At 43.2% G+C, this 144179-nt stretch overlaps 1 protein-coding gene across 1 annotated transcript; it reads left to right on the top strand.

Annotated features, from left to right (window-relative positions):
* The first annotated feature begins 30500 nt into the window (after window positions 1–30500).
* LOC144600774 (uncharacterized) lies at window positions 30501–141950 on the top strand. The gene is made up of 9 exons (XM_078412672.1): window positions 30501–30528; window positions 31516–32151; window positions 46421–46550; window positions 65634–65727; window positions 85427–85509; window positions 91433–91590; window positions 121602–121653; window positions 134692–134785; window positions 140007–141950. Exons 1-9 carry the CDS (start codon window positions 30515–30517, stop codon window positions 140549–140551), a joined length of 1806 nt encoding a protein of 601 aa, XP_078268798.1. The 5' UTR covers window positions 30501–30514; the 3' UTR covers window positions 140552–141950.
* The last annotated feature ends 2229 nt before the right edge of the window (window positions 141951–144179 follow it).

Genomic DNA, 144179 nt, shown 5'->3' with positions numbered 1-144179 from the left:
CCCATGGTCGCGTTCACACGTGACCTCGCTGGCCAATCCGAGGGTTCGACGACCTGGACCATTCTCTATGGTCGCTACATGACCCCCCCCAGAACCCGAGGTGCGGAACCTAGCAGGGAGCCGGATTTCGCGACCATAACGAGTACGGAGAGGGACAGCCTGAACCACAGGAGCCGGGGGTTCCGGACTTGGCGGAACAGCCGGAACGGGAGGTCCTGGAGGAACTACCGGAACGGGGGGTCCTGGAGGAACTGTCAGAACGGGGGGTCCTGGAGGAACTGTCGGAACGGGGGGTCCTGGACTGAGCGGAACTAACGGAGGTCGGCCTCTCCTAGGGGTTTGACCGACCAGGACTGGTTGATCCGGATCCAAATGTGCAGGTTTGAGCCGGGACACCGAGACGAGCTCACTCTTGCCGCACATGTCTAAGGTGAAGGTAGCCGTTCCCTTACGCAAAACCCGGAACGGCCCTTGATAGACCCTCTGCAACGGGGCGCGATGGGCATCTTTACGCAGAAAAACAAACTCACAGTCCTTCAGGGAAGGCGGTTCATGTACCATGGGACACCCATGACGTGAAGTTGGAACTGGGGCCAGGGAGCCCACCCGTTCCCGGAGAGATGCTAACACTAATGGGACTGTAGGCAGCTGGTCTGAAAGGTCCGGAAACAAATCTCCGGGTACTCGAAGTGTCGAGCCATATACTAGCTCCGCGGACGACGCACCGAGATCTAGCTTAGGAGCAGTCCGGATGCCCAAAAGAACCCAAGGGAGCTGGTCTACCCAGTCCGGGCCTTCAAGCCTTGCACTGAGGGATGCCTTAAGTTGACGGTGGAACCTTTCTACGAGTCCATTTGCCTGTGGGTGATATGCAGTAGTGGGTTGTAACTTGGAACCGTACAGTTCTGCGAGCGCGGCCCAGAGGGACGAAGTGAACTGTGGCCCTCTGTCAGTGGTAATAACTGCCGGGACCCCGAAACGAGCTACCCAATGAAGGGCCAAAGTCCTAGCACAAGACGCTGACGAAATATCAGACAATGGGAAAGCCTCTGGCCACCGGGTGAACCGATCCACCACCGTGAGGAGGTGGGTGTAGCCCTGGGAGGAAGGCAAAGGCCCGACCAAATCCACGTGGATGTGGAAAAAACGAACTGCTGGGACCTCGAAATCCTGTACGGGGGGCTGGACGTGGCGCTGGACTTTAGCGGTCTGACAGGGAACGCAGGAATGTGCCCAACCCGCTACCTGTTTCCGTAGGCCATGCCAGACAAACCGAGCTGCTACCAAGGCAGAGGTGGAGCGGATGGACGGGTGCGCCAGCCCATGAATGGCATCGAAAACCCGGCGCTGAAGGGAGGGCGGTACTACCGGCCTGGGACGGGGAAGAGAAACATCGCACCAGACTTTTGTGCCTTCCGACCCACAAGCTACCTGGGCCAACTTCAATCCCGAAGTGGTGGACCGGTATGCCGAAACGGTATCCGCTAGAAGCTGTGCCTTCGCAAGCTCCTGGGGATCCACTTCGCAGTCCACCGCCGAAATAGGGGGAAAAGCGGGTCTAGACAGGGCGTCAGCAACGGCATTAAGCTTACCCGCGATATGACGGACATCGGTGGTAAATTCGGAGATAGCAGTCAGGTGCCGCTGCTGGCGGGCCGACCATGGGTCAGACAATTTCAAAAAAGCAAATGTTAATGGTTTGTGGTCCGTAAAGGCCACAAATGGGCGGCCCTCGAGGAAGTACCTGAAATGACGAACAGCTAAATAGAGAGCCAGAGGCTCTCGGTCAAATGCGCTATACTTCAGCTCGGCCGAATTTAGTTGCCGGCTGAAAAACGCTAAAGGCTGCCAACGGCCACCGACCTGCTGCTCCAGAACCCCGCCCACCGCCACGTCAGAGGCGTCAACCGTCAGGGCCGTGGGGGCGGAGGGGCTCGGATGGACCAACATGGTGGCGTCTGCCAAGGCTGCCTTAGCTGCTGTAAAAGCCGCCTCTGCGGTCGGGGACCATATCAACTCTACCGGATTCCCTGCAAGGCATTGGAAAAGTGGGCGCATGACTCGCGCAGCTGCCGGAACGAACCTATGGTAGAAATTAACCATGCCTACGAACTCCTGTAGCCCTTTTACTGTGGTGGGCCTGGGAAATGCCCGGATAGCCTCCACCTTCTCGGGCAAAGGGGAGGCGCCGGCAGGGGTAATTCTGTGCCCTAGAAAATCAAGAGCAGGAAGGCCGAATTGACATTTGGAGGGTTGGATAATGAGCCCGTGGTCTTGGAGCCGCTGGAACACGGTCCGCAAGTGGGCCTGGTGTTCCTGCACTGAGGGGCTGGCGACCAGGATGTCGTCTAAATAAATAAACAAAAAGGGTAAACCCCGGCCCATGCGGTCCATCAGTCGTTGGAAAGCCTGTGCCGCGTTCTTTAAACCGAAAGGCATACGCAACCATTCAAACAACCCGAACGGAGTAATCGTTGCAGTTTTCTGTATGTCCTCCGGTCGCACCGGGATCTGGTGGTATCCTCGCACCAAATCGATTTTGGAAAACACCACCGCTCCTTCCAGCCCAGATGAAAAGTCCTGTAGGTGCGGTATGGGGTAGCGATCAGCCGTGGTGACAGCATTGAGACGCCGATAATCGCCACATGGTCTCCACCCCCCAGATGCCTTGGAGACCATATGTAACGGCAAGGCCCACGGGCTGTCAGACTGACGGACAATTCCCATTTCCTCCATCTTCCTGAACTCCGCCCGTGCCACCACCAGTTTGTCTGGCGGTAGTCTCCTGGCCCGAGCGAAAACGGGAGGGCCTTCGGTGCGGATGTGATGGACCACGCCGTGCTTGGCCGAAGGCGTGTCAAAACGTTGAATGAGCAGCTCTGGAAACTCTGCCAGAATCTCAGCGTACGAGTCGGGGGCCGCGACGACGGCCTGGACAGTAGGGCTGGGCGAGGAGGCGATTGTCGGAGCGACGTGCTCATCTTCGGCGGAGGGTCGGAGGTCGTTACCGCGGACATCAGGGACCAGTGAAAAAGTCCAGAGAAAATCTGCGCCCAGGATCGCTTGTTTGACGTCGGCTATGATGAATGGCCATTCGTACGTGCGGAGGCCTAACACAAGGGACATCTTCCGTATACCGAAAGTGCGAATTGGGCTGCCATTAACCGCGATGAGGGTGGGACCTGTCTTACCCGATCTGGTTTCGAGGTCGGTCGGCGGCACTATGCTGACGATGGCTCCCGTGTCCACCAAAAATTCTGTGTCCGTGAATCGATCATGGACATAGAGGCGCCGGTTCTGGCCAATCATAACTGCCCCTATGTACGATCGGCCGAGGCATTTCCCGCGAAGGTACAAGGCAAACGGCAGTTGCGGGATTCGCTACCCCATCGTAGGTGATAATAGCACCAGCCGCGCTTGTGCGGATCTTTTTGGCGGGCTTTCGGAGAATTGGCGGGAGACGTGGCGCCATCTTGCCGTCGCTGTGGCGTGGTCACTGATGTCGAGACCTTGTTGATCGAACCGCTTGCCTTGTTTTTTGCCGCTATGAGCGCGTCCGCTCTCGCTGCATATGCTTCGGGGTCCTTAAAAGAACAATCCGTGAGCAGCAGTCGGACATCCTCAGGAAGTCTCTCGCGGAATGCCTGTTCGAACATAGGGCAATCCGTATGCTCACCGGCTAGCATCATCATTTCGGACATGAGGACGGAAGGCAGTTGGTCTCCAAGATCCGGTAGGTGCAGAAGTCTTGCCGCACCACCATGCTTATTAAACCCGAAGATTCGCAGGAATACTTTCTTCATGGCCTCGTACTTGCTTTCCGCAGGTGGATTCACGATGAACCGCATCACGCGCTTGGTCGTGTCCGGCGATAGAGCGCTGACGAGGTAGTAGTACATCGTGGATTCGTCCGATATCTTCTTTATGTGAAATTGAGCTTCGGTGTGGATAAACCAAGCTTGCGGTGCGTGCGTCCAAAACAACGGAAGGTGAACGCTTTCCGCGCTTAACTCCGGTGTGGTCATCGTCAACGAGGCGTCGGGTTCCTGCTTAGTCGGTGATCGTCCAGATCACGTCGGGGTCACCAATATGGCGAGTCCGAAAACTTGTTGGTTGTAAAGGAAGTTTATTGCAGCCGCAATATTCGAATACAGAGTTAAACAACAAGGTAAAGGACAACCATCAAAAACTTACTGTCTTCTTCGAAGACTTCGCCGAACTGGCTATTTCGGGCGCCAAACGCGCACATGACATCGCTGGCCAATCAGCGATGTCGCTCCCTGGACCAATCCCCATGGTCGCGTTCACACGTGACCTCGCTGGCCAATTCGAGGGTTCGACGACCTGGACCATTCTCTATGGTCGCTACAAATGGCTGTAATCTGCCCTGTTCATCGATACATACTCTGCAGACTTCAAGCAGATAACAGCATTGTGCATATTTCTCATTCATTGTGCTGCCAAGCTACAAATACACATTTGTAGTTACACATTGGACATATGTTGGAACAAATCACATCTCTTATACACACGCATGCTAATGTGTGATGGCATTTTGAGACCCACAAGCCTTGCATAATTGTGGCCTTTAAGATGATGCATGAATTAAATTCCAGGTGAGACATTGTACAAAATTAAATTTTACTTTTGTTAATTCATGAATACATCAGATTATACCTTCAATGACTTCTGAACTACTGTAAATAGAGCAAAATAAAATAATTGTAAGGAAATTAAGGTACAGTATGCTCGAAAAAACAGATGTTCTAAGAGTCGTTTCTAATAGCAGTGTAACAGAGAATATAACAGCCTAACATAAAGAACAGATGTCTTTGTCATTAAATTTGAAAGCTCAACTCAACAGCTATCTTTCCCTGGGCCCTCTTTCATTAATTCACACCAAGAAATAACAAACTTTTTTTTCAGACATATGATCTTTGTTTTTTTTTGCAAAAATGATAAAGTTCTAGTTAAAAAAAACATAATTCGATTTACTTTCTCTTGTGGACAGGGAATTGTACTGTTTCCATAACACCGATTAATATTCCCATATCTTACCTATATGAGTGAAATTCTAAAAGTAATCCTATAGAACTGGTCGTGATCATTTACTGTGTAGATTACAAGCCGTCCATAATAAATACTTAATACTAAAATATTGTACTTTCATAAACTATATTATTCTATTCTGAACTAAATAATGACACCAAATTAAAAGAAAAGGCATACAATATGGTAACATTAGTAGCTGGCCATAAATAATTAAGAAACATCAGCAAGGGATGACAAGAAGATTAAAAAAAAGAGACAAAAAGATTATAAGGTCATAAGTGATAGGAGCAGAATGAGGCCATTCAGCTCATCAAGTCAACTCCACCATTCAGTCATGGCTGATCTATCTCTCCCTCCTAACCCCATTTTCCTGCCTTCTCCCCATAACCCCTGACACCCATACTAATCAAGATTTAAGAGGGTAACTTATGAGGGTAAGATAGCAAGAAATATAAAAAATAATTCTTACAAGCCAATGTGCAGGAAAAGAGTAAATAAGGCAAACATTTCATTTCTTGGAGGATGGGAATGGGGAATTAATAATGGGAAGCAGAGAAAAATCAGAGTTTTTAAATAAATATATTCACAATAGAAGACACAGCAAAATTCCCAATCATAGTAGAAAAAATAATAGCAAAAGGAAGGGAGAAATTTCAGACTAATCACCGGTAAGACTGGTAAAATGTTACATGATGAAATACTGGGACTAAAGGCTGGACCTGATACTCTCTCTGTACACTGTGGCCTTAAAAGAAGTGGCTGTAAATATACTGTTTGTAGATTAAGATCTATCAAATTTCCTAAATTTTGGAACAGTAGCAGTGCATTATAAAACTATAAGTGAAACTAAAAAAAAGAGAGGCTGAAATAAGTTCATCACACAGGTAAATGTTTGTTGCCATGGGGTTAAGTTAGTAACATAGTTAGAGAACCGACCAACAGAAATCAGAATTGGAATAAATGAATCATTTTCAGTTTTCTTTGCGTAGTGTCATGGGAATTGATCTTTGCTTATGAATTCGATGAAGGGACCAGCTGTGGCCAATTTGATGAAGGTTCAAACCAGGTGGAAAGGCAAGTTGGGAGGAGAATGCAGAGTCTGCAATGGGACATAAAAGGTTTAAGCAAATGGGCAAAAAATAGTAGATGAAGTATAATGTGGGATAACTGTGGGGTAACTGTGAAGTTATCCACTTTGGTATAGGAGAATAGAAAGACCAATATTGCTTTAATGGAGAGAGACAACTGAATGCTGCTGCATGTGAAGATTTACTGTCGGTACCTTCGTATATGAAAATAATAGGTTATGCAAATGCATCAAATAATTAACAAGGCAAATGAAATATTGCCTTTTATGGCAAAGGGGACTGAGCATGAAAGCGAAACAGTTTTGCAACAACTGTACTGAGCATTCGTGAGACCACACCTGGCATTTTGTGCATGATTCGGGTCTCCTCACTTAAGCAGGGGATGGCAAGGTTGATTCCTGGAATGAAGGAGTTGATTAAAGAGGAAAATCTGAGTAAGTCACACGTACACCACATGGCGTTCAGAAGGAGGGTTTCTTGTTGAAACATGTTAGGTACGAGGTGGCTAGACAAGGTGGCTACCGAGAGGATGTTTCCAATGATGGAGAAACCTTGGACCAATTGCACCGTTTCAGATGAAGGCACTGCCTACTTAAAATAGGGATGAAGAAGTATTACTTTTTTCAGATGGCGGTGAATGTCTGGCAATCTTTAGCTTTGGTAGCTATGAAGGCAGCCGTTAAATATGTTGTAGCGCCAAGACAAATGTTATGCCTTCAGCAGAGTCAGGGACTATGGGACAGGAGCTGAGACCAATTTCAGATGAGTCGTGATATTATGGAATCTTATCTTATCTTATCGAGTCCACGCCGCAAGATAAGATATTGTTCAGCCTGAGTTGAACACACTTCTCGGCATCGTCATTGCAGGCAGCAAGATCGACAGCTGTGATTGGTTTTCCAGTTGAGGGCATTTCAGCAGGTGTTCCATTGTTTGTGGTTCAATGCCACATTCGCATCATTGGAGTTATACCCCCACTTGTTTAGTGACACCTTGACTCCGCCAACACCAGTTCTCAATGATTAAATTGAAATATTGAATGATGGAGCAGGTTTGAGGAGCCAAATTACCTGCTCGTACTTCTTGGCTCTCTTTTTGATCAACTGAAGAGTCACATTGAAATGAATAATCTGAATTTAAAATATCTTTCTTAAATAATCAACAGGCTTGAAAGGATTTTATTTTTTCTTATTCTTTTAACGATTTTATTTCAGAATTTAAAGAAATTGAACACTGTGGTACTTTTGCGCTTGAACAAGATATTCATCTACAAAGAAATATATATTTCTGTTCTATGTAAGCTGATGTATTTTGTGGAATGTAGACCATCACCAGCATCATATATTTTTGAACTCGTGAATTCAAGATTTGAAAATGTGCACTGCAAAACAAAAACTTCAAGATTGGTAGAAATCCAACTGTTCGGTAAAAGGATATATTTGTGCAATTTAATGTTTGTGTCAAAATATTTGTTATTAATGTGATGTTCATTATTTACAAGAAAGATGAAGTATTGACCTTCACATGTTATCATACAAAAATAAAATAAATGATGTTTTCTGTGTCTGGACATATACTGAGTTTTATATGTAGAAGGTTTTACAGAGATCAATTTTCCAATTGATGTCCATGCAAAAAATTGCCATTTCTATTGCAATTTATCAAAGGAAACAATTAGCATATAGTTGCACAAATACATATTAGGGGGAAAGAACTAATTTCCTTTGCAGACAAAATTCAGCGAGTTTCACAATGTGATTACCTTGAAGCAGGCAAAAGTCATTATCTCTGCTGAGTGCCAAAATTAATGGGGAAGCAAAACTGCACACATTGCTTTTGTACTTTGGTGATAATAATAGTCCACACCAACACTTCACCTGATGTCTTTGATAATATTTGATGAATATCAAAGCTTTGGTGAGAGCAGTAACATTAATACTTTGTCCCTTTCAGTAAATATGATGGATACAGTTTGGTGCTTTCAATCCAAAGGCTGATTATCTGATTTGGTTGCAACTCTAAAGAGGGAGCTGGAAGAGGGACAGTGATAAATATGGTGGTGCACTAATGGAAGAAGATATGACATGTGATCTGTTGTAAGGACAATTGATGCTTCAGATCTTGTGAATGTGACTTGAATAACCCCTTTAAAAACTGCTAGGAAAGATTAGTTTCAAGATAAAACAGACCCTTTTACCAAGCAAGTCCATGCCAGCCATCAATCACCCAATCACACTCATTCTATGTGATCCCACCTTCTCATCCATACCTGACATATTCGGGGCAATTCACTGAGGGCAATTAACCTATAAACCTGCGCATGTTTGGGATGTGGGAGAACACCAGAGCACCCAGAGTAAACCCACATGGTTAATTGGCGAACGTGCAAACTCCACACAGACAGCATCCAGTCAGGATCGAACATGGTCTGGCGTTGTGAGGCACCAGCTCTACCAGCCTTAAAGGATAAGATGTCACTTAACACGCACATAATGCATCAGTGTTCTAAAAATGCCCAGAACATTTCAGATTAGCTTGAAACTATTCAACAGCTGAATCAAAGATTACCTTTACAGTGGGGGAAGAAAGGATATCAAAGCCAAGGGAAAGAGAGACAAATAGAGGAGCACAAATTGACAGGCCCTTCGGCTCAACGGGTCCACACCGACCATCGATCACCCGTACAATAATTCTACGTTATCCCACTTTCGCATCCTACACACCAGGGGCAATTTAAAGAAGCCAATTAACCTACAAACCTGCATGTCTTTGGAAAGTGGGAGGAAACGGGAGCGCCTGGAGAAAACTTACATGGTCACAGGGAGAACGTGCAAACTCCGCACAGACGGCGCCCGTAGTCAGGATCGAACCCGGGTCACTGGCGCTGTGAAGCAGCAGATCTACCACTGTACCACCGTGCCATGCACATATATATATATAGCTCTACCATGGCACAGTGGCATGCAATAATTATGATATGATTATTCGATATGATATTAAATTATGATATGATTATTAGAGGCAGAAAAAGTCTGACACATACACATCCATCTGTATATTTTATTATTATAGGCAGAAAATGTCTGAGGAGCCCACTCAACCAATAAGTTACATGCAGGTCTCTGTACAGTATTCTCGTCAGTGCCATAAGCCCACTCTATTCTAATAGTGCTGTAAATTTATTTCCCGCAAATCCTTTTCCAATTTATATTTGAAATCATAACGTCTTCACATCACTTTCATAGGTAGTCAGTTACCATTCATTATATAAGGACACCTCCTCCTCACGTATTCCCTGCATGTTTCCCCTGATCTTCAAATCCATCTCCCCACTCATTGCATCATCCTCATCATCAGATTAAAAAAAAGCCTTTCTTCGTCTACCTTATCTCAACTAACGTAATCCCCCTCTACGCCTCTATCTTATCACGGCTCAATTTCCTTCCCTCTCGCATCTCAACCTAATCTTCCTCGTCCTTGAAATCATTCTGATAAGTCTTCTCTGCCCCCTCTCAAGGACTTCTGTATCTTTCCTAATGTGAGAAAACGAAAACTGGATGTGGTATTCTGATTGCAGCCAGCTCAAAACTTTCCAAAGGCTCAGCATTTCCTCAGTGTATGTCCTCAATATCTGTGCAGATAAAGCTCAGAATCGCATTTGATTTTCGAAGTACTCGCTCAAGATGTCCTGCCACCCTCAGAGATCCGTGCAGATGAACCCTCAGCATGCATTTCCCTAACTGCCAATGTTTATTAATTTAGCTTGCCTTTCTGTGCCTGGCATTTCACACGAGCCTAAGACATAGGAGCAGAATTAGGCCATTCGGCCCATCGAGTCTGCTCCGCCATTCTATCATGGCTGATCTATTTTCCCCACCCAACCCTATTCTCCTGCCTTCTCCCCATAACCTTTGTCACCCTGACTAATCAAGATATTAATACAAATACTTAATGACTTGGCACCCTCAGCCACCTGTGGCAATGAATTCCACAAGATACACCACACTCTGGCCAAAAGAATTTCCTCCTCATTTCCTTTCCATAGGTACAGCGCGGAAACAGGCCCTTCGGCCCACCGAGTCCGCGCCGTCCAGCGATCCCCGCACACTAACACTATCCTACACACACTAGGGACAATTTTTACATTTACCCAGTCACTTAACCTACATACCTGTACGTCTTTGGAGGAAACCGAAGATCTCGGAGAAAACCCACGCAGGTCACGGGGAGAACATACAAACTCCGTACAGACGGCGCCCGTAGTCACGATCGAACCTGAGTCTCCGGCGCTGCATTCGCTGTAAGGCAGCAACTCTACTGCTGCGCCATCGTGCCGCCCTAGGCCCTCTTCCTTATTTCCTTCATCCTCTTCCTTATTTTTCTCTTCATTTCTCCATTCATCGTTTTAGTTCACTTATTCCCACTTCAAAGGTTCACCTGATGTGCATCTATTTTGATTTATCATATCCTTTACCTCCCTTCTCATCCAAAAATGTTTGGCGTTCCCACCCTCTGCTACAAATGTACTTGACTTTCACCTGTAACATCTCTTCTTTAAAATATATCCATTGTTCAGATGTAGAAACATTTTCCTATCTAACTATATTTCCATTTTACCCAAGGTATCACAAAATGCTGGAGTAACTCAGCAGGTCAGGCAGCATCTCTGGAGAGAAGGAATGGGTGACGTTTTGGGTCGAGACCCTTCTTCAGACTAAAATCCAGCAGCTTCTGGGGTGGGAATGGACAGGCAACATTTTGGATCATAGTGCTTCTTCAAAACTTATGAGTAGGGGGAAGAAAGCTGGGGAAGAGAGGTGGGGGCGGGGCAAGGCCTGGCAAGTGATAGGTGGATACAGGTGAGGATGTTTGTTTGGCAGATGAGTGGAGTAAGTGATAAAGCTTAGAGATGCACAGGAGGCAAATTGGTATCAGGTAAGGAGAGGAGAGGAGGTGTGAAACGTAAAGCCGTTGGAATGGATGTGGGAGGAAGGGGACAGAGGGGAGGAGATAAAATCATGGGATATAAGTGTACAAAGGAGGTGAAAGGATCAAGGTGATGGTGGGGGTGGGATGGGGTGGGGGTGAGGGGTGGGGGTTGGGAGATGGTGGGAGGAATGGGAGTGTCTCAGGGTAGGGTGGGGTGGATGGGAAAAGCTAAAGGGGCTAGTGGAGGATTTACTTGAAATTAGAGAATTCAACATTCACATTGCTGGGCTGTAAGCTACCTAAGCAGAATTTGAGGTGGTGTTCCTCCAGTTTGGCCTCACACTGGCAATGGAGGAGGCCAAGGACAGAAAGGTCAGGATGGGAAGTTAAAATGGTTAGCAACCAAGAGATCCAGAAGGCCTTGGTGGATAGAACACAAGTGGTCAGTGAAATGGTTGCCTCGTCTAGGCTTGATCTCACTGGGGTAAAGGAGGCCACAGCAGGAACACCAAATGCAGTGGACCAGGTTTGAAGATCAGAAATTTCTCCCCTCCTTTATTTCCTTTATTCTAACAATATTCCAACAGATATTTGGGTAATTACATTATTATCCCCGCATCACCACTCTATAATTGTATTTTGTACATTTCATTTGCTTAGATTTGCTTCTCTGTCTGTCTTTCACTACTGGGGCCTACCCAAGCAATGTCATCATGTTATATTTACTTATCAACTTGAACCAAATAGACTCTGCCCCACCTCACTCAAGAGAATCCTCCTCCACTCCTCCTAACACTGCAATAACTTTTCCAATCAGTACAACTGCAACATTCTTGTTTCATCTTTCCTTATCTTATCTGCGTACTTTGTGTCTGTAAATTTTGAATCAACATGCCCATCAATTTATGCTACATTTCCTACCTTGCCATATAACAATTTGTGTTTATAGTCACTAATCTTATTCACCACACTGAGCATGCTTACTTCCAACTTATCATTTTAGTCCTCTTGACCCTAGTCTGTGCACGATGTAATGTTGGGCAAGATATTGTAAATGTTGCAACAAAAAAAACCAAAAAAACTGTTTTACATCAAGAAATTCATTATTGACGGAATTTGCATCTACTGAAATTGATTTTCAAGATAAAATCCCAGGTCAAAAGCAAAAATCATTGTGAGAAATATTATGTATTTCATTACATACATATTTTGAGAATTTATGAAGTTAATGTAAGAAATAATTGTTCCAGCTTGCAAACCATGTCCAGCATACAATTGCAGGTAGAATACGTTGATTGAAAATATTCACAACTCTAAAGGCAAAAATCTTTTCTTGCACTTACGGTGCAATTTCCTGAATGTAAATGTCACAACAAAAACAACGTGAAGAACTCCATGCAAGTGATCTGCTTCTAGCTTTACTGTCTGTAAATCATAATCTTTGAACTTAACAAAGTATTTGCTTTTCTTCCAGAATGCGTTAGTCTGCACCATTAACTGAGTTTCGTGGAATTTGTTCCCTTGGCTTCCAATGCATCTTGCGTTTGCTCAATAAAGTGCTCATTGCATCACTCAATGTTATTATGAAGGAGGCCATTCTGTTTATCGCATTTCTGACAGCTTTTGGGAAGAGAATTTAATTAATCCCACAGGCCCCGTTCTTTCCCCCATGGCTATGTCATTTTTCTCTTCAAATATTTATTCAATTCTCGGTAAGTTACAATTAAATCTGTTTCCACCACGTATTGAGACAGAATGTTTCTGATTATAACTGGCATTTTAAACAATGTTTTGCCTCAAGTTGTCTCTGTTCTTTTGTAATTTTAATTTTATTTGCATTCTTTGGATATTAACTTTCCTGCAATATCAACAATTTCTCCTGATTTACTCTAAGCACATTTTATTTTGGACACTAATAGATCACCCCTTAACATTTTCTGTTTTACGGAAGGCAACCCTAATTAATTACATATCTCTGCTTCTTAAGAAGTCCTTTACCCTCCTGTCCCATTGTAATAAATCTCGATAGAGTTTAGTTTAGAGATACAGCATGGAAACAGACCCTTCGGCCCATCGAGTCCATGCTGACCATCTATCTCCCATTCATGCAAGTTCTATGTTGTCACACTCCCTACACCATAAGAGGAATTTACAAAGGCCGATTAACCTACAAACCCACATGTCTCTGGGATGTGGGAGGAAAACCAGAGCAACTGGAGGAAACTGATGCAGTCGCAGGGAAAATGTACAAGCCATACAGACAGCACCCATGGTCAGGATTGAACCTAGATCTCGGGCACTGTGAGGCAGCAGCTCTGCCAGCTGTACCATTGTCACAGGGTCTCTTTGACCTTAATGTCATTTTAAAAATGTAACTCACAGCATTCACCCCAACGGGGGATTTACATCATTTATAAAACCAAAGACACATATTTATATATTTAAGAATATTCTCAAAATATCTTCTGACTTTGAAGATTTTATCATTATCTCTCCAGGACTCTTGAGTTCCTGCCTTCTTTTGAAATGATGACATTTAATGTATTTTGCTTCTCCTCAGATCTCACACCCTGATTGATGAATCAAATCATACTCCATTCAGTTAAGTTTCATTTTGCAAATATTTGGCATTTTATCAACGTGCCTACACCTTTCTAAAGTCTGCAGCCATTGTGGTAAATGTTTGAAGTCATGCCTTGTGTACTCAACTCCCATGTATTAATATTTATCAAAAGTAACAGTGGTCCCAACTTTAACCTATGAAAGTTTCCTGAAGAATTGTTCACCTCTGCACTGAGTATTCTGTCCCCAGGGTGCTTTCCTACCCAGCTAATCATAGCTCCCACAGGCTTCAACGTTGTTGGCAATGCTTTACTTTGGTACGTTATAAATGCCTTTTGAAAGTTCACGTATACTTCAACCATATTTCCCTCATCAACTCTGTCCTTTGCCCTCAGAACATAGCTGCTGGGTGAATGTTCACTGATTGATGAGTTTTTTTTCCCCTTTCCCTCATGCCCAAAGTGGTACTTACTGATATTTTTGTCAAAGTCCAATTGCTGTTGACATCTTGATTGGAGTTTATTTCAAAATAAAATAAAATTTAATTAAAATTAAGATCTGGTGGTGCTGATCACCCATCTTCTAAACAGGTGTTTCGGCTCACCGAGTCCACGCCGACCAATGATCCCCGTACACTAGCGTTATCCTACACACTAGTCAAGTCAAGTCAAGTCAAGTTTATTTGTCACATACATATACAAGATGTGCAGTGAAATGAAAGTGGCAACGCCTGCGGATTGTGCTAAACTACAAAACAGAATAGAAAAAAGATTAAAAAAATTTTAACACAAAAAATAAATTAATACAGTAAATTAAATTAGTCCCTGGTGATATGAGAGTTAACAGTCCTGATGGCCTGTGGGAAGAAACTCCGTCTCATCCTCTCTGTTTTCACAGCTTGACAGCGGAGGCATTTGCCTGACCGTAGCAGCTGGAACAGTCCGTTGCTGAGGTGGTAGGGGTCCCCCATAATGTTGCTGGCTCTGGATCTGCACCTCCTGATGTATAGGTCCTGCAGGGGGGGGGCGAGTGTAGTTCCCATAGTGCGTTCAGCCGAACACACTACTCTCTGCAGAGCCTTCCTGTCCAGGGCAGAGCTGTTCCCAAACCAGATTGTGATGTTCCTGGACAAGATGCTTTCTACAGCTCCAGAGTAGAAGCACTGAAGGATCCTCAGAGAGACTCTAAATTTCCTCAGCTGTCTGAGGTGGTAAAGGCGCTGCCTTGCCTTACTCACCAGTATGGCAATGTGTGTTGTCCATGTCAGATCCTCTGTGATGTGGACTCCCAGGTATTTACTAGGGACAATTTACAATTTTACCAAAGCCAAGTAACCTGCAAACCTGTACATCTTTGGGGTGTGGGAGGAAACCGAAGCACCTGGAGAAAATCCACAGGGAGAACGTACAAACTCCATACAGACAGCACTTGTAGTCAGGATCGAATCCGTGTCTCTGTCACTGCATGGCAGCAACTCTACCACTGCGCCACTGTGCTGCCCTGTGAATGACGGTGAATTTAATTAAATTCTTCATTGTCCATGACTGGTGTAGCTTCTGTGGTTCAATAGGCCTTGCGATTCTCAGATTAAGAACAATTATACTGGTGTTAAAAAAAAACAAATGAATGACAACAGAAACACCACAGAATGTAGCTATTTATTATTGAGTTTTATTATTGAGCACTAACAAAATGCAAGATACTTAACTACTGGAATCAGGAAGGGTGGCAGTCAATGGAGCTTGGTAGGACCATAAACATGGTTGCAGATGCCATCCTTTCAACTGGTTGAACAGGACTCCACAAATAAAAATCTCAGAGCTACGGCCATTAGTTTATATAAACATTTTAAATTGTGACAAACTCTTTCAATTTTTGATACAAGATTTTCCACTTGTATTATCTATATATTGACAATAGGGAAGTCATTTGCATTCAAATAGCACCTTAAATTTCCAAATCACTCTACATCAAATAAATTCCAATCAATGCATTGATCACTGAATTAATCAGAATATCCACTAGAGTTAAAGAAGTGAAAATTGTCATTCTTCTACATGTTGTCAGAATGATCAGCCATGATCACATTGAATGGCGGTGCTGGCTCGAAGGGCCGAATGGCCTCCTCCTGCACCTAATGTCTATTGTCTATTGTACCGTGGCTATATCTTTTTTCAGCCATTACGAACAGGTAGACAAAGCTCGGCTTGAGATTCTGTCTGAACACAGCTCCTCCAATACAGAAGCCGAGATGGTTGCTCAAGCTGAACAGCAAAAAACTGTAGGCACAGTGGCACAGCGGTAGAGTTTCTGGCTTACGGCACTTGCTGACTACACCGATCCCGACTACAGGTGCAATCTGTATCAAGTTTGTACGTTCTCCCCGTGACCACGTGAGTTTTCTCTGAGATCTTCGGTTTCCTCCCACATTCTAGAGATGTACAGGTTTGTAGGTTAATTGGCTTGGTGTATGTGTAAATTTGTCCCTAGTGTGTGTAGGATAGTGTTAATGTACGGAGATCGCTGGTCGGCGCGGACTCGGTGAGCCGAAGGGCCTGTTTCCGCGCTGTATCTCTAAACTAAACTAAACTAAGATGCTTAAAATCTAAAGTAAAACCAGAAAATGCTGTAAACATTCAGTAGGTCATGTTGCATCTGTGGCGAGAGAAGAGAGTTACCATTTCATAAGATCTGAGGACCTGCTGAGTATTTCCAGCTATTTCTATTTTTATTTTTGGTGTGCTCACGTCTCGGTGTGGCTTGCAGTCACAACCTTTTGACTACTGGGAAGAGTGTAACAGGAGAGTCAAGCTGATTCAGCTTCCTCTCCTGCTCGCTTTAACATATGGCCTACCCCTCCGTCTCAGCTATGTGACTCATGCTAGCCTGCTGGTAAATGTAAAATAGTTCAATAGTAAGAACTGCCATCATCATGTGCAAACAAACTGAACCATCTGCTCTGCAATGTACAAATGACAAAGTTTGAATACAGAAATCTAGTTCATATGCCTGTGGTTTTTCCATTGTCTGAAATCCAAGAATTCTAAGCCACATATTTTAAAACGACTTGCAGTATTCAATGGAGGGTTTTATTTCATTATTTCTCACTTGTATTAGTGAACAGGCCCTCCGGATTGATGCCACAGAGTAGTTGATGTAAAGGAGGAGAGAAATTAACATTTATTAACATCAGGGGAGAACTTAGATTTCAAAGAAGAGCAAAGCACCAAGGCAAATTCCTTGTAGGTATACGTACATGGCTAATAACATTTATTCAATTCAATTCAATTCAATTCAATTCAATTCAATTCAATTCAGTTCAATTCAGTTCAATTCAATTCAATTCAATTCAATTCAATTTCCCAAAGCAAATTGAAACGGTAAAAGTGTTTCGTTTAGTTCAGTTAATAACACAACCGTGCAATTTTTCACAAATAGCAACTTGAGTTGCACAAAGGTAAGTGGAGAAAGCTGAGCCGATATTACATATGGATAAATGACAGTTCTACCTACAAACAAATCTTCAGACTGAGGAAGGGTCTTGACCCGAATCGATCACCTATTCCTACTCTCCAGAGATGCTGTCTGACCTGCTGAGTTACTCCAGCTTTTTTTGACCATAAACATAATGACGTAACTCATCTCCTTCTGCCTTGGCAGAGAGCACACTAATTCCCCCCAAAAAACACTTTTGATTCCTGATGGTGCAGGTTTAAACGGACTCACATCCTGGGTAATATTGGTTGTTAACAACCAATGCTCTTTTTAGACTGTGCGTCTGTGTGTAAAAACTAATCTCTGTTGCAAAAGATGTTTAATGTGGAACATTGTAAATTCTGTATCATTGTATCTTTGTATGCAGAAAACCGCAGGAAGAAATGTTGCATCTTTGTTGTTAAATTGCAATTACTGACTGTTTTTCGCCACCTCAGAGATATTGAGATCACAGGAGTAAATGTATAATTGTCCCTCGTGTGTGTAGATATGTTAATGTGTGGGAATTGCTGGTCGGCGTAGACTTGGTGGGCCGAAGGGCCTGTTTCCACGCTGTATCTCTAAACTAAGCTAAACTAAAGAAACAACCTATTGTTCTGCCTCAAATGCAAACAGAAAATGCCAAAACCTTCAGCAGGTCAGGCAGCTACAGAATCAGTGACCATTTCAGGTCTGAACTAACTAGTCTATAGATTCCCCTCTTTTGCTTTGCTCCCTTCATGAACAGCGGAGTAACATTTGAACATTTCCAGTCCTCTGGGACCACTCCTGACCCTAGTGATTCTTGAAAGATCACCACTAATGCCTAGGGTTGCCAACTGTCCCGTATTAGCCGGGACATCCCGTATTTTGGGCTAAAGTGGTTTGTCCCGTACGGGGCAGGCCTTGTCTCGTATTAGGTGATGTCACCCTTTGTCCCTTATTTGGGAGTGAGGAAGTTGGCAACCCTACTAATGCCTCAACAATCTCTAAAGCAACTTCTTTGAGAACTCTGGAGTGTGGCCTACCTGGTCCAGGTGACTTATCCAGCTTCAGATCTTTCAGCTTCCCAAGCACCTTCTCCTTAGTAATAGCCACTCCACTAACGCCTGCCCTTGTCTCTCTTGAATTTCAGGCACATTGTTGGTGTCTTCCACTGTGAAGACTGATGCAATGAAACTTACTCAGTTCATCTGCCATTTCCATTTACTACTTCAATCCCACCGTGAATATCAAGGAGAGTGAAAGGTAAACATAAACATTTAAAATAACTAGCTGACCAAGAATATTTCCTGTACTTTTTGTTTTAATCCAGAATAACTGCTTGATCCTTATAAACTATTCTTCCAAAGAGTTGGGTCAATTGTCTGTCCTTCCCGATCTTATCCTGACTGGTTTTAGTTCTTGCAGGATCTTTGTCAAGTTGCATGCAGAGTCAGTGAGTCGTCTGTGGTACCTCTGTATTTGTTTCCATGAACCAACATCTTCAGTAGACTCCTGCGATGGTGCCTGTCCATCTGGGTTGGGACACGTTCTCCATCACGGCAAAATATGAATAGGGGTGTAATGTGTGTTGAGTCAGTAACATATATTACACGGCAATCATACTTGCTATAATTCTGATGTGGCTTTCATACTCATACGACACCATCGTTGTTGGATGAATTACAGATGGTAATGAGTCAGAGTATAGGGTGAGATCGATCGACTGACCAAATGGTGCCAGCACAACAACCTGGCTCTCAATGTCAGTAAGACCAAGGAACTGATTGCAGACTTTGGAAGAGGATGGATGACGACCCACAAACCAGTCTATATCAACAGGACGATGGTGGAGAGATCAAAAGCTTCAAATTCATCGGCATGCATATTTTTGAAGATCTTTCCTGGACCCAGCACACTAATGTAATTATAATGAAGGCACATCAAGACTGTGGAGATTCGGTATGTCAAAAAGGATGTACAGTAGAGAGCATATTGACTGGTTGAATCGTGGCCTGGTTCGGCAACTTGAAAGCCCAGGAGCGAAGAAGACTGCAAAAAGTTGTGAACACTGCCCCGTCCATCAACGGCTCTGACCTCCCCACCATCGAAGGGATTTCCTGGAGTCGCTGTCTCAAAAATAAAGCCAGCATCATCAGAGACCCACACCACCCTGGCCACACACTCATTTCACCCCTGCCATCGGGAAGAAGGTACAGACGTACCTGAAAACTGTAACGTCCAGGTTCAGGAACAGTTTCTTCCCTACAACCATTAGACTTTTAAACACGACAACCTCAAATAAGCTTTGAACTACATAGACTATTATTGTTATTATTGCACTATAATTGTTCGTTTTTTATGTGTGTGTGTGTGTGTGTGTGTATATATATATACACACACACACACACACCACACACACACACACACACACACACACACACACACACACACACACACGCACGCACACACACACACACATGTATATATATATATATATATATATATATGATCTGTATATATGTTTGTGTACACGAACACATACTGACATTTTTGCTTACTTAGTTTATGTTTACAGTCTGACTATGTTTACATATTCTGTTGTGCTGCTGCAAGTAAGAATTTCATTGTTCGATCTGGGACATATGACATTAAAACACTCTTGACTCTCTCTCTCTACTCACTCTGTTTCCAACTCTCATGATTTGCAAGTCTTTGGAACCTGCGTGGTAGCAGTATGCCCGTCTTCCTGAGGCTGCTTCCAATATTCCTCTGCGACTGTGTTGCAGCATTGGCCTGGCATGGGTATGAAGTTCACTCCAGCTGCTCTGTATTCTCTGCACAGGACTGATAATCACTCCTTGGCTGGAGTCTCACAGAAAGCGAGGATGCCCAAACAAAGGTCTGAGTAGGATGATTTTCCTGCTTCAACAGTTCCTGGCCATTTTCACAGTATTCGCCATCGTTCCTGTGTTCGGTGGAAATTAAGGTGACAATTCAGATAATATTGGCCAATGAGCAAGCTGCCAGTATTTTGAAGCCCTCGCAAAGGGGTCTGATTTGATTATCTGTGCCAATTATTTGTAGTTTACACCTCAGGGATGCCATTTCTCAGAAATTGGCTTTTGATGAAGGAGTTTTCTAAATCGCTCCCAAAATGTCGTAATCAAGTCACCTGCTATCTCTTTCCATCCACAGTGTGATGGCAACTTTCCAACTTCTCCAGTGACTTATTTTCCAATTGCCATTGCTACACAGGGAGTCGGAGTAATCTTACACAGACCCAACAGAACATGTCTTCCAGTTGTTTTTTCCAGTTTAACTAGTTGTTTATTGAAGTAGTTGTATAAACAAGGAGATGAACATACCGGGCTATACTTATTTCGCATACAAGTCATAGCTGGCTGCTCTGTCCCTGGTCTGGTCCCAGGTCTCAGGTCTTTCCCGTCGATGGTCTGTCCAGGTCTGTCCAGATCTGTTCCCTCAGTCTGGTAAGAACTGTATGCTCTCCCTCCCTGTATCTGGTCACTCCCAGTCCCTTATGCCCATATCTAAACACCACCCTGTGCATCTAATGACTGCCCCCAAGTGTCCAAAATAATACAGCAAGATATCTAGTCAAACTAATGTAATATGCCAATAGTAGCTAGCCTAAACTTAAATGGCTCCTACTCAGAGTTGCCATGTCTTTCACCTGCCTGGATGAAAGTGATGTCTGTCAAACATGTACGCAATCCTTGATCTCTCTGTTTATCCATTGGCCCATAGGCTGTTTCTCTCACGGTGCAGGGGTAACTATTTCTTTTCCAGAGGCGAGGAGTGAAGAAGTTTGATTCCGTTGTCTCTTTGTAGCTTGGGGAACAATTACCGTTATGCCTCTGAAGACCAAATGAAGTCAAGTTGAGTTTACAGTATTATCACATGGACCGGGCTGAGTCCACCACACCTTGCAGCTTCTTGCATTCCTGTATATTGACATTGCCGTACCAGGCGGCCATCATCTGTCTTGTGGATATTTATTCACAAGATGCTGGAGTAACTCAGCAGGTCAGGCAGCATCTCAGGAGAGAAGGAATGTGTGACGTTTCGGGTCGAGACCCTTCTTCAGACTGATCAAGTGGAACAACTTCAGACTGTCTTGTAGAAGTTTGATTTACAACGAGGTCCAGGCTCACGCTGTGTCTCTTTCCATCCAGGCTGAGTCACTTGATTCAGCAAATGCAGCAACTCATCTTGTCTGGTAAGCTCCTTAAATTCCTTCAATAGACGAAGACGGTGGAATTTTTTTCTGGGATGCTGATGGTATCAAGCTGCGTAAATCAGCTTTTTTTGGAGAGGCTTGGCTAATGCCATCAGTTACATGCATATCTTTGACCAGACGGTACTGAATCTTTAACGTTATTTACCTGAATCCTTACCAGCAACCCCTGCAGCTTCTATTGTGCTTACTGATGAATGGAAAGAATCAGCGTTGGATTATATCAAACTGACATCAGGTTATAAGTTAAGAGCAAAGGCAATGATGAATCTTCGTTATACTGCATTGTGTGACAATAATTTAGGCTCAGACTATTCACTGCAGCGTTTGGACAGGTACATGGTGGTAGAAGGAGAGAGGCAGAGGCAGGTAAGAGCAACATTGGGAACCCTTTTTGAAAAGTAGGAATCTTCAGGTGCTGGAAATCAAACAGATAATGCAGGAAATATTCAGCAGATCAAACGGCATCTGGGGAAAGCGATGTGGAGTTGATGTGTAAGAAAGAACTGCAGATGCTGTTTTCAACCGAAAATAGACACAAAAAGCTGGAGTAACTCAGCGGGACAGGCAGCATCTCTGGAGAGAAGGAATGGGTGACTTTTCGGATCGAGACCCTTCTTCAGATTTAATGTTTCAATTTAATAACCTTTTATGAAAAATGGCCAAAACTAATACAAATTGAAAATAGCTGGTGATCAGAAATTATTGAATTTCCAAGGGCTTTGAAACTTATGAAAAGTTTTGAGATTGTTCCTAATCTTGACTGCCAGTGATATTTCAAGCTCTCTCTTTGCCCTCTTAATTTCTTTTTAAGCGGAAGTGGCGGAGCCTAACGGCAGCGGCTCGCTAGCAGTCTGTTCGTCTTTTTTCCTTTTTTTTTGGTTGTGTGTCGGTGTTGGGATGGTTTTTGTGGTTTTTTTGGTTGTGTATGTGTGGGGGGTGGTGGTGTGGGTGGGGGGTGGCGTGGGGGGGGGGGGTGGCGTGGGGGGGGGGGGTGGGGGAAACTTTTCTCTTCCTCACGGTGCGGGGTGCGGCTCGGCTGCGGGGCCTAACATCGCCCGGTGCGGCTCGGCCGCTGGACTTTACATCGCTGGTGCGGCTTGGCCGCTGGACTTAACAGTGCCCGGTGCAGCTCGACCACGGGACTTTTCATCGCTGGTGCGGCTCGGCTGCGGGACTTAACATCGCCCAGTGCGGCTCGGCTGCGGGACTTTACATCGCTGGCGCGGCTCGACCACGGGACTTAGCTGCGCAAGGCTTGGTCGCGGGGCCTTTCATCGCCCGGCTCGGCCGCGAGACGTTTCAGCGCCCGGTGCGATTCGGCCTGGGGGACTTCCATCCCCTTGCCGGGACTGTGCGGGTCGGTCGGAGACGAGCTGTCTGTCCGTGGGCGTGGGGAAGAGAGTGGAAGTTTTGTTGCCTCCATCACAGTGAGGGGGTGTTTGGAGTCACTGTGATGGACGTTTGTGTTGGGGCTATGTGTCTTGTGTTCTTTTTTTCTATGACTGCTATGTAGTTTCGTTCGGTACTTTGGTACCGAACGACAAATAAAGCTCTGTTATACTGTTATACTGTTATACTGTTATCTCTCTCCATTTTCTAATCTCCAGTTAGGCCTGCTCATTTCTCTATATGTGCCATATTCATCCCTTTTTCAAAACCCTTTTTCCAACCCTGTGTATTACTGTTGGAATGGCTCCCTCTTGTTGGAGATTCACATACGTACAAGTGACGACTCGCAGTTTACTGCTGACAATAGTAAAATAAGCCCTGTCCCCCAATTTAGAACTTTAATTTCAGGTCTATCCCAGTCGCTTTTCATAACCACCATGAAACTTAAAGTATTACGGTCACAATCTTCCAAATGTTCTCCCACAGTTTCTTTAAGCATTTGTTCAGCTGCATCAACTCAGACTGGACTCAATACTGTTCCTTCTGTAGGAATATTTGCCTACCGGTTGAAAAAGGACACACTTTAAATATTCCATCCTTTCTAAGTCTTTCACACTAACACAATCCCAGTTAAAGTTGGGGAAGTTGACGTTCCTAGAACTGTAATCCTATTATTCTCAAACCTCTCTGTGGTGTATCTAAGTTTCTGTTCCCCAATGCCCCTTTCATTATTACCATATCATATCATATATATACAGCCGGAAACAGGCCTTTTCGGCCCACCAAGTCCGTGCCGCCCAACGATCCCCGTACATTAACACTATCCTACACCCACTAGGGACAATTTTTTTTAACATTTACCCAGCCAATTAACCTACATACCTGTACGTCTTTGGAGTGTGGGAGGAAACCGAAGATCTCGGAGAAAACCCACGCAGGTCACGGGGAGAACGTACAAACTCCTTACAGTGCAGCACCCGTAGTCAGGATCGAACCTGAGTCTCCGGCGCTGCATTCGCTGTAAAGCAGCAACTCTACCACTGCGCTACCATGCCTGTAGTACACCTCCAGTCAGCATTTTGTGTCTAAGTAAGCTCCACCCATGACCTTATTTGAAGAACCTTCTTATGATATCCTCCTTCAGGACATCAATATTGATCTGCCCAATTAATATTCCAATGCCTTCCACAGCCACCTTCTTCTTGCTCTTTACCACGCAACACCTGCCGTTCATTTTTTTGTTCAGGAACCCAAACACTCCCTTGGGGTGGGGTAGCGACTGGAGCATGATGGGAGGAGATGTAAGAAAGCTTTGGGAATCTTGTGCAATGGATACTAGTTGCTGAAATATATGCTGAGACACAGATTGAGAATTTGATCAAGTGAAGGGAAGAGTTAGAAATTGAACACTTCAATCTAAGCACAGGTTGGAAATTGGCAACAAAGGTGATGACTTTTTTTTAATGAAAACAAGAACGAGAACTCCCTTTTTATACGTGATAACAATTATGACCGATTTTCCACCGCAGTGGTATTTTTCCGCACTGACCCTGTGTCTCTGTATTCCCTTAATGTGTAGATTGGACGCAATAACTGAGTCTCCATGGCTTTCATGGTAGAGATTTCCACTCCCCTCCAAATGAAGGAAAAGGTCCAACCTTGAAACATGTTAGGGCAGCACAGAGGTGCAGCAGTAGAATTGCTGCCTTACAGTGTCAGAGACCCAGGTTGGATCGGGACTACCCCCGTGGTGTCTGCATGGGGTTTGTACATTCTCCCTGTGACTGCGTGGGTTTTATCCAGGTGTTCCGGTTGCTCCCACACTCCAAAGACGTGCAGGTTTGTAGGTTAATTGGCTTCTATAAATCATCCTATTGTGTAGCAGAGAACTAGTGTTTGTTGGCCGGTGTGGACTTGGTGGGCCGAAGGGTCCATTTCCATTTGGTGTCTCTAAACTAAAACTTAATTGAAAGTGCAGACCAGCCTGTTCCAGTGCTGGCTACTTGTGCGATTGGGTCATCTCGTGATATGTTAAGGCAATAAACAGCATAGTCAGTGTTGCCTGCCTGCTGAAAGCGTGATCAAGAACAGACAGTAACTTTTGAATGCAGCCCATCACCACATCAACAGGCACAGGTTAATTGCACATTGCAAACCCTATGTTTTCCATTATCCAATGTATTCCCTTACCTGTTTGATGTGCCTAATTTGTTGGGGAGATTTATGATTCAGTAAAATGGAGTATAAAAGTACCAGTTGACTCACCATAGAAACATAGAAAATAGGTGCAGGAGGAGGCCATTCGGCCCTTCGAGCCAGCATTGTGATCATGGCTGAGAACCCGTGCCTGCCTTCTCCCCATGCCCCTTGATTCCGTTAGCCCCAAGAGCTCTATCTAACTCTCTTTTAAATTGCTGAGGAGACTCAGGTCCTTTGGAGTGCAGATCTTCCACACTGTGGTGGCATCAGCCATTTTCTATGGAGTGGTCTGCTGGAGTAGCAGCATCTCAGCTGCTGATGGGAAGAGACTGGATAAACTGGTCAGGAAGGCTAGCTCTGTCCTGGGATGCCCCCTCGACTCAGTGCAGGCGGTGGGAGAGAGGAGGATGATGGCAAAGCTATCATCACTGTTGGATGACTCCTCCCACCCCATGCAGGACACTGTCACTGCACTGAGCGGCTCCTTCAGTGACAGACTTCTTCACCCCAAGTGTGTGAAGGAGAGATGTCGAAGGTAATCCCTTCCTGCTGCCGTCAGACTGCACAACCAGCACTGCTCCCAGCTGACCAGTAAATAAAGATAATTACTATTTTTTATTTTTTTAATGAATGCTTATTTATTTTTGCTATCCACTTTGCTGCTGTATCCCTGCAAATTTCCCCGTTGTGGAACAAATAAAGTACTTAGTATTATTATAATAAATCCATCCAGTGACTTGGCCTCCACTGTCTTCTGTGGCAGAGTAGTCCACAAATTCACAACTCTTTGGGTGAAAAAGTTTTTTCTCATCTCAGCTTTAAATGGCCTCCCCTTTATTCTTCGACTCTGGCCCCTGGTTCTGGACTCGCCCAACATTGGGAACATTTTTCCTGCATCTAGCTTGTCCAGCCCTTTTATAATTTTATATGTTTCTGTAAGATCCCCTCTCATCCTTCTAAATTCCAGTGAATACAAGCCTAGTCTTTCCAATCTTTCCTCATATGACTGTCCCGCCATTCCGGGGATTAACCTCGTGAACCTACGCTGCACTCCCTCAATCGCAAGGATGTCCTTCCTCAAATTAGGAGACCAAAACTGCACACAATACTCCAGATGTGGTCTCACCAGGACCCTGTACAACTGCAGAAGGACATCTTTACTCCTATACTCAAATCCTCTCGTTATGAAGGCCAAAATGCCATTAGCTTTCTTCACTGCCTGCTGTACCTGCGTTTACTTTCAGTGACTGGTGTACAAGGACACCCAGGTCTCGTTGCACTTCCCTTTTTCCTAATCTGACACCATTGAAATAATAATCTGCCTCCTTGTTCTTGCCGCCAAAGTGGATAACCTCACATTTATGTACATTATACTGCATCTGCCATGCATCTGTCCACTCACTCAACCTGTCCAAGTTACCCTGCAACCTCCTAGCATCCTCTTCACAGTTCACACTGCCACCCAGCTTTGTGTCATCTGCAAATTTGCTAGTGTTACTTTTAATTTCATCATCTAAATCATTAATATATATTGTAAATAGTTGCAGCCCCAGCACCAAGCCTTGCGGCACTCCACTTGCCACTGCCTGCCATTCTGACAGGGACACGTTTATTCCTACTCTGTGTTTCCTGTCTGCCAACCAATTCTCTATCCATGTCAATACCCTACCCCCAATACCATGTGCTCTAATTTTTGCCCACTATTCTCCTAGGACCTTACTAGAGGCTTTCTGAAAGTCCAGATACACTACATCCACTGGCTCTCCTTCATCCATTTTATTTGTCACGTCCTCAAAAAATGCGCTGTTATTACTTCTTTAATCATTGACTCCAGCATCTTCCCTGACCCCTCTCACCCTGGCCACAAAATCTTTGAAGCACCTCCCTCTGGAAGGCGACTCCGGACTGTCAAAGCAGCCACAGCCAGACATAAAAACACGAGTAGTAGTTCTACTCAATAACCAAAGTCTGTAGTCTCTTTTTTGCTCTAGTTTATTTTCACCCATATGTTTAGACCATAATGTTGTATCCTTATTGTTTTGATGTGGTTATACTTTATTCTTAATTGTTAACTGTATGTTTGTGTTGTCTTTTGTGAGCGGAGCACCAAGGCACATTCCTTGTATATGCACATACTTGGCCAATAAACTTAATCATTCATTCATTCATTTCCCACCATTGATGTCAGGCTAACTGGTCTATAATTCCCCATTTTCTCTCTCGCTCCTTTCTTGAAAAGTGGGATAACATTAGCTACCCTCCAATCCACAGGAACTTATCCTGAATCTACAGAACATTGGAAAATGATCACCAATGTATCCACGATTTCTAGCGCCACCACCTTGAGTATCCTGAGATGCAGACCATCAGGCCCTGGGGATTTATTGGTCTTTGGTCCCATCAGTCTACCCAATACTATTTCTCACCTAATGCAAATTTCTTTCAGTTCTTCTGTCTCCCTTGATCCTCTGTCCTCTAGTACATCTGGGAGATTGTTTGTGTCTTCCTTAGTGAGGACAGAACCAAAGTACCTGTTTAACTCTTCTGCCATTTCCTTGTTCCCCATAATAATTTCACCTGATTCTGCCTTCAAGGGACCCACATTTATCTTTACTAATCTTTTTCCCTTAACACACCTAAAGAAGCTTTTACTATCCTTCTTTATATTCTTGGCGAGCTTACCTTTGTACTTCATCTTTTCACTCCGTATTGCCCTTTTAGTTACCTTCTGATGTCCTTTGAAAGTTGCCCAATCCTCTGGCTTCCCACTACTCTTTGCTATAGTTTGGAGATACAGCACGGAAACAGGCCCTTTCGGTCCGCCGGATCCGCGCCGACCAGCGATCCCCGCACGTTAACACCATCCTACACCCACTAGGGACAATTTTTCCATTTACTAAGCCAATTAACCTACAAACTTGTACATCTTTGGAGTGTGGGAGGAAACCGAAGATCTCAGAGAAAACCGATGCTGGTCACGGGGAGAACGTACAAACTCCCTACAGACGGCTCCCGAAGTCGGGATGGAACCCGGATCTCCGGCGCTGCATTCGCTGTAAGGCAGCAACTCTACCGCTGCACCACCCTGACCGCCCTATGTTATACACCTTTTCTTTTAGTTTTATACCGTCCCTAACTTCCCTTGTCTGCCACGGTTGCCTCTTACTCCCCTTAGAATCTATCCTTCCCACGTCCAATGAAGTATTAAATGCAAGCTGTGTCATTTGGAATTTGCAATCTCTCTGCGTATTAGAGTAATTCCCTTGATGTTTATGCACACCATATGGTTTGCCACAAGATTTCAAAAAAGAACAAGAGAAACTAATTGACAACAATTAGTACTTCCCTGAGTAATTGTTCCATTATCACAGGATCCTGAAAAGTTGATAGGAGACGTCCTGAAACATTGAGTAAATTTGAATGGCAATGTTTGTGCACTGTAGCGTCATAGAAATATGGATGACATGAATACTACAATTCTATTCCGGAACTTACCGGAGGAACATTTTGAGCCATTTTAATTCCTTATTAGCAATGCAGATGGGATTCCTACTTCCAATTCATTCTTAATCTTGCTTTCATTAAATCCCACGAGAAATGACATACTTCAGCACCCAAATACAATATTTACAATGCCCAGAGCAGTGATTGTAATTATCAGTGCAGTGAGTCATGCCCAGTGCAGTGTTTGTAATGACATGCACGTGGATTGTAATGCCCTGTGCAGTGATTGTAATGCCCAGTGCGGGGATCATAATGACCAGTGCAGTGATTGTAAGCCTAGCATGGGGTTTGTAATGCCCAGCTCGGGTGCTGTAATGCCCAGAGCAATGTTTGTAATGCCCAGTGAGGGGATTGTAATGTCCTGGGCAGTAATGGTAATGCCCAGCACAGGATTGTGATGCCCGGTGCAGTGATTGCGATGCCCAGTACAGTGATTGTGATGCCCAATGCAGTGATTTTGATGCCCAGTAATGGGTGATTGTGATGCCCAGTGCAGTGATTGTGATGCCCAGTGCAGTGATTGTGATGCCCAGTGCAGTGATTGTGATGCCCAGTGCGGTGATTGTGATGCCCAGTGATGGGTGATTGTGATGCCCAGTGCAGTGATTGTGATGCCCAGTGCAGTGATTGTGATGCCCAGTGCAGTGATTGGGATGCCCAGTGCAGTGATTGCGACGCCCAGTGCGATGATTGCGACACCCAGTGCGGTGATTGCGACGCCCAGTGCGGTGATTGCGACGCCCAGTGCGGTGATTGCGACACCCAGTGCGGTGATTGCGATGCCCAGTGCGGTGATTGTGATGCCCAGTGCAGTGATTGCGATGCCCAGTGATGGGTGATTGCGATGCCCAGTGCACTGATTGCGATGCTCAATGCGTTGATTGCGATGCCCAGTGCAGTGATTGCAATGCCCAGTGATTGCGATGCCCAGTGATTGCGATGTCCAGTGATTGTGATGCCCAGTGATTACAATGCCCTGTGCAGTGATTGTAATGCCCAGTGCGGGGATCATAATGACCAGTGCAGTGATTGTAAGCCTAGCATGGGGTTTGTAATGCCCAGCTCGGGTGCTGTAATGCCCAGAGCAATGTTTGTAATGCCCAGTGAGGGGATTGTAATGTCCTGGGCAGTAATGGTAATGCCCAGCACAGGATTGTGATGCCCGGTGCAGTGATTGTGATGCCCAGTACAGTGATTGTGATGCCCAATGCAGTGATTTTGATGCCCAGTAATGGGTGATTGTGATGCCCAGTGCAGTGATTGTGATAGTGCAGTGATTGTGATGCCCAGTGCAGTGATTGTGATGCCCAGTGCGGTGATTGTGATGCCCAGTGATGGGTGATTGTGATGCCCAGTGCAGTGATTGTGATGCCCAGTGCAGTGATTGTGATGCCCAGTGCAGTGATTGGGATGCCCAGTGCAGTGATTGCGACGCCCAGTGCAGTGATTGTGACACCCAGTGCGGTGATTGCGACGCCCAGTGCGGTGATTGCAACGCCCAGTGCGGTGATTGCGACGCCCAGTGCGGTGATTGCGATGCCCAGTGCGGTGATTGTGATGCCCAGTGCAGTGATTGCGATGCCCAGTGATGGGTGATTGCGATGCCCAGTGCACTGATTGCGATGCCCAATGCGTTGATTGCGATGCCCAGTGCAGTGATTGCAATGCCCAGTGATTGCGATGCCCAGTGATTGCGATGCCCAGTGATTGCAACGCCCAGTGATTGCGATGTCCAGTGATTGCGATGCCCAGTGATTACGATGCCCAGTGATTGCGATGCCCATTGCGTTGATTACGATGCCCAGTGATTGTGATGCCCAGTGCGGTGATTGCAATGCCCAGTGATTGCAATGCCCAGTGCGGTGATTGCAATGCCCAGTGATTGCGATGCCCATTGCGTTGATTGCAATGCCCAGTGATTGCAATGCCCAGTGATTGCAATGCCCAGTGATTGCAATGCCCAGTGACGCCCAGTGCGGTGATTGTGACGTCACTGACGGCAACAGCAGAACGGGCGCTTCTTTTGTGACGCGGTGGGACGCCGACGTCACCAACCTGCGACCACGCGTGGCCGATGGAAGAACGCCGGTGAGTGGAGAAGGAGAGAGAGAAGGAGAGAGAGAAGGAGAGAGAGAAGGAGAGAGAGAAGGAGAGAGAGAAGGAGAGAGAGAAGGAGAGAGAGAAGGAGAGAGAGAAGGAGAGAGATAAGGAGAGAGATAAGGAGAGAGAGGGAAGGAGAGGGGGGGGGAGGAGAGGGGGGGGAGGAGAGGGGGGGGAGGAGAGGGGGGGAAGGAGAGGGGGGGAAGGAGAGGGGGAAGGAGAGGGGGGTCAAGGACAAGAAGAAGGGGAGAAGAGAGGTGGTAGGGGAGAGGGGGTGGATGGAGTGGGGGTGGGGGGAGAAAGGGCGGGAGGAGGAAGAGGAGGTGGAGAGGGGGGAGTGGAGGGTGGAGGGGAGGGTGGAGAGGAGAGTGGAGGGGAGAGGTGGGAGTGGAGGTGGAGAGGGGAGAGTAGAGGGGGAGTGGAGGGGAGAGTGGAGGGGAGAGTGGGGAGTGGAGGTGTAGAGGGGGGAGTGGAGGGTGGAGGGGAGAGGTGGGAGTGGAGGTGGAGAAGGGAGAGTGGAGGGGGGAGTGGAGGTGGAGAGGGAGAGGGGGGAATAGAGTGGAGTCGAGAGGGGGGAGTGGAGGGGGAGAATGGAGGGGAGGAGAGGAGAGTGGAGTGGAGGTGGAGAGGGGGGAGTAGAGTGGAGGTGGAGAGGGGGAGTAGAGTGGAGAGGGGGAGAGTAGAGGGGGAGAGTGGAGGGGGAGAGTGGAGGGGGAGAGTGGAGGGGGAGAGGGAGTTGGCCGGAATGGGAACACACAGGGACAGGCAACACACATGGAGAAGAAGGGGGGGGGGGGAATGAGGGACACATGGGGGGACGGGGGGACTGGGAAGGAGACAGGGACGAGAACACACAGGGAGGGGGACTGTGGCAGGGGACCAGGGAGCCCAGGGGTAGAGGGAGCGGAGCTGGGGGACGAGGACACACCAGGGAGTGCTGATTGTATTTTTAAAACCTTTCTCTTTGCCTTTAAGGTTTGGCTCTGAAAGAAATATGGCTGACCACAGTGAAAATAATGATATTCATCTACGCGAAAAGACAGATGAAAATGAAAAAGGAATAATTATGCAAAGCAGTTTGCCAACAGAAGACAGTACTGATCTAGCTGTTGAACAGTCTAAACCATCAGAAGGAGAATTTTGTCATCAAGCCTTTGAAGGGGAATCTCTCCTGGCTGAGTCTGACGTTGGTGTGGTAAAGCAGACAGATTCTCAAATTAAGCAAGAGCTGTGTCCTCGTTCTCCACAAGGCGATGTAAGTGAAGTTAATGGCATTGCAATGTCCTGTGTTATTCCGTCAGCACCCGATGCTGGAAGTAATTTGGATGCCAGGAATCCATGTGAATTCAGGGCTACTGGGAAGAGTGATACATTAGTCAGTTCTCCCTCTCTGGATAATCAGGAGATGGAGTTATCGGTATCTGCTCAGCTAGAGATTTTATCTTTTGGAAGATTGCACAACATGAGCCAAAACCCGGAAGATGGGCCAAGCCAACAGTCAGACCTTTGCAGTGATTTACCCCAGGTTGATGCTAAGTTACATGATGCTGCAGCTGGGGAGCAAGACAGTGAGGATAACAGCTCTTCATCTGAAGACACTTCATCAGAAAGGTGAGCATTTATTGAAAGAAGTGATCATATACGATGAATGATAAAGCTGGTATAGCACTAGAATATTAAGTTTGTTTACAGTGAAGAATCTTACAGGACATCTATAACAATCGATAATCAACAATAAATTGTAACCTGTCATTACTATTTGAGTATCCATTTCTCCAAATAACGTGTAGAAGGAACTGCAGAACCTGGTTTACACCGAAGATGGACACAAATTGCTGGAGTAACTCAGTGGGACAGGCAGCATCTTTGGAGAGAAGGAATGGGTGACTTTTCGGATCTAGACCCTTCTTCAGACTGAGAGTCAGGGGAGATCGAATCAGGATATGGAGGGGTACAAAGAGCATGTAAGGTGTGAAAAGAACAGATCAAAGCAGACGTGTAGGAAAATAACTGCAGATGCTGGTTCAAATTGAAGGTAGACACAAAATGCTGGAGTAACTCAGCGGGTCAGGCAGCATCTCAGGAGAGAAGGAATGGGTCTGTCAACAGTCTCAAGAAACGTCACCCATTCCTTCTCCTGAGATGCTGCCTGACCCGATGAATTACTCCAGCATTTTGTGTCTAAATTCAGATCAAAGCAGACGATGATCAAGGAAATGTACAATGGTTCATTGTTGGATGAGGGGGAAGGAGACAACGAGGCATACAAACAGTAAAATTAATCAGGAGGACAGTGAAACTAGTCGGAGAACTAGGGTGGGGAAGGGGTACAGGGAGAGAGGGAAAGCAAGGGTTAAGATGGTTAGGATTGAAATTGGAGAAATCAATGTTCATACTGCTGGGTTGCCCAAGCAAAAAATTAGGTGCTGTTCCTCCAATTTGCATTTGGCCTCACACTGTAAAATGTTTTTTTAAAAAGGGTATGAAGTGTTTATGTAGTTAAAGTTGTTTCTCTCCAGAAACATATTTGCTTGCTGATTCATTATAATTCTGCAATTTTGCCTGAGATGTCTGAAACTCTATTGCGTCATTCATGCTGTAATTAAAGTGGTATCTTGTAATTGATTCATAGGTGTAAAGTGATAGTTGTGGGAGATTTTAATAACCCTAACATGTCCTAGCAAGAGATGATGGCGAAAGATATTTTATTAAAAAAAATTTTTCCCTCTCCTCAAGCAGCTTTGAACTTGGCTAGTAAGTAGATCCATTGGAGGATCTAATTATCCAATAATGGTTTCAGAAATTAAAAAATAGGGGATGTTTTGACAAGAATTATTAAAATTCCCCTGCAACTGCAGGAGATAGAAAATAGAAACATAGAAAATAGGTGCAGGAGGAGGCCATTCGGCCCTTTGAGCCAGCACTGCCATTCATTGTGATCATGGCTGATCATCCACAATCAGTAACCTGTGCCTGCCTTCTCCCCATATCCCTTGATTCCACTATCCCCCTAGAGCTCTATCTAGCTCTCTCTTAAATCCATCCACTGATTTGGCCTCCACTGCCCTCTGTGGCAGAGAATTCCACAAATTCACAACTCTCTGGGTGAAAAAGTTTCTTCTCACCTCAGTTTTAAATGGCCTCCCTTTTATTCTAAGACTGTGGCCCCTGGTTCTGGACTCCCCCAACATTGGGAACATTTTTTCTGCATCTAGCTTGTTCAATCCTTTTATAATTTTATATGTCTCTATAAGATCTCCTCTCATCCTTCTAAACGCCAGTGAATACAAACCTAGTCTTTTCAATCTTTCCTCATATGACAGTCCCTCCATCCCAGGGATCAATCTTGTGAACCTATGTGACAACTGTCCCGCCATCTCATTTACTTCCATCCAGGGGTCACGTCACTGCAGGCGAGGCAAACGTTTCCACTTCTCCAACCCGTCATCTATTGCATTCGTACTCCCAATGTGGTCTCCTCTACTTCGGCGAGATCAAGCATAGACTAGGCAATGGTTTTGCAGAACACTTCGGCTCTGTCTAACAAGGCCCGCTGGCGCTTCCCGGTTGCCAGCCATTTTAATTCCCTTTCCTATTCTCCTTCCATCCTGGGAATCTTATCCTGCCAGAGTGAAAGGACTGTGGGGTGGCGGGACTGTCATATGAGGAAAGATTGAAAAGACTAGGCTTGTATTCACTGAAGTTTAGAAGGATGAGAGGGGATCTTATAGAGACATATAAAATTATAAAAGGACTGGACTAAGCTAGCTGCAGGAAAAATGTCCCCAATGTTGGGGGAGTCCAGAATACAGGGGAGGGAGGAGGTGTTTTGAACCGAGTTTTTGTCACTCGCAAATTGGAGGAACATGCATTGTATTCCGCTTGGGTAGCTTAGACATGCCCCCTCCCCTCCCCCCCACACACACATTTCTCCCACCATGTCCTTACCCAGTTCCTTTCCTCTTGCTGTATGCTCATCTTCCACCCTGCTTATATTCATCACAGATTTCCCTTTAATCCTACCTCTTTTTCTTCCCTCTTATTCCCTTCCACCCACATTCCTCCGAATGTACTCCGAGTGGACCAGGGAGTTACGGAGGGAACGGTCTCCCCCCACTCACAACAAGAATCCCCCTCGTTCTCACCTTCCACCAGCCAGCGGATCCAACAAATCATCCACCAATATTTCCGTCACATACAACTGGACGCCAACACTGGCCATATCTTCCCATCCCCTCCCCTCTCTGCGTTCCGCAGAGACTGTTCCCTCCGCAACTCCCTGGTCCACTCGTCCCTTCCTACCCAAACCGTCCCAACCGCGGGCACTTTCCCCTGCAACCGCACGAGATGCAACACCTGTCCCTTTACCTCCCCCCTCAACTCCATCCAAGGACCCAAACAGTCTTTCCAGGTGAGACAAAGGTTCACCTGCACCTCCTCCAACCTCATCTATTGCATCCGCTGCTCTAGATGTCAACTTATTTACATCGGTAAAACCAAGCGCAGGCTCGGCGATCGCTTCGCTGAACACCTGCGCTCGGTCCGCATTAACCAAATTGATCTCCCGGTGGCCGAGCACTTCAACTCCCCATCCCATTCCCAGTCTGACCTTTCTGTCATGGGCCTCCTCCAGTGCCATAGTGAGGCCCACCGGAAATTGGAGGAACAGCACCTCATATTTCGCCTGGGCAGTTTGCAGCCCAGTGGTATGAACATCGACTTCTCCAATTTTAGATAGTTCCTCTGTCCCTCCCGTCCCCTCCCCCTTCCCAGATCTCCCTCTATCTTCCTGTCTCCATCTATATCCTTCCTTTGTCCCGCCCCCCTGACATCAGTTTGAAGAAGGGTCTCGACCCGAAACGTCACCCATTCCTTCTCTCCCGAGATGCTGCCTGACCTGCTGAGTTACTCCAGCATTTTGTGAATAATCAGCTTTATGTTGCTGTGCATCTGGTTTATGCTGGCTGATCTGTATTTCAATAGACAATAGACAATAGGTGCAGGAGTAGGCCATTCAGCCCTTCGAGCCAGCACCGCCATTCAATGCGATCATGGCTGATCACTCTCAATCAGTACCCCGTTCCTGCCTTCTCCCCATACCCCCTCACTCCGCTATCCTTAAGAGCTCTATCCAGCTCTCTCTTGAAAGCATCCAATGAACTGGCCTCCACTGCCTTCTGAGGCAGAGAATTCCACACCTTCACCACTCTCTGACTGAAAAAGTTCTTCCTCATCTCCGTTCTAAATGGCCTACCCCTTATTCTTAAACTGTGGCCTGTTGTATACATCACAATAAGCGTTGTTTTGAAATTGTTAAACAATACCACATGGATTGTTCAGAGGTTCATTAGTTATAGGAGCAGAATTAGGCCATTCGGCCCGTCAAAACTACTCCACCATTCAATCATGGTTGATCTATCTTTCCTTTTAAACCCCATTCTCGTGCCTTCTCTCCATAACCCCTGACACCCGAACTAATCAAGAATGTGCCAATCTCCGCCTTAAAAATATGCATTAACTTGGCCTCCACAGCCGTTTGTAGCAATGAATTCCACAGGTTCACCATTACTAAAGAAATGCCACCTCCTCTTCCTTTAAAAGGTACGTCCTTTTATTCTGGGGCTATGGCCTCTGGTCTGAGACTTTCTCACGAGCGGAAGCAGCCTCTCCACATCCACTCTATCCAGGCCTTCTCTCAGGCATGCAATAGATGGTAAAAGCTCTATATCTGATTTGATGGTTTGGAACAAAGATTGACCAACAAGCATGGAGCACGTATACCTGCAATTTAAATTGGTTCAAATTCGGACTTCATTACGCTTGTTTGATTGCTTGGCTCCAACCTGTCCTGATTGCTGAATGCTCTGACTCCACAATTGAATTCCAATAGCTGGGATCTGGCTACAGACCTACGACACCACTACATGTTGTCATAATCAGCTACTCTCATAGATCGCTTGTCTGGGGTGTAAAAAAAAGAGTATTTGGACCTTTGGTCGGTCAAAAATCTATAGTTAATTATTGCATCTAATAACTAACAACTGAGCATGCCGATTTCTTGGTGGATCAGTTTTGAACATCTTTCTCCAAACCGACTGGCTGGTTCTGGCATTGCCAACGTAACACTGGGATCTTTGCAAAAATATATATTTTCAGGCTAAAGTTTAGTAGAATGGGTCTGCAACTTGACCTGATTCATACTCGCATGCAGTGAGGTAAATTATTACTTTGGCTAACAGCCTCTTGTATCAGATGCCCCCTATCAACTGCTTTTATGTTTTCTGAGAGAACCAATTTTACATATCCATCGTCTGCATCCATCAGGTTTAAATCAGAATCGATTTGATATGTGTACAACACTGCTTGGCCAAAGATGACAAGACTTAGAAGGTGTAGGAAGGAACTGCAGATGCTGCTTTAAACCGAAGATTGACACAAAATGCTGGAGTAACTGCAGGACAGGCAGCATCTCTGGAGAGAAGGGATGGGTGACGTTTTGGGTTGTGACCCTTCTTCAGACTTAGAGTCAGGGGAAAACGAAATTATATAGACGGGGATGTAGAGAGATATAGAACAAATGAATGAAAGTTATGCAAAAAAGTAACGAAGATAAAGGAAACAGGTCATTGTTAGCTATTTGCAAGGTGAGAACGAGAAGCATATCTTATTCATCAATACTCAGTGGTATGAATATTGATTTCTCTAACTTCATAACCCCTACAGTCTCTCTCCATCCCTCCCCCATCCAAGTCGCACCTGCTTCTCGTTCTTACCTAGCAAACAACTAACAATGGCCTGTTTCCTTTATCATTGACACTTTATCATCGTTATCGTTCATTCATTTGATCTACAGATGCTCCCCGACCTATGATGCTTCGACTTATGATATTTCGAATTTGCGATGGTGCAAACGGCAGCAACCCCTAGCGAGCCGCAGCTCGCTTCCGGCCACGTGATCACGTGTGTTCAATGCATTTTGACCTACGATATTTTCGGTTTACGATGGGTTTCTTGGAATGTAACCCCATCGTAAGTTGAGCACCTGTATATCTCTCTACATCCCCCCCCCGTATCACTTGTTTCCCTTTCCCCCCTGACTCTTAGTCTGAAGAAGGATTTCGACCTGAAATGCCACTGATTTCTTCTCCCCAGAGATGCTGCCTGTGCCTCTGAGTTAGTCCAGCAAGACTTAGAAGGTAATTGGCAAAGTGGTAAGAGTGATAACTCTTTGCTGTTATTTATTCACAAAATGCTGGAGTAACTCAGCAGGTCAGGCAGCATCTCAGGAGAGAAGGAAAGGGCGACGTTTCGGGTCTCGACCTGAAACGTCGCCCAATCCTTCTCTCCTGAGATGCTGCCTGACCTGCTGAGTTACTCCAGCATTTTGTGAATAAATACCTTCGATTTGTACCAGCATCTGCAGTTATTTTCTTACTCTTTGCTGTTAACTCGTGACAAAGTTACTGATAGATTTGTCTTCAACTATCATCAAAGGCCTCACTAAGAGTCCCACAGTCGGAGCATTGTGTTTGAAATTGAGATTTCCCTTTGTGAATGCAGAGCCAGTTTTAGAATGTGTCAGCTGTGTATGTCAGTTGTTTATTGTCAGATGCAATAATTAAATATTGATTTTTGACAGCCCAAGGCACAAATAAGTTCTTCCATGTTCTGAGCTATCAATCTGTGGGAACAGCTTCTGTGGGAGCAGCTTCTTTTGGTGCAGAATGCAGATTTGCAGCTTAATTTTAATTGATAAATTTGTTTTTATTTTAGAATCATATAAATTAGAATATTGTTAATAGGTTTGCATTAGAAATTGTATACTTTAGCTCTATTGCTTACGGCACGGTGGCGCAGCGGTAGAGTTGCTGCCTTACATCGAATGCAGCGCAGCAGACTCGGGTTCGATCCTGACTACGGGTGCCGTCTGTATTGAGTTTGTACGTTCTCCCCGTGACCTGCGTGGGTTTTCTCCGAGATCTTCGGTTTCCTCCCACACTCCAAAGACGTACAGGTATGTAGGTTAATTGACTGGGTAAATGTAAAAATTGTCCCTAGTGTGTGTAGGATAGTGTTAATGTGCGGGGTTCGCTGGGCGGCGCGGACTCGGTGGGCCGAAGGGCCTGTTTCCGTGCTGTATCTCTAAATCTAAAGCTAAAAAAAAAAATCTAGTTGCAAACGTTGTCTATACTGTTGAAAGGGGCTTGGTGCAACACAATACAGATGCTCCCCAACTTACCATGCTTCGACCTGCTATATTTCAACTTTACGATATTTACAGCTTGCTTCCGGCCGCGTGATCAGGTGTATTAAATGCATGTCGATTTACGATATTTTCAGTTTGCGATGGGATTCTCGGAACATGACCCCATTGTAAGTTGAGGAGCACTTGTATTGCATTATAGTAGTTCTGAAATGAACTGAAAGGTGCAACATACCATGGCATTGTTTTTAAATATCAAGGCTAATGGTCGGTGCGTATAATAAAGTTTCACAAATCCAGGCTTGCAATTTATTATAAGGCAAATTCCATAGCATGTTTATTTATGTGTGTTGAATCTGACAGTATTCTGAGTTACTCTAGCATTTTGTGTCTATCTTCGGTTTAAACCAATATCTGCAGTTCCTTCCTACACAGTTTTGTGAAATATGCCTTTCAGATTTGGATTTATCAATTAAATTTGCTGATGTATATCCTTTTTCCTTGATCTGAAGAAATTTTGCATTATCTGTGTTTCTGATTGCTTATCTGTTGTGTACCTTGAAAATTAATTGTTTTGGTAGGTGGATGAAGGTATCATACTCTTGAATATAATTTACAATTCATGCCATCTGTTATGTTTCTGACGTCTGAGGCCAGAGGAAAGAGCTTATCTAGTTTTGTTTTTGTAATTTAGTATCTTGCAAGATATGTTCAGTTTGATCACTAAGGAGTATTTCATTTCCCTATTTCAATCTCTGAGCAGAATTTGTTACCAACTAGGTTGGCGTGTGATAAATTTTGATTGATCATTGAACAAATTGATTTTTTCTTTAGCTTCCTGGGCTGACTCATTTTAGAATCCCACTGTTGCATGTCCTGTGCATAAATACTTGAGCATTTAGTTTGACACTGTGCCTTTTTTCAAAGTTATTATCTGTCACCAATGGCATTGAACTCTTATTGCTTGAGACCGTGATAAATGGAAGCTTCTCAGTTTTTTTTCACCGTTGATTCAACACGACGCCTTGCCTTGTGCCCTTATTCCTGGATTATTCTTCTTATTTCTGGATCTTTTGTGGCTGATGGAGATTGACATGGATATTAAATAGCGTCATTATTGTTGCACGTGCCTACAAATTGGTAAAAAGTGAAGAAATCTTATTTTCATCTCGGGACGCACATAAAAGGACTCAGAAAATGTTTGGCCTTTAAAACTTTTTTTGTTTGTTTTCGCTGGTTTCGCCAGCTTGATTGCAATAAGCCATGTTGTTACAAATTGTGGTGGAATACAATTTTTCTGCGGCTTGCCCTCAAGACTTTAGAGCTGCTAGATACGCTGCGAATGCACTCCATTTAGGATGTTGATTGTGTAACAATGACTTCCAAACTGTGTTGATATAATGGTTGAAAAGATGACAAATTGGTTTGTAAAGATGAAACCGAGTAGATTTTTATCAATGTGTTGGTTTTCTTCATACCACAAAATGAGCTTGGTGGTTACTTATTTAAGACTTGGCCACCTCTGACAATGGTGGTACCATTGTCTGAAGAAGCGTCTCGACCCGAAACATCACCCATTCCTTCTCTCCTGAGATGCTGCCTGACCTGCTGAGTTACTCCAGCATTTTGTGAATAAATACCTCGATTTGTACCAGCATCTGCAGTTATTTTCTTATGCTACTTATATGGTGGTACCATTGAATCACTTTTCTCAATGACGTTATTGGAGGAACAAAGATTGATATCACTAAGTAGGACGGTGCCAGCAGGAAAATGGCACTGCCAGCCCCTGCATATTCATTTTATGTATCACATCATCTTGCCTTGAAAATATTTTGGCATTCCTACATCATTGGAACAAATGTCTGGAGCTCCCCAGGCTTTTGAAAAACACGAAATATTTTTCTTTATAAATAAGTTATTGAATATCTAATAGAAAAAAAGGCTAAACCTTTGCAAATCATTAATTAGCCCTCAGCTAGAATGTGATTATTAGCACTGCATTTGACAAAGAAAGTGCAGGAGATTGAGTGGATGCTGAGGAGATTTACTAGCACAGTGTGGATGAAACTTGCAGGTATATATTTTAAAATGTAGAACAGTGTGTAGGAAGGAACTGCAGAATGTTGTTTTAAACCAAAGATAGACACAAAAGGCTGGAGTAACTCAGCGGGTCAGACAACATCTCTGGAGAAAAAGGACTAGGTGATGTTTCGGGTTGAGACTCTTCTTCAGACTGAGAGTCAGGGTAAAGGGAAACGAGAGATATAGACGGTGATGTCTAGAGATATAGAACAGATGGATGAAAGATAAGCAAAAAGGTTGCCTGTAGTAGCATGTCTGGGTTAAAACGTGATCGGAGAGCAGGAGGAATCACAGGAGGAGCAGCGAGAGAGGATGTTGCAGAACTCTCGTCGGAACAGCGCAGTACAAGAACAGGCTGTTTGGCCCACAATATCTGTGCTGAACACTAACCAATCTCATCTGCCTGCACATGGATCCAGATGCCTCCATTCCATACATATCTACCTGTCTATCTAAAGGCCTCTTAAATGCCACTACTTCCCCCACCACCCCTGGCAGTAGGTTCAAGGTATCCACCGTGTAAAAAAAATGGATAACAAACTTCTCCCGAACATTTCTTTTTAACTTTGCCTGTCTTAACTCTATTAAGGGACTAGAGAAGATTAAATTTTGGAATGGAGATTAAAGGTAAATTTAATATAAAATATTAAAGAAATTGCAGCATTTCATTAGATAGTATTTTAAAACAATTTGTGTCTGAAGAAGGGTCTCGACCCGAAACGCCACCCATTCCTTCTCTCCAGAGATGCTGCCTGTCCTGCTGAGTTACTCCAGCATTTTGTGTCTATCGTTGAGATTACTTGAATGGCAATAATTACCTGGCTGTGGCAGAGTGGTACTAATGAGATAACTTTTCCAAAGAGGCAGCCTCAACACAGTGTTGATCCCTGCAAATATTTTGACTTGATGTATTAGAGAAGGTAACTTAATGAAGCAGTCGGTTGGAATGCTGCAATGTCCGGGCCCAATGAAGTTTCACGTATAAAGCCCTAAATGGACATTCCCCCCCCTACATCAAAAATCTTCTAACTCCCCTCTCTAACTCCAGGTCCCTCAGGTCGGCCGACTTGGGGCTACTCACTATCCCGCGGTCTAGGCTTAAGCTCAGGGGTGACCGTGCTTTTGCGGTTGCAGCTCCTAGACTGTGGAACAGCATCCCTCTCCCCATCAGAACTGCCCCCTCCATCGACTCCTTTAAGTCCAGGCTCAAAACCTATTTCTACTCCCTAGCGTTTGAGGCTCATTGAGGAGGCGCTGTTAACTGTTTGCGTGCTACTGTATGTTTCATTTTTTTCCTTAGTACCTAATCAGATGTACAGCACTTTGGTCAACGTGGGTTGTTTTTAAATGTGCTATACAAATAAAATTGACTTGACTTGACTTGACTTGTGTCAAACACTGGTTAGAAACTGATTGCCACTTACTCCCCTATTCAATTGGTGAACCCATGCTCCTCCATGTTGAACATTTCTTGGAGAAATCATTGTGGCCAGCAAGGGACACGTGCTGGTAGTTCTTTAATAACATGCGTGTCCACTATTCATGATGGATTTAACATGATTGATGAATTGGGGAGCACTATTTATATTACGCCGACCTAATTGATTACAGTGCAATTTTGATTGGGAACTAGAGATCCACCTAAAAGTTACTATGGAAAATAGCAAGCAGAAAACAAAACCGCCTTGAAAGAAAACTGTTTCCATGTTGCGCCCCTGCATTAATCAGACACCATTGTCTCGTACGAACATAATTGCTTCTTTCACAGTGGGAGGCTATTAAAATTGACAAGTGATCTTTCTATCTGTCGTTTGTGCAATTGTACTCTATTAAATAATGTGACTTGCAGCTGCAGGGAATAGAATCTTTGTTATTGCAGTCTCGAACACTCTAGTCCCGAATCTCCTTTGCCCATTGATGCGATTTTCTATAACACAAGGTCTCTTAGGAACACAAATATCACGTGATAGCGGAACTGCTTGCAATCTAAGCAGACTGCAGTGGCTGGACTCTTGAGCAAAACACAATGCGCTGGAGACACTTAGCGGGTCAGTCGGCACCTAGGGAGGAAATGGCAGGTGACTTTTCAGATCAGGACCTTCTTCAGGCTGATAGTGGGGGGGGTGGGCAGAGAAAGTTGGAAAAGAGAGGTTGGGGCGGGGCAAAGCTTGGCAAATGATAGGTAATACAGGTGAGGGGGTTGACAGGTGGGTAGAATAAGTGACAGAGATTAAAGGTGAAAAGGACCCCAAACTTCACTTGTCCATTCCCTCCCCATATGTTGCCTGACCCGCTGAGTTGCTCCGGCACTTTGAGTTTTACTTGTGATTCAATATGAATGTAGACTTATTTGTTTTATTCATTGACTGATCCAGTATGACCAGGAAAATATTCATTCGATGCTGGCACCTTCAGTGACCTACATGTCTGAATTCCAAGGGCCATCTTCTTGCATTTGTTTTGCAGTTATTACATTTAAATTGCATTAGGTCTCTTCGTGTTCCTTTCCAAAGTGTGTCACTTTTCATTTCTTTGCATGAACTGTGAATTGTCACATTAACCACTAGTCTGTTCTCCTGGTATACTACTATTCTTCTCACTGCAGTTCCAAGCTTTATCCCACCTGTGATACCTCCTGTGTCAAAATTCATATTTTGTTATGTTAAAAAGAACAGTCCTAACTTCTTTTCTGAGGGTCATTACGGCGGCACGGTAGCGCAGCGGTAGAGTTGCTGCTTTACAGCGAATGCAGCGCCGGAGACTTAGGTTCGATCCTGGCTATGGGTGCTGTACTGTAAGGAGTTTGTACGTTCTCCCCGTGACCTGCGTGGGTTTTCTCCGAGATCTTCAGTTTCCTCCCACACTCCAAAGACGTGCAGGTATGTAGGTTAATTTGACTGGGTAAATGTAAAAATTGTCCCTAGTGTGTGTAGGATAGTGTTAATGTACGGGGATCACTGGGCGGCGCGGACTTGGTGGGCCGAAAAGGCCTGTTTCCGCGCTGTATATATATGATATGATATGATTACTGTATATGTTCTACCAATCTAATAAGCACATTTTCATTAGTTCTTTGCCTTCTGTTCCTTGGGTGCTTTAGTATCCAGGCTTCTACTGTTAATTTACCCCATCTTCAATTTTGCACGTGGCCCTCATGGGTATCTTAGTCAGATATACTTTAGAAGTCCAAAAGCACATAATTTCTTGCAATCATCATCAGCTCTTCCTGATATTTCAAAATAACTGAGTGTAATTGTATTTTAATAGTTTTATGATGTCCAGAAAATTCCCTCCATTGACCTCGGGTTTGTTTGCATCCAGCTTTCTCTAATTTTATTTTACAGTATATAACATTTGTAGATTGCCAGTTCTTTGGCACCATTTCCCTACCAAATGGCAAATGGTGTCCACAGGTACTGATAAGTATATTTCTCTGTAATCTCCGTCACATGTCCCAACACCTCACCTCATCTCTAAATTGATGAATCTGACATCAGACTAACAATAAACCTTTCTCTTAAGTACAGTGCCCCCCATAATGTTTGGGACAAAGACCCATCTTTTATTTATTTGCCTCTGCACTCCACAATTTGAGATTTGTAATAGAAAAAATCACATGCTGTTAAAGTGCACATTGTCAGATTTTAATAAAGCCATTTTTTATACATTTTGGTTTCACCATGTAGAAATTACAGTTGTGTTTATACATAGTCCCCCCATTTCAGTGCACCATAATGTTTGGGACACATGACCTCACAGGTGTTTGTAATTGCTCAGGTGTGTTTCAATGCATCCTTAATGCAGGTATAAGAGAGCGCTCAGCACCTAGTATTTCCTCCAGTCTTTCCATCACCTTTGGAAACTTTTATTGCTGTTTATCAACATGAGGACCAAAGTTGTTCCAATGGAAATCAAAGAAGCCATTATGAGACTGGGAAGCACAAATAAAATGGTTAGAGACATCAGAGACATTAGGTTTACCAAAATCAACTATTTGGAACATCAGTAAGAAGAAAGAGAGCACTGGTGAGCTTACTTATCGCAAAGGGACTGGCAGGCCAAGAAAAACCTCCACAGCTGATGACAGAAGAATTCTCTTGAAATAAAGAAAAATCCCCAAACACCTGTCCGACAGATCAGAAACACTCTTCAGGTGTGGATTTGTCAATGACCACTGTCTGCAGAAGACTTCATGAACAGAAATAGAGGTTACACTGCAAGATGCAAACTGCTGGTTAGCCGCAAAAATAGGATGGCCAGGTTACTGTTTGCCAAGAAGTACTTAAAAGAGCAACCACAGTTCTGGAAAACGGTCATATGGACAGATAAGATGAAGATTAACTTCTATCAGAGTGATGGCAAGAGCAAAGTATGGAGGAGAGAAGGAACTGCACAAGATCCAAAGCATACCACTTCAACTGTGACACATGGTGGTGGGGGTGATATGGCCTGGGCATCTATGGCTGCTGAAGGTACTAGCTCACTTACCTTCATTGATGATACAACTGCTGATGGTAGTAGCATAATGAATTCTGAAGTGTATAGACACATCCTATCTGCTCAGTTTCAAACAAATGCCTCAAAACTCATTGGCCGGCGGTTCATTCTACAGCAAGACAATGATCCCAAACATACTGCTAAAGCAACAGTTTTTCAAAGCTATAAAATGGTCAATTCTTGAGCGGCCAAGTCAATCACCCGATCTGAACCCAATTGAGCATACCTTTTATATGCAGAAGAGAAAACTGAAGGGGACTAGCCCCCAAAACAAGCATAAGCTAAAGATGGCTGCAATACAGGCCTGGCAGAGCATCACCAGAGAAGACACCCAGCAACTGGTGATGTGCATGAATCGCAGACTTCAAGCAGTCATTGCATGCAAAGGAAATGCCACAAAATATTAAACATGGCTACTTTAATTTACATGCCATTGCTGTGTCCCAGACATTATGGTTCCCTGAAATGGGGGGGGGAGAGACTATGTAGAAACACTGCTGTAATTTCTACACGTTGAAACCAAAATGTATAAACATGGCCTTTATTAAAATCTGACTGTATGCTCTTTAACCACGTGTGATTTTTTTTCTATTACAAATGTCAAATTGTGGAGTATAGAGGCAAATAAATAAATGATGGGTCTTTGTCTCAAACATTATGGAGGACACTAGATACTGTAAATGTCCATTCTGTTACCTTGAATTGAGTGCTCTTCTGTTTGAGATGGACACAGCATACAGGAATCGTACATTTTATGAATGTGGTAGGAAGGGCAACATTTTAATTTCCGAAGTCTGGTTTTTTAATGTTAGTTTTTCCGTAAATCTGCAATAATTACTCCTGCCAATTCCAAGCTAAAACTGAATTGTTTTAATTTTTCACTGATTTGCTTTCTGTTTGGTGCTTAAAAAAAACAGTAACATGCCACTCAGTGCAGTTCCAGTATTTATTATAATTCATTGGAATTTGCATTGTAGGTTATTACTAAAGTGAAGTAGTACCAATAGTTCCGCATGCAATACTATTTGTTAAATTGTATATATTTGTTGGGGTTCTTGGTATTGTGATGTTCAATTTGAATTGTATTTTATGCAGTGATTCAGATTCTACCTCATCTTCCTCAATATTATTGGCCATTTTGTCTGAGGGTGAAGATGGCGACCCGGAACCAGGAGAAAAGAAAAAGCCCCATCCAATAAAAAGCAAGGATGAGCTGATGTTGGAGGTAAGCTCGTGTCATGTTTTGTTGGTGGTTATATTAAGACATAATCAATGACAAAAATAATGGTCAGAGGCAATGAGATTTCAAATTGTTCTTCAATGCATGGTTGACTTGTATCTTAAAGTTGAGACTTGGTAATTGTATGCGTGGGATTAGTTGAATCATCTAAACTTTTCATTCTTGGTACTCTTTGACCCGTGCTTTTGCTAAACACCCAATGCACCTTATAAGGATGATGTGAGTGGAATTTCACAATTAGAGGTATAATTTGTTTGCCAATAAGTTCTCACTGTAGCCCACCATGGAAGTTGGGCTATATTAAATGTCAGGGTATTGGTTACTGTAATTCTGTTTTAACTTCCTTTTGCAAGCTTTTACCTCAATTCAGGGGCCAAATTTCCCTACAGTGTTTTGCATGTTGAATATCCTGCAGTATTTGTAGTCATGCCAGAGAGACGGGTTCGATCCACATCTCTGGTACTATCTGTGTGGATTTGCACATTCTCTTTGTGACTGTGATGTGTGGTTTCCTCCCACATCTCAAGGTTTGTAGGTTAATTGGCCTCTGTAAATGTCCCTGAGTGTGTATAACATAGCACTAGCATGAATGGGCGATCAATGACCTGCATGGACTTGGTGGCCGAAGGGCCTGTTTAAGGCAACACTACAGGACGTAAGATTTGGAATCACAGGATGGCCATTTGCTGAGCTCCGGAAAATTATATGATGGGGAGAGGACAAATATTTAATGGCAGTTGTGCTTTGTTGAATGATGTGTTGCCAGAATTCTTAAATATCTCTTGGAAATGGTCCAGCCAAATTAAGTAACCTCAGCAGTGTCTGAACAGGTTTTATTTCATTCTATTTTAAAACTGCTTGTTGGAACACCTTTAATAGACACAAAATGCTGGAGTAACTCAGCGACAGGCAGCATCTCTGGAGAGAAGGAATGGGTGGCGTTTCGGACTGAGAGTCAGGTTAGAGGAAGTCCAGAGCTATGGAAGGGTAAGGGTACTGTTAGCTGAGGGGTAGGTGACAAGGAGGCATACAATCAGTAAAATTAATCAGGACAGTGAAACTAGTCGGGAGAACTAGGGTGGGGGAGGGATGGAGGGAGAGGGAAAGCAAGGGTTACTTGAAGTTCATACTGCTGGATTGTAAACTAGGCCTCTGATGAAAATTTTACCATACCATGAAATATTTTATAATTTACGCATTTATTGGTGTAGATGTTTCCATGATGTCACTTTATGACTTGGTTTATTGTGTGTCTTCAGTGCCAACATTCTATAAATGAGGGAGGTCTTGTACTTTGAGGTCTTTGTTCTACCATTCTTAATTGGCATAAAGTTATCAAGTCCTTTTGGACAAACAAGTTGAGATATGGGTGGAGACGTTAATATAATTATCTTTCCACATAAATATCTTCACAAATAAAATGTCAAGAAAAACATCACTGTATGGAACATTTTAGATGGATTTTGTTATATCTTTAATATAGATAAAGGCTTTAATATGTCGAGTGGGTGAACAGCAGTTTGATCTTTACTGAACCGAAAAGGTAATGTTTTAAGATGGGTGGCCAGAAGTATTCTTGAGTCAATCAAATGATAAAGGCATCAATAAAGAAATAAACTGCCAGGTACTGTGGAACTGCTGGAATTTTACAATGTAGAGCTGTCAATGGTGATAGTAGGACCATGATTTCTATGTGTGGATGAGCAAATGTGGAAGTCCTGAAATGACTCTTTCTATTTCTGGCGAATATTCTGTTTGCACTCTGATGCCAGATTTGTTGTGTCCGAGAAGTCCAGTGGGACAATATGAAGTTGTGGCAGCTCATCAGCTAGGGATTCTGCAGTCAAAATCTCACTCGTATTCACCAGCTTGAACTTGGCACAGGAATCTTGGGATGTGGGATTTAAGACATTGATAAAAAAATTGACAGCACTCTGATTAATGACAAAATATCCTTGAATGTTCCTTATGATCAGAAGCATTGTCTTTTGACAGGGGAGGCCAATACTGGCTACTGTTTGTTAGTGGGTGCTTGCAGGCGATTACTAGTTTTTCTTTTAACTATTTAGTTTGGGCATTGTAATGTGCATATTCTTCAATTTAAAAATGGTATTCAAATGGCAGCAGCAGAATAGTTTTACAATTGCTATATTATACATAAATAAGACTTTGATTACCTGCTGATGCACAGGTTATGTTTCACCGATGAATCACCTCTGTGACAGAGTAATTGTGTTTCAATTCCCACAAGATTTTCATCACATTTCATTGGAGTACTGAGAATGCTGTTCAGATGTCAAATTGATAAGATAGATGTAAAAGATTTGATAATACCATTTTGAAAAAGGGCAAGAATTATATCCACTGTTTTGGCCAGTGCTTATGCCTGAGTGAACCTTATGAAGGTAGATTATCTGGCCATTTTTACTAATGATGCTGTTTAAATATGATGTGGTCTCGTTTTCACACCTTACCTTTCCATATCTCTATGTCTCCCTCTCTCCCGACTCTTAGTCTGAAGAAGAGTCTCGACCCTAATCTGAGGAAAGACATTCTAGCCTTAGAGGGAGTACAGAGAAGGTTCACCAGATTGATCCCTGGGATGGCAGGACTTTCATATGAAGAAAGACTGGATAGACTAGGCTTATACTCGCTGGAATTTAGAAGACTGAGGGGGGATCTTATTGAAACATATAAAATTCTTAAGGGGTTGGAGAGGCTAGATGCGGGAAGATTGTTCCCGATGTTGGGGAAGTCCAGAACCAGGGGTCACAGCTTAAGGATAAGGGGGAAGTCTTTTAGGACCGAGATGAGAAAACATTTCTTCACACAGAGAGTGGTGAGTCTGTGGAATTCTCTGCCACAGAAGGTAGTTGAGGCCAGTTCATTGGCTATATTTAAGAGGGAGTTAGATGTGGCCCTTGTGGCTAAAGGGATCAGGGGGTATGGAGAGAAGGCAGGTACAGGTTACTGAGCTGGATGATCAGCCATGATCATATTGAATGGCGGTGCAGGCTCGAAGGGCCGAATGGCCTACTCCTGCACCTATTTTCTATGTTTCTATGAAATATCACTCATTCCTTCTCTCAAGAGATGCTGCCTGTTCTGTTGAGTTACTCCAGCATTTTGAGTTTAAGCACCTGTCCAAATGCCTGAGCAAACTCCCGAGTGATTTATTTAGGCCATTTTCACAAGCTACTGGCGGAGTAACCTAAACTAAAAGAACTTTGGTTGGAATAGCTGGTGAAAGTTATAAATGGTAATTAAATGATAGAAAGTAGCATGTTGGAGACCATTCACAGAATTAGTTTTTTCTTAGGTTTATTAGCAATTTTATTGTGCTTAATGTAATGGGAGTAAAGAATTTATCAGTGCATTGTGATCCAGATAGTTTTCCTACAATAAATGTTTGACATCTAGAAGTGAAGCTCAAAAATCATCCTTTTATGTTTTCTCTGATGGGTTATTTCACAGGTTTACGACTCTGAGGATAAAACTTCAGCTGTTCATGTTGTTAAAACACCTACATGACATCCCTGGGGAGACTCGTAACCTGTTCTTTTCCTTCATAAATGACACTGGAGATGTCAGAAAAAAAAGATAATTTTGTTAATGTTATTATCTTTGACAGATTGGTTCCCCTCTTGTTATCAACTGCAGTGAGCAGACACTCGCCAGTATAAACAACATTGCGAAAGTAAATAGGGGTACAAATTCTCAATTGTACTGGGGATGCAGGAGAACACAATATTAAAAGATTTTCCATGCGAACTTGAATGTACAGTGACTTAACAATAAGTGCAGCAAAAATGATAAATTATTTAAACAAGAATAGGTCCAAAACAGTCGAGGGGAAAGGGATAGTGTTCAGAGCAAAATAAGGAAATATTTCATGACAGTGTAAGATTCTGAAAACTTCTATGCAATTTAAAAAAATACTAAATTGTGCAGATTTCAACCCTTATTCTGTTTTTGATCCAATGCTTGGAAATCCACATGGGATATGTTACTTTCTAAATGGTAACCAGTTCCCTTCCCAAATATAGACACAATACGTCAGCCAGCATCTGTTGATGGAATGGATGTTTCCGGTGAAGAAAGCTCCTGACTCAAAAAAGGTCATCTGTCCATTCCCTCCACAGATGCCACCTGACTCGCTGAGTTACTCCAGCATTTTGTGTTTTCCTATCATTAGGATGTGTAATCGCATACACCAATATAGAAACTTAAAGTAAAAATATTCATTATGTCAGGCAGAGAAATAGTTAAAGTTTCAGGCTGATTGTCTTTCATTGGAACAAAAAATGCTGTGGATAGATACAAAATGCTGGAGTAAATCAGCGGGCCAGGCAGCATCTGGATAGAAGCAATGAGTGACGTTTTGGGTCGAGACCCTTCTGTCCAGAGATACTGCCTGTCCTGCTGAGCTACGCCAGCATTTTGTGTCCATATTCATTGTAAATCGGCATCTGCCGTTCCCTCCTACACAGAGAATGGTTTGGGGGTAATTTAAGGAAAAAGATGGTCTTTTGAGGTGAAGCAGAAGTTCAGTTGCACCCCCTCCAACCTCATCTACTGTATCCACTGTTCCAGGTGTGGACTCCTGTATATCAGCGAGACCAAGCGCAGGCTCGGCGATTGTTTGACTGAACACTTCCGCTCGGACCGCCTGAACCTACCTGATCTCCCGGTTGCTGGACACGTTAACTCCCCCTCCCATTCTCACACTGACCTTTCTGTCCTGGGCCTCCTCCATTGTCAGAGTGAGGCCCAATGCAAATTGGAGGAACATCACCTCATATTTTGCTTGGGCAGCTTACACCCCAGCAGTATGAACTTCTCTAACTTCAAGTAACCCATGCTTTCCCTCTCTTTCCATCCCTCCCCCTTCCCAGTTCTCCGACCAGTCTTACTGTCTCTGACTACATTTTATCTCTGTTTGTTTTGTTACCTTCTCCCAGCTAACAATGATCTATTCTACATTTTCCTTGAACCGCATTCCCTTTACCCTGTTTTCACACCTTCACTCTTCCTTATCTATCTATCTCCCTCCGGCCCTGACGTCAGTCTGAAGAAGGGTCTCGACCCAAAAGGTCACCCATTCCTTCTCTGCTGCCTGTCCCGCTGAGTTACTCCAGCATTTTGTGTCTATCTTTGGTTTAAACCAACATCTGCAGTTCCTTCATACACATTGGTCTGAACAAAAGATGGGCTACCAGGGCAAAATAGGATTGAGGGTAAAATAATGGGAAAGTTATGCTCTCAGGAAAAAGGGGAATGGAGGGGTGAACAAAAGGGCTCACAAGCAAAAGGCAGGCGTAAAAATAAAGACATATTTAAGATGCTTGTCCAAAACAAAAACTGAATGATAATGATATAAATGATGAGTCCAAAGGGGGTGAATTATATGTCTTAATCATTAGCAGCAATTAATTGCTACTGTGATAGGTTATAATGTATTTATTTAAATAATATATTATTTCCTGAGCTAATTTTTGAGTTTCATTTAAATAATTAGTAAAATGGAGGTCTGTGGTTGGCAGGTAGCATGAAGCATAGGGTAACAATCACTAAACTTAAACTTAATCCTCACTCGGCATGAATACAGTGGACCAGTTTAAAAGGGATATAGGGCCTGTCCCAGTTTTTAAGGCGACTGTCAAAGTCGTAGCAGATCGCCAACATTTTCTTTTATCCTACAACAATGACTACGATAATGCCGAGTCAGGTCGATACAAGTTACTTTTTTTGTGAAACTAGCACCTGGCTAAGAGATTACACCGTCTTCTGAAACATCGCAAAATTCCCACGCTTACCTGACCGTCAAACTGTCGCCTCCAATCTACCTGTCAATGTCCTGACGGTAAATAAATGGGTTAAACAAAACTATCTTCTGGTATCTTCAAATACCTTTTCTTAATTTAATATTATGTGCTTCTAAATGCATCTGCGACAACCTAGCAAACCTGGGGACAGCATGCGACAGCGCCCGCAATAAGCTATGATACCTGGCGACAAGCCAGCTGTCGCCGAGAAATTTCTAGCAGGTAAATTTTTCCGGGATGCGCCGAGATCTGCTACGATTCATTGAAGACTCCTCACGATCATGCCCGCGACACCCCGGCGAACGTTCGGCGACAGCCTAGTCACCGGCAGTCGCCTTAAAATCGCCTAAGTGGGACAGGCCCTTATGTTAATCACTTTAAATCTTGATGGCCTTGGGTTTGCTGATGACACTGTGGTGGTGGGCCTGATCTCTGATAATGATGAGAAGGCCTACCGGGAGGAGGTGGCTGATCTGGCACTCTGGTGTCAGGACAGCAGCCTCCTCTTGAATGTCACAAAAACTAAGGAGCTGATTGTGGTCTTTAGAAGGGCTCAACATCCAAGGACGTACACGCCACTGGAGATAAATGGGATTACTGTGGATAGGGTGAGCAGCTTGAAATACCTGGGAGTCCACATCACAGAGGATCTGACATGGACAACACACATTGCCGCACTGGTGAGTAAGGCAAGGCAGCGCCTTTACCACCTCAGACAGTTGAGGAAATTTAGAGTCTCTCTGAGGATCCTTCAGTGCTTCTACTCTGGAGCTGTAGAAAGCATCTTGTCCAGGAATATCACAATCTGGTTTGGGAACAGCTCTGCCCAGGACAGGAAGGCTCTGCAGAGAGTAGTGTGTTCGGCTGAACGCACTATGGGAACTACACTCGCCCCCCCTGCAGGACCTATACATCAGGAGGTGCAGATCAAGAGCCAGCAACATTATGGGGGACCCCAATGGACTGTTCCAGCTGCTACGGTCAGGCAAACGCCTCCGCTGTCATGCTGTCACGCTTTCTATTCTGTTTTGTAGTTTAGCACAAACCGCAGGCGTTGCCACTTTCATTTCATTACACATCTTGTATATGTATGTGACAAATAAACTTGACTTGTAGTGGAAGGAGGTGTAAATTGTGGATATCGTTTCTTGACCTTGCATGGATGATGTTACAGTGAACTGAGTGATGAGATTGAAGTAGTAGTGACTGGACTCTTTGGAATGCCAAATAAGTTATGTTTGATGGCTCAAGGTGGCCTAAATGCTTCTGAGTGGTCTGTTGAATATTGAGGGTGATGAGTTTGTCGAGGAGAACAGATTTGGATTTTTGGAGGAGGTGCTGTTTGTCAATGGAGCCTTGATCTGAGGAATGCGGAAAAGATGTCCGAGAGTTGGTGTCAGCCTCTGCAAATAGAGATCTCTTTTATCACTCAAGAACAACGCTGACCCTATCGGCAACATAAATTCAATCTGATGTTTTTATCCAGGTTTAGTGTAGTGTCATTTGCTTTGTTATATGTATAACACTTTCCACTTCGATGTGCCTCGACAATCCAACTATTTGAATTTGCACAATTAATTAATTGCTTGAAAATGTATAAATCCATCACAACAGTGTGAAATTTTGCACCCTGTCACCGACAACAAATCACAGGAAGTTTATATCTCGAGCATTGGGTAATTGTTCATCCTGTTATAGTGGCAGATTAGATCTTAATTTCCAATCATTGTAATGAAGTAACAGCTTGCATTTTGAGCAGCTCCTGTAATGTTCTCGGAAAAATTCCAAGGATGAAACAAAAGAGTACGGTAACAGGCAATGGGTTTCAGAGGGACAATGACTAACCAACAGTTCTGAGAGATGAAGCCAAAAGATTGATACAATTTCAGTTGGGATAAGGTGTGAGAGGTAAGGGGGTGCAAATTTGGGGGGAAATTGCAAGGAGGGTAAGCTGTGGATGTGATTTAATGTGTTAAATTTGCTACTTTGGAAGTCGTAAGACCAGAAATTTGGAAGTCATTGGACCAGAAAGAATTAAGTTTATGAAGGGTTCTTCATTCAGAGCCAGCAAGGATGATATTTGGAAACAATATAAGTGTCTTGTCATTGGAGCATGCAAAGGAAATTGTGGGAAGAGGAACCAAGTTTGTGTATCGTTGGACACAATTGTTGAGATACAAATAGGTTTTTATGCCAGATTGAATTTACTGTTGGAAGCATGATTTAAGGTTTTAATTTCATGGCAACATTTTAAATGAATTGGTGTCATGCAGTCAATAACAGCAACTTGAATTCATAAAACAGCTAAATGTCCCAAGAAGCTTTATGAACAGAATGTGAAAGTTCCACAAATTGGGCTATAAAGACAGGTGGCCAAAAGTTCAGATGAAGATGGGTCCTAAGAATTAAGGAGGAGAGGTTTAGGGAGGGAGTTCCAGATCATGGGCTATGTTTACTGGAAGTGAGTCATAAAGAACTGCAGATGCTGGTTTAAATAGACACAAAATGCTGGAGTAACTCAGCGGGTCAGGCAGCATCTCGGGAGAGAAGGAATGGGTGACGTTTCGGGTCGAGTCTGAAGAAGGGTCTCGACCCGAAACGTCACCCATTCCTTCTCTCCCGAGATGCTGCCTGACCCGCTGAGTTACTCCAGCATTTTGTGTTTGCTGGAAGCGAGGCAGTTAAATTCAATGTCGGTTGTCGCAATATTTTTGAAATGTGCATTTTTAAAGTTCATGAAGAGATTTGGACGTAGATTTTGAACATATGGAGGCCAGAAAGAAGCAGGCTTGCCAGGCAAGCTTTGCAGTAGTCGTGTCTAGATGTGGTAAAAGTGCAGATTTTCAAAGCCATTCCAACAACAGTTATGTCCCCAAGGATTTGTCCATGGCTCTTCTGGTTTATCATCTACATTCTGCTTGGCATTACATTCAGAAACATGTTGTCAAATTCCACATGTAGGGTGACATTACCAAGCTCAACTTCAATGCCAATTCTCCTTACCCTTCTGTTACCTCTAAGCTGTCAGACTATTTGGCCTATGTTCAAAAAATGACACATTGCTGGATTAACAGTGGGTCAGGGAGCATCTCTGGAGAACATGGGTGGGTGACATTTCGGGTCCTCACCTATCCATGGTCTCCAGAGATGCTGCCTGATCCCCCTGCGTTCCCCAGTGACTTGTGTCTTTTGTTTTGTAAACCAGCATTAGGCCGGCACAGTCGCACAGTGGTAGAGTTGCTGCCTTACAACGCCAGAAACCCGGGTTTGATCCTGACTACGGGTGCTGTCTGTATGGAGTTTGCATGTTCTCCCTGTGACCGTGTGGGTTTTCTCTGGGTGATCCGGTTTCCCCCCATATTCCAAAGACGTACAAGTTAATTGACTTCTATAAATTGTTGCTAGAGTGTAGATAGAACTAGTGTACGAGGTTATGGTTGGTCAGTCTGGATTCGGTTGGCCGAAGGGCCTGTTTCCATGTTATATCTCTAAACTAAACAGCATCTACAGTTCCTCGTATCCAGATTTTACTGGATAAGCAGAAATTTTATCAAACTAAATATCACAAAGACCAGTGCTAGTATCTTTGGGCTCCATTATAAACACTATCCTGTAACCACTGACTCTCCTGGGTTCTCTGTTTGAAACTGAACCAGATTTTCGGAAACCTTGAGGCCACATTTCAGCATAAGAAGAAGGTTATAAGGAAGACTAGCAATTCCAACTGCTTGAAGTTGCCTGAAACCCAGCTTCTATCCCCATTCTAGCTGGTAGAAACAGAGCCAGATATTACGTCGGTGCCAAATGGATGGTCTCAATTCCCCTTTTTCAATTAGTAGTAGTTTTGACTCATTGATATCTGAAGAAGGGTCTCGACCCGAAATGTCGCCCATTCCTTCTCTCCTGAGATGCTGCCTGACCTGCTGAGTTACTCCAGCATTTTGTGAATAAATACCTTCCATTGATATCAATATGTCAGTCTGAAGCAAGGACATATGTGTCTGGTTGGGATATAGGAAAGCTGAGTGGAAATCTCAGAACTCTTGAACAGGTTTCATCAGATAAGGTAATAAGTTGTTAATTGAATAAATGAAGACGAAGAGAATAGAGTGAAAACTTTGTGTTTAACAGTATATGCAAGCTTGGTACAATCATGTGCAGATGTGTTGGGCGTTTGGCCCACGCAGTTATGTTTGTAACAAATCTTCGATTTACTTACAGCATATTCATTTCTTCATTGATTCTAGTTTTGCTTCTCTCATCTTATGTGGAAGACTATCCTCATGATGCGTTTTTTTCATAACAAGATCTGAATTTGTCATCTACCTGTAGGCTCTTTGGACTTTCATCCTATTCATCAAATGTGAAGGTTTTATAGACAATAGATGCAGGAGTAGGCCATTTGGCCCTTCGATCCAGCACCACCATTCAATGTGATCATGGCTGATCATTCTCAATCAGTACCCCGTTCCTGCCTTCTCCCCATACCCCATGACTCCGCTATCCTTAAGAGCTCTATCTAGCCCTCTCTTGGATGCATTCAGAGAATTGGCCTCCACTGCCTTCTGAGGCAGAGAATTCCACAGATTCACAACTCTCTGACTGAAAAGGTTTTTCCTCATCTCCGTTCTAAATGGCCTACCCCTTATTCTTAAACTGTGGCCCCTTGTTTTGGACTCCCCCAACATTGGGGACATGTTTCCTGGCTCTAACGTGTCCAACCCCTTAATAATCTTATACATTTTGATAAGATCCCCTCTCGTCCTTCTAAATTCCAGTGTATACAAGCCTAGTTGCTCCAGTCTTCCAACATATGACAATCCCGCCATTCCGGGAATTAACCTAGTAAACCTAAGCTGCACGCCCTCAATATTGTAATAATGCTCAGAGCTTGACTTTCCCTATTCCATTTGGCCTCTCTTATGTATGTTTCATAAGTTGGACTCGTATCAGAGATCTTCTGGCAATTACTTGCAGTATGTCTGCTTTTAGTAACTTGGATTGGATGTGGTGTTCAAAGTTTGGCCTGTATGGTTCTTGATTGAAAACATCAAATCTGTACTGATATTCCTTGCTTTGTTTTTTATTGGCTGGTCTTCAGTGCCTTAATTAATCCTGTGCTGCTGACCAATCTCCAATTCTTTATCGTTAATATAGTTCAACTGTAGATCGTCCGGCTGCCAAACACTTTAACGCCCCTTCCCATTCCCATGCTGACATTTGTGTCCTGGGCCTTCTCCATTGTCAGAGTGAGGCCAAACACAAATCGAAGGAACAGCACCTCATATTTCACTGGGACAGCTTACACCCCAGTGGTATAAATATGAATTTCTCTAACTTCAAGTAACTGTTGCATCCTCATGCTCTCCGTCCCTCCCCCACCCTAATCGTTGTACTAGTTTCACTGTCTGTAAAACTCGTTATCACCTAACCCACAGCCAACAAACGAACATTGTGGGCTCCACACTTCCTTGATTATCCTTGCTTTATGTATATCTTTCATTCATTTGTACTATGTACCTTCTATATCTCTCGTTTCCCTTTCCCCAGACTCTCAGTCTGAAGAAGGGTCCCAACCCGAAACGTCACCTATTCCTTTTCTCCGGAGCTGCTGCCTGACCCGCTGCGTTACTCCAGCTTTTTGTGTCTATCAACTAATCCAAAGCCTGCACCAATTGTTGATTACCACAGTGCTCGAAGTTAGACACAAAATGCTGGAGTAACTCAGGCAGCATCTCTGGAGAGAAGGAATGGGTGACATTTCGGGAGACCCTTCTGCAGTTCTTTCCTACACATTTTGCCATAGTGCTCATTGGATCCCAAATCCTGTTGTTGTTTCCCAAATTGCTCTGTTCTTATCACTGTTTATTCCTTTCCATCCATATAACTTGCAGAACCATCTGAGGATTCTCTTCCTTTAGCTCCACCTTCCTGCTCATCCTCAACCTTTTTGTTGGTTGTTTTCTTCAAATGTCTATTACCCGGGCTCTGTAGTTCCCTCTCTAGACCTCTCCTTGTCTTTGATCTTTTTTAGGTTTTCTTAAAATTCTTTTTCCGATAAAGCCTTTTGGCCATCCTTTCTGATACCTTCCCCATGCTCCAGTCCCAGTCTTTATCCCATTGTGCTTCTCTCCATGCACCCTCTCACTTTTTAAATATTCTGGAAATGTTAATCCAGTGTAGTATTCGAGTCCAACTCCCTTTAATTTTTTTTTTTTAACTGCTTTTCATAAAAGAGTTAAATTGTGCTGTTACTGTTGGAAAGACCGCCAGTACTCCTCCAGGGACTTGTCTGTACATTACATTTACGCTTGAAAGGCTTTTTTCATCCCGTTCACAATGCGTCTTCACAGCTGTCTTTGTTTATGACTACACATGCAATTTCCCATCACTGTCGTAAAGTAATAATCAGGAGTGAGGAACTTGGCCAGTTTGCCTTTGCCTTAAATTAAACTGAAACAAAAAAAGCATCAAGCTGAAGTGAAAAGATTAACAAATTCCACCCCACCCTCTTCTTCCCATATCCTACTGGGCCCACTCCCTTGCTAGTTTAACACGTGTGAAAGGGATTTGTAATTATTACTGACTTCAAACAAACTTGGCTTCTAGTGCAGGAATTTGACTCGTGGCATCAGCAAGCCAGCTGTTGAATTTAATGAATAAAAATCTTTAATGTGTTTTTGTAAACACCAAGTTTCTGCTGTCAACTATTCATTTTTATTCCACTGGCATCATCAGTTTGTTTCTCCCTTTTGAACTAATACATACTGATTTGGAAACGTCAGAATCAAGTTATTATACAGGACAGTTACATGAGAACCCAATTTATCTCACTACATTAAGGAAGAGTTTTTTCTTGTAAGGGACTGAATTTTTCAGCAGTTAAAACAACTTTTAAATGACATTTGAACAGACACATGGGCAGGAAAGGTTCAGAAGGATATGGGATAAACGCTGGCTGTGGGACTAGTGTAGATGGGGCATCTTAGTCGGCGTGGGAAAGTTGGGCCGAAGGGCCTGTTTCCGTGCTGTAGGACTCAGATGAAATTCCAGATTATCCATTACTAATAAAAACTGACCTTTGTGTCTTATCCTGGGTCCTGAACTGAGCTGATAATGTGAAATGTTAAATGAAATATGATTAATTGTTTTCTAATTTTCAGAAACACTGAGAAACTAAGAAAGCAACAATAATAATCTCTGATTGTTCAGATATCACAATGGTTTGGCATCTCTGTCATTCGGGCCTGATTTTCGGTGTTGCCTTAAACTCTTTGGGACCACATTTCCTGTGCTCCTTTAAGCTTGCCTAGTTCATTGAGTCATAGAAACATAGAAAATAGTCGCAGGAGGAGGCCATTTGGCCCTTCGAGCCAGCACCGTCATTCAATGTGATCATGGCTGATCATCCACAATCTTCTCGATCAATCTGCCATGAGGAATCTTGACAGTTACTGTACTAAGTACATGTTGGCAAGAACCACTTAAATAAAACTCATTCCAGTTTGCAAGACATGACCTGCCTTGGACAAAGCCAGGAGACCAAAGAACTTTGACATGTTTCCAAAGACTTCTCCAGATGCATTGTAGAAAGCATACTATTGGGTTGCATCACAACTTGGTTTGGGACTGGTTTGGCACAAGACTGAGCAATTGCAGAGATTTGTGTATGTTGCCCAGTCCATCACACAGATCAGCCTCCCCACTATCGACTCCATCTACACTTCACGCTGCCTCGGGAAAGCAGCCAACATTATCAAAAAAAAAATTCTACCCATTCTTCTCCCACCTCCCGTCAGGTCAAAGATCCAAAAGCTTGAAAGCACGTCCCACCATGTTCAGGAACTGCTTCTTCCCTGCCATTTTCAGTTTACTGAATGATCCACCCTTAAGCTGAGGGGAATAGTCCTGATCTTCCAACCTACCTCGTCGCAGACCATACTTTTTTTTCCCTCTGTAACTGTAATGCAATAATAATATAACACTACATTCTGCACTCTGTTATTTTTCTCTTTGCACTACCTGTTGTACATGTGTATGGGTTAACTGTGCTCGTGTACAGTCTGATTTGATCTGACTGGATAGCAGACAAACAAAAGCTCTACATAGTTTTTTGGGGACATTAATAAACCACTACCACTACCAATCATGTGAGGACAAGTGAGGAATGACGGTGCCACCTGTTCAACCGGTCCGATATGAGGAAAAATCCAGATTGTGAGTGTTGTCAGACCATCGTCCATACGGTGAACTCATGCCCTCGAGGTGCATTTCAGTGACAGCACAACGATTCGCGCTGCCTCTATAAATTGTTAAATGGATTTCTGACCTTGAGGTCAGACTGAGTTTTTGGTCACTGTTGTGTTTTAGACATTGATTGATAAATACATCTCTTGATGCTCCTGAACACATCGTCAGTGATGTAAGTTGGGGTCATTGGGTAATTCGGGTCTTTCAACATCAGACACCCTTGACCGGGCGGTCCAGCCGTGGGTGATCAGACCACGACTTGTGTTCAGGTGGCATTCGCTCCTCCCCATGGACCTTCTCTCCTGATCCAGAGCCATATCGAGGCTTTCTCCGCTGCCTCTGTGGTGTTCTTGATGGCTCTTCTCCTCTCCATTCCGGTGATGCCCAGTGCACTCAAGGCCTCGTAGAGCGATTGCCCTGCAACACCTCTACAGCCAACCTTGATGGGACTTTGTCTTGTAGACAAAGGATGACAAGGCCTATCAATTGAATAGTTAGCTAAATTTCATTGATGTGTGATAAATGCTAATTGGAACAGTTGTCCTGCTCTTTAAAATAATGACGTGGCAAACTAAATGTGTCGCTTTTGGTCAATGTGTAAGTGATGAAGAAAGGGAAAATAATTACATCCAGAAATATTTTGTGATCAATAGAGTTGTTTTGAAGTCTATTCTGCACCGCCTGAGCTACAAATAACAATGCTGAACACCTTCGCTCAGTCCGCCTCGGCCTTTGCGATCTCCCGGTTGCCGAACACTTTAACTCCCTTTCCCATTCCCACACTGACCTGTTCGGGGCCTCCTCCATTGTTAAAGTGAGGCCAAATATAAATTGGAGGAACAGCACCTCATGTGGTGTTTGGGCACCTTACAACCCAATGGTATGAAAATTGATTTATCTAACTTCAAGTAACCCTTGCATTCCCTCTCTCTCTTATCCCATCACCACCATAGTCATCATATTGGTTTTACTGTCCTGTTGAGTTCCACTGTCTGTATTAACTCGTTATCACCTATCCCACAGCCAACAATGAACCATTGTGGGCACATTTCCTTGATTATCGTTGCTTTCTGCATATCTTCCATTAATTTGTCCTAAGTATTGTTTGTATCTTTTGTTCCCCTTTCCCCTGACACTCAGTCTGAGGAAGGGTCTCAACCCAAAACGTTACCCATTCCTTCGCTCCAGAGATGCTGCCGTACCCGCTGGGTTACTCCAGCTTTTTGTGTCTGTCTTCGGTTTAAACCAGCATCTGCAGTTCGTGCCTACACGATAACAATCAAGTAACGAGTAAGGTAATCTCTTTGGCATGTGATGTTCAGCCCACCGAGTCCATGCGGGCCAGCTAGCACAATCCTACACACTAGGGCTAATTTAGTTTTTAATGAAGCCAATGAACTTACAAACCTGTACGTCTTTGGAATACGGGAGGGAACCAGAGCACCCGGAGAAAGCCAAGGCGATCACAGGGAGAACGTACAAACTCCATACAGACATCACCCGTAGTCAGGCTCAAGCCCGAGTCACTGGCGCTGTAAGGCAGCAACTCACCGCTTGAAGGATGAGTGGGACGGTTGGGGGACGGGGACGGGGGGGGAATCCTTTGTTGCTCGGAATAGACCAATATTTTTCTCTACATGGGAAGAAGGATAGGGCATTGGTTTAATGCTTTGTTCAGAAAAATGGCACCCTAACGATGCAGCACGCTCTAGGTACTGCGAAATAAAACTACTGTTTGTGTCATGTTGATCACATTCCTGAGGGGCGCTGAGTGTTTCAGAAATAATTATTTTTGACATGTAGTCACCATTGTTGACAAGTTATGCAGAGAGCATGGTTCCACAGACAGCAATAAGAGGAGCGACACTTGTCATTGTGCAAGATTAGGCCAAAGGGTGGCACAGTGCTGCTTCTGGTAGGGTTGCTGCCTCACAGTGCCAGAGACCCGTGTTCAATACTGACCTCGGGTGCCAAGTGTGGAGTTTGCACGTTCTCCCTCTGACCACTTGGGTTTCTTCCGGATACTCCGGTTTCCTCCCACGTCCAAAAGACATGCGTGTTAGTAGGTAATTGTTCTCTAAATTACCCCTTGTGTGTAGGAGAGTGGATTAGAAAATGGGATGACATAGACCTTGTGTGCACAGGTGATCGACGGACAGTGGACTGAAGGGCATGTTTCTATGTTGTATGAATCTGTCTCGATGAAAATTATAATTTGTTAATGAACTATTTTCCTACCTCATTTCAGAAGCCCCAGAATCGTAATGAACTATTTTCCTACCTCATTTCAGAAGCCCCAGAATCGTAATGAACTATTTTCCTACCTCATCTCAGAAGCCCCAGAACAGTAATGAAAAGAAAGCTATTGAGTTTCTATCGTTGTTTTGTTTCTTCACATGAAAGAAGGTTGAGATTTTAATGATTTTCTTCCGTCAGCTCTAGAGTCTGGAAACTAATTAATAAACATGGCCTTTCTCATCCATTTAGAAAATATAATTTGAAGATACAGAGGAAGACCTAGGCAGTGTGCGTTTGTAGACAGTGGGGAAAAAAAGCTAATTGCAATTGAACATTTCACTATTTAATCTTTAGCCGTGTTAACATGTCTATCTGTCCAATTATTCACATTTCTGAATAGTAAACAGCCTCCATCAGAATGCAGGGGTTTGAAATAGTGAAGAGGTTTGGGCATGAACTAGCAGTACAAAGCTATTTAATTTCATGAGACAATGTTCTTATTTCATAGATACAAAGACAGAAGGTGCAGAAGTAGGCCATTCGGCCCTTCGAGCCAGCACCGCCATTCAATATGATCATGGCTGATCATCCACAATTAGTATCCCGTTTCTGCCTTCTCCCCATACCCCTTGATTCCGCTAGCCCTAAGAGCTCTATCTAACTCTCTTTTGAATGCATCTAGGGAATCGGCCTCCATTGCCTTCTGAGGCAGAGAATTCCACAGATTCACAACTCTGACTGAAAAAGTTTTTCCTCGTCTCAGTTCTAAATGGACTAGCCCTTATTCTTAAACTGTGGCCCCTCGTTCTGGACTCCTCCAACATCGGGAACATGTTTCCTGCATCTAACGTGTCCAATCCCTTTATAATGTTATATGTTTCTATAAGATCCCCTCTCATCCGTCTAAATTCCAGTGTATACAACTCCAGTCGCTCCAGTCTTTCATCATATGACAGTTGTGCCATCCTGGGAATTAACCTCGTGAACCTAAGCTGCACTCCTCAATAGCAAGAATGTCCTTCCTCAAATTAGGAGACCAAAACTGCACACAATACTCCAGGTGTGGTCTCACCAGGGCCCTGTACAACTGCAGAAGGACCTCTTTGCTCCTATACTCAAATCCTCTCGTTATGAAGGCCAACATGACATCAGCTTTCTTCACTGCCTGTTGTACCTGTATGCTTACTTTCAGTGACTGATGTACTAGGACACCCAGGTCTTGTTGTACTTCCCCTTTTCCTAACCTGACACCATTCAGATAATAATCTGCCTTCCCGTTCTTGCCTCCAAAGTGGATAACCACACATTTATTCACATTATACTGCATCTGCCATGCATCTGCCCACTCACCCAACCTGTCGAAGTCAATCTGCTATGGATTTTGGTTGGTTCGGATTGGCATTGAAAATGGCAACAATAAATGTGAATAAATCTATTGAAAATAGTTTGTCTCCAGACCCGCAGTACGTGGCAGATGCTACATTTAGGGGTTCTATAGGAAAAGCTGAAATAGAAGAGGGGCAGGGCAATGCAAATCAGGTAATGGGTTGATGTAGGTGAGGAAGGTTGTGTGATAGGCAGATGGCTGGAAAAAAGCCATAGACGGATTCTGAGACAAGGATTCAAGAGTTGCGATATGTGAAGCTAAAAGAAGGAATGTATGTGGAGGGAGAGGGAGAAATTGGTGCAAGTCCAGGTGGGCACAGGGGAGAGGGGTGATTGTTGGGGAAGAAGAGAGGAAGGCTGGTTTGTAGTTACCTAATATTGGAGAGTTCAATGTCCAATTCGTTGTAAGCTACCCAAGTGGAATGCGAGGTGCTGTTCCTCTAGTTTGCCTGTGGCCTCACTCTAACATTGGAGGAGACCCAGGATGGAAAGGTCGGTATGGGAATGGGAAGAGGAGTTCAAATGCTTATCAACTGGGAGAATAAGTCAGCCTTGGCGAACTGAGTGCAAGTATTTAGCAAAACTGTAGCTGAGTCTACGCTTGGTCTCGCCGATGTAGTGAAGGCCACATCGGTTGTGTGGAAGACAGAAAGGGGTGGAAATGGGCAGACAGGATACCAGTCCCATCTTCCAATACCAGCCCTTTCTGTCTCCCGTGGAATGCAGGAGTTGTAACACCTGTCCCTTTGTGCAGGAGATGTAATTCTTGTCCCTATACTTCCTCCCTTACCATCATTCAAGAACCCCACATGTCCTTCCAGGTGAGACAGAGGTTCACATGCACCTTCTTTAATCTTATCTACTGCATCCGATGTTGCCCTCTTGTACATTGATGAGACCATGCGTAGACTCGGCAATCGTTTCTAAGGAAGGGATGGGGGGGGGGGGGGGGGGTTTGGGGGAGGGGGAGGAGGAGGCGTTGGTGTTGTGGGTGAGGGGAAAAACATATTTTCCCATTCTCCCTACTGTGTGAAAAAGCTTCCCTACCTGAAACATCATCTGTGCATTTCTCTCCACTGAGTTCTTCCAGCAGTTTGTTTTTTTCCCCTCAATATTCCGGCATCTGTGGTCCCTTGAGTCTCAAACAATGAAGTGAAACTGAGCAAATGTGAAGCACAGGCATTGTTACCAACTTGGTACAGGAATTTGTGTCGCAAATGTTACAGCAAAATGTGTTACTGGAGAGATGAGATGTTATGTTATTTAAGGAAAAAACGCCAATTTTTTGTTTGTTTTTTGTTTACTTTCTGTAGCCACAGGCAGTTTAATATACAAAGACTTGTGTTAAATTTGTTTATTTTTAAATCAGGATTTGCCAAAAGTTGACGAAGTAAATATCGTTCTTCCTGAAGAGGTACAAAAGGAGCCCATTGGGGTTGTTTGCAGTATTATTGATCAATTGGGTAAGTAAATTTCTACATCCATGAAATAAATTATCACTCCTAACCATGTAGCACAGAACATAATAATGTCCTCATTTCTAAGTCCTTTATAATGGTGTGAAATATGTATTTATATTTCAACAGGCTCCTTCAACTTTTTTGTCTGGAGATCAGGCAATCTGGCGAAATGTTAACTGGCAGATTGCCTTTAGTCATGTTCAGATCATACTTTTTTTTTTCCTTATGTGCATTTGCCTAAGAAAACTGTCAAATTCATTTTGTTGGAATGGAAAGGTCGAGGGCAAAAAAACATACCTTCCTTAAATGGTCCTTCTTTAATTCTGCAAACATGTTTTTTGACTATTGGGAAGCTTGTGGTTGGGTTCCTATCTTTTGATGTGCTTACCTGTGGAGGGTTTAACTCCTTTAAAAAAACATTGTAAATCCTGTATCGTCAGCAATACTGACAATAATGAATTCATAGAGTGCGACCATCAACGTAAGTGATCATCAGATTCCTTTGCTTTGGTGAAAAGCTGTGGAAAGTACAAGATATAAATGTATATTTTATTTGTAAGTGTGTCCACAGTAAATCATGTCAGTATATTTCAGTTGTCCACCACCTCTGGTTCAGTCCAAAATATTTGGCTTGGAGTTTTCTTTTCCCTGTCACTTTAATGATTTATTCCCATTCGGGGCACCGTGGTGCTGTGGGCGGGGCACCGTGGTGCTGTGGGCGGTGCAGGGGCACACCTGGTTGAGCCACTACCTCAGTGCCAGAGACCCGGGTACGGTCCTGACCTTGGGAGCTGTCTGTGGAGTTTCCTCGAGTTTGCACGCGTGCACGTTGTACGTCCCCATGGGTTTGGTCCCGCTTCCCAAAGACCCGTGGGTTTGTAGGTTATTTGGTCCCTGTAAATTGCACCCAGTGTGTTGGGTGTGGTTGAGAATGTGGGATAACATAGAATTGGTATGAATGGATGATTGATGGTCAGTGTGGAGCTGGTGTGCCGGAGGGTTTGTTTCTACACTGTATCACTAAAGTAAACTAAGCATTGTCGTATTGACGGTATTTATTCACAAAATGCTGGAGTAACTCAGCGGGTCAGGCAACATCTCAGGAGAGAAGGAATGGGTGACGTTTCGGGTCGAGACCCTTCTTCAGACTGATGTCAGGGGGGCGGGACAAAGGAAGGATATAGGTGGAGACAGGAAGATAGAGGGAGATCTGGGAAGGGGGAGGGGAAGAGAGGGACCTTCAGTCTTTGGCTTCCTGCACAGTTCTAATGAAGCTCAATGTAAGCTTGGGAAACAGCACATATTTTTTTATTTAGGCACATCGCAATTTTCCCGACTCAATAATGAATTCAACAATATCAGATAGTCAGCTGATCCAGCCTAGCATTTCACATTTTCAAATACAGTTATTTTCTATCTCCTAAATTCCGATTTAAACCTTTTTTTCTCCTTCCCCAAACATACCTTTTGTTATTCTATCTATGCATATGCCTAAACTGAAGCGGAAGAATGCCTGCACTATTCGGAGCTTATTTAAGTAAGTTCGGAGCTTATTTGACAATAACCGTAACTCTGCATCCCCATCTACCCGCGGCAACCTTTCATCTCCCCTATCAAGAATCCACCACCTTTGCCTTTTAAAAAAAATCAGGTAATTTGCTTCCATCATCCTGTGTGAAATAAATTAAGGATCTGCAGAGAGAACTTCCCCTTACTTGACCTTATTAAGCGGGTCCCCAGTTCCAGATTCTCCCATGAAAGGGAACGATCTTTCCACAAGCAGTCTGCTAAGACCCTTCAGGGCCTTGTATGTTTCAATCAAGTCTCTTTTCAATCTTTTGAACTCCTCCAGATGCAAGCCCAACCTATCCAACCTTTTCCCTAGGCTTTAGCCTGACAGCCAGCACCATCATCACTTATTATTCAGTTTCATCTGGTTGGCATCTTTTGTGAACCGTTTTCTTCTGTTCTCTGCTTTCTTTCCTCCCACTTCTTTCTCTGTAACTTCAAGCATTTAAAAAAAAATCTCATTATTTTCCAGTTCTGCTAATAGGTTTTTGACCCAAAACATTGATTCTCTTGCGAGCTGCACAGATCCCTGCCTGACCTAGACAGTATTTCGGTATTGTATTGCAACATCACTAATGCTGGTGCTACAGGCCTGTAGTTGGTATTATTTAACCAGGTTTTGACCATTCAATGGGAAATTTATGCAGTACAGAATCACGTTGATCTTAGCTGTGTTCCATATTCCCTATTATTGTTTGATGACACTTAAGATTAATTGTGACCATAACATGCTACCTGGCAACAGCTTCTGTTTGGAGGGACCTGTATTCATCTCCAAGGAAGTTGTATTTGAAATAGTACTTCAAGCATATGTGGTCCACTGTGTAGGAGGAACATTCCAGAAATCTTGTTTGTTGAAGTGAGAAATATTAACTTAATTACAATGACCCATTTTTATGACCCTTTTCATACATCAGTTGGCCTGAATAAGCTGCAATCCTTAATGAGATAAAGTCTCTTGTGTTGTTTGGATTTTTATTTGTTAGAATTTTGAATCGTAACACGCACAGAGTTTACTCTGGTTTTTGTACTAGATTACCTGCTTGGGATCTATATTTGTATAGTCTGACACCGAATGTTTGCAGTCTTTATGTTTGCACAGTTAATTCTTCTAATAAATTGTTACCACGAATCGCTCCTCTGATGCTTGTTTATTCACAGACTAGAATAGAACACGCCAAACACATTACGTTTGTCCTAACTGGTCACTAAATGGCAATAAAGAACTATATTATAATCAAAATGTAGTTGACTGGCTTGTTAAAAAAGTAGAGTTGTGAAATGTTATTTTATACAATAAAAACAAATTAATACCTTATGTTTGGGGTTCCTTATCCTCAAATTTTTTTGTGCTAATTCCAAGTTGAATTGGTGACGGGACTACTGATTTTTTTTTAAATTGTGCGATTGAAAGATTTATTTTCAAGGGATAAGGGGAGAAAACAGGAAAGGGGTACTGATTTTGCTTGATCAGCCATGATCATATTGAATGACGGTGCTTGCTCGAAGGGTTGAATGGCCTACTCCAGCACCTCTTTTCTATGTTTTTATGTTTCTACATCAAAGAACGTCGCAAACCAATTAATTTTGAAGTCCCGTTTTTGACCTGACACCAGATAAGGTCCATTCCATTCCATGAAAATTTATTTGTGAGCTGTTCAGAATTTTACAACAATCAGCAACTTTCTTGGTACTTCTCCTGTATCTACCCAGCATGCATGCTGTTCTCCTTGTTACCTTCAGGCAGACAATACAGGAGTATGGCTGCGCGTACCACCAGACTTAAGAACAGTTTTTACCATCAGGCCATCAGGCTTCTGAACTCATAAACACATTTCAAATCATATATGTTGATTATTTTTAATATTGTCTTTTTACCTATTTTTAATATTGTCTTTTTACCTTACTAATGTCATTTTGTAATCTTATTTATCCTTGGAATATTACTGCTGAGGTGACCCCGGTGTCTTGTCAAATACATTTCATTGTACCGTTGACCCTGTGCCAACCTACATATGACAAATAAACTACTACTACTACTACTATTATTATTATTATTATTATTATTATTATTATTATTATTATTATTATTATTATTATTATTATTATTATTATTATTATTATTATTATTATTATTATTATTATTATTATTATTATTATTATTATTATTATTATTATTATTATTATTATTATTATTATTATTATTATTATTATTATTATTATTATTATTATCTGAACAGCGGATCGCTGGATGATTGAATTAACTTTCACAGGGTTAGCTATCGATTGAGTTTAGAAGGATGAGGGGAGACCTCACTGAAACTTACCAAACAGCGAAAAGCCAAATAGTGAATGTGGAGAGGATGTTTCCACTAGTGATAAGAGTCTAGGACCAGAGGCCATAGCCTCAGAATAAAAGGGTGTTGTTCCAAAAGGAAGATGAGGAGGAATTTCTTTAGTCAGAGGGTCGTGATTCTGTGGAATTCATTGCCACAGAAGACTGTGGAGGCCAAGTCAATGGATATTTTTAAGGTGGAGTTTAACAGATTCTTGATTCATACGGGTGGCAGGGATAATGGGGAGAAGGCAGGAGAATGGGGTTGAGAGGGAAAGATCAATCAGCCACAATTGACTGGTGGAACAGATTTGATGGGCCATATGGCCCAATTCTTCTCCCATAACTCATGAATTGTGCCTTTGTGTTTCACTGAAATTAACGTTAAAATCCATCGTGTCAGAGTGCATTGATTTAAAACAAGGAATCATATTGGGGTGTGTGGTTCCTTAGTTTTTATTTTTTAAAGCTACATGTCACTGTTATTGATTTCCATCTTGTAACACCTCAGAGCCATTTTTGTATTGCTGAGATTGGATCCTTCAGGGTAGGTAAGTTAGCAGTTATCACTTTAACATGTATGTGCAAGTGAACAAGTATATAGAGTACAAAATGGCTGTGATAATAAGCGTGGCAGATTTCTGATTTGCCACTTGATGGATTAATTCAGCTTTTTAATGAATATCTACTGGTGGCAAATCATTGATATGTTTTCAGTTGACGTTGCTAGCAGAACAAGGCCTTATATGAAAGATAGACACAAAATGCTGGAGTAACAGCGAGACAGGCAGCAAAGCTGGAGAGAAGGAAAGGGTGACGATTTGGGTCAAGACCTTCAGATTTGAAGAAGGGTCTTGACCCGAAATGTCACCCATTCCTTCTCGACAGTGCTGCCTGTCCTGCTGAGTCACCCCAGCATTTTGTGCCTATCTTCGGTGTAAAGCAGCATCTGCAGTTCCTTCCTACATACAAGGCCTTATATGACTTCCTCCTCATGAGAAAGAATTACCCAACTACTCATTTTCCTCCCTCTAGCTCTGCAGATTTCTTCTTTTCAACTATACAAATCTATTTCCCTTTTGATAGTTAGTAATAAAATTCCTTCTACTACTTTTACAGGGCCTTCTGCTCAGGAATAGATTTTTGCAGGTTGCATGGAGCAATCAAATATTAAAAATTCTCCCTGCAATGCAATGAATGTGTTTGGTTTAATTACTTACTCATTTGGGTACCTGATGCTCAATTTTGGTGTTTACCAATTTAACATATGTTTATTGCCTTTCAGTCACAAGCAAAATCTGATTACTAGAGTGACGATCAGTAAAATGCTAAGTTTACCCCCTTTTTGTGCTTAGTGATTCTAATCCCTAATTGTGTACTGCCCTGCAACTTTTTTCATCTTTACTGATTTTCAGTTTAACATGTACCAATGGAAAATGCCATGTTCAAGATACTTTCCTTGTGAACACATACACTGCTTGTTGCGTACAGTGTTAATGCACTTTAATCCAATAGACATCTGTAATATCAAAATGCATAGCAGATTGGAGGGGTCAAAGTTTTATTTTGAAGGAATGATGAAGGAGAATATAAACGACGGGTGATCTTTGGTATTGAACATGTTGTAAGAGGTAGGGATAGTTGATTCCATTTGTATACCTTTCCCTCGGGCAAATTCCCTCAAGCTGATTTCATGTCATTTAAAAAAAGACTAGACAAAGTGGACCCGTTGGGCCCAAACCTCTCCTGCATTGGTGCAGCACTCTGTCCCTGTCCCCCTCCCCTCTCTCCCCTCCCCCCCCTCCCCTCTCTCCCCTCCCCCACTCCCCCCTTCCTCCCTCCCCCTCCCCTCCTTTTAAACTTTAAAATGTGAATAACTTTAAACATATAACACCGATTTCAGTAAAACTACTTGCATTATGACAAAAGTGACAATGGTGAGTAAGATGGGCCTAAAATTGTCGCGCTATCGTGTACCATTTTGGCTGAAGTTCAGTCACAAACAAGATAACAAACGTGAGTTTTAGTATATAGATGTAACATCACCAGGCATCTTGGTAGAGTTTATCCTAGTTCCATGAATTAAATCCTACCCTACCATTCCCCTGGCTACATCTGAACGATCCACCTCGGTTGCATTTGACGGTGGGCGCAGCACCCGGGATCAAACATAAACAAGCAGTTCCCCTTACCTTGAACCATGCATAATGGTGTTGCACATTTGAGCCGACTCGGAGTCGACAACCGTGAGAATGTTTCTTGCCTGCCTCTGAGAGCCTTTAACAGGATGCAGCGTATCTGAGAAGGATCAGGCGATGGGAGAATGGGATGGGTTGAGTGCAGCCCAGAGCATTTGTTCATGGTGAGAAATTCTCACTCAGAATGCATTGAGTTAAATTATGTGGAGACTTTAATCCAGATGGGAAGATAGAACCTGTTATTCACATCCTCCCAATTACATGGGATAGACTCAATGGAGCAGGGTCTTTTCGTACCCTAAGTTGTTTAATCACTCTGGTCGAATCAGACAATCAAGTAATCATTAAAAACAGCTGCAAAAATGTTTGAAATTTGCAAATTCTCCTGCCTCTCAAGGCTATTAAAATCATCCCCTGGGAGCAGAGGTCTATTTTTCAGCTGGAAAAACAAAGCAACAGAAGCATAAGATTTCTTTTGAAAGGGCAGTTACATTAGATATTGTGTAAAAAAACATTGGAAAGAGGCAAATGTTTTAGACAATAGACAATAGGTGCAGGAGGAGGCCATTCGGCCCTTCGAGCCAGCACCGCCATTCAATGTGATCATGGCTGATCATTCTCAATCAGTACCCCGTTCCTGCCTTCTCCCCATACCCCCTGACTCCGCTCTATCTAGTTCTCTCTTGAATGCATTCAGAGAATTGGCCTCCACTGCCTTCTGAGGCAGAGAATTCCACAGATTCACAACTCTCTGACTGAAAATGTTTTTCCTCATCTCCGTTCTAAATGGCCTACCCCTTATTCTTACACTGTGGCCCCTTGTTCTGGACTCCCCCAACATTGGGAACATGTTTCCTGCCTCTAACGTGTCCAACCCCTTAATAATCTTATACGTTTCAAAATTAATACGTGCCTCATTTAAATTAGTTGATGACGAATGCTATAGAAATATACTAAATTGCTAGCTTGAATTGTAATTAGTAAGTTTTATTCTGCAGTTATGCTGTATTATAATGTATTTCTCCCATAAAGAAACACAATAATTGTTGATACATACATTTTGTAAGTTTTATTAACTTAAGATCTATTTAAAATTTCTAGTAAGGGACAAGTTTCACTTTTGTAGGAATAAAATCAAAACCCTCAAGGCTATCTGTTGGATCAACCTGGGTTGTTCTTTATGGTTTTCCTCGACCACTTTTTGCTTGTGTTCTAGCTGTCTTCTAGTGTGGTCAACTTTGGCATTGTCAGATTACATTTCTGGGCTTTTAATCTTGCAAATTTAATTATTTACTTTTGAGTGCCCTCCATGATGTTTGGGACAAAGACCCATCATTTATTTATTTGCCTCTGCTCCACAATTTGAAATTTGTAATAGAATTTGTACTTTCTACATGGTGAAACCAAAATGTATAAAAATGGCCTTTATTAAAATCTGACAATGTGCACTTTAACCACGTGATTTTTTTTCTATTACAAATCTCAAATTGTGGAGTACAGAGGCAAATAAATAAATGGTGGGTCTTTGTCCCAAACATTATGGAGGGCACTGTATCTGTCTTCTTGTTATATTGTCAACTTTAACATTGTCAGATTACATTTCTGGGGTTTTAATCTTGTAAATTTAATTAGTTCCTTTTGAAAGAATGGATTATCCAGTTTTGGGTGTCAACATTGTCCAGCATCGTATACAATTAAGGTGGGTTCATCTGTTGTCGTATTCTGTCAGAATGGTTCCAACTCAGCTTAAATGCTTGCCTCTGTTAATGTTGATATTATGCACAAATCTATGTTGACTGCGATTTCTGAAATTCTGGATATCTTGAGAATAGTGTGAATATGCCCTGTGGATTTGCATCTAACAGCCCTGACAAATCACTAGTCCCATAAATTCACTCAGAAAATGGTTGGTGCAATAATTTGTTTTGTTTTGTTTCTACTTGTCCAGTTAGAAAGATTCATGGTTTCTGTCTTTGTTTTGAAGAAAAAAGGTTAAAACCATTAAGTAGGAAGATATTTTCATTATATTGCCATTTTCAGTCTTCTTTCTTTTGAAAATATGCTCAGCCACATCTTTGCATTGTTTCTAATTATTAATGCTAGTTCTATTTGATATAATTATTCTCAGCAAAGAGGTCCTTCTACAGTTGTACCGGGCCCTGGTGAGACCGCACCTGGAGTACTGTGTGCAGTTTTGGTCTCCAAATTTGAGGAAGGATATTCTTGCTATGGAGGGCGTGCAGCGTAGGTTCACTAAGTTAATTCCCGGAATGGCGGGACTGTCGTATGTTGAAAGGCTGGAGCGATTGGGCTTGTATACACTGGAATTTAGAAGGATGAGGGGGGATCTTATTGAAACATATAAGATAATTAGGGGATTGGACACATTAGAGGCAGGAAACATGTTCCCAATGTTGGGGGAGTCCAGAACAAGGGGCCACAGTTTAAGAATAAGGGGTAGGCCATTTAGAACGGAGATGAGGAAGAACTTTTTCAGTCAGAGAGTGGTGAAGGTGTGGAATTCTCTGCCTCAGAAGGCAGTGGAGGCCAGTTCGTTGGATGCTTTCAAGAGAGAGCTGGATAGAGCTCTTAAGGATAGCGGAGTGAGGGGGTATGGGGAGAAGGCAGGAACGGGGTACTGATTGAGAGTGATCAGCCATGATCGCATTGAATGGCGGTGCTGGCTCGAAGGGCTGAATGGCCTACTCCTGCACCTATTGTCTATTGTCTATTGTCAGCAGGATGGATATGTTAAACCAGCAAGTTAAGCCATTGCAGCCAGTCCTCATCATTGCGCTTCATGAAGAATGTGAAGAACCTATAGAGAGTACAGAAAACATTGATGCCAGGGATGAAAATGTTCAACTCTTCGATTACTTTGGGAAAACTGGTGTTGTTCTCCTTGGAGCAAAATGAAAGAAGGTCATACATGATTTAGACAGCCCAAATAGAGGGAGGCTGTTTGCTTTCTGCATGGTTGTCAGTTCAAGAGGAGCAAACATAAAACTCTAAGCAAAAGATCAAAAGGCAGACCTGAGGGAAAACTTCTGCTCAGTGGTGATGATATGCCGGTGGGGATGGTGGAAATATAACTATTTGGGGCTTTCGCAAGGGGACTAAATAAGCACTTGAAAGAGAATAATTTGCAGGGCTATGGCACAAGAATAGGTCGTTGAGATTGACAGAATTGCTCTTGTAGTTGGAACAAACTCAGTGAGCTGAATTGTGTAATTTTGTGATTGATTCTGGATTTTGAGATTCTTTTTGCTTTTGTTAATTTGTGTTTTGACACCGTTTTTTCTTCAAATTTACATGTCAGTGATAGGAAGAGTAAAACTTTTTTTTTGTTAAGTTCTGTGTTAACAATCATCAATCATCATCAAAAGCAAAAAAAGCAAAAGAACTGGACCAATTGGGTGTAGTTCTGACTATGACTAAATGGCTGATTTATGTAGGTATAGTTCAGAAAAGCTATATTGTTACTCTTACGCCCTTAATGTGACACCCAGCAGCCCCTATTTGTTCAAACTCTTTAGTTTAGTTTATTGTCATGTGTATTGCGGCACGGTGAAAAGCTTTTTACTACATGTCAGCGGAAAGACGAGACATTATCACAATCAAGCTGTCCACAGTGTACAGATGTATAGTACAGTGTACAGATGTACAGTGTATAGAGGGAATAACAATCACTGCAAGATAAAGTTCAGTAAAGTTTGATTAAAGATAGTACAAAGGTCTCCAAGGAAGTAGATGGTAGGCAGGACCGCTCTCTAATTGGTGATAGGATGGTTCAGTTGCCTGATAACAGCTTGGAAGAAACTGTTCCTGAATCTGTATGCATGGTACTCTGTAAACAATATAATAAACAAGAAAAAAAAGTTCCCTGTATCTGCGCACACACACACACACACACACACACACACACACACACACACACACACACACACACACACACACACACACACACACACACACACACACACACACACACACACACGTGTATATATATATGTGTGTATGTGTATATATATGTATGTGTATATGTGTGTATATATGTATGTATATTTGTATGTTGGAGTGTATACACATATATTTATACACATTATTATTTTTTCAGGGTCCTATATCTTCAGGGGTGAAATGAGTGTGTGGCCAGGGTGGTGTGGGTCTCTGATGATGCTGGCAGCCTCTTTGAGGCAGCGACTCCTGTAAATCCCATCGATGGTGGGGAGATCAGAACCTGTGAAGTGAAAATATGCATATTTTAGAAATAAATGCAATATTATAAATTAAAACACCTAAGATGTGTTAGTTAGCAAATAAAGATTAAAAATCTTTTGGAGATTTTACATTGGTTTTGGATTGTACATTGTTTAAATATGAGGGAAGTCTGGAGGAATCATGTTATAGTTATTTCTGATGAAATGACAAAGGTCAGCATTTTGTGTGATGACTTGGCTGACTTGGCCGACTTGGGGCTACTGACTATCCCGCGGTCTAGGCTTAAGCTCAGGGGTGACCGCGCTTTTGCGGTTGCAGATCCTAGACTGTGGAACAGCATCCCTCTCCCCATCAGAACTGCCCCCTCCATCGACTCCTTTAAGTCCAGGCTCAAAACCTATTTCTACTCCCTAGAGTTTGAGGCCCTCTGAGGGGGCGCTGTGAAGTGTTTATGTATGTGCTGTTATGTTTGTGTGCCATTGTATGTTCGTCCTTAGTACCTGAACTGATGTACAGCACTTTGGTGAACGTGTGTTGTTTTAAAATGTGCTATATAAATAAAATTGACTTGACTTGATTTTTTCTTTGAGGCATTACCTTTGCGTCACCCTGCTTCCTGCAGGTTTCACATCTTATTCTAACTGTGGGCCAAATATATTTATAGCATTTGGTTTTAAAAAAATTATTTCACAAACTGGCACCAAGGGAAATATTTAACATTCCCCAAAACCCTATCCTTATGTTAGTACAATGCCCTCCATAATGTTTGGGACAAAGACCCATCATTTATTTATTTGCCTCTGTACTCCACAATTTGAGATTTGTAATAGAAAAAAAATCACATGTGGTTAACGTGCACATTGTCAGATTTTAATAAAGGCCATTTTTATACATTTTGGTTTCATCATGTAGAAATTACAGCAGTGTTTATACGTAGCCCCCCCATTTAATGTTTGGGACCAATGGCTTCACAGGTGTTTGTAATTACTCAGGTGTGTTTAAATGCCTCCTTAATGCAGGTATGAGAGAACTCTCAGCACCTAGTCTTTCCTCCACGTAGACACAAAATGCTGGAGTAACTCAGCGGGTCAGGCAGCATCTCGGGAGAGAAGGAAAGGGTGATGTTTCGGGTCAAGACCCTTCTTCAGAATGATGTCAAGGGAGGGGGCGGGACAAAGATAGGATGTAGTCAGAGACAGGAAGAGTAGTGAGAGGAATGGGGAGGGGATAGAGAGGGGAAACAGGGACTAACTGAAGTTAGAGAAGTCAATGTTCATACCGCTGGGGTGTAAACTGCCCTAGCGAAATATGAGGTGCTGTTCCTCCAATTTGCGCTGGGCCCCACTCTGACAATGGAGTAGGCCCAGGACAGAAAGATCAGATTGGGAATGGGAGGGGGAGTTAAAGTACTGAGCCTCAGGGAGATCAGGTTGGTTGAGACCTGATCTCCCTGAGGCTCAGTACTTGGTGCTTGGTCTCGCCGATGTAGAGAAGTTGTCATCTGGAACAGCGGATACAATAGATGAGGTTGGAGGAGGTGCAGTTGAATCTCTGCCTCACCTGGAAAGACTGTTTGGGTACTTGGATGGAGTCGAGGGGGGACCTGGTGAGGGGGTGGTGTGAGTGGGAAGGGACGAGTGGACCAGGGAGTTTCGAAGGGAACGGTCTCTGCGGAAAGCTGAAAGGGGTGGAGATGGGAAGATGTGGCCAGTAGTGGGATCCCGTTGGAGGTGGCGGAAATGTTGGAGGATAATTTGTCGTATGCAACGGCTGATGGGGTGGAAAGTGAGGACAAGGGGGACTCTATCCTTGTTACGAATGGGGGGAGGAGGAGCAAGAGTGGAGCTGTGGGATATTGTGGGGACCCTAGTGAGAGCCTCATCTATAATGGAAGAGGGGAACCCCTGTTTCGTATGATTGGGAATGGCAGGGGGAGTTGAAGTGCACAGTTGTTTTTCCTACTAGTCCTTCCTCCAGTCTTTCCATCACCTTTGGAAACTTTTATTGCTGTTTATCAACATGAGGACCAAAGTTGTGCCAATGAAAGTCAAAGAACCCATTATAAAACTGAGGAACTAGAATAAAACTGTTAGAGACATCAGCCAAACATTTGGCTTACCAAGGTCAACTGTTTGGAACATCATTAAGAAGAAAGAGAACACTGGTGAGCTTACTAATCGCAAAGGGACTGGCAGGCCAAGGAAGACCTCCACAGCTGTTGACGGAAGAATTCTCTCTATAATAAAGAAAAATCCCCAAACACCAGTCCGACAGATCAGAAACACTCTTCATGAGTCAGGTGTGGATTTGTCAATGACCACTGTCCGCAGAAGACTTCTTGAACAGAAATACAGAGACTACATTGCAAGATGAAAACCACTGGTTAGCTGCAAAAATAAGATGTCCAGGTTACAGTTTGCGAAGAAGTACATAAAAGAGCAACCACAGTTCTGGAAAAAGGTCTTGAGGACAGATGAGACGAAGATGAACTTATATCAGAGTGATGGCGTGCAAAGTATGGAGGAGAGAAGGAACTGCCCAAGATCCAAAGCATACCACTTCATCTGTGAAACACGGTGGTGGGGGTGTTATGGTCTGGGCATGTAGGGCTGCTGAAGGTACTGGCTCACTTATCTTCATTGATGATACAACTGCTAATGGTAGTAGCATAATGAATTCTGAATTGTCTAGACACATTCTATCTACTCAGGTTCAAACAAATGCCTCAAAACTCATTGGCTGGTGGTTCATTCTACAGCAAGACAATGATCCCAAACATACTGCTAAAGCAACAAAGGAGTTTTTCAAAGCTAAAAAATGGTAAATTCTTGAGTGGCCAAGTCAATCACCCGATCTGAATCCAATTAAGCATGCCTTTTATATGCTGAAGAGAAAACTGCAGTGCTTTGAAATCATTGATCCTTGAAATTGTCCTTAATGAATGGTTTGACTAAATTCCCTGAAACCGAACACGTCATATTCTTATGAATTAAATCTGTTTCCAGGTTCTTTGATAATCTTCAATACTGAAAAGAAATCTTCTTTGAAGTAATTTTTTGTTCTTTGTCAGGAAGACCAATGAATAAAAACAGCAACGTTACTTGCATGAGATAAGTGTTTTCGTGGAAGCCACGGCTTACAGCACACTCCTGTAAAATGCGATGTGATTAGATCGGCAAATTTGAGATTGATTATAAAAGCAGGAGACCATGTAACCCCTGGAACCTCTGGTGCCAATCAGGCAATGTCTTGGCTGAATTGTGGTCAAACTCCTTATAGGGATTTTTGACCTATACCTCTCAATACCAGATTGAAAATGAACAATTGACATCGCCAAGCCTCTGTTTGCAGGAGAGAAATCTATTTCCTGTAGCCCAATGCAGATAGAAGTGTGCCAGAGCCTAGTTCATGAAGCACCTGTACTAATTTTTAGGTGCTATCCTCTCGTTTTAGGGAATTCGAGGCAGGGAGAGGCTGGGCAGACTAGGAATGCAGGAGGGTGAGGGGAGGGAGGGGGGAGTGATCTTACAGAGGTGGATAAAATCATGAGGGGAATAGATAGGGTAGATACACCAGAATTGTGGAATCTCGAACTAGGACGCATAGGTTTAAGGTGAAAGGGAAAGATTTAATCATATCCGGAACGGTGACTTTTTTCACCAGAGGTGGGTGGTTATATGGATTGTGCTGCAAGAGGCGGAAGTTGAGTTGACTATCATGACATTTAAAAGCCATTTGGTCAGGTACATGCTTAGGACAGGTTTTGAGGGATATGACCTAAACTCCGTCAGATGGGGCTAGTGTCGATGGGGTATCTTGGTCGGTATGGGCAAGTTGGGCCAAAGTGCCTGCTTCCGTGCTGTGGCTCTCTCTGAATATAAATGTGGCCAGGTTTGTCCAAATTGTTCAAATACTCATTCGGTGTCTCCAGCTCACGCCCCAGCCCTTGCATCAAAGGTTTTGGACAGACATCCACTGCTTATTTGTTGCAGCTCAGTCACACTGCAAGTACAGTAAACGCTCCATGTGGCCATCTACAATTTGGGATGCTGTAGTAAATTGCATTTCAGTGGGCCCGGCTAACAGTGGGATGACATGGAGTGACGGAAGATCTAATGGAGTAAGCAACACCAAGGGTGTTTGACTTTAGAATCACTCAATTAAAAATGTTAGGCTACCATTCCCACGATTTACGGCAACAACAAATTGCTCCTATTTGTGACAAGGGCCATGTTACACTCTGAGAGGATGGCTGCTGCTCATCAACTGCATTAGCAGCTGCCTTTTAATTAACGGGTGTGTCCATTTGAATGAATCAAGAAGGAATAGGTGTTTTGATGGCAAGTCACTTTTCCTTTCAAGGGCATGGTTTTATTTAATTTTATTTGACAATCACCTGATGACAATGGCCAGGCCAGCAGTGGGGAGCACTGAGGTAGCGCTCAAGTTGATTCTTGATTAACTGGTATATTTAATTTAACCAGCACCCCTCATGTCTGGCATATATCAGATATACAAATTATGGTAAATAAGAACATAAGAAATAGGAAAAAAGTAAGTCATTTGGCGATTTGATCCTGTTCTGCCATTCATCAAGATCCTGACTGATCTCGGACTTGAATGACATTTTGCTGCTCTAGGCTTGTATCACTTTCACCCTTTAATAGCGAAAAAATTAATTAACATCTCATTTGAATGAAGCCAAGCACTGACCCTCCACAGCACTTTGGGTAGAGAAAACACAAAGATTCAGCACATTTTGCATGAGGAATGTTTTCTTCATTTCATTCCCTAAAAATCTTACCCCCTTCTGAGAATGTGATCCTTTGGATTCGCAGTCAAGGGAAACCTTTTCTTTGCAGTCGGCCTATCAAGTATTGTAAGAACTTTATTCTTTCTTTAGACTATACACTTTAGAGATACAGCACGGGAACAGGTCCTTCGGCCCACCGAGTCCATGCCGACCAGCGATCACCCCACACAGTAACACTCTCCTACACACCGGGGACAATTTTACAATTCAATTATCCAACAAACCTGTACGTCTTTGGAGTGTGGGAGGAAACCAGAGCACCCAGAGAAAACCCACATACAAACTCCGAACAGACAACACCCATATTCAGGATCGAACCTGGGTCCCTGCCCTTGTAAGGCATAAACTCTACCACTGCGTCACTGTGCCCACTGTTGTAATATATAAGACAAGGGGGATGTTGTGATATTGCTGGGACTACTTTGTGTATCCAAGAACTACTTTGTATGGCTGTGTATATAAGTGATGGGTGTGATTAGGCGGTCACTCTGGATGCAGGTGGCCACGGAATAAACAGCCTGGAGTTCAGCTCCAGCAATGTAACCTTTTATACACGTGTACTTGTGGTCCGTCCAGAGTCACTAAAGGTACAACAGGTACCGGACCACGAAGTACAACACCCACCTTTCCTTTCTATAAACGAAAGTTTCAAAGTGATCTCCTCCCATTTATCGAACTCTAGAGAACACAGGTGTAATATTCTCGATCTCTACAGCAAACCGTGCCTCCTTGTAACTAGTCTAGTGAAACTTCTCTGCAAGATCTCTGGTCGCTGTATCTTGTTTTGGAAGATACAATACTGTGATGTCACAAAGCACTGTATGATTGCAGCAAGACATTGTCACTCTTATACTCGAACCTTGCAATAAACTCCAACATTTACCATCTCAGTTGCTTGCTGCACCTGCATGTTGCCTTTCAATAACTCTGGTACAATGACTTTTAGATCCTTGGGTACAAGGGCGGCACGGTGGCGCAGCGGTAGAGTTGCTACTTTACAGCGAATGCAGCGCCGGAGACTCAGGTTCGATCCTGACTACGGGTGCTGCACTGTAAGGAGTTTGTACGTTCTCCCCGTGACCTGCGTGGGTTTTCTCCGAGATCTTCGGTTTCCTCCCACACTCCAAAGACGTACAGGTATGTAGGTTAATTGGCTGGGTAAATGTAAAAATTGTCCCTAGTGGGTGTAGGATAGTGTTAATGTACGGGGATCGTTGGGCGGCACGGACTTGGTGGGCCGAAAAGGCCTGTTTCCGGCTGTATATATATGATATGATATGATATGATAATCTGCACTGCTACTTGTCAACCTTTATTTAATTATAGTTATTACATTTTAGTTTATTTTATTTTAAAAAAACTCATGGATAGGAAAGGAAAGGGTGTTTTATGGATGTGGAAGGTTTAGGGGGATATCTGCAAAATGTGGGTAAATGGGACTAGCTTAGATGGGGTGTCTTGATCAGCATGGAAGAGTTGGACTGAAGGGTCTGTTTCTATGGTGTATGACTATGATTCAACAACTTGTAACAAATGCTGGCGCGCAACAGAATTTTAAATATTTCATACTTAACAAACCATTACAGGTATATTAAAGAGACAAAATCCCTCAAACATTTATTCCACACTACATTTCCACCTTTCTAATTTGGTTCTATTAAGTGCACTTAGTTGAGCATTGTGTTTTCAGTACAGTATTACAGTCTTATGATCAATTGCTAGAGTAATACTCTGCAATTTTCTTTTATTTGTTAAGTGCAATGTGAACTTGTACCACAAAACATCCACAGAACATCTGCAGGAGTGACAATAGTATTCTTGGCCGAAATCCCATTAGAATTAAATTTGCTAAAGTTCACAGCTATTTTGTGCAGTTACATTGTCATTCAGCAGCTTTCAAGATAAAGATCTCTAATGCAGCATAAAATAAAGGGATGCTTTATTGATCATCCTTAGTTTCATGCCAATGTCATTTATTAAAATTAATCACTGTAGTTGTATATCTTATTTTTACACAGCCCACACATAGTCTGTTTGATTCAGGATGCACAAATCAATGTGGACTTTAATGTAGAATCTTTTTCAGCTGTTTGTGCTTGTTAATTGTGATTCTTCATTCTAATCTTATTTCAATGACTGGCAGACTTGTTCCAGATTCATCACTCTACTTTGGCTATTTAATCTTGCATTGTTTTCTTTGAATAGACGGCACTTGGGTGGCACAGTAGCACAGAGATAGAGTTGCTGCCTTGCAGCACGTGAGACCCGGGTTCAATCCTGACTATGGGTGCTGTCTGTACGGAGATTGTACTTTCTCCCTGTGGCCACATGGGGGCTCTCCGGGTTCCCTCCCACATTCCAAAGACGTGCATGTTTGTGGGTGAATTGGCTTCTGTAAATTGTCCCGAGTGTGTAGGAAAAAACGAGTGTACGCGTGATCGCTGGTCGGAGTGGACTCAATAGGCTGAAGGTCCTGCTGTTATCCATGCTGTATCTCTAAACTAAACTAAACAATTATTCCAATAAGATCCAGCATGTCATATATTTTTCTTATTGTTACCATGGTTTGAAATATGACACAAAGAATAAACAAGTCATTACAAAACAAAAGTGAAAAAGTGCTTTAAAACGAAATGGGCAGCAGAAAAAAGATGATTGATAGGCTATTTTTGAGATTAAAGGTAAAAGGAAATCATGCCTAATCCATGAAGTTTCAATGAAACCAAGGTTTTCCAGTGTTCCTGGAAAATATTCAAATGAGACAAGGAGCTGAATGCTAAATTTTGCCCGGTTGTTAAAAACGTTAAATCAAGTAGTCTGCTGTGTTGGCTCCTGTGTTGCAAACATTTCACACAGCTATTCGCACAGATATTTGTATTGATTTCTTAAAGCTGAGCTTGATGATGCTTGTTTTCAGAACCTATGTTTTCAGCAGGACTGACATTATTGCCTTTTACAGTTGTCTGTAAACTGGCTATTAACTGGTTGCTATCTGTATGATAACCTATAGCAGCGAAGAAGGAAGATAAGACTCAATCATACTGGTGTGCATTTTGAGTTGCACCTAAACCAGATGAGTTAAAATAGCAGAATTCTTTCTCAGCAGAATCTTATCAAAGTAGTAAGGTTTTTCCATTTAGCCAAATAGCTTAGTCGGTAGCTTTGTAACTGGGAGCATTTTTGTTGTTTGTATTTTCAATCATCTCCTTGCATCAAAGACTCTGTTGATCCAGTAACATCAGCAGGAATGATGTTCAACAAAGATGCAGCAGTATCTATTTACCCATGAGCAATTTACTAGACTTGTTATTTCTGCAAAATGATTTGCACCCTCCCTGGCCTAGTTCTGAAACTGTTTTTAGAATTCTGGAGCTGCCTTTCAGCTAAAAAGCTATTTTTTATAATTTCTAAGGAGATGTTAATGGATTTCGATTAAGCAAAGACATTCATGGTTGCAGAATCAAGGCAAGGCGATTAAATAATTTACCAGTTTGTCAAGGTTGAATTTAATGTTGGATCATGCGCAGGTCACATGTTATCACTGAATGGGAACCTTGGCTAATTTTTCGACCAAAATAATAACTAATCATAATTAATAAGCGCAAACTGCTGAAAAAGAAATCTACATATGTCCACAGAATTGTTTAGCCACATTTTGTAAAAAAGTGAATGAAACTTGGGCAATTATTAGGATTTTGCTAAGACCTGACCTTCAGTTCTTGGTATTATGTCATGTGGTGAATAATTCCATAATGCACTGTGATAATGTCAGAAGTAGATTGTTGAAAAGTTGCTGCCTTGTGGTCTAAATATTAGGATTTTTTCCCCCAAAAATGATGCACCAGAAGATTAAAATTGCCACGAGTATGAGTCTTTAATGCCTCGGTTATTTCAACCGCATAAGATCAAAACCATTTTTTAATGAAATCAAATCCATTTTTGCTGATCCTAATGAATGTTGTGAATAGAATGTATCAATTAAATCAAGAGAATGCATTTTTTTATCCAGCTGATAACACTGCTAAACATGTTAACACACTGATGCTGTTGAATTATTGGATAAATAACTCAGGTGGCAATTCACAAGATTCCTTGCTGACCCATTTGCTGATTTATTAGCGTGGTAGTACATTTTTCAAGTAGATAGCTGCTGGAAATGAAAACAACTTCCAAGAAACACTCAGCAGGTCAGGAATGATCATTGAAGTGAGAAACTGGGTAAATCTTTCACTCTGATTTCTGCTTTTATTATTATAAAATGTAATTATAAAAATATAAATTGATATTTCCAAGTAGGCTTTGGTTCAGAGTACATTTAAAGATGCAGGCACCGTACATTTGTGATGCTGAAATCTGTAGCAAAAAAAAAAGTGAAGCTGGTGGAACTCAGTGGGTCAGGGCAGCATCTGTGGAGGGAATAGACAGGTGACGTTTCCTTCCGCAGATGCTGCCTGACCAACTAAGTTCCCTCAGCTGCTCTTCGTTTTTTTTGCTACGTTGAAAGATGGAATTTGTTTTGTAAGTGAATATTTTAATGTCACTCTGAATTTGTCTCTTTATTTGCAGTAATCGTTGAATCACGAGCAAATATGCCACCGGTGAATGAGGAAACTATCCTTTTCAGAAAGAACAGGAACTCAATTGGGCAGGTAATTATGCAAGAGCAAGTAACATCTAATGTTTATGCCGAAGGTATCACAAAATGCTGGAGTAACTCAGCGGGTCAGGCAGCATCTCAGGAGAGAAGGAATGGGTGACGTTTTGGGTCGAGACCAAGGGTCTCGACCCAAAACGTCACCCATTCCTTCTCTCCTGAGATGCTGCCTGACCCGCTGAGTCACTCCAGTAATTTGTGATACCTTCGATTTGAACCAACATCTGCAGTTATTTTCCTACATTTCTAATGTTTATGCTGTGGATATATATTTTGCTAAGGTGAACGTTCTCAAACATTAAAATTTCTATTTAGTTAATCACGGAAGAGGTTAATTGTTAGAATTAGAAGCTGAGATCACATATGGCTTGATTGAAATTTACAAATGATTGTTTCTGGTCAATTTTTCCTTTGACACAGACATGGCAAACACTGCCAGAACAAAGGCTTAAAACACTACTTATTTTGGTGACTAGGAGCTTAAGAAAGGTTGGAATCTGGGTTGGCATCGTTCATTGCTGAGTTGAGCATGGCGAAGTGAAGGTCACATCACGTATTGTTTATTGTGCACTGGTATTTTGTGCTGCATGAAAATAGTATAGAACTTTATTGTCATTCGGTACAAGTACCGAACAAAATTACAGCAGTCACAAAGCACAACAAAAAAAAGAAAAAAAGTACACAGGATACATGACCCCAAGACAAACATCCATCACAGTGAGTCCAAACACCCCCTCACTGTGATGGAAGGCAACAAAACTTCCACTCTCTTCCCCCAACGCCCACGGACAGGCAGCTCGACCCCTGACGAGGCGACCGACACACACAGCCCCCGCAAGGGGATGGAAGGCCCCGCGGCCAAGCCGCACTGATCGCTGAAACATCCCGCGGCCGAGCCGCGCCGGCGATGTTAAGTCCAGCGGCCGAGCCGCGCCGGGCGATGGAAGGCCCCGCGGCCGAGCCGCCCTGGCCGCTGCTAAGTCCCGCGGCCGAGCCGCGCCGGCGATGTTAAGTCCAGCGGCCGCGCCGGGCGACGGAAGGCTCCGCGGGCGCTGAACCGTTCCACGGCCGTGCCGCGCCTGGCGATGGAAGGCCCCACGGCCGAGCTGCACCGAGCGCTGAGACGTCCCGCGGCCGTACCGGGCGATGGAAGGCCCCGCGGCCGAGCCACGCCGGGCACCGTTAGGTCCCGCGGCCGAGCCGCGCCGCCGATGCTAAGTCCAGCGGCTGAGCCATGCCGGGCGATGGAAGGCCCCGCGGGCGATGGAAGGCCTCGCGGCCGAGTTGCGCCCCGGGGAAGAGACCTAATAAAAGAAAGGTTTCCACCACCCCCCACCCCCCCCCCACCCACACATACACTGCCAAAAACAGAAACAAAAACCAACCCAACACCGACACACAAACAAAAAAAAAAAGGAAAAAGTACACAGACTGCCAGAGAGCCGCAGCCGTTAGGCGCAGCCACACTGTTTGTTATTCAGTACAGTTAGATCATTGAGATTGTCTTACAGTAAATGGATGAAGGGAAGACAGATCAGTGTCATCTATAATATGAGAGATTGGTCACATACAGCACTGAACGTATAGCAGGACAGTGGGAGACTGGCATCGTTGAATGATGAAAATGGTTGCTGGATGAGAATTGTCAGTAGGTGCGTAATGTAGTTTAGTGGATGTCATTATTCCATGGAGATTAAGTAGGTGCTTGAGAGGCAATAAAATAAAGTGCTGGATGCATTAAGGTCGAGTTAGATGCAGTATTCAATGAGTGATTCAGAGCCATTTCTGTCTGCTGAAAATATTGTAAGTAACTGAGAAGCATCATTGACCACAGTGGATATGTGAGATATTAAAGCCAGTATACAATAGATGAGAATCGTGTTGTAGAGCATAAGAGATATAACTGCGAATAGAACATATCACAGTACAGCATGGGAACAGGCCCTTTGGCCCACAATATCTGTGCAGAATATGAAGCCAAGAGAAACTAATCTCATCTGTCCGCACATGATCCGTATCCCTGCATAATCATGTGCTTTACTAAAAGCCTCTTAAATGACAACATTGTATCTACCTCCACCACCACCCCTGTCAGTGCGTTCCAGGCACCTATCACCTTCTCTGTGAAAAAAAGACTTGGTCTGCACATCTCCTTTAAACTTTGCCCCTCTCACCTTAAAGCTATGGCCTCTAGTCTTTGACATTTGCATCAATGCCTCATACTTTTTTTGAGTTCTATCAGGTCTCTGGCATTAACCTCTGGCATTCCAGAGAAAACAATCTGTGCCCAACCTCTCCTTATAGCTAATACTCTCTAATCCAGCGTGTAGGAAGGAACTGCAGATGCTGGTTTACACAAGACATCATTCTGGTAAACCTCTTCTGCATCCTCTCCAAAGCCTTCACATTCTTGCTTTCAGGGGACAATAGACAATAGGTGCAGGAGGAGCCCATTCGGCTCTTCGAGCCAGCACCGCCATTCAATGTGATCATGGCTGATCATTCTCAATCAGTACCCCGTTCCTGCCTTCTCCCCATACCCCCTGACTCCGCTATCCTTAAGAACTCTATCCAGCTCTCTCTTGAATGCATTCAGAGAATTGGCCTCCACTGCCTTCTGAGGCAGAGAATTCCACAGATTCACAACTCTCTGACTGAAAAAGATTTTCCTCATCTCAGTTCTAAATGGCCTACCCCTTATTCTTAAACTGTGGCCCCTTGTTCTGGACTCCCCCAACATTGGGAACGTGTTTCCTGCCTCTAACGTGTCCAACCCCTTAATAATCTTATACGTTTCGATAAGATCTCCTTTCATCCATCTAAATTCCAGTGTATACAAGCCTAGTCGCTCCAGTCTTTCAACATATTACAGTCCCGCCATTCCGGGAATTAACCTACTAAACCTACGCTGCACGCCCTCAATAGCAAGAATATCCTTCCTCAAATTTGGAGACCAAAACTGCACACAGTACTCCAGGTGCGGTCTCACTAGGGCCCTGTACAACTGCAGAAGGACCTCTTTGCTCCTATACTCAACTCCTCTTGTTATGAAGGCCAACATTCCATTGGCTTTCTTCGCTGCCTGCTGTACCTGCATGCTTCCTTTCAGTGACTGATGCACTAGGACACCCAGATCTCGTTGTACATCCCCTGTTTCTAACTTGACACCATTCAGATAATACTCTGCCTTCCTATTCTTACCACCAAAGTGCATAACCTCATACTTATCCACATTAAACTGCATCTGCCATGCATCCGCCCACTCACACAACCTGTCCAAGTCACCCTGCAACCTCATAGCATCTTCCTCACAGTTCACACTACCACCCAGCTTTGTATCATCTGCAAATTTGCTAATGACTTTGTATCATCTGCAAATTAGCTAATGGCTTTGTATCAGAACGGCACACAACACTCCAAATGTGGCCTAAGCAAAATTCTGCATAGCTTCATCATGACTTCCTAACTCTTATATCATTGATATCACTGTGCAATAAAGAAAAGAATGTTATGTGTATCTCCAAGAATTGCTGTAATCTTGGAAACTCGTTTAGATTGCATTGGAGAGATAGAGGGGAATTTCCTACCTTAGTTTTTGTCTTGAACTGTTCTATGAATTATTCAATGCAATTTTATTTTCCCTTTGCTCAGGAGATTATGTACGTAAGGGATGGTACTTAGGTTTAGATGTTTTGTGGCTGGGTTCAATGCATCCACATCTTTTACCATCTGTAGTTATGTGTTTTAGTAGGTTTCATTGTGAAATAAAATGGAATGGGGTTTTCTTTCAATGATTTGCGAGCTTGGTAGCATTATTATTTGCCAAGTATCATGACATCTTTCTTTCAAATTCTATATTGCTTTCCTTTGCAAGTTTAAGACCACAAGGCAAGGAAAGTGCATTAAATATGCTGTTATAAAAATATTGTTGTGAATCTCTTGATGCTTTCAGTTAAATGTAAAGTCAGCATATCTGTTAGGTGTGTCATTTATTAACATTTATTTACATGACATGATTCAGAAAATAGTGGATCTCTGTACGGAACCCAGGGGATTTTCTCTGCCTGTTGAAATTATTCTGACAATGGAGCATTGACCGAATAGTACTATTAAAAAAAAAACTAAGGTCGAATGATGTCTTGGAAGTTGAATATTGCTAAAAATCCTTTCTATTTGATTCATGTGTTTATGTTAATGTGTCTATGTCAACTGTATTACTTATTCAATGTTCAGTGCACAGATACTGCTTGCTGATTGAAGTGTATGGGCAAAGGTAATTAAAATGGAACATGGGATAAATCTAAAAAAATCAGATTTTTTAAAATGCATGCAGCTGTTGGTTAATTTTCTAGTAATTGAGTAAATAGCCGATTCTAATCCAAACTCTTTCAATTAAAATGGACTACCGAATGATGTCCAATTATAGGAAGTGCCCCATCAAATTCACTGATTACTCTGACTTGACCAAGAAAGTGTCACAAATGTGTTTTGCCCCAGGCTAAATCAATTTTTTAGTCATTTGAAATAATAAAGACTAGTCTCTAGCAATGCTATTATGTGCTAGGGTTTGCCCTTATTCCTTTCTATAAATGTTGTCCGTTGTCACTCTGTTAGTGATTTTGTCTGAGTAGTGTTCGTCATTGGTTTGTCCGTTATCAGGCAGGCAGCGGTATTTCCGGTAGGTTTCTTATGTGCAGCAGGCATATCTGTTTAATTTTTTTGGCAATTTGATCTCCTAACCATTTGTGGAGATAAGAAAGCAGGCTTTTATAAGCATGGGTTACAATAATTTGTGAAGAGGACTTAAGAATGGTCTGATGAGACATGCACAGGTTAAGTGAATAGGCAAAGAAAATATATATAGCAGATAATGTGGGAAATTGTTCATTTTGGAAGGAAAAATTAAAAACAGCTGTACTATTTAAATAACGAGAGAATGTGGAGCTCTGAGATGTAGATGGATCTAGGTGTTCTTGTGCATAATTTGCAAAAGAATAGTATGTAGGGTATTAACAAATGAAATCACGTATTGGCGGGGAGATTGAATGCAGAAGTAGGGTTGTTATATTTCAATTTAGGGTATTGGTAAAATCACATCTGAAATACAAGTCACAAGATAGAAACAAGGAACTGCAGATGCTGGTTTACCAAGGAAAGTCACAAAATGCTGGAGTAACTCATCGAGTCAGCTCTGGAGAACATGGAGAGGTGGCATTTAGGGCTGAGGCCCTTTTTCGGAAGAAGGCTCTTCACCTGAAACGTCACCTATTCATGTTTTGCTGCCTGACCTGCTGAGTTACTCCAGCATTTTGTGTCTTGCCTCACACCTGAAGCACTGTGTACAGCATTTATCTGCCCATTTAAGGAATAATGCAAACGCATTGGAAGCTTTTCTAATATGGTTTATTCGAATGATATCTAGAAAAGATGGGTTGCTTTTTAAAAGAAAAAGGTTGGACGGCTAGGCTTGTTGCCACGAGAGTTATGAAGAGAGAGATTGGTTGAAGCATGCAGTCTTCAATAAACATTTCTACAGTAGAGTTAGATTATCAATAAATAAGGGGTGGAAGGTTAACATGCTGTACAGCAGTTTGGAATTGAGGTTACAGTCAGATCAGCCATGATCATATTAAATAATGAGGGCCAAGTGACCTACTCCAATTCCTAATTCATATGCTGTACTTTGGAAAGTGAGATATTAATGTTAGAGCTGATTGATAGGAAATGAGTATTGATATTTTTTTCTTCTTGTGAAAATATCTTGAAGTGAAAATATTTACCATAAATTTCCAAAACCCTTTCCCAATGGTACCGTATAAGACTTGGTAATACAAGTTCTGTACTTGCTATTTTCTCGTCTTTAATTGTAAATAACGCAATAAACTTGTTTCATTGTCTCATTTAATTTCATTTAATAGGTGTTTGAAGTGTTTGGTCCAGTTTGTCATCCGTTCTATGTTCTACGATTCAATTCTCCTGAAGATATCTGTGCAAAGGGAATTGAGCTGCAGGAGTTGTTATTTTTCGCCCCTGCTGTGAAAGATTTCACACAGTACATCTTTGCAGAGCGACTGAAGTAAGTTAATTACAAAACATTTTCAATTACGAACTTATTTGGTGAAAGAAGGAATTACCATTAATCCTCTAGTTTTATTTTCCATTTTATATTTTACACTTGTTACATGTTTTATCATGTTGTCCAGTTGTAATTATTTAAAACTGAAAAATGCGATTTAGTGTCTTTGAGGGTTGCCGTGACAATATGGGACACAATGAGAAAATAACTTAACTTTTTTAAGTTAAGAAATCTAACTTGAGTGACCCAGATCATGTTTTAATTATTTAAAAGTAACGCAATGGATTGATCTTCCAAGGTTCTATAAACTTTGTTTGAGATGATAAAGTTTCCATTGATTTGGAGGTTATCTTCTGACACCGAGCCAAGATTGAGCTTTAATTTTGGCTTGGTGAATTTGGGGTGTATGTTGATTTTGGAGACCTGAATAAATGCATTGTTGTTGATGAGTTTTGTGTTTCAAGTTAGACATGACAATGAATGTTTCATTTTTTCCATTCTGGATGGGGTACAGACATCCCTGGCAAATGCTGTTTTATTATCCATGCTGTTTATTGTCCATTATTTATTGCCTCTGAGAAGCGTACCAGAAGGATTCTATCTGGAACTGCTATATTTGTATTGAGTTATTGCCAGTGCTGTTGGATTGGAAATTCCAGATCCAAAGTAACCGGGGATGAAACCCTTTCCAACCTTTCATAAGAATCTCGGAGCCAAGAGCAGAAGTAGATTTTCTGTTGATATATTTATGAATGGACACAATCCAGAGTTCCAGGTCGAAAATTTCAAAGATTTGCCCCTCTGAGAGAAGAAAATTCTCCTCATCTTTGCATGCCCCAAACGGTGTCCCCTGTTCCTCGGTATGACAAAACATCCCTGGATTTAGTATTTCAGGTGCTACAGGAATTTTGTACATTTTGATGACCCACCTTCTCTTAATTCTAAACACTAGAGCAACAATTTTAGGTCACTGAATCTCTACTCATATGAAAACCCCATTGTTCTTGGAACTAGTCAACTGAATTTTCACTATGCCCCATCAAGCCCAAGTACATCCCTTTTCCTGGAAATAAACATCTCTGATGACCTGCTCTGGGCCCAGGACATTGATGCAATCACAAAGAAAGCTCACCAAAGCCTCTACTTCCTCAGAAGTTTGTTACGATTCGGCATGTTACCAAATTTGGCATATCAAACTCCTACAGATGTGTGGTATAGTGCGTACTGACAGGTTGCATCATGACTTCATTTGATAATTTGAAAGCTCAAAAATAAAGGTGGCTGCAGAAAGCAGCAGATGATGATAAAATGCATGACCCTATGTCACGAGTGTTGGAGAAAGACTGAGGGGTACATGTGCATTGAAGAAGGAAGATGTCAGGAAATGTGATCAGGGTAGCTGGCTCAATAGTTGGGATCTTGGGCTGCAGTAGTAGAAGTACTGAATGTGCAAAGTAGAAGCATTTTGCTGAACTTTTACACAACTAAGGTTAGACGACAGATAGACTATATTTTCCAATTTTGGTGACAGTACTTTAGGAAGAATATGGACATCCTTGGGAGGATGCAGGGAAGATGTCCAAGAAAGGCTTCAGGGATGAGTGATTTACCTGCAAGATTAGGGCTGACCTGAGAACAAAGGAATCTAATGGGAGAGTTGATGAAGGTGCAAAAGATTATGACGTTTACGTTAAGGTAAGAAAAAACTGCTGATTGATGGTGCGAGGGCTCGGGAATAAATTAAAATTTGGGATAAGAAATAGAGGGATGCGAATAAGAATTGTTTTACCCAGAGAGTGGTGACAATTTAGAGCTCTCTGCCTACAAGGAAAGGCAGAAGGAGAGATGATTAATGATTTCTAAAGGAAAGAAATAAACATTTCATGGAGATTAATTTGTTGGGGCTACAGTGACATAGTGGAGGAATGAGACGGACGGTATTGCTGTAGACACAGTATAGTTTTGAATGGCTGAAAGCTTTTCTTGCATCATAGTGATTGCACTGTGTGAATCAGAAAAGCCTCCTTGAATTTCCACAAGTGACCTGGAAATTGTCATTATCAATTTTCACTCTGGGGAACAAAAATTTTAATTTGCGTAGCACTGAAATAAACACTGCTGCATGATCGAATATTTAGGCCATTATGGTTTTATCTTTAATACTTGGCTAGAATGCAGCCAGACCAGTGCCCTTGTTGACAGCTTCTTTACACATATTAAAATACTATTGTGTGGCGGCTCCCGAGGGTCGGGCCATACCACTCACGACCCCTCGGCACGGGAATGGGTCGATCCAAGGAGGCGGACTTCGGCCGGGAGTATAAAGGTCAAGGACCGCATGACTCTCATTCCCTTTTGGAGTTCCAGAGATACAGTAAACACACTTTCGTTAACCTTGACTACTTGTCGTTATTTCGGCCTACTTGGCCCACTACATTGGTGACCCCGAACGGTCCATTATAGAAAAATGGACAAGACATGGAGCTCAGCCTTCGCCTCGCTGTCCGAGGGCGCTACACCGGCTATCGAGGCAATTTCTGTAGCCCTCCCTACCTTTTGGACCCACCGACCCCACGTCTGGTTCCAGCAAGCTGAGGTATATTTCCAGCTTAAATCCATCCGGTCGGATGATACACGGTTTTTCTACCTGGTTGGAGCCCTGGACCAGGACACGGTCCAGCGGGTAACCGAGTTCCTCGCCGACCTACCGACCCAAGGTAAATACGATGCGCTAAAAGTTCTATTGCTGGAAACTTACCGGCTCCCGAGGATGGAGCGGGCCAAAAGAATCCTCCACATGCCTCCCCTGGGCGACCGGCGCCCATCCGCGCTGCTTGGTGACATGCTCGCGTTGCTGGACGGTCACAAACCTTGCCTCCTTTTTGACTATGTATTTCTCCACTTACTGCAGTCCGACATTCGCATGCAGCTCAGTGAAGGGCCTTGTGATGATCTCCAGGCCCTCGGCAGGCGTGCAGACGCCCTTTGGGCGGCGCGCAGTGATGACGTCATGACGCTGCGCGTCACTCCGGCAGCGCCCGAAATAGCCTGGTCGGGAGGGGCGTTTGTGGAAGGAGTCAAACCTGCGCCCCGGAGGCCTGCACGGGCTCCCCCGGCGGCAGCCGCAGGTACTGCACCTGCTTTTCAACGACAGCAGGCTTCAGACAACACCTTGGTTAAGAACTGGTGTTATTACCACCAGCGCTGGGGTGCTGCAGCCCGACGATGCCGCCTGCCATGCGCGTATCCGGGAAACGCTGTGGCCGGCTGCCAGTAGACCCCGCGGCGGCCGGCCAGATTCACCGCCTTTTTGCTTGGGATCGGGTTTCGGGTAATCGTTTTCTTGTGGATACCGGGGCAGAGTTGAGCGTGCTGCCTCCTTCGATGCAGGACATTCATTCTGGGAAGCGCGGTTCCGCCCTCACCGCTGCGAATGGAACCAGCATTCGCACTTATGGTGTGCGCACGGTGAAGATCACCTTCGGCTCTTGCCACTTTACTTGGCAGTTCACCGTGGCCGACGTCTCCCAACCGTTGCTCGGGGCGGACTTTTTGCGGGCGCATTCCCTCCTGGTGGATGTCAGGAGGCAGCAATTGGTCCACAGTGCAACAATGCAGCCCATTACATTAGGGTTGGTCTGTCCTGTTGCTCGGCCGATGTCATCGGTCGAATCCACCTATGCTCGAATCCTGGCGGAATTCCCGGACATCACGGCGCCACAATTTCGTACGTCAAACCCCAAGCATGGGGTGGTGCATTTCATCGTCACGACCGGCCCACCCCTCCACGCACGAGCGCGCCGACTTCCGCCGGATAAATTGCGTCTGGCGCGGCAGGAATTCCGCGACATGGAATCCTTGGGGATCGTTCGACCATCGAACAGTCCATGGGCGTCCCCACTTCACATGGTCCCCAAGGCAAGCGGTGGCTGGCGGCCTTGCGGGGATTATCGGTGACTGAACGCCGCTACGGCGACTGAACGCCGCTACCGCGGCGGACCGATACCGCGTACCCCACATTCAGGATTTCAACGCCCACCTCGCCGGGGCTACTATATTCTCCAAAGTGGATCTGGTGCGGGGTTACAACCAGATCCCCGTCAATCCGGACGACGTACCAAAGACGGCGATCATCACACCGTTTGGCCTGTATGAGTTCGTGCGCATGCCATTCGGCCTCAAAAACGCGGCGCAGGCATTTCAGCGCCTGATGGATGGCGTGTGTCGTGGGCTGGACTTCATATTTGTGTACCTCGATGACATATTGATAGCCAGCCGCTCGCGGAAAGGGCACTGTGCCCACCTTCGACAGCTGTTTCAAAGGCTGAGTGAGCACGGCTTGGCCATCAACATCGCCAAGTGCCAGCTCGGCGTGGAGACCATCGATTTCCTCGGCCACCGCGTGGCTTCGCAGGGTGCGGTTCCCCTGCCGGACAAAGTTGAGGCCATCCGCCGGTTTCCCCGTCCCTTCTCGTTACGTGGCCTGCAGGAATTCGTGGGCATGGTGGCTTTTTACCACTGTTTTTTGCCATCTGCGGCCCACATCATGGAGCCGCTGTATCATCTTCTGGCAGGCGGACGTAAGGACATTGCATGGACCGATGAGGCGGCGACGGCTTTCGATGGCGCAAAGGAGGCCCTGGCTCGGGCTGTGCTGCTCGTCCACCCACGGGAAAATGCCCCGACGGCCCTTACAGTGGACGCATCAGAGGTAGCTATCGGCGCCGTGCTGGAACAACTGACAGACAGGGGTTGGTGTCCCCTGGCCTTTTTCAGTCGACACCTTACCAGCGCCCAGAAGAAGTATAGTGCGTTCGACCGCGAGCTCCTGGCCCTGTACCAGGCGGTACGTCACTTCCGCTACTTTCAGGAGGGACGTCCGTTCACAGCATTCACGGACCACAAGCCACTAACTTTCGCCTTCACGAAGGTTGCAGACCCGTGGTCCGCCCGACAACAGCGTCAGTTGGCGTACATTTCAGAGTACACAACCTCCATCCGTTTCGTGGAGGGGAAAGAAAACCGGGTGGCCGACGCGTTGTCGCGCCCCGCCGTCGAGGTGGTTTTGGATGTGGCGCCTGGCATTGACTATTCAGCCCTGGCGGTGGCGCAACTGGCGGACGACGAGATACCCGCCTACCGGACTGCCATCTCCGGCCTCCGCCTTGAGGATGTCCCTCTCGGCCCCAATGGAGCGACAATTTTGTGCGACGTGTCATTGGGCCAACCACGCCCCATCGCGCCTGCTGCCTGGCGCAGGCGGATTTTCGATGTAATCCACGGGTTGGCTCACCCATCCATCCGGACGACAGTCGCACTGTTGGCCACACGGTTCATGTGGCACGGTCTCCGCAAGCAGTTTGGCAATTAGGCCCGCACCTGCGTCGCGTGCCAGACGGCGAAGATCCAGCGCCACGTCCGGGCGCCTCTCCAGCAAATCGGTCTGCCAAACCGCCGATTTGACCACCTGCACGTGGACATTGTGGGTCCCCTCCCGACTTCGAGGGGCATTACTCACCTCCTCACGGTGGTTGACAGGTTCACCCGGTGGCCAGAGGCCATACCATTGACCGACACGTCCACGGCCACGTGTGCTCGAGCGTTGGCTGCAAATTGGATCGCACGCTTTGGGGTGCCGGTGGACCTTACATCAGACCGGGGACCACAGTTCACCTCTGAGTTGTGGTCAGCCATGGCTGAGCTGTTAGGGGTTCGGCTTCACCACACCACGGCCTACCATCCGCAGGCTAACGGCCTGGTGGAGAGGTTCCACCGGCAGCTCAAGGCTGCGTTGAAGGCACGACTCTCCGGCCCCGATTGGATGGACGCACTGCCGTGGGTCTTATTAGGCATCCGGACGGCACCCAAGGAGGACCTCGCAACGTCATCAGCCGAGCTCGTCTACGGGTCGCCGCTCACCGTGCCCGGGGAGTTCGTGCCCTCGTCGCCGGGGCAGGAGGAACCGTCCTCGTCCACCCTACAGCGCCTTCGTGAGCGAGTGGGAAAACTGGCACCCGTCCCTACGTCTCACCATGGGACGTTCCACCCGCACGTCCCATTGGCCCTTCGGGATTGTGCCTACGTTTTTCTCCGCCGTGACGCCCATCGAGCACAGCTTCAGAGACCTTATGAGGGCCCTTTCAAGGTGCTGAAGTGCGGTGAGACAACTTTTGTGTTGGACATGGGGGGCCGACCGGAGGCCGTGTCAATTAATCGCCTCAAGCCAGCGCACTTGGACATTGACCAGCCGGTGCGGGTTGCACAGCCTCGGCCGCGCGGGCGCCCCCCTTTGCAAGTGCCTCCAACACCGCACCCGCCGATCCCCTCATCTCGACCGGTATGTGTACCCCCTTCTCCGCCCCCGTTTGTCCCTCCAGCAGTGCCCCCGCCAGCCCCCCCGGTTGTCCCTCCAGCTATGCCCCCGCCAGACCCCCCGTCGGACGGGTACCGTACACGGTTCGGTCGACTAGTGCGACCACCGGTGCGTTTCGTGCCTCTGGTTCTGGGGGGGGGTCCTGTGGCGGCTCCCGAGGGTCGGGCCATACCACTCACGACCCCTCGGCACGGGAATGGGTCGATCCAAGGAGGCGGACTTCGGCCGGGAGTATAAAGGTCAAGGACCGCATGACTCTCATTCCCTTTTGGAGTTCCAGAGATACAGTAAACACACTTTCGTTAACCTTGACTACTTGTCGTTATTTCGGCCTCCTTGGCCCACTACAATTGCATGATTTTTACTGTAAGACGAATAATCATAAGTTTAATTGATCAACAAAAACCCCTGCTGCTCTCCTCCTCATTCCTTAAACTTTATAGTAAACTAGACAAAGTGGACCCGTTGAAAAAATATAACACCGATTTCAATAAAACTACTTGTATTATCACTAAAGTGACAATGGTGAGTAAGGTGGACCTAAAATTGTCGCGCTATCGTGTACCGTTTTGAAGCCATTATGAGACTGAGAAACAAGAATAAAATTGTTAGAGACATCAGCCAAGCCTTAGGCTTACCATAATCAACTACTTGGAACATCATTAAGAAGAAAGAGAGCACTGGTTACTAATCGCAAAGGGATTGGCAGGCCAAGGAAGACCTCCACAGCTGATGACAGAAGAATTATCTCTATAATAAACAAAAATCCCCAAACACCTGTCCGACAGATCAGAAACACTTTTCAGGAGTCAGGTGTGGATTTGTCAATGGCCACTATCCGCAGAAGACTTCTTGAACAGAAATTCAGAGGCTACACTGCAAGATACAAACCACTGGTCGCCAAACATTGGCCGCCAGTTCATTCTACAGCAAGACAATGATCGCAAACATACTGCTAAAGCAATAAAGGAGTTTTTCAAAGCTAAAATAATGGTCAATTCTTGAGTAGCCAAGTCAATCACCCGATCTGAACCCAATTAAGCATGACGTTTATATGCTGAAGAGAAAACTGAAAGGGACTAGCCCCCCAAAACAAGCATACGCTAAAGATGGCTGCAATACAGGTCTGGCAGAGCATCACCAGAGAAGACACCCAGCAACTGGTGATGTCCATGAATCGCAGACTTCAAGCAGTCATTGCATGCAAAGGAAATGCAACAAAATACTAAACATGGCTACTTTCATTTACATGACATTGCTGTGTCCCAAACATTATGGTTCCCTGAAATGGGGGGACTATGTATAAACACTGCTGTAATTTCTACATGGTAAAACCAAAATGTATAAAAATTACCATTATCAAAATCTGACAATGTGCACTTTAAACACCTGATTTTTTTTCTAATACAAATCTCAAATGGTGGAGTACAGAGGCAAATAAATAAATGATGGGTCTTTGTCCCAAACATTATGGAGGGCACTGTATAAATGGTTAACATAGCTTCCTTTCACTTGTGCCTCCACTTATCAAGTAGTATTTTATTTTTGCTCCTTATCTCTTCTAATTTTGTTTCTGTATCAATGCACTCTCCATCTTCTGTTTCTTCAGAAGGTACAGAATTTTATTAACGTTTATCTTTAACAAGTCAAATATCACCCCATATCCTCTCTGCCTAATCAGTCATTAAAAAAAAAGCACCATCTGTCTCAAATTTTTCTCACCTGGCCACAATGCTTGTATTACGACATCGAGGAAGTACTAGACTTTTCTAGACTTTATGGAGGATTGAATTTGCTTTTTAGCTTTGTTTATTTTTCAGTTGTTCTTCCGATGGGCCATTTGACACGATTATGCACTGCACAATTTATGCAATTTCATGCAGTATATCTGTAAGAATGTGGAATGCTCTACGATGGAGTCGTTTATGTATTTAAAGGGAAACCTGTTAAACATTAAGGAGAAAAGGAAATAAAAGGGACATTTTGGAGCAGGCTGAGAATAGTTTATCGCATAATGTAAATATTCAAGATAGACTTCTTGCATTTGACAGTATGAATTAATTTAAGGGTAACTTGGGTAAATCCATGAGAAACAAAAGAATAATAATAATAATAATGCATTACATTTATATAGCGCTTTTCAAACACTCAAAGACGCTTTACAGGGATTACTAGAACATAGAGAAGAAAATAAATAGATAAATAAGTAAACGATCAGTGGTTGAAGGCAGTGCTGAACAGGTGAGACTTCAGTGATGTTTTGAATGTGGTGAGTGAGGAGGAGTCTCTGACGGTTTGGGGTAGTGAGTTCCAGAGGGTGGGAGCAGCGATGGAGAAAGCCCTGTCCATCAGGAGGGCTTTGTAGGTCATGAGGAGGATTTTGTACTGGATTCTCTGGGGGATGGGGAGCCAGTGGAGCTTGTAAAGGACGGGGGTGATATGGTCACGGATCGGGGAGTGGGTGAGTAGACGGGCAGCGGAGTTTTGAATGTATTGAAGTTTACTGATGATTTTTGAGGGTGAGCCACAGAGGAGGCTGTTGCAGTAGTCCAGACGGGAGGTGATGAAGGCGTGGATGAGGGTTTCTGCAGCTGTGGAGGAGAGGGATGGACGGAGACGGGCGATGTTTTTGAGGTGGAAGAAGGCTGTCTTGATGATGTGTTTGATGTGTTTGTCGAAGGAGAGGGTTTGATCAAAGATGATTCCAAGATTCCGGATGTGAGGGGAGGTGGATACTGGGAGACCATCAATATTGAGGATGAAGTTTTGAGAATGAGATTGAGGATGAGAATAGAAGGAAATCCAGTGATGTGCAACTATTTACATGGCATTCACCTTTGAACTTGAATACAGTGAGGTTGCTAAATGAAGGAAAAGAAAATAAGTTGTAGAGAAGCTGAAATTAGTGAGTAGATTTACAATTTACAAACTTTAGTCTTTCTGTGACTGTTCTCCTTACCCTCGTTTGCCCTGAAACCTCTGAGCTTCTTTGCCTTTTGTTTTTTTTTATGGTACTTATTAAAATACCCATCTACTGAGCCATTTGCTCAACCTTTGTGTTTGCTGATTTTTCATTTTGCATCTTTTTATTCTAAATGTGCCTCCATGAAGCATTTTGAATATACTTAATGATAAGTACTAAATTTAAGCTTGAAAGACAGTTATTAGAAATATTACACCAAAGGTTATCTGCTTAATTTTGCCTGGATCTCAAATTAATAGCTACTAGAACATTTGGTACTGAACCAGCCTAGAGAATTGTTGGACACAAAATGTGACTTAGCAGACAGGCAGCATCTCTGGAGAGAAGGAATGGGTGATGTTTCGGGTCGAGATCTGGTGTGACTTGGGTGGGGGAGGGATGGGGAGAGGGAATTATAGGGGTTACTTGAAGTTAGAGAAATCAACGTTCATACCACTGGGGTGTAAGCTGCCCAAGCAAAATATGAGATGCTGTTCCTCCAATTTGCGTTTTGGGCCTCACTCTGACAATGGAGGAGGCCGAGGACAGAAAGGTCAGAAATGCTATAAGAAAATAACTGCAGATGCTGGTACAAATCGATTTATTCACAAAATGCTGGAGTAACTCAGCAGGTCAGGCAGCATCTCGGGAGAGAAGGAATGGGTGACGTTTCGGGTCGAGACCCTTCTTCAGACTGATGTCGGGGGTGGGACAAAGGAAGGATATAGGTGGAGACAGGAAGATAGAGGGAGATCTGGGAAGGAGGAGGGGAAGGGAGGGACAGAGGAGCTATCTGAAGTTGGAGAAGTCAACGTTCATACCACCGGGCCGCAAACTGCCCAGGCGAAATATGAGGTGCTGCTCCTCCAATTTCCGGCGGGCCTCACTATGGCACTGGAGGAGGCCCATGACAGAGAGGTCAGACTGGGAATGGGAGGAGGAGTTGAAGTGCTGGGCCACCGGGAGATCAGTGGCGTTAATGCGGACCGAGCGCAGGTGTTCAGCGAAGCGATCGCCGAGCCTGCGCTTGGTTTCGCCGATATAGATGAGTTGACATCTAGAGCAGCGGATGCAATAGATGAGGTTGGAGGAGGTGCAGGTGAACCTCTGTCTCACCTGGAAAGAATGTTTGGGTCCTTTGATGGAGTTGAGGGGGGAGGTAAAGGGACAGGTGTTGCATCTCGTGCGGTTGCAAGGGAAAGTGCCCGGGGTTAGGGTGGTTTGGGTAGGAAGGGACGAGTGGACCAGGGAGTTGCGGAGGGAACGGTCTCTGCGGAATGCAGAGAGGGGAGGGGATGGGAAGATATGGCCAGTGGTGGGGTCCTGTTGTAGGTGACGGAAATGTTGGTGGATGATATGTTGGATCCGCTGGCTGGTGGGGTGGAAGGTGAGAACGAGGGGGATCCTGTCCTTGTTGCGAGTGGGGGGATGGGGAGCAAGAGCGGAGCTGCGGGATGTAGAAGAGACCCTAGTGAGAGCCTCATCAACATATCATCCACCAACATTTCCGTCACCTACAACAGGACCCCACCACTGGCCATATCTTCCCATCCCCTCCCCTCTCTGCATTCCGCAGAGACCGTTCCCTCCGCAACTCCCTGGTCCACTCGTCCCTTCCTACCCAAACCACCCTAACCCCAGGCACTTTCCCTTGCAACCGCACGAGATGCAACACCTGTCCCTTTACCTCCCCCCTCAACTCCATCAAAGGACCCAAACATTCTTTCCAGGTGAGACAGAGGTTCACCTGCACCTCCTCCAACCTCATCTATTGCATCCGCTGCTCTAGATGTCAACTCATCTATATCGGCGAAACCAAGCGCAGGCTCGGCGATCGCTTCGCTGAACACCTGCGCTCGGTCCGCATTAACGCCACTGATCTCCCGGTGGCCCAGCACTTCAACTCCCCCTCCCATTCCCAGTCTGACCTCTCTGTCATGGGCCTCCTCCAGTGCCATAGTGAGGCCCGCCGGAAATTGGAGGAGCAGCACCTCATATTTCGCCTGGGCAGTTTGCGGCCCGGTGGTATGAACGTTGACTTCTCCAACTTCAGATAGCTCCTCTGTCCCTCCCTTCCCCTCCTCCTTCCCAGATCTCCCTCTATCTTCCTGTCTCCACCTATATCCTTCCTTTGTCCCACCCCCGACATCAGTCTGAAGAAGGGTCTCGACCCGAAACGTCACCCATTCCTTCTCTCCCGAGATGCTGCCTGACCTGCTGAGTTACTCCAGCATTTTGTGAATAAAGGTCAGAAATGCTGCCTGTCCGCTGAGTTACTCCAGCATTTTGTGTCTATCTTTGGTTTAAACCAGCTTCTGCAGTTCCTCCCTACACATGAGAATTGTTAATTTTACATTGAACAGAAATGTCAGCCATTCCAGCCTGTAATATTTTTTTCTACAGTGCTGTAAAAGTCCCCATGCTGAGTACAGGGTGATTTTCCTTGGTTGCAATAACATTTTATGCTTTTGAGGTTGGTATTTTAATCATCAAATAAATTTTGAGAGAATGAAAGCAATGCACCATATTGGTTTATTGCTGTTAGTGTTAGCATGTTCCTTTCTTAGGTCTCATTAGAATACAGATTTGTTACATGTCCAGCAATAGAGATGAAATTGAATCTCTTTTGTTTGAGCAGAACCACAAAGAGATTTTAATTTTTAATTTTGTCAGATTCCATAAAGAGTCCTCAAAGTGTTTGCTTTTACTTGATGGGCTACTCATACTTGTGATTGAAAGATGTTTGGCTGATATGGTAAACTGAGACATTAATTTGGGGAATCTTGTGCATCATCTGAAATGTCTATCGATTCTATTTTATAATCAATAATCCCTGAACACGTCTGTCTTATTTCTTTATCGTTCCCCAGAATTCAAACGCATTTCCTATTTGTGTTTCAATATTTGATGCATATTTTAATTGTCACGTGTTTTTAAATTGTTCAATGTATATGGTCGTATATGGGTTGACTTTGCCTTATTTCAGTCAATTAATGGACTGTAAAAGCTGTATTCCCTCATTCTTTAGTCTTGCTGTCAAAAAATACTATTTGTCTTCTCTCCATCAATACCTCTTCAGCACTAGGCATTTATCAATTCCAAGGATATGCAAAGAATTGCAGATTCTGGAGTAATTCAGTAGGTCAGGCAGCATCTCTGGAGAGTAAGGATAGGTGACGTTTCGAGTTGGGAGCCTTCTTCAGAGCAAAGATACTAGAGGACCAAGATGAACCACTCCGTTGAAATCGCCTATACTGAAGTGTAGTACGCAAAGGAGCGTAATGTCTGTCATTTTAGTTGTCAAAACCCACCGTTCGCTTTGCCTCTCGCAGTGTAAACAGTGTTTTGGGGGAACAGTATGTGTGACGATACCATTAAAATGCAGAATATATCTCATCTATCAATTCACAGATTTTTGTTATTTTTCTTTTAAAATGTTTCTGCCTACTAAAATGGTGCCATGACATTCGGAGGACCTAACATGGTCCAATAACACTGCTGCGCTGGTCAAGAAGGCACAGCAACGACTGTTCTACCTGAGAACACTGAAAATGTCTGGTTTACCGCAACAGCTGCTGACGACCTTCTACCGCTGCACCATAGAGAGCATCCTAACACATGGCATCCCTGTGTGGTATCTCAGCTGCACAGAGGCAGAGAGGAAAGCTCTTCAGCGGGTAGTCCATAGAGCTCAGAGGACCATCAGAACACAACTACCAGCCTTGGAGGGCATCTACAACACACGATGCCTCAGAAAAGCCACCAGCATCCACAAAGACTCTTCACACCCCTGCAACCCCTGTTCGAACTTCTACCGTCGGGCAGACGATACAAGGCCTTCTACGCCCGCACCTTAAACTCAGGAACAGCTTCATCCCCAGGGCCATAGCTGTTATGAACCGGTCCTGCTGAGCCGGATGGTCACATCGCACAGTGAACCGGCACAGATCTACTTGCACTTTATTCTGTTTTAAAACTGTTACAATTTGTTTCATTGGGTTGTTTAAATTAATACTGACTGGCTAATTAATTTATTGCATTGTATGGGAGGCGCATTCCCAATCTCGTCGTACCCCTGTACAATGACAATAAAGATATATTGTATTGTATTGTATTTTAGTAGGCAAAACCCGCTGTTCGCTTTGCCTCTCGCAGTGTAATCAGTGTTTTGGGGGAACAGTATGTGTGACGATACCATAAAAATGCAGAACATATCTCATCTATCAATTCACAGATTTTTGTTATTTTTCTTTTAAAATGTTTCTGCAAGTTTCTGCCTACTAAAATGGCGCCATGACATACTACAGTTTTTAGGGTCGAGAGGTCTATCTTGTTCCTCTAGTATCTTTGCTTCAGACTGGGTTGTTTTTTGTTTATCAATTCCATTTGGTTTGCATGTACTTAACGATGTTAAGCAGACTCTAGGAATGTTGCTCTCTTCCCCTTTCCCCCTCCTCCACTGCACCATCCAGCTCATTGATCCAAGAACAGATGTAGCAAATCTTTGTTGCCCTCCCTCGACAACAAATATGTTCATCCTTGGATTGGGCGATGAGACCTCTATTGGCTTTTTATTGTCAGTGTTCTGAGATACAGCATGGAACAGGCCTTTCGGTCCACCAAGTCCACGCGGTCCATCGCTCACCCATTCACACGAGATTTATGTTATCTCATTTTCTCATCCTCTACACATTAGGGACAATATTACAGTGGTCAATTAACCTAAAAGCCTGCACATGTTTGGGATGTGGGAGGAAGCAAGAACACGTGGAGGAAACCCACGCAGTCATGGGGAGAACGTGATAACTCCACAGACATCACTCGAGTTAGGATCGAACCCAAGTTTCTGGTGCTGTGAGGCAGCAGCTCTATCAACTGTGCAACCTGTGTGCCCTCCAGTCAAATCAAATACATGTGTATAATCAAGCCCTACGCAGGTGCTTAGGGAAAAATATTAGTGCAGAATATAGTTTTACAGTGTTATACTTTTACAATTACGGAGACGGTACAGATAAAAAATAATAGATTACTGTATACAACTGTACGGCAAATACGCCTGGTGGACTTTCACCAGGTGTCTGAATATGGTATCTTTTCTCTTAGACTCCAGTCCTTTATCAATAAAAAAAACCCCATATAGTTTGCCCTCTTGATTGCATCCTGTAAACATTCTGTGATATGTCACACAGTTTCCAAATGCAATCGTACTGATTCAGCTGAAATGCTCTGATGTAAACTGCAATTCTTTTTTTTTTGTCTTGCTATGTTTTGTCAATGCCATTTGTATTCACATCACTTACACACCAAATGCACACTGGATCGGCAGGGTAGAAAATGGTGCTGTTCAATTTTTATTGTAAATAGAAGTATTATGACAGCCCTCGAGATTTAATGAGATTGTGCCGAGGTTTATTATGGCGTGGTGTTACTGAAATAATGAGGTGAACAAAATAAATGTTCCTGAAGTCGTGATGAAAGGTCTACGGCTGACTGTAAACGAAAAAATCCATAAGCACTGAAGAGAATGAATTGATGTCATGAGATGTGGTCACGTGGAGAGGTATCAGGCTTCCTGAAATAAACTGATTGTTGAGACGTACTTTAATTTTACTAGATAGAATTACATTTTATTTGCATACCTTAAGATTGCCACTCGTAAGTCCCACGTTTACCTTCATCCCTAAATACCCACGAGAAGCTGCTGTCTTCTTGAGCCCCTACTCTCCACATTGTGAAGGTATTCCCACACTTATGTCTAGTGTTTTTAGTTTCGAGATACAACATGAAAACAGGCCCCTTGGCCCATAGAGCCCACGCCGACCAGTGATCCATGCACATTAACACTATGCTACACATAGACTAGGAACAATTTACAATTTAATGGTTTACAATTAACCTGTACGTCTTTGGGATGTGGGAGGAATCCGGAGCACCCGGACAAAACCCGCGCGGTCATAGGGGGAATGTACAAACTCCGTACAGACAGCAGCCATGGTCTGGATCTAACCCGTGTCTCTGGCGTGGTAAGGCAGCACCTCTAGTGCTGTGTCACTGTGCCGCCTTTAATTCTGGTTGCAAGTTCCAGCCAACTTGCAAGCAGTGTTCCAAAATTCTGTGGATGAACTGCTTTGCACAACTTCACATTGGTAAAAAGGTGGCGCAGGGCAGATTGATTGTCCAAAAGTTTCCTAAATAAACAACTGAAGGACTGCACAATCTCCAAAACTACATTCCACTCATCCCTTCATCCCGATAAGCATGAAGTAGGATCAATTCTGTTTACATACAAAATGATAAATATTTTGATTATTTGAGAATTTGCAAAATAATATCTGTATTATACGTCCAATTATAGGAATAGACTGAACCACTGGACTGGGCTGTGAGATGGTAGGCTAGAATGAATAAAAGGAGTTGAAATGAACAAACCAGGACTAGATGACAATTATCTAATGGGTTAATAGATCAGGAAGTATACCGATGAGATATTGAGAGTGTGGAACCCACTGGGATTTTACATTGGCCTGCATGTTAGTCAGTTTCAGTTCGCAAAGAAAGACAATGAATATGGTAGATCCTAAACTTGCCAGCATCCTGTTTGCCAATGTTTTTATGGACAGGTAGTTCTGCTATAATGCAATAATTGTGGTCCTAAGATAACGTGTTATTGAAAATCATGTTATAAAGACAATTGTGTCAATTATTTTCCCAGTAGCGTTTTCAAAAGTAAGCATCCTTTCAAAGCAATACATTTATTAAAATGCAAAAGGCCGCATGTTACATTGTTTAATAGAATATCGTTGCACAAATATCAATAAAATAAACTGATTCTCAATCTCAATGGCCACTTGTGGTTAAAGTATTAGGAATGTTCTTGGTGCCCGATTACTGCTGGGAGGCTACAAAGAAACAGGACAGCTTTTTTTCTGCTTGTCCATTTCCAATGTAATTTTTAATAGATTCTCCAGTGTCAATCAAAATTGTGTTTTAACTAATGCATAATGCAAATTGTGTTCCTTAATTCATCACTTGGGTGATAGTCAATTTATGTTATGGAAACACATGTTATAAGAGAATTGCCTGAATGATTAGTTTTGCTCTTTGAATACAGGATGTATAGAGTCATACAGTGTGGAAACAGGCCCTTCGGCCCAACTTGCTTACATGTCCCAGCTACACTAGTGGAAATCAACATCGGATATGTTATTTTCTAAATGGTAACAAGTTGCTTATAGACACAATATGCTGGAGTAACTCAGCGGATCGGGCAGCATTGACTAGCTTGTATCAGGTGTCCAAGGAACTCGGGCAGCATGGTGGCGCAGCTGTAGAGTTGCTGGCTTACAGTGCTTGCAGCGCTGGAGACCAGGGTTCAATCCCGACTATGGGTGCTGCCTGTTCGGAATTTGTACGTTCTCCCCGTGACCGCGTGGGTTTTCTCCGAGATGTTTGGTTTCCTCCCACACTCCAAAGACGTCCAGGTTTGTCGGTAAATTTGCTTGGTGTATGTGTAAATTGCCCCTGGTGTGTGTAGGACAGTGTTAATATGCGGGGATCGCTGGTCGGCGCAGAGTTGGTAGGCCCAAGGGCCTGTTTGCACGCTGTATCTCTAAAACTAAAATTAAACTAAAACCTGCCCGAATTTGGTCCATATCCCTCCAAACCTGTCCTATCCATGGACCCGTCTAACTGTTTCTTAAATGTTGGGATAGTCCCTGCCTCAACTACCTCCTCTGACAATTTGTTCCATACACCCACCACCATTTGTGTGAAAAAGTTACCCCTTTAGATTCTTATGAAATATTTTCCCCGCCACCTTAAACCTATGTCCTCTGGTCCTCGATTCACCTGCTCTGGGCAAGAGACTCTGCAGTTACCCAATCTGTTCCTCTCATGATTTTTTATACATAATTTCATGTAGTTTAAACAAATTGCCTGGACTGAGCTAGTGCAATGAGAGGGCACTAATGGTGTGCCATTAGTGTGTTTTTAAAAACTGGCCAGCTCTTTTAAAACTGCAGTAATTGCGTTGAAATTATGTGCTTTGAATCCAATGCAGTTTGATGAGAAGAATCATATAAGGAGGCTTCTTGGGAAATCTAATTATGTTGAAGATTGACTTCTGCAACTGACGTTACCCAGGCAGTTATATCTACTGATACTGGAAACGCCTGCGAAAATCACCTTTGCAGGCTCCTATTGATTAGGATGGTGAAGTTAGGTTGAGCTATCTGGAAATGTGTTGATTAGGGTGACGAAGTTGGGTTGAGCCATCTGCAGATAACCTTGGAAAGACACAAAACATATTAATCAGACATGACCGATTAGAAACATAGAAAATAGGTGCAGGAGGAGGCCATTCGGCCCTTCGAGCCAGCACCACCATTCATTGTAATCATGGCTGATCGTCCCCAATCAATACCCCGTGCCTGCCTTCTCCCCATATCCCTTGATTCCACTAGCCCCTAGAGCTCTGTCTAGCTCTCTCTTAAATCCATCCAGTGATTTGGCTTCCACTGCCCTCTGTGGCAGAGAATTCCACAAAATCACAACTCTTTGGGTGAAAAAGTTTTTTCTCACCTCAGTTTTAAATGGCCTCCTCTTTATTCTAAGACTGTGGCCCCTGGTTCTGGACTCGCCCAACATTGGGAACATTTTTCCTGCATCTAGCTTGTCCAGTCCTTTTATCATTTTATATGTTTCTATAAGATCCCCTCTCATCCTTCTAAACTCCAGTGAATACAAGCCTAGTCTTTTCAATCTTTCCTCATATGTCAGTTCTGCCATCCCAGGGATCAATCTCGTGAACCTGGACTGAACCTGAACGCTGCACTGCCTCAATTACAAGGATGTCCTTCCTCAAATTAGGAGATTCTTTTCTGATTCTTAATAATCAGAAAAACAGATAACCTCTGCCTTGTCTGAATGACATTGGTGACCTTTAAGAGCCACAATGCCATGTATGTGTGTGGATCCTTTCAGGTACTGAGATAGGCATCAGCAGTATATTCTCAAATTTGTTGTGCTACTGCTTTCGAATAGTGATGAATGTGTTGTATCAGCAGCATGAATTCATTCATTATCTTTTCCACTTGCTGGTGGCATTTAAAGGGATTGTCCAGCATAACTAAATTGTTGAATTTGCTGAAGTCAAAAGATGATGATATCACCAGTCCAATGGTTGGATACAATTTTGTTGCAGGGAATGGGGTTCTACTGGTCAGCAATCAAAAACATAAGATACATTGATATCTGTTCTCTGCATGATGGTCTCAAGGAAGTCACATGGAAAGTTCCTGAGAGAGACAAAGATTGCTTTCTTCAGCTACACTGAGTTAGCATTGGGTGTTGAGTGATGCTACTGGAGAGTGTCTTTTGTACAACTGTGTTTAATATCTGACAGTCTCCCCTAAAAACCTGCAACTGTATATTAGCATTTTTCAACAATATCTACATCCTATGTATAAATAGATATACCTAGGGAGTCAGCATGTGAAAGAAAGAACTGCGGATGCTGGTTTAAACCAAAGATAGACACAAAAGGCTGGAGTAACTCAGCGGGACAGGCAGCGTCTCTAGAGCGAAGGAATGGGTGACTTTTCGGGTCGAGACCCTTCTTCAGATTGGTTCGGGATAATGAAACAAGAGATGTAGACGGTGATATGGAGAGATAAAGAACAATGAATGAAAGATATGCGTAAAAGTAACGATGATAAAGGAAACAGGCCATTGTAAGCTGTTTGTAGGGCGAAAATGAGAAGCTAGTGCGACTTGGGTGGGTGAGGGATTGAGAGAGAGGGAATGCTGGGGCTACCTGAAGTGAGATAAATCAATATTCATACCACTGCCCAAGCAAAATATGAGATGCTGTTCCTCCAATTTGTGTTTAGCCTCAGTCTGACAATGGAGGAGACCGAGGACAGAAAGGTCTGTGTAGGAATGGGAAGGAGAATTAAAGTTTCTCGCAACCGGGAGATCAGGTTGGTTCAGGCAGACTGAGCGAAGGTGTTCCACGAAACGATCGCCTAGTCTGCGTTTGGTCTCGCCAATGTATAAGAGTCCACATCTTGAACAACGGTTACAGTAGATGAGGTTGGAGGAGGTGCAAGTGGTCCTCTGCCTTTCCTGAAAGGGCTGTCGTGGTCTCTGGACAGGGTCGGAGGAGGAGGAGGTATAGGAGGAGTGTTGCATCTCCTGCGGTCGCAGGGGAAGGTTCCTGGGGAGGAGGTGGTTTGGGTGGGAAGGGGCGAGTTAACCAAAGAGTTGCGGAGGGAACGGTCTCTGCGGAAGGCGGAAAGGGGTGGAGATGGGAAAATGTGGCTAGTGGTGGGATCCCGTTGGAGGTGGCGGAAATTTCAGAGGACAAATAATACAAATAATTACAACACATAATCCTCCAAAATTTCTCCCACCTTCCTTCTCTCCAGAGATGCTGCCTGTACCGCTGAGTTACTCCAGTTTTTTGTGTCTATATAGGGAGTCAGTGATGCACTGACTGCAATCTGTCAGCTTTTAGATAGAGAGATCAAAATTGCACATATGGTACTTTGAAAGCCCCACAGTCTCAAAAAATATTTATTTTTCTACTGTAGTGTTATTGCAGTAAAGAATAATGCACTATTTCAAAGCCTACATTCAATTTGCCATTTATTTATTTGTGCTACCTGTCCTTTTACTTAGCGATACGATACAGGAATCATAAAATTAAAATTAAAATCCCACCATTCACTAACATTTACTGTTTTTTTAATCATTTAAAATATCGCCTTTTTGTACTGTGTTGCAACCTTGCATTTTCCAATATTACAGAATCTGCCATCTTCTTGCCATTACTTTAGCTCTTTTAGCCGTTTCAGTCTTTTCATATTCTGCTGAAAGTTCATATTCATCATTGGTGTTGCTTCATCAGCAAATGGTTGTTACTTTCATTTTATCTGAATTATTAATATAAATTGTGAATAGCTGAAAACACAGCAATATCCAGCAGCTAACAAGCTGCCAATCAGGAAACATACTAATTCCTGCTTTTTTAAAAAACTTCAGTCAATTGTCTTTCCATGCTAATTTATTGATTTCATACATGTGACTCGGAAGGAGGTCATTCAACCCATACAGTCCGTGCATGTTCCCAACAACGCAATTCTATCATTCCCATGGCCCTCTTACTTCACGAGCTTTAGTTTAGTTATTCTCTGTATTTTCTTAGCTGTTCCTAAACTATGCTGTGATGCATCCCAATAAAATACTTTCTATGGTAGAAGTTGCTGAGAGTTATTTGGGACATGCCGAACCTCCTAAGCCTTGTAAATGGTTTACTGACCATTGCTTCGATTATGGATAGTCCAGGACAAGTTGCTGGTGATATTTACTCCTAGGAACTTGAGGCATCTTTACATAGGTGCCTTCAATGTTTTCCGGGGTATGTGTACTGCTTCGCTTGCTGTTGTTGATCTCAATCTCCTTTGTCTTGTTAACATTGAGAGAAAAGTTGTTAACTTGACATCTGGTTACGAAGTTCTCGATATCCTTCCTGTCCTCCGCCTCGTCATGATTTGATGTCTGGCCTACTGCGGTGGTGATGTCTACAAATTTGTAGATTTAGTTGGGTTTGCACTTGGCTGTACAGTCATGGGTAAAGAAGGGATCTGAGATTACATCCTTGCAGAGCACCAATGTTGAAGATTGTCATAGTGGATGATTTATCTCTTATCCTCAGTGATTGTGGTCTGTTGGTCAGGAAGTCGAGGATCCACTTGCAGAGGTTAGTGCTGATTCCAAGTTCCATGTGTTTGACGATGAGCTTGGATGGGATAATGGTATAAAGCAGAGCTGTAGTCTATGAATAGAAGTCTGACTTGAGTGTCCCTCTCTTATCCAGGTGTTCGAGCGATAGGTGTAGGGTCAGAGAGATGGCATCACCTGGTGTGGCGGTAGGCAAACTGCAGTGGGTCCAGGTTGCTTAGGAGACTGGATTTAACACGTTCCATAACCAGTCTCTCAAAGCATTTCATGATGGTTTGAAGTCAAGGCCTCTGGACGATAGTCGTAAAGGCATGAGATCTTGCTATTCTTCTGCACTGGGATTGTAGTGGTCTTCTTGAAGCAGGTGGGCAGCTCAGAACGGAGTAGGGAGAGATTAAAGATGTCCATGATTATTTCTGCTAGTTGGTTCATGCATTTTCTAAGGATACGGCCTAAAATTGTCGCTATCGTGTACCATTTTGGCTGTAGTTCAGGAACAAACAAACAAACAAACGAGAGTTTTAGTATATAGATATTAAGTAAGTGGTCCATAACATCCCCTTTTTTTTTTAACCTCGCTCCATTTTTTGAATAGTAGCGTTACATTTGTAAATTTTTAATTTGTTGGGATTGTCCCAGAATTGAGGAAACTTTGGAAGATAATGAAAAATGCAACTTCTGTCTCTGCAGCTACTTCTTTCAGAATCCTGGCATGCTGCCTATCAGGCCCAGGAGATTGCCTAGTTTACTTCCCCTTTTCCCTTCAGTGATACTGATAACATTGATTTCCTCTCTATCATTTAGATTGTTCTTTTTTTTTTTACTGTGCTAGTATCTTCTGCAATGAACACAGATACAAATTATTTGCTCACTGATCCAGTCATGACCTTATTCCTTATTTTAATTTCTCCTGCTTTTGTCAGTGAAAAGTCTTTGTTATCAGCAAGTGAGCAGAAAGACAATACGCAATTACAATCAGCAGGCCAGTCAGCAGAAAGCTAAACATGATTACAATCAAGCCATCCACAGTGTGCAGACACATGATAAAGGGAATAATGTTCAGTAATAGTTCTGTAATGTCCGATTAAAGATAGTCTGAGGGTCACCAGGGAGGTAGATAGTAGTTCAGGACCACTCTCTAGTTGTGGCAGGATGGTTCAGTTGCCTGATAACAGCTGGGATGAACTGTCCCTTAATCAGGAAGCGTGCATTTTCTCGCTTTTGTTCCTATTGCCTGATGGGAGAGCGGAGAAGAGTGAGTGACCGGGGGTGAGGCTCATCCTTGATTATGCTGGTGACCTTGCCGAAGCAGCGTGAAGTGTAGATGGAAGGGAGGTTGGTTTGTGTGATTGTCTGGGCTGCCTCCACAATTCTCTACGATTTCTTGCAGTCTTAGTAGATGGAGCTGCTGTTCCCAAACCACACTGTAATGCATTCTGATAAAATGCTTTCTACGGCGCATTTGTAGATGTTGGTGAGAGTTGTTGGGAACACGCTGAACTTCCTAAACCTTCTAAGGACGAGAGGCATTGGCATGTTATCTTGGCCATTGCTTTGATATGGGTGTTCTAGGACATATCCACCTTCGATATTAGAATAAATGTGACTGTATTGGTTATACACTAGATACTTTTTATTTGAACAGGAATCTTAATGATGAAAGTTTTTGGAGGCCCATTTAATTTGAATATTTCATGGCACAGTTGCCTGTTTTAATCACACAGTAAAGGGAATTTCCTTTGTTCTAATTAGAGATATTTCTAGCACTTGTCCTAGTAGAGTGTCTCATCTACTCAAAGTTGATTTTCTGAAACATTATCTTGTCAAGTGACTCTGTGCATCTACCCGAACTATTCCTCTCATGATTTTGTACACCTCTATAAAATCACCCTTCATCCTCCTGCACTCCAAGGAATAAAGTCCCAGCCTACTCAACCTATCCCAATAGCTCAGACCCTCTGGTTCAAGCAACATCCTTATAAATCTTCTCTCTACCCTTTCAAGCTTGACAACATCTTTCCTATAACATGGTGCCCAGAACTAAACACAATACTGTAAATGTGACCTCACCAACGTCTTATACAACTGCAACATGACCTCCCAACTTCTATACTCAATACTCTGATTGATGAAGGCCAATGTGCCAAAAGGCTTTTTGACCAGTCTATCTATGTGCGGCTCCACCTTTGAGGAACCATGCACCTGCATTCCTAGATCCCTCTGCTCTACAACACTCCCCAGAGCCTCTACGGTTCACTGTGCAAGTCGTGTGCATGTTAGACTTCCCAAAATGCATCACCTCACATTTCTCCAATAAATTCCATCAACCATTCCTCAGCCCACCTGGCCAATTGATCAAGATCCTGCTACATTTTTTCACAACCATCTTCATTATTTGCAAAACCACCCACTTTTGTTTCATCTGCAAACTTTTCATTGTTATGAAAGAAAACTGGCAGGGAACATAAAAACTGACTGCAAAAGCTTTTATAGATATGTGAAGAGAAAAATATTAGTTAAAACAAATGTAGGTCCCTTGCAGTCAGAAACAGGTGAATTGATCATGGGGAACAAGGACATGGCAGACCAATTGAATAACTACTTTGGTTCTGTCTTCACTAAGGAAGACATAAATAATCTGCCGGAAATAGCAGGGGACCGGGGTTCAAATGAGATGGAGGAACTGAGTGAAATCCAGGTTAGTCGGGAAGTGGTGTTAGGTAAATTGAATGGATTAAAGGCCGATAAATCCCCAGGGCCAGATAGGCTGCATCCCAGAGTGCTTAAGGAGGTAGACCCAGAAATAGTGGATGCATTAGTGATAATTCTTCAAAACTCTTTAGATTCTGGAGTAGTTCCTGAGGATTGGAGGGTAGCTAATGTAACCCCACTTTTCAAAAAGGGAGGGACAGAGAAAACGGGGAATTACAGATCAGTTAGTCTAACATCGGTAGTGGGGAAAATGCTAGAGTCAGTTATTAAAGATGAGATAGCAGCACATTTGGAAAGTGGTGAAATCATTGGACAAAGTCAGCATGGATTTATGAAAGGTAAATCATGTCTGACGAATCTTATAGAATTTTTCGAGGATGTAACTAGTAGAGTGGATAAGGGAGAACCAGTGGATGTGTTATATCTGGACATTCAGAAGGCTTTCGACAAGGTCCCACATAACAGATTAGTATGCCAACTTAAAGCACACGGTATTGTGGGTTCAGTATTGATGTGGATAGAGAACTGGCTGGCAGACAGGAAGCAAAGAGTAGGAATAAACGGGTCCTTTTCAGAATGGCAGGCAGTGACTAGTGGGGTACCGCAAGGCTCAATGCTGGGACCCCAGCTATTTACAATATATATTAATGATTTGGACGAGGGAATTGAATGCAACATCTCCAAGTTTGCGGATGACACGAAGCTGGGGGGCAGTGTTAGCTGTGAGGAGGATGCTAGGAGGCTGCAACGTGACTTGGATAGGTTAGGTGAGTGGGCAAAGGCATGGCAGATGCAGTATAATGTGGATAAATGTGAGGTTATCCACTTTGGTGGCAAGAACAGGAAAGTAGACTATTACCTGAATGGTGGCCGATTAGGAGAAGGGGAGATGCAACGAGACCTGGGTGTCGTGGTACACCAGTCATTGAAAGTAGGCATGCAGGTGCAGCAGGCAGTGAAGAAAGCGAATGGTATGTTGGCATTCATAGCGAGGGGATTTGAGTATAACAGAGCTTTATTTGTCGTTCGGTACCGAAGTACAGACGAAACTACATAGCAGTCATAGAAAAAAAAAGAACACAAGACACATAACCCCAACACAAACGTCCATCACAGTGACTCCAAACACCCCCTCACTGTGATGGAGGCAACAAAACTTCCACTCTCTTCCCCCCACGCCCACGGACAGACAGCTCGTCCCCGACCGACCCGCACAGTCCCCGCACCGGGCGCTGAAACGTCTCGCGGCCGAACCGGGCGATGAAAGGCCCGCGACCAAGCCTTGCGCAGCTAAGTCCCGTGGTCGAGCTGCACCGGGCGATGTAAAGTCCCGTGGTCGAGCCGCACCAGCGATGTTAAGTCCCGTGGCCGAGCTGCACCGGGCGATGTCAAGTCCGCAGCCGAGCCGCACCAGCGATGAAAAGCCCCGCAGCCGAGCTGCACCGGGCACTGTTAAGTCCAGTGGCCAAGCCGCACCGGGATGTAAAGTCCAGCGGCCGAGCCGCAGCGGGCGATGTTAGGCCCCGCAGCCGAGCCGCACCCCGCGCCGTGAGGAAGAGAAAAGTTCCCCCCCCCCACATCACCACCCCCTCCCACACATACACAACCAAAAAATATATATAAAAACCATCCCAACACCGACACACAACAAAAAAAAAATGGAAAAAAAAGACGGACAGACTGCTAGTCAGCCGCTGCCGTTAGGCGCCGCCACGTATAAGAGCAGGGAGGTTCTGCTGCAGTTGTACAGGGCATTGGTGAGACCGCACCTGGAGTATTGCGTACAGTTTTGGTCTCCTAATCTGAGGAAAGACATTCTTGCCATAGAGGGAGTACAGAGAAGGTTCACCAGATTGATTCCTGGGGTGGCAGGACTTTCATATGAAGAAAGACTGGATAGACTCGGCTTGTACTCGTTGGAATTTAGAAGATTGAGGGGGGATCTTATAGAAACGTACAAAATTCTTAAGGGGTTGGACAGGCTAGATGCAGGAAGATTGTTCCCGATGTTGGGGAAGTCCAGAACAAGGGGTCACAGTTTAAGGATAAGGGGGAAGTCTTTTAGGACCGAGGTGAGAAAGTTTTTTTTCACACAGAGAGTGGTGAATCTGTGGAATTCTCTGCCACAGAAGGTAGTTGAGGCCAGTTCATTGGCTATATTTAAGAGGGAGTTAGATGTGGCCCTTGTGGCTAAAGGGATCTGGGGATATGGAGAAAGGGCAGGTACGGGATACTGAGTTGGATAATCACCATGATCATATTGAATGGCGATGCAGGCTCAAAGGGCCGAATGGCCTACTCCTGCACCTATTTTCTATGTTTCTATTGTTTATTTAATGGTTATAGGTTGCATTTTGAAGCTTGTGTGTGCCATGTGAGCTGTCTTCCAGAGTAAAAATGCATCATATTTTTTACTCTGGAAGGCTGCTAACATGGCACACACAGAAACACCATGTGAAACTCAGTTACTCTTCCGTTTACTTTGATAGCAGAGCATAGACAAATAAGCTGCAGTAAAATTTAATTTCAGTATTAATTTGACAACTCCCATTTTAATACATTCATATTAATCCTTCCAGTGGAATGTCACAGCTATAAAAAGAGTCTTTATTGAGCAGCCTGAAAGTTGTTCGGTTTAATTCCACTCGTGGTGAATGTGAGGCAATGGGTTGTTCTAAAGAAGGGAAATATCAACCCTATTAAATAGCCAGTTTAGAATTCTGCTAAGAAGGTGAGAAAGGCAGATTTATTCATGTAAAAGCTACAGGCTGCAGACCATGTTCCTGCCATCATCTTTGGCATCCAATCTAATTAACTGCTGGTTTTAAAATAGCAAAATTGGCCAGGCTAAATTGTTCATTGTAGCATGATCAGACGAGAAGCCATCCAGATAACGACTGTTCTGCTTCTTTGCAAAGACCTGGAACCTTAAGGGGAGAATGATAACAGTCTGGATGGCTTAAAAAAGTTATTTTATAAATTACAATTGAATATAGCATAGTCTCTATTTTTTTGCATCTGTAACACTTCGGACTTGGCTAGAGTTTACTTTGGATCTGACCCGTGAATGGACCCCTGCAGCAAACAAGGACGGCATGGTGGTACAGTGGTAGAGTTGCTGCCTTAGGTCGCCAGGGACCCAGTTTTGAGCCTAACTACGGGTGTTTATAGTACAGAGGTTGTACGTTCTCCCCATGACCGGCGTGGGTTTTCTCCGGTTTCCTCCTGCACTCCAAAGACGTAGAGGTTTTTAGATTAATTGGTTTGGCAAAGTTGCAATTTGTCCCAAGTGTGTGTTGGATAGCGTTATTGTGCGGGGATCACTGGATCAGCATGGACTTGGTGGGCCGAAGTGCCTGTTTCCGCGCGGTATCACTAAACTAAAACTAAACTAAATACTTTGGCTTCATTTTTCATAAAGAGCTGTTAACTGACACTAGTGATGTCATGCGAATCAGCCTGGCGAACGGTGGCAAACCAATTCTACTTTTGTATATGCCATCCTGGGGCAACAGCACTCGGTAAGCCATGACCCCCATGCATGAAAACACACTTTTGCCCTTAAGAGAAAATACCAAATAAGCAATGTTAATATCTCTTTATTCTGTTGCGCATTTGTTTGTGGATGGATGCATAGCTCTAATTATTTAGAGAATGGTAAGAATGCAAGTTGTACTGCCTTGGGGTAATTGGTGAAATGAATGGTTTAGATGCAGTTAAGGAGACATTAGACAAGTGCGTAAATAAACATAGCACAAAAAGTAAGGAAATTTGTGTTTGGTAGATTATTTCTTTGTAGTAACAATGCTTCTTGGCAATAAATCTTATACCGTTGGAAAGCCTGTTTATTTCCCTTTTAAATGGTGCCACATTTGTAAGGAACGTGCATTTGTGGGATGAGCAGCAGAGCTGAGTATATGGGTTGCACCCATGAAAAATTTGCCAAATCTTCTCTGCCAATGCCAAACAGCTTATTCTGCTGTTGCTATTGACTCTTGTTTTGAGCTTCTGGTACCCCCAGGTGCTGACAATCAGGTGCCTGATTGGCACCTGATTGGCAGCATCTGTGAGCATGGGCCCTGCTACAGTGGTCAGTAGGTGTCTGCTCCAAGAATCGGCATGCCACGTTTGACTGATCTGGATAGGGCCCGTGCGATAGGGCAACTTCAAGCTGGTGTTCCGCAAAACCAAGTTGCGGCATTATTTGGAGTGAGCCCTAGTACCATCTCCAAAGTGAAGGCCAAGTTCCATATAACGGGGGATGTCAGAGACGGGCCGCGAAGTGGGCGTCCCAAGAAGACGACACCCGAAGAAGACCGTTTCCTCACCCTGTCAGCACTTAGGAACCGTAGGCTGTCTTCTACAGATTTGCAGTCAAGGTTTGCAGGACGATATGGCCGACGGCTCTCTGCCCAGACAATTCGGAACAGACTGCACGCAGCCGATCTCCGGTCTCATAGGGCTGCCAGGAGGCCTGCCATGACTGCCCTTCACCGTCAGGCCCGTTTGCGCTGGTGTCGGCAACACGTGCACTGGAACCTGAACATGTGGAGGAACGTTATGTTCAGCGATGAGTCCAGATTCTGCCTACGGCAGTTGAATCATAGGGTCAAAGTGTGGAGAAGACGCGGAGAACGCTATGCTGATTGCTGCACCGATAGAGTAACATCTTTTGGTGGAGGCAGTGTGATGGTGTGGGGCGGCATCTCCCTCACTGGAAAAACGAGGCTTGTCATCATTGGAGGCAATCTCAATGCAGAGAGATATCGAGATGAGATTCTGCAACCAGTGGCAATCCCATATCTCCATAGTCTGGGACCGAACTCTATCCTCCAAGATGACAATGCTCGCCCCCACAGAGCAGGGTTTCTCAGAGGCTACCTCCAGAATTTGGGAGTGGAGAGGATGGAATGGCCTGCCAGCAGTCCTGACCTCAACCCCATTGAACACTTGTGGGATCAGCTTGGGCGTGCTGTTCGTGCCAGAGTGACCAACACAACCACGTTGGCTGACTTGCGACAAATGCTGGTTGAAGAATGGGATGCCATCCCACAACAGTGTGTGACCAGGCTGGTGACCAGCATGAGGAGGAGGTGCCAGGCTGTTGTGGCTGTGTATGGTTCTTCCACACGCTACTGAGGCTCCTGTTTATTAAATGAATAAATTGTTAAATTGCCAATATGTCTTGTTTCTTCAGACTTCAATCACCCAATCCACCAAACAACACCGAACAAGAGTCAATGGCAGAATAAGCTGTTTGGCATTGGCAGAGAAGATTTGGCAGATTTTTCATGGGCGCAACCCACATACTCAGCTCTGCTGCTCATCCCACAAATGCATGTTCCTTACAAATGTGGCACCATTTAAAAGGGAAATAAACAGGCTTTCCAACGGTATAAGATTTATTGCCAAGAAGCATTGTTACAACAAATAAATAATCTACCAAACACAAATTTCCTTACTTTTTGTGCTATGTTTAGAAAAGGGATCGAAAAATGGGTGGTAGGGTATATTGAGTAGGGCTGTATCTGTGCTGCTAATTCTGTGCACGTACCAAGCAGTCTTCCAAGTCTGTCGATTGCAACTCTAAATGACATTTCTATCAAAAGAAGCAGAAACAATAGCTACTTTCTGATAAAACCAGAGTGAGAAGAGGAAAGAAGGGGTTTTTCTGCAAGAGTTTGGGGAGAAGACAGGAATGAGAGCTACAGAACTGCTCATATGTACTGACAACACAGCCATAATGGACCAATTGATTACCTTTAGTACTATAACCATTAGGATTCTGCAAAGCGGTCATATTGATTGAAAGTGTTGTGTAATAATGGCTTTTGTTCCCTTCATCGTTGCAAATTCATAGACTATAATATAAATGAGATGGTTTCGCAGCTATTTTGTGTTCCTAAGTTTGATAAGCAGCAAATTTGTTTTCATGCAAATCTTTGGATTGTAACTTTTCTGTGTCGAAAACTAAAACTTCACCTTGAGATGCTTAGAAATAAAGATGAATGCAAATTTCCGTTCTCAACATGTGTTATTATGCACGTGTAATATCTTCATTACAAGCAAAGATTTTTATATCAAAGTTACTGAGAATGAATATTTCATCAGATGTTAATAGAGAATTGAGGTGCTTAAAAAAATATGTGGGCAAGTTTTGGACAGTAGCTTAAAAAAATGACCAAGTTGAGTAATGAATGTATTCCCTTTTTCTTTGAACAGGGACAAAGGTTCAGATGCATCGTGGAGAAATGATCAAGAGCCACCACTTGAGGTGAGTTGATTCCAGTTGATTGTTTCCCTTCATGATTGCAGAACAATGCATTTCCAGTTCATTGTATAAAGTACCTGACTCAAAGTCAAGGAATAAAAATGTCTCTGATGCACTTTATGTACCAACTGTCCCGATCATATCTTTTGTAAGCTTGGCAAATCTGTTCTGAGAGAGGCGGTCTGCGTAAGAATTCCACGGATATAACATTCATTCTTATATTTTGCCTGGATCATTCTGCAGAAAAGCATGGGCAGTTTAGAAATATAACATTCATAGAAACATAGAAAATAGGTGCAGGAGTAGGCCATTCGGCCCTTCGAGCCTGCACCGCCATTCAATATGATCATGGCTGATCATCCAGCTCAGTAACCTGTACCTGCCTTCTCTCCATACCCCCTGATCCCTTTAGCCACAAGGGCCACATCTAACTCCCTCTTAAATATAGCCAATGAACTGGCCTCAACCTTCTGTGGCAGAGAATTCCACAGACTCACCACTCTCTGTGTGAAGAAATGTTTTCTCATCTCGGTCCTAAAAGACTTCCCCCTTATCCTTAAGCTGTCACCCCTGGTTCTGGACTTATTCGCATCTAGTACTTCAATATGACCCAAACAGCAGAACTAACTGTATGTGATTGCATTACTTTTATTTGTTACAAGTTATAAGTTAGAACTTCTTTCTAAATTACTTGCCGGCCTTTATTGCGAGGGATGTGGTCATAAAAGTAGATTTGATGCAACTTTACAGGATATTGATGAAACTACTCCTGGATCGCTGCACGCTGTTTTATTTTTCATATGTAAGGATGGATGTGTCTTTCCCTCACTTTGATGTAACTCTTCAGAACAAGTGCTTGATTTGTTCCATTTGGAAATATGTTCCTGACCACTCAACCTTGAACAATTTTTTTGCGCGATGAATTTTAAAAGTTCAGTTCAGTTTAGTTTGTTGCCATGTGTACTGAGGTACACTGCGAAGCTTTTGTTGCGTGCTAACCAGTCAGCGGAAAGACCATACATGATTACAATCGAGCCATTCACAGGGTACAGATATATGGTAAGGTAATAATGTTTAGTGCATAAGGCTTCAAAATTAAATTGTACTTGAGTCAATACACCAGAAAGAGTTGCAGACACTGATTGATACTGTATGTTTCATTTAAGTTTAATGTTTTCATATTTTATTTTGAGAATGGAAACTGGAGTAGCCCTTTAAGATAAATGGAATACTTTTATATTTGTGACATTTTTAAATGTAAAAACAAATTACATTCCTTGTTTCATTGAAACAAATAAAAAGTAAGGCAATGTAACATAAATTAGTTCTTGCACAGATCAGATTATTTAATAAACAAAATGAATGTTTCATGTATATTACAATTTTTTAATTCATTGTGACAGTATAAAATCAAGTGATTTCCAGTTATGAAACACAGGATACATGGCAATAGGTTAATTAAGGACAAGGTGATGTTATCAGTTGTTAATTTTCCAATATAGTTATACTTTGCTATAATGAGCAGGTGAAATGCTATGCTTCTGCTTTTTATTCTCCAGTAAAAAAACCTTGGTGTACAGATGTGTCAGTTAAGCTAGTTGGTTTGGGTAAATCCAAGGTTTTGTTCAGAATCCAACACAGTGCCTTTCTGGACAACAGGCATTTTCAAGTTCAAGATAAAACGTAGATGTCTATTATTTCATTAATTCTGTCACTTTTAACTTTTAGGAATTTTCCATGGCCATATCGCAGTGGGTACATTTTTTGCTGATAAAATAAACCCTTCTGAAATGTTATTCTTTTAAAGTAAGGCATTCGTTTCCCCAGAGCTAACAGAAGAGCACATTTAAAAAAAATGTGGGGACATTAAAAATAAAAAAGCATCGCATTGATGCAGCAATTAGTGCTGTTGCTTTACTGTTCCAGGGAACTCGGTTCAATCCTGACTTTGGCCACTTTATGTGCTGAGTTGGCACATTCCTTTTGAGTCTGTGCAGTTTTCCTTGGGATGCTCCGGTTTCTGCCCACATTTCAAAAGAGTTGCTGATCAATTCATCAATGCATGTAAATTGCCACTACTTTGGCAGCTTTATCTCAAAAGAGAAATGTCATAAAACTGGAATATTACCAACCCATTTGCTTAACTTCAGTTGGAGAAGGTTTACAAGTAGAAATCTTCAGAGAAGCACTGTTGAACCTGAGATACAATGGACTTGTATGTGACTTCTGGAAAAAAAAAACATGCACTATTCCACATAGTTACATTCATTTGTTGAAACCCTAATATGGTGTATCTTAAAGAAATATGAAGGTATACCAAGTTGCCACACAAATGAAGAATAAGATTGTCACTTGTGGGATTGCCAACGTTGGAATGGTAATGAATGTATTTCTTGTAAGACCAATAACTACTACTACACTTCTGCATGGAGATTTGTAACTGTTTAACAACTATTGATGTAAGGTTGTATCACGACCTTTATCGTTTTGGGAGATTACCTGCAAAATCTCAGTAAATCGATAAACAAATTCTTAGAAAGATTTAGGTCTTCTGAGTAAAACACAAAGTTCTGGAGTAACTCAGTGGGTCAGGCAGCATCTGTGAAAGGAATGGGTGGGCAAAGTTTAAACGTTAATGAGTATTATGGATGTCATCCATCATGTGGCTAAATGTAATGCAAGCACTTCACTGCAGACACTTCCAGTCCACACAGCCTCAAATGCTTAAGGCTTCTGAGTGGGGGAGAGAGGGAGAGACCTGCATGTTATTGTTAAAGGGATTGGCTTTTGGATTGAATTGATTAGAAAGGAAGATGGGACATGACACTTTTTACAGTTTTTATTTTCTGAAATTGATTGCCAGAATGTGTGATGATTGTGGATGTTTATAAGCATTCAAAAGGGGGCCTCAATTAAATCCCAGAGTGGCTAATGGAATTGCATATTATAGAATGTAAAAGAAGGAACAGTAGATGCTGGTTTACCACGAAGATGGACACAAAATGTTGGAGTAACTCAGCAAGACAGGCAGCATCTCTGGAGAAAAGGAATAGGCGACATTTCGGGTCAAGACCCTTCATCAGACTGAGAGTCAGGGAGGGAGACCCGGAACGTCACCTATTCCTTTTCTTCAGAGATGCTGCCTGACCCGCTGAGTTACTCCAGCATTTTGGGTCTACTTGCATATTATAGAAGTCAGGCAGGTGCAGATAATTTTTGTGCTTCCAAGTTACTATAGTTTCCTTCTGGGAAAAAAAAAAGAAATTTCTCAGCGTTCATTTAAATTGGCCTGAAGTTGTTAACACCATATTTTTGCCATTTTCATAATTGGACAATAAAAGGGATTGATGGTTCACTAGAAATTATGTCAGCTTACTCAGCCAAGCTTGATGAGATGTATGGATACTATAAACTTTTTTCATATTGCTTTGATCATTTAAATTAAATTTCATCAAAAATGTATATGTAATAACTAGTCATGTACTATTGAAATAAGACATGCAATTTTCGTAACCTAATTTTAATTGCATGTCAGCAGAGTTTGAACCAAAATTAAGATCTTAATTTCCTATTCTAACTGTTCATCAAGATATTGAAAGCTTTTGGTTCCTCCATCGGTTCTTTATATCAAGATTAACCTGTTGTGATATCAGTCAAACACTTGCTATGCAGATAGACCAACCTCTTGTCTTAGTGAAGCTTTTATGGCAGCTCTCTTATTTATAATAATAATAATAATGATGCATTACATTTATATAGCGCTTTTCTAAACACTCAAAGATGCTTATATATATTTATATATTCCTTTCTGTGTACATAATGACTAAAGAGCATTTTAACAGTAAAATCTACTCACGGTTTAGAGTTCTGTCCAGTAACTCATCATTATCTTCAATCTGATGTGGCATTTGAGTGTGCTTATCTTTGATAATTAGCTTATACATCTTGTCTTGCACACTGTATGATTACTCCACTAGATTTATGCACACGCACAGATGCACGCACACTTATTTATATAAGCCCTCCAGTGTGCAAAATCACATAATGGGGTGGCACGGTGGCACAGTGGTAGTTGCTGTCTTACAGTGCTTACAGCGATGGGACACCTGGGTTCGATCCCAACTACATGTGCTGTCTGTACGGAGTTTGCACGTTCTCCCCGTGACTGTGTTTTCTCCGAGATCTTCGGTTTCCTCCCAAACTCCCAAATCGTACATGTTTGTAGGTTAATTGGCGGTATAAATGTAACAAAGTGTAAGATAGTGTTAATGTGTGGGGATCGCTAGTCGGTGCTAACTTGGTGGGCCGAAGGGCCTGTTTCCGCGCAGTATCTCTAAACTGAACTAATCCTATGATGATGCCACTTTATTCTCCTCAAATTCTCATCCTCTTCCCACAATAGGGGCCAATTTACACCAAAGATACTAGAGGAACAAGATGGACCACTCCGTTGAAATCGCCTATACTGAAGTGTAGTACGCGAAGGAGCCATTTTAATAGTCAAAACCAGCCGTTCACTATGCCTCTTGCAGTGTAATCAGTGTTTTGCGGGAACAGTATGTGTGATGATACCATTAAAATGCAGAATATATCTCATCTATCAATTCACAGATTTTAGTTATCTTTCTTTTAAAATATTTCTGCAAGTTTCTGCCTACTAAAATGGCACCATGATGTACTACGGTTTTTAGGGTCGAGTGGTCTATCTTGTTCCTCTAGTATCTTTGATATACACTAGTCATTTAACCTGCCAACCCTCGCATCAATATGACCTTTGCACACATGGAAATCTTTTATGGTAATTATCTTGTTACTTGATCATTGGGATAATTAATTGAATGAAAGGGAAAGAGTCAAAATTAGTTGCTCATGTCCAGTGAATTTGGAATCTGGGAAACCAAAGTAATTTTCTTAATTGTAATATTTGCTGAATATGAAGACTACAACATCCAAATAAGCTCCGATAACACAGTGTAATTTAATAAAGTTCATTAAAACAAAGAGGTGGGCATCTTAATGTGAAGGCTATAGGAAAATAACTGCAGATGCTGGTTCAAATCGAAGGTAGACACAAAATGCTGGAGTAACTCAGCGGGTCAGACACCATCACAGGAGAAGAGAAGGAATGGGTGACGTTTTGGGCTGCACAAATGAGTTTGGGGACACACTTCCCGTTCCGAATACCCATGGTAGAACAATTACAAATTCTCTTCAGAGAGTTTATAGAGTAAGACAAATATATTGAGCATAAAACGCCAATGCGGATTTGAGGAAGGGTAGATTATCAGCATCCTTCTGGCGAATACCTTTGCCCGAAATGAATCACTCCTCGTATAATGAAGACAGCTGACAAAATCGGCTATGGCTAAGAAATTGTTAGAGAGAATGGTTATTATGAATATTTTTTTCGTGAAAGCTATCTTACAAAGGGTCTTTTATACTGTTAGTTTTTAAGATGGAAATGTTATGTAAAACGCCAATCATGGCCTGTTATCTCCCATTATATTTGACATTCAATTGAAAAAAGTGATCAATTTGTTTCTTCCTTGACCTTTGTATTGCAGGTGGTATTATAAATTTTGACTTTGGCAGCGCAGTTTACAAAACCTGTAGTCAGAAGGCAATTTTTCAGCATTTGTGAAATAATTTGACATTTTTGTGGAATAACTTTGAAGTACTTTCTGGGAATTTAGGTCCTAAACATTACCATTCAATGTTCAGAAGTAGATGGGGAATTGATCAATTAACTGACAGACCATGGACTGATATTTAATAATTTAATCATCTTCATAAATTCCTTCGTTTTTGTTATAGAGTCATAAAGTGATAGTGTGGAAACAGGCCCGTCGGCTCAACTCGCCCACACCAGCCAACAATGTCCCAGCTACACAAGTCCCACTTGCCTGCCTTTGGTCCATCTCCCTCCAAACCTGTCCTATCCATGCACATGTCTAACTGATTCTTAAACGATGGGATAGTGCCAGCCTCAACTACCTCCTCTGGCAGCTTGTTCCATACAACCACCACCCTTTGTATGAAAAAGTTAGACGTCGGACTATTAAATCTTTTCCCCTTCACCTTGAACCTATGTCCCCTGGTCCTCGATTCTCCTACTCTGGGCATAAGACTGTGCATCTACCCAATCTATTCCTCTCATGATTTTGTATACCTCTATAAGATCTCCCCTCATAGAATAGAGGCCCAGCCTACTCAACCTCTCCCTATAGCTCACACCCTCTAGTCCTGGCAACATTCTTCTGAACCCTTCCAAGCTTGACAATATCTTTCCTATAACATGGTGCCCAGAACTGAACACAATATTCTAAATGAGGTCTCACCAACATCTTATACAACTGCAACATGACCTCCCAACTTCTGTACTCAATTCTCTGACTGATGAAGGCTAAAGTGCCCAAAGCCTTTTTGACCACCATATCTACCTGAGACTGGACCTTCAGGGAACCATGCACCTGTACTCCTAGATCCCTCTGCTCTACAACACTACCACGAGGCCTACCATTTACTGTGTAGGTCCTGCCCTTGTCCGACGTCCTAAAATTCTACACTTCACACTTTTCTGTATGAAATTCCGTCAATCATTCCTCTGCCCACATGGCCAATCGATCCAGATCCTGCTGCAACATTTCACAACCATCTTCACTATCTGCAAATATTTTGCAGTGCATTATATTTTCTGATATCTTGAACCATTCAGATCAGTTTAGTTAAATAAGTTCAATGAATCTTCTCTTCTTGTTCTTAGTTTAATAGCAACACATTTTAATTGCCCAGTGACTTGCTTATACAGAGTTTCATTACAGTCACCCAAATATTCTGATAAAATATTAAAATCTGTCATTTACGTGTAGATGGGAAAGATGCGTTTGCAAATACTAGCTGTGCTTTATGAAAATTACCTTCACGGTGAGGATGCAGGGTGACTTGGACAGGTTGTGTGAGTGGGCGGATGCATGGCAGATGCAGTTTAATGTGGATAAGTGTGAGGTTATCCACTTTGGTGGTAAGAATAAGAAGGCAGATTATTATCTGAATGGTGTCAAGTTAGGAAAAGGGGACGTACAACGAGATCAGGGTGTCCTAGCGCATCAGTCACTGAAAGGAAGCATGCAGGTACAGCAGGCAGTGAAGAAAGCCAATGAAATGTTGGCCTTCATAACAAGAGGAGTTGAGTATAGGAGCAAAGAGGTCCTACTGCAGTTGTATAGGGCCCTAGTGAGACCGCACCTGGAGTACTGTGTGCAGTTTTGGTCTCCAAATTTGAGGAAGGACATTCTTGCTATTGAGGGAGTGCAGCGTAGGTTCACTTGGTTAATTCCCGGAATGGCGGGACTGTCATATGTTGAAAGACCGGAGTGACTAGGCTTTATACACTGTAATTTAGAAGGATGAAAGGGAATCTTATTGAAACATATAAGATTATTATGGGATTGGACACGCTAGAGGCAGGAAACATGTTTCCAATGTTGGAGGAGTCCAGAACCAAGGGCCACAGTTTAAGAATAAGGGGTAGGCCATTTAGAATGGAGATGAGGAAAAACTTTTTCAGTCAGAGAGTTGTAAATCTGTGGAATTCTCGGCCTCAGAAGGCAGTGGAGGCCAATTCTCTGGATGCTTTCAAGAGAGAGTTAGATAGAGCTCTTAATGATAGCGGAGTCAGGGGGTATGGGGAGAGGGCAGGAACGGGGTACTGATTGTGAATGATCAGCCATGATCACATTGAATGGCAGTGCTGGCTCAAAGGGCCAAATGGCCTACTCCTGCACCTATTGTCTATTGTCTATAATGCAGTTATAATAGATCTTTTCTGCATTAGCACTCTGCAAGTTATCTTTCCATGTTCTTGGTTGTAGAAGGCATATTGGTCAATGCAGTGGAAGTACCTTTACTTGAGCTTTAGGGCCAATTCTGCAACAACCATTTAGTAATTGCCATTTTACTCAGTTATTTCTCTCAAACAAAACCCAAAGCAGGTAACTCAGTGGGTAAAGCAGCTTCCCTGGAGGGCATGGATAGGCGATGTTTCGAGTTGGGACCATTCAGAATACATCACGCTTTACGTAAATTTCCGTCTCAAAATTATCAAAAGTATAACTCTTAATGATGAAAGAAGGAACGTGCACTTATCTTGTCAAGTCCAATACACCTGAAAAATCCAGTCAGAAGAAGGATCTGATCCAAAACACTGCATATTCTTCAACAAAAATTAGTACTAGCAATATTTTATACTCTGGCAATTCTGGTTAGGTGTGTTTATCTACTTTAAACTTTTGTATATAATAGTACTAATTGATGATGTCTGGCAGAAGTTGTATCTGAATTTTCATTGATAGGGAATAAGGTACAAGAATTAGTATATTCAAAACTGTTTCACCGTATTCTTTAAAGAGCATTCTCAGCCTTCAGAAGTCATCTCAAATGAGATATTGTTGCCCGACCATGTTGCAACAGCAGCACCCTCACAATTGCACTGCTGCCGTGTGATAAAACAATTCAGCCTTTCCGCCTTCCACCGAGACCGTCCCCTCCGCAACTCCCTGGTTAACTCATCCCTTCCCACCCAAACCACCCCCTCCCTAGGTGCCTTCCCCAGCAATAGCAGGAGATGCAGCACCTGTCCCTGTACCTCCTCCCTCGACTCTGTCCAGGAGACCCATACAGTCACGTCAGGTTAGGCAGAGGTTCACTTGCACCTCCTCCAGCCTCATCTACTGTATCCGTTATTCAAGATGTGGACTCTAATACATCAGCGAGACCAAACCTAGAAGGGGCAATCGTTTCGCAGAACACCTTCGCTCAGTCCGCCTGGACCTACCTGATCTCCCGGTTGCTAAACATTTTAATTCCTCTTCCCAATCCCACACTGACCTTTCTGTCCTAGGCCCCCGCCATTGTCAGAGTGAGGCTAAACGCAAATTGGAGGAACAGCACCTCATATTTTCCTTGGGCAGCTGACACCCCAGGGGTATAATGATTGATTTATCTAACTTTAAGTAGCCCTTGCATTCCCTCTCTCTCCATCCCTCCCCCACCCAAGTCACACCAGCTTTCATTCTCACCTAGCTACAGCTAACATTGGCCTGTTTCCTTTATCATTGCTACTTTATTGCATATCTTTCAGTAATTTGTTCTATATCTCTCTGCATCATCATCGATATCTTGTTTTCTTTTCCCGTGACTTTCAGTCTGAAGAAGGATCTCGACCTGAAACCTCACCCAAAGGAGGAGGAAAATGATTTTGTTCACAACGTAACATTGGGAGGAACCTTAGGCAAAATGTATTTGAGCAACACCTTTATTTCTCAATAAAGCTCATATAACACCTGCCTTGAGATGCTACCTGCCAGCTGCATGTTTACAGAATGAACAAAACTGGTCTCTTGTATATATGTCTTTGAATCCAGAATAGAGGATGTTATATTATTAAGCACATTATTGTTTTCTTATGAAACATAGAGTACAACATGGGAACAGGTCCTTTGGCCCACACCATCTGTGTCAAACATGATGCAAAGACCATCTCTGAGCTGCTTGTACATGATCTGTATTCAACCATACCTTGCGTATTCCTGTCTAAAAGCTTGTTAAATACCGCTATCATATCTTCATCCACCAGTGCCCCCAGCAGCACATAAGCGACATTTACCACTCTCTGTGTAAAAAGGTTGCCACGCACATCTATATACTAAAACTCTCGTTTGTTTGTTGTTTGTGCCTGAACTACAGCCAAAACGGTACATGATAGCGCGACAATTTTAGGCCCACCTTACTCACCGTCGTCCCTTTGGTGCTAATGGGAGAAGTTTCATTGAAATCGGTGTTATATTTTTAAAGTTATTCACATTTTAAAGTTTAAATCTATCTCCTAGGGAGGGAGGGAGGGAGGGGGAAGGGAGGAGGGTGGAAGTAGGGGGGGGGGAGAGAAGGAGGGGGGTTGATGGGGGTGGAATGGGGGGGAGGAGGAGAGGGACAGGGACAGGGGGAGGGGAGGGGAGGGAGGACGGTGGGGGGGGGGGGGAGGAGAGGGTGCTGCACCAATGCAGGAGAGGTTTGGGCCCAACGGGTCCACTTGGTCTAGCCTCTTTTAAAAGCTTATGGCAACTATTTGGATGATGGTAACTAATTTGAGCAGATAATTGCTTCATTGAAATTTGTTTTTTCGTAAATGTCAAATGGTGGTGTACCTTTTGTGAAAGAAATTGTTTCCTAATAACAAAGGGCTGCTTTGAGTCATGCTTTGGAACAATTGTTTTTGAAAGAAAGAGATGTCATCAATTTCTTCAGTTGATCCCTTGCAGGTAGTGGGTAACGAAAGTCCTCAGGGGACATCCATGTGATATTTACCTAGATGAGTTATGGGCAAACTTTGTTTCCACTATGAATTCATAAATATATATTTCCACCAGCAGCAGCTTTCCAGCTAACTGAAATGCAAATCTTGATTGAATTTTGTTTTATAATCTTTGAAGGTACATCATTATACATGTAGAGTGGAGGTTATATCTATGATCCTTATTGCCAAGCAACTTGTTAGATAACAGAGAGAACAGAGAGATAGAGGGTATGAATTTATGGCTGAGGGGCTGGTGCAGAGAGCAGGGATTTAGATTTCTGGACCACTGGGATCTCTTCTGGGCTAGGGGTGACTTGTACAAAAGGGACGGGTTACATCTTAACAGCAGGGGGACAAACATTCTGGCAGGCAGGTTTGCTAGTGTGACACCTGTGGCTTTAAACTAAGTAGTGGGGGGGAGGGGTTAACAAATTGTGAATATGAAGATGAGGTAAAAGGGAATACAGGAGATATTGCAAAAGACTCTCGGAAGAATGGGAACAGAAGTTCTAGAGGGGAAAAGAAATTAAGGGCAGGGCCAATTGTGACCGATGTGAGAGGGGAGGTAAATACAGAAGTTAAAGTGTTGTACTTAAATGCGCGTAGTATAAAAAATAAAGTGGATGAGCTTGAGGCTCAGTTAGTCATGGGCAAGTATGATGTTGTAGGGATCACTGAGACATGGCTACAAGAGGACCAGGGCTGGGAACTGAATATTCAGGGGTACACAATGTATAGAAAAGACAGACAGGTGGGCAGAGGGGGTGGGGTTGCTCTGCTGGTAAGGAATGATATTCATTCCCTTGCAAGGGGTGACATAGAATCAGGAGATGTTGAATCAGTATGGATAGAAATGAGGAATTGTAAGGGTAAAAAGACCCTAATGGGAGTTATCTATAGGCCCCCAAACAGTAGCCTCGACATAGGGTGCAAGTTGAATCAGGAGATAAAATTGGCGTGTCAGAAATGTAATGCTACGGTGGTTATGGGAGATTTCAACATGCAGGTAGACTGGGAAAATCAGGTTGGAAATGGACCCCAGGAAAGAGAGTTTGTAGAGTGCCTTCGAGATGGATTCTTAGAACAGCTTGTACTGGAGCCTACCAGGGAGAAGGCAATTCTGGATTTAGTGTTGTGTAATGATCCTGATCTGATAAGGGGACTAGAGGTAAAAGAGCCATTAGGAGGCAGTGATCACAACATGATAAGTTTTACTCTGCAAATGGAAAGGCAGAAGGGAAAATCGGAAGTGTCGGTATTACAGTATAGCAAAGGGGATTACAGAGGCATGAGGCAGGAGCTGGCCAAAATTGACTGGAAGGAGGCCCTAGCAGGGAAGACGGTAGAACAGCAATGGCAGGTATTCCTGGGAATAATGCAGAGGTTGCAGGATCAATTTATTCCAAAGAGGTGGAAAGACTCTAAGGGGAGTAAGAGACACCTGTGGCTGACAAGGGAAGTCAGGGACAGCATAAAAATTAAGGAGAGGAAGTATAACATAGCAAAGAAGAGTGGGAAGACAGATGATTGGGACTCTTTTAAAGAGCAACAAAAGTTAACTAAAAAGGCAATACGGGGAGAAAAGATGAGGTACGAGGGTAAACTAGCCAATAATATAAAGGAGGATAGCAAAAGTTTTTTTAGGTACGTGAAGAGGAAAAAAATAGTCAAGGCAAATGTGGGTTCCTTGAAGACAGAAGCAGGGGAATTTATTATGGGGAACAAAGAAATGGCAGACGAGTTAAACCGTTACTTTGGATCTGTCTTCACTGAGGAAGATACACACAATCTCCCAAATGTTCTAGGGGCCGTAGGTTCACTAGGTTAATTCCCGGAATGTCGTATGTTGAAAGGCTGGAGCGATTGGGCTTGTATACACTGGAATTTAGAAGGATGAGGGGGGATCTTATTGAAACATATAAGATAATTAGGGGATTGGACACATTAGAGGCAGGAAACATGTTCCCAATGTTGGGGGAGTCCAGAACAAGGGGCCACAGTTTAAGAATAAGAGGTAGGCCATTTAGAACGGAGATGAGGAAGAACTTTTTCAGTCAGAGAGTGGTGAAGGTGTGGAATTCTCTGCCTCAGAAGGCAGTAGAGGCCAGTTCGTTGGATGCTTTCAAGAGAGAGCTGGATAGAGCTCTTAAGGATAGCGGAGTGAGGGGGTATGGGGAGAAGGCAGGAATGGGGTACTGATTGAGAGTGATCAGCCATGATCGCATTGAATGGCGGTGCTGGCTCGAAGGGCTGAATGGCCTACTCCTGCACCTATTGTCTATTGTCTATTGTCTATAACGTTTGTGAAAATGCAGGGAAGTAACTGTCTACTAACATGTTCTTACAATCATCTAAGCCTTAGCTCTTAACTCTTGACAATTGCACCCTGGGGATTTTAGTTGTATATGTTGATAGAAAATAAATTTAATTTCAGTTGTGATAATACTATAATGGATCTAAATTTCAAATATTTGGGATTTTGTTTACATAACTACCCTTCCCGATACCTAATACTCTTCAGCTCAGTATTCATGGGCAGTAATACCCTTAAAAGGATGTTAAGGGGATTATAAATAACACAGATGTCTCATTTAAAGCCATGTGTGGTTGATTACTGACTTTCTAAGTGTGATAGGAAGGCATGAAATGTAAGAATGAGTTATAAAACAAACATTTATGGTCTTTAATAGGCTCTGGATTTCAGTGATGATGAGAAAGAAAAAGAGGCAAAGCAAAGGAAGAAGAAGAAGCCACAGAATCATGGAGATAAAAACACTCGAGCTGGTGAGTCATTGTAGTTTTAACCAGTCTTTGTTTATTTGTGAGGGATTTAACTATAATCCCCTGCAAATCAAAGTTCAAATTAAATTTATCATGCGCTGTAAAATAGACATCTCTTGTCAATAAGGATATTGTTTACAGTTATTTAATTTTAATTGTGGAAAACAAATATGCACCTGTTATAGCATAATCAGATAGTCTTTCACAGTAATGGTTATTTCATCTTGCAGCTAGGCAATTTCCAGAAGTGTTTTGTGGTCCATCAGCAATACCAGGCTTTTACATCTTCTTTCTTTTCCAGCTGAGGACTGAAAAATATGTGCACAGTTTGAATTTGAAGCATGGCAAAGCAGATATAGCAGCAAAAGCAATTTGTACTTTAGTTGATGAAGCACTCCTCCAGAGTTGCCAGCTGAATTTCAGAACTGCACCGAGAAAGAAAACCAAAATAGTTCCAAAGTGTTTTTCCCGCAATTGATGGTTGCCATTTTGGCACGATCATGAACAGTTTTGGCTCGTGAGAATATGAGGACATGTCTATAGATGTCATTTGCACAGGCTTCTGGAAATCGAATCACAAGTTACCTACAAGAAACTGTTATCAGAATTGAGACAATGCACTAGTTGGGGAATTGGTTAGGAGCTAGGAACAAAGGATAAGGATGGTAGGTATGAGACCAGTGATCATTCCTAGGACTTGCTTTCCCAGTGCACATATAAAAGATTTAAATGGAAAAACTAGAGAGCAGTTTGTCAAAATCTGTTAGTACAGTTAATAGTATAGGTTATAGACTAGAGATGTAAAGAGACATTGAGAGACTGCATGAGCAGAATTGTGGCATATGCATTTCAATTAGGGGAAATGTCAGATATCCACTTCAGAAGTAAAAGCTAGTTTGGGGCTGCTTTCTAAATGACAAAAAAAACGTGGAGAAACTGAGATTTAAATGTTCCAAATATAGAAATTACTAAAAATGAATGCGTAGAAGGTAGCAGTCATCCATATTAGCAGACGTTAAGAGGAGTGTTGATTTGAGATGCAGTTACATTTTGCTTTACGTCCCTGCAGAAAAGTTTGGAACCACAAGACAGCTCTTTGGTTCACTTGCAACTTAGTTTTAACGAAGATCTGGACCAAGTGGACCCGTTGGGCCCAAACCTCTCTTGCATTGGTGCAGCACCCTCTCCTCCCCTCCCCCTTCCCCCCTGCCCCCTAAGGATAGTAACTGCACATCCAATGTGCGGATGCCTTCATTTTCTATCAATGCAATAGATCGACTTGTTATACAAAATTATTATTGTTTATTATTGTTTCTGCTGTATTTTGTGTAATATTTGCAAATGCAAAATCAGACAAAAGTAATGGTAGGATAAAGTTCCCAGCTATATTCCATCATACTTCCAGTTTTCATATATAAAAGCACAGGAAGGAACATTAATTGCTCTTTATAAACTGTTGAATTCTTCAGCACTTACTGCAAATTTCATTTTAATTCCAATGTACTGCTGCCCAACATGCTAGCTCAAATCTGTTACATACCCATCAAGTCAAACTGCTTTGAAGTAATCACCAAACATTTCCCATTCTTGATAATTATGTTGAAGAAGTTGAGTAACCGGTTACATTTTGGATTTCAAATTTGATATGTTGTGTATTTGAAAAATTGACTGCTGCAAATCTGAAATGAAACCTGAAATCACCAGAGGTACTCAGCATGTCGGGCCACATCAATGAAAAGAGAAACAAAACCGGGAAAGAGAGCTGTCGGGAAGGACAGGGGGGGGAATGGGGAAATTTGTTTTCTTTGATATGGTAAAAATGGGAAGGCAATGGGGAAAAGCTGTAAACTAGAAGAGAGACGAAAGACTGCAATTGGAATCTGGAAAAATAAACTCAGTAGGTCAGGCAGCATATGTGAAGGGAAATGGACTGCGGATGTTTCTCCGGCAGTTTCTTTTAAACAAGGTTATCTGTCCAATGAGTAAATGGGGAACAGTTAGAGATGAGGACGTGGACACGAGAATGTAGCCGTACAAAATGCAGAGCAGAAAGACATGTCCAGCAGGCAGGCTATGCATACCCTCCAACCCCAGACGGAAAACACCCACTGAGCTAATACCACAGATTAAAATGACTGGCACAGACAGAAAAATCAAATTACCTAAAGTTCTGTATTGAGTCCTGAAGCCGGCAGCATGGCCAGTCAAAAGATGATGTGCTGTTCCTCAAGCTTCTGCAGGCCTCATTGTAACAGCACAGGAGGTCATGCACCAGTATCAGAGTGGGTTTGCAATGGAGAATTAAAGTTCTAGGCAACATAAAGTCTAGAGCCACCCCTGTAGTTTCTCTGCAAAGCAGTCACCCCGTCTGTGTATGGTTTCTCCATTCTAATTACTGAATGTAGATTGGAAGAAATGCAAGAGAATTGTTGCTTTCACCCGCAAAGATAGTTTGGAAGGGAAGAGGTGGAGATGAAGGTGCTGCATCACCAACAGTTGTAAGAAAAAGTGGTGTTAGAAACAGTGGAAATCGCAAAGGGAATGGCCCCTGCAAAATGTTGAAAGTTAAGGATGTTGGGGAAAATGTGCTGTCTTCCTGAAATGGTGGTTCCCCTCAACCGCTGTTAACAGGACCCATGATCACATATCATCCATTTACCATGCCTCTGTTCTCTGGGTCAGAACAAGAATATGGTTTCCATTGTCCTCGCCTTCCACCTCATCAGCCTCCACACCACCTCCGCACAATTTCCACCATTCTGCACAGTTTCCACTATTTTCAAAGAGTTTCTATTACCTATTGCACCTTCCTCTCTTTCACTTTGAACCTTTTTAGGAACCCCTCATTTCACAATTATATACCTGGTCCCATTGAGTTTTTATGTAACTAACTTCAAAACTTTGGTATTGATAAAATAGAAAATTGTAAATGCACGGCAGATTGGTGGACATCTGGGAAATGAGGAAGGTTAACACTGTTTTAAATCCTTTGGTATAACCATTCAGTTTCTGCAGTCCATTTCCCTTCACATTCGCAGTCCATTTCCCTTCACATATGCTGCCTGACCTACTGAGTTATTCTAACAGTTTATTATAGGTTCAATTCAGAATTGATTGAACCTATAATTTAAAAATTGAGCTACCATCAGACACGACAATATTTTGCATTTTTGCATTTTTTAAAACACTAATCCTTTCATTGCTTCTCCATTGCAAATTTTACCAAAGGGACAAATAAAATGTTTTGCATTAGGTACACATTCAATTTCATTTGGCACGGTGATTTTATCAGTGTGCAGTCAAACAGTAATTAACTAAAATCTGCCCATTATTTAGGCAGTATAATTAAACATGAAATTATTGAACTGAGAAACCAATAAAAACTCTGTACTGGCCTTGTATCAATCACTGATGCTCAATTCACTAATGCAATTATACTCTGGCATTCGTGAGCCAATTACTTCATATAATTAGTCGATATTTTTAAAAAGTTATAATGAGTTGATTATAATCAACTCAAGTTCATTAACAACTTAAAAATCCCACATGAGATGTATATATATAATATTCTTTATTTTAGACCAATGTTTCGTAGAGCATTTTTCTGCTCTCATTTTGGTCTGGGACTGTTGTCCAGAAAGAGTGATTTGTTGCATCGATAGATATGTTGCAGGTGCTGCTGATGCTGCAATTTTTTCACCCTAAAGTCTTTCCTGCTTGACAGCATTGTATTTGACCTGGAAAGGAAGGAGTCTCTGCTGGCTCATTAGTGATCAGTGGGTTTCTACAGCTAACGGAGAGGAAAGCTCTGCAGCTTTTCCCGCTTATTAATGGAGCAGCACGATATTAATAGCCCTCTTAATAGCGGCACATTGGGAATGTTGAAGGCATTTCAGTCATTCAATGATCAGCAAATTAGCTTTATAGTTTATTTAAAGTACTTGAGATATCATGCCTTCTTGTCTTCCAAAAAAAGACCCATTATGTGGTCGAGCCAGCCGTGGGAGTTGGTTGGCTTGTAATGTGTAGCTAGCCTATCTCCTGAGATGGATATAAAGCCGAACATCCATTACAAGCCTACAGATTCCCACAGCTATCTTGTCTCCCTTCTTCCCACGCTGCTTCCTGTAACAACTCTATTCCAACCGCCCTACTCTTCTATCTCTATCCTATTTGCTCCGATGATGAGACATTCTATCCTGGCTGTACTTGTAGGTATTTTGTGAATTCTACATGTTCCACTTTATTTTGCAGAAATGATGCCTAACATCTGAGCGGTGGCTTTGTTGAGGTGGGATGCGGTGGGTCGGGTTATGGGTGGATTGTAATGTAATTTCCACCTTCAAATCTACTGATTTAATTTCCCTGACATCTTTGTTCGCCGTTGTGCTGACGATGGCAATGGAAGGTGGCTCGACAGGGAACCATACGTGATTAGTGCTTGTGAATGTGATGGGATGACATACACATAGGCATTTCAGAGCCATGAGGTTGAGATCGATCCCCACGGGAGGCTACGATTAACTGCACTGATGTAGCTTTTCCGTCAAAGATGTTTGCCGAATCTGACGCTGGAAATCATTGCGGAGATTGAGGCACAGGGTTCACAAGCTTTGCTCAGTCCTCAAAATCTTAAACTTTTGTTGCACTGTTTTCAGGGGATTTAAAAAAATGTTTGTTCCGATAGTAAAAGTTGGAGAGGGAGAGTCCTGCTTGATGATTGGGCTGGGCTACTTCATTTATAAAAAGGGGGGATAGAAGAGTGTTCTCCAATAATGTAGGAGTCTATAGCTGACGATGTTGTCTGTTTATAATCCTGATCTTTAGTGTATACACTAACACAATTGATTTAGCTGGTGTTAGAAAATCTAAATTAACGGGTGATTTTTTTGACAATGAACTGGGGGAAACCATATTGTTCTGTTGAGTTACTGTGGCTCGTGAATTATGTCATAAATCATAGGGCAATAATGTGTACCGAAAGAAATTAGAGCAATAAAATTAGAGAAAAGGGAGATTTTGATCTCGTACATTAGTTATTCTCTAATGGATTCGTATTGAAAATATTGAGATGCGAGAAGAATATTTGGATAGTTTTTATTTTGTGCACTTTGATTTTGATCTCTCGGCCCAGTTTTTCATACTATTACAGTTCATTCCTAACAATTCATCATGCTGCAAGTCGTAATTGTTAATAAATCTACATCATTGATCTTTATTACAGGTGGAAAAGAAGATGGCCAGGCATCACAACAAGCACGTGTTAAGTCAATACGTGGGAGAGGATTTCGCCACAGTCCTGGCCGAGGATATGACCACTATTCTTCAGCCGGGTTTGAAAACCCAGGAAATTATGGATTTCCTCAACCAAGTGGATCCTTTAGTCCACCGTTTAATCAGAGGTCACCTTGTGCACCTCCAAGCTTGCATCCAGCTAGCAACACAATGCATTCACAGCCACCAATGCACAATCCAATGATGCCTTATCCGTATTCTCCTTCATTTTGGCCTCCTATGTGCAATGATATGCCAACCTTTCTATCCCATCCTCCTCCTCCGCCGCCACCACATATCCCCCCTCCTCCTTCTTTTCCCCCTCACCCAATCAGCACTAGCTGGTCAGAATCAAATGTAAGGCATCCTCCTTGCTTCCCAAATTCCTCCTTCTCTTGCTACCCCAATGCTTCTCCCTCGAGGAATCCAAACGCTCAGTTCTCGCCGCGGCTACCTCCACAAGGCCAGCCAGATGTGTACAGACCACCCTATTAGAACCACGTCTGTGTTATGCCTCCATTGAATGACGACAATCATCACTCAGCGAGGGAACTAGGGCAAGTGAGTGTGAATTTGTTAAACATTGAATAGTATTTGTTGGATGGAAAAATAATGCGACTTGTGGTTTCCAAATCTATATCTATTTAAAAGTGTGGTTTTACACTTTTAAATAGATATAGATTTATACTGACACGGGAATGGTATCATTTAGCGGTCGCTGTGATCATAATCCATCGTGACCTGTTCAGCGCTTTCTGTACTACCAGTGGCCATTTTATCCAATCTAAACCCTGAACCCAACTAAAGTGCCACAGGGCAGCACAGTGGCGTAGCTGGCAGAGCTGCTGCCTTACAACACAGAGTCCCGGGTTCGATCCTGACCTCGGGTACTGTCCGCCGGGTTTCCTTCAGGTACCGCGATTTCCTTCCACATCCCAAAGGCGTGCGGCTTTGTAGGTTAATTGGCAAATGTAAATTGTCTCCGGTGTGTGGGGAGTGGATGAGAAAATGGGATAGCATGGAACTAGTGTGAACAACTGATCAGTGGACTCATGGAAACAGAAACACAGAAAAATAGGTGCAGGAGCAGGCCATTCGGCCCTTCGAGCCAGCACCGCCATTCAGTATGATCATGGCTGACCATCTAAAATTAGTACCTGGTTCCTGCTTTTTCCCATATATCCCTTGATTCCTTTAGCCCTAAGAGCTAAATCTAACTCCCTCTTGAAAACATCCAGTGAATTGGCCTCCGCTGACTCCTGTGGCAGAACATTCCACAGATTCATAACTCTCTGGGTTAAACGGTGGGTGGAAGGGCCGGTTTCCATGCTGTATCTCGAAACTAATTTTGGTCATATTATAGACTGAATTTCAGTTTTCTAAAACTGTTGGGGTAAAAGCAATGTTTGTTCCAAGCAATCACCTTTATTTGGAAATGGTTTTCATTGCTCTGCAAAACAAGCATAAGCAAATTCCGAACCCAATTATCTTTGTTAATAAAATCAATGTAAAATAAATTTCAGAAGTGGGTGCAAAAACAGTTGAAGTCCAGTTTCACCACCGTCTTACTTGGACCTATTTGTATTCTGTATTTTGTAACTACAATGGTTCTCGTTCTGTTGTTAAATTTGTGATCTGTCATATAATTAGACCTTCCATCTGTAATCATAAACCTCAAATATCCAGAAAATAATTGGCAGATTTGGAATCAAAAATGTCTCAATTCTGAAGAACAGTCCAGCTACTTTATTTTTTATATTATGAAGCTAATTCTTGCTCAGTCTTTGTCTTTTTACATGCAAGTTTAGAACGATTTGAATTAAACATTAAATTCAGTTTGTAACCTTCATTAAACCCTGTCTCTCTTTATTTTACATTTTCATTAATTTTGTGCTATGGCAATAAATTCACTTCATTCCGATGCATATTTTTCTATTTGCTTTTCATTAGGAAGTAATTCGAATATCTGATTCTGTGCATGAATTGTAGAGAATGAATTGATTAATAACGTGTAAAATTCAGACAAAATAAAATGTTGTTTGTTAATTTATATATGCTTGTTTGTTGTGTCATGTTCACAGATGGAACTATTAACCTTGGCATAGTCCAGATAATTACACGGTTCCCCAATCCTGGAATATTTGGTTATATCAGTGACAAATTGAGTAGAATCTGAACATTGTGCTCACAACCAGCAAAGCAATTTAAGTGAAGTCTTCCAGTGGTTCAGTGGGTATGTGCACTGCTTAGTGATTTTTAAGAGGCACAAAAGCAAGGATCGTAAATTTAACCCCATAGGGCGGTAGTCCACTTCAGAACTGTTGCCGCCTTACCCAATTCTAATGTCAATTCTAAGAAAGCTCATGACTTCCAATGGCCATACCATTGATGTATCTGAAGCTACACTCACCATCAAAGGCATCAAATGTGCAGCTATTCAAGCTTCTTGCAAAATTAATAATTTTACAGTTTTATTTACAAGCCCTTTTCACTGCCTTTTGCAAAATTTTAGTTGTATTTATGTTTTTTCCCCTCTCACAGCACATTACAGCTCTTTACATACTCGAACCAGTGCTGAAACCTGACGTCTAGGCCGCTGTGCTCCTGAAACACTTCCAACCATTTGACTTCCTACTTTAGTTTAGTTTATTATTGTCATTGGTACTGAGGTACAGTGAAAAGCTTTTTTGTTGTGTGCAATCCAGTCAGCGAAAATGTCTATACATGATTCAATCAAGCACCCTATCCACAGTGTACAGATACAAGATAGAGAGAAAAATGTTTAGTGCAAGATAAAGCCCACTAAAGTCTAATTAAAGATAGTCCAAGGGTCTTCAATGAGGTGGATGACAGTTCAGGACCACTCTCTAGTTGGTGACGGGATGATTCAGTTGCCTGATAACAGCTGGGAAGAAACTGTCCCTGAATCAGGAGGTGTGCGTTTTCACACGTCTGTACCTCTCGCCTGATGGGAGAGGGGAGAAGAGGGAGTGATGGGGATGAGACTGGTCCTTGATTAGGCCTTACTGAGGCAGCGTGAAGTGCAGCTGGAGTCAATGGAAGGGAGGTTGGTTTGTGTGGTGGTCTGGGCTGCGTCCACAACTCTCTGCAATTTCATGAGGCCTTGGGTGGAGCTGTTCCCAAACCATGCTGTGATGCATCCTGATAAAATGCTTTCTGTGGCGCATCTGTAGAAGTTGTTGAGAGTTGTTGGGGACATGCCCGAACTTCCTAAGCCTCAGAGGAAGTAGAGGCATTTTTGTGTTTTCTTGGCCGTTGCATTGATATGTCCGGTCCAGGACAAGTTGCGAACATTCTTGACTGTCCCTTGCTCAAGGCTGTATTCCCCACCCAGTTTCTTTGGTGCCTCCTCGCCCTGACTTGGCTAACCTTGCTTGGGGCATACTATTAATGTCGTCTGATTGGAAAATTAGCTGGGGTCCCTCTGTTAACTACTGGTCAGGATCCACCGATAGGAAGTGTACCTTTGAAGAATAATCACTTGAGGATGGACTGTGATCCTGCCTTAGGTCAAAAATACTTCCTGCATTTTTAGAAAAAGTTATTGGGACACGTTTCTGTAATCCTACCATGTAAGCATATCCACATCCCCTCTGAGCTCAAACGAGGGGTGTGATTAGAGACTGAGAAGTGTGAACAGGAATCATTGACTTATGAATTCCCCTTTGTTGAGGGCAGGAACGGGGTACTGATTGTGAATGATCAGCCATGATCACATTGAATGGCGGTGCTGGCTTGAAGGGCCGAATGGCCTACTCCTGCACCTATTGTCTATTGAAGTCTCGATCTGTAATAAATCTCAAGGACTCGAATCATTAACCATAGGTTTATTTTACTTGTGGAAGGGGAGATGTGTCTCAGTCAAAGGCAGTGATCACATCTCCAAAGTTTGGAGAGAGAGTTAGATTCAGCTCTTGGGGAATCAAGGGATATGTGGGGGAAAAGCCGGAACGGGGTACTGATTTTGGATGATCAGACATGATCATATATGATCATATTGAATGGCGGTGCTGGCTCAAAGGGCCGATTGGCCTACTCCTGCACCTATTTACTACCAACACGGTTTTTATACGCACAGTACGACTGATGTGATGTACAAAGG

This window comes from Rhinoraja longicauda, chromosome 1 (genome assembly GCF_053455715.1).
Source record: "Rhinoraja longicauda isolate Sanriku21f chromosome 1, sRhiLon1.1, whole genome shotgun sequence".
NCBI classification, from domain to species: Eukaryota; Metazoa; Chordata; class Chondrichthyes; order Rajiformes; family Arhynchobatidae; genus Rhinoraja; species Rhinoraja longicauda.
This window is presented reverse-complemented; position numbering and strand designations above follow the sequence as displayed.

Bases quoted from the DNA above. Each gene is read 5' to 3' on its own strand.
- LOC144600774 (XM_078412672.1), top strand. The intron at 46,551-65,633 runs GTAAGCTCGTGT...TTTTTAAATCAG, and splicing joins AGGATGAGCTGATGTTGGAG to GATTTGCCAAAAGTTGACGA. The intron at 134,786-140,006 runs GTGAGTCATTGT...TCTTTATTACAG, and splicing joins AGATAAAAACACTCGAGCTG to GTGGAAAAGAAGATGGCCAG.